Source organism: Clarias gariepinus, chromosome 4 (assembly GCF_024256425.1).
Source record: "Clarias gariepinus isolate MV-2021 ecotype Netherlands chromosome 4, CGAR_prim_01v2, whole genome shotgun sequence".
NCBI classification, from domain to species: Eukaryota; Metazoa; Chordata; class Actinopteri; order Siluriformes; family Clariidae; genus Clarias; species Clarias gariepinus.
This window is the reverse complement of record NC_071103.1, coordinates 13,347,205-13,491,002: the sequence shown is the minus strand read 5'-3', so window position 1 is coordinate 13,491,002 and position 143,798 is coordinate 13,347,205. Positions and strand designations below refer to the sequence as shown.

General features: G+C 37.8%; 9 protein-coding genes and 1 non-coding gene across 13 annotated transcripts in view; 4 read left to right on the top strand and 6 right to left on the bottom strand.

Moving 5' to 3' along the window:
* Positions 1-709, bottom strand: part of LOC128520021 (CD209 antigen-like protein D) — a 5,437-nt gene extending 4,728 nt beyond the window's left edge. The window contains exon 1 of the mRNA XM_053494031.1: positions 582-709. The gene's annotated coding sequence lies outside the window, so the exon portion shown is untranslated. The remainder of the gene's footprint in view (positions 1-581) is intronic.
* Positions 710-9,896: 9,187 nt separating this feature from the next.
* On the bottom strand, positions 9,897-20,135 carry LOC128520017 (CD209 antigen-like protein C). The gene is made up of 7 exons (XM_053494027.1): positions 20,035-20,135; positions 17,976-18,116; positions 15,620-15,718; positions 14,162-14,254; positions 13,840-13,997; positions 13,632-13,729; positions 9,897-11,393 (listed from the first exon to the last, which is right to left on the bottom strand). The coding sequence occupies exons 2-7, from the start codon at positions 18,076-18,078 to the stop codon at positions 11,240-11,242; spliced, it is 705 nt and encodes a 234-aa protein (XP_053350002.1). The 5' UTR covers positions 18,079-18,116; positions 20,035-20,135; the 3' UTR covers positions 9,897-11,239.
* Positions 20,136-31,315: 11,180 nt separating this feature from the next.
* Positions 31,316-40,978, bottom strand: LOC128520016 (CD209 antigen-like protein B). Of its 2 annotated transcripts, XM_053494026.1 has the most exons (12): positions 40,855-40,978; positions 40,576-40,736; positions 39,941-40,066; positions 39,678-39,803; positions 39,255-39,383; positions 38,571-38,705; positions 37,476-37,589; positions 35,625-35,723; positions 34,272-34,349; positions 33,942-34,093; positions 33,678-33,775; positions 31,317-31,909 (listed from the first exon to the last, which is right to left on the bottom strand). In XM_053494026.1, the coding sequence occupies exons 2-12, from the start codon at positions 40,676-40,678 to the stop codon at positions 31,753-31,755; spliced, it is 1,317 nt and encodes a 438-aa protein (XP_053350001.1). In that variant the 5' UTR covers positions 40,679-40,736; positions 40,855-40,978; the 3' UTR covers positions 31,317-31,752. The 2 variants fall into 2 exon arrangements, with proteins under 2 accessions (XP_053350000.1, XP_053350001.1); XM_053494025.1 differs by lacking the exon at positions 40,855-40,978 and having other exon boundaries at positions 31,316-31,909.
* A 4,537-nt stretch (positions 40,979-45,515) lies between these two features.
* On the bottom strand, positions 45,516-49,458 carry LOC128520018 (CD209 antigen-like protein C). Its single transcript, XM_053494028.1, has 6 exons — positions 49,299-49,458; positions 49,098-49,196; positions 47,411-47,536; positions 47,074-47,225; positions 46,860-46,960; positions 45,516-46,042 (listed from the first exon to the last, which is right to left on the bottom strand). Exons 1-6 carry the CDS (start codon positions 49,375-49,377, stop codon positions 45,907-45,909), a joined length of 693 nt encoding a protein of 230 aa, XP_053350003.1. The 5' UTR covers positions 49,378-49,458; the 3' UTR covers positions 45,516-45,906.
* A 6,558-nt stretch (positions 49,459-56,016) lies between these two features.
* On the bottom strand, positions 56,017-63,701 carry zgc:92606 (uncharacterized protein LOC100000242 homolog). Its single transcript, XM_053495354.1, has 5 exons — positions 63,519-63,701; positions 61,856-61,945; positions 61,675-61,753; positions 59,102-59,220; positions 56,017-56,522 (listed from the first exon to the last, which is right to left on the bottom strand). The coding sequence occupies exons 2-5, from the start codon at positions 61,943-61,945 to the stop codon at positions 56,457-56,459; spliced, it is 354 nt and encodes a 117-aa protein (XP_053351329.1). The 5' UTR covers positions 63,519-63,701; the 3' UTR covers positions 56,017-56,456.
* Positions 63,702-69,410: 5,709 nt separating this feature from the next.
* On the top strand, positions 69,411-80,826 carry leng8 (leukocyte receptor cluster (LRC) member 8). Of its 2 annotated transcripts, none has more exons than XM_053494142.1 (15): positions 69,411-69,713; positions 70,042-70,180; positions 72,835-72,975; positions 73,179-73,253; positions 73,727-74,153; positions 74,410-74,587; positions 74,692-74,862; positions 74,963-75,181; positions 75,290-75,454; positions 76,031-76,319; positions 76,585-76,686; positions 77,125-77,193; positions 77,282-77,411; positions 77,526-77,733; positions 77,832-80,826. In XM_053494142.1, the coding sequence occupies exons 1-15, from the start codon at positions 69,673-69,675 to the stop codon at positions 77,989-77,991; spliced, it is 2,514 nt and encodes an 837-aa protein (XP_053350117.1). In that variant the 5' UTR covers positions 69,411-69,672; the 3' UTR covers positions 77,992-80,826. The 2 variants fall into 2 exon arrangements, with proteins under 2 accessions (XP_053350117.1, XP_053350118.1); XM_053494143.1 differs by having other exon boundaries at positions 69,411-69,736.
* Positions 80,827-84,358: 3,532 nt separating this feature from the next.
* Positions 84,359-88,682, bottom strand: tpi1b (triosephosphate isomerase 1b). Its single transcript, XM_053495362.1, has 7 exons — positions 88,479-88,682; positions 85,933-86,056; positions 85,741-85,825; positions 85,511-85,643; positions 85,297-85,382; positions 85,121-85,208; positions 84,359-85,005 (listed from the first exon to the last, which is right to left on the bottom strand). The coding sequence occupies exons 1-7, from the start codon at positions 88,588-88,590 to the stop codon at positions 84,887-84,889; spliced, it is 747 nt and encodes a 248-aa protein (XP_053351337.1). The 5' UTR covers positions 88,591-88,682; the 3' UTR covers positions 84,359-84,886.
* Positions 88,683-95,128: 6,446 nt separating this feature from the next.
* LOC128523334 (U7 small nuclear RNA) lies at positions 95,129-95,184 on the top strand. Its single transcript, XR_008360163.1, has one exon. It is a non-coding gene; the product is annotated as a U7 small nuclear RNA (small nuclear RNA).
* A 2,930-nt stretch (positions 95,185-98,114) lies between these two features.
* Positions 98,115-120,521, top strand: lpcat3 (lysophosphatidylcholine acyltransferase 3). Its single transcript, XM_053495221.1, has 13 exons — positions 98,115-98,271; positions 101,651-101,758; positions 105,147-105,253; positions 107,093-107,186; positions 107,372-107,409; positions 108,144-108,322; positions 108,428-108,536; positions 110,127-110,213; positions 112,143-112,309; positions 112,437-112,584; positions 113,313-113,468; positions 114,967-115,096; positions 119,386-120,521. The coding sequence occupies exons 1-12, from the start codon at positions 98,187-98,189 to the stop codon at positions 115,084-115,086; spliced, it is 1,398 nt and encodes a 465-aa protein (XP_053351196.1). The 5' UTR covers positions 98,115-98,186; the 3' UTR covers positions 115,087-115,096; positions 119,386-120,521.
* Positions 120,522-123,686: 3,165 nt separating this feature from the next.
* Positions 123,687-143,002, top strand: clstn3 (calsyntenin 3). 2 transcript variants are annotated; one of them, XM_053494911.1, is made up of 19 exons: positions 123,687-123,963; positions 125,141-125,207; positions 126,637-126,759; positions 128,448-128,658; positions 128,850-129,058; positions 130,155-130,304; positions 131,297-131,482; positions 131,620-131,907; positions 134,910-135,022; positions 136,659-136,818; positions 137,227-137,286; positions 137,782-137,930; positions 138,162-138,310; positions 139,627-139,853; positions 140,130-140,291; positions 140,637-140,782; positions 140,883-141,018; positions 141,140-141,324; positions 141,418-143,002. In XM_053494911.1, the coding sequence occupies exons 2-19, from the start codon at positions 125,141-125,143 to the stop codon at positions 141,565-141,567; spliced, it is 2,871 nt and encodes a 956-aa protein (XP_053350886.1). In that variant the 5' UTR covers positions 123,687-123,963; the 3' UTR covers positions 141,568-143,002. The 2 variants fall into 2 exon arrangements, with proteins under 2 accessions (XP_053350886.1, XP_053350885.1); XM_053494910.1 differs by having other exon boundaries at positions 123,687-123,998.
* Positions 143,003-143,798: the final 796 nt, after the last annotated feature.

The window sequence follows — 143,798 nt, the reverse complement described above, 5'->3', positions numbered from 1 at the left end:
GATCAGGGCTAAGTTAATGACTTGCTTCATTGTTTCTTGTTTTGTATGAAGTTCAGCATTAGGCATAATTTTGTTGTCAAGTTATTATACTCTGCCTGGCCAAAAAAGTCACCCTTTCAGAAGGGTCAAATTACTGTCCTGCATAAAGCAACAAAATATTGAGATTTGAAATAACTAAAATAAGTGTGTCTACCTTTATAATAAATAAACAAATAAATTAATTAATAACTAGTGACCAAAGATATTAAGACAAAAGTTAAATTAGATGTTTTGATGAAATTTTGTAGTTTTTAAAATAATGACAATCAACATGATAAACATAGGTCATTTTATACAATTTATACGCAATTTATCAACTGCAGTATAATTTACCTCTGCGTGCTTTCTTTATTTTTTCCTTTTATTCTTTCCTATCACTATGTTATAATAAATCTACTCTTCCTGTTGTTATTGTCCCTACATTAGCCTACGCCCTCGGCCAATGCTGTTTCTTATTATGGTATTATTATTATTATCATCATGCAAGAGAAGAGTATTTTAACTGATTAAGCCACAGAACCATAACTAGCCAGTCACTTTACCTTGATACTTTTTCCTAAAATAGCCAAAAAAGGACAGGTCGTTTTTTATATCCCGAGCTTTTCCTGAAGTCTGGGCGCGCGTGTCCTCCAGCTTTGCGTGCTGCGCGTTTCCCCCCCTTGGATCTTGAATTTGGACGCTGAGTGCAAGTTAAGTTTCACTCTGACTCTTAAGGGTGTGTTCACATTTGTAGTTTGGTCCTCTTGGTCTGGACCGAAGCATAAAATTATGCATTACTTTTGGTTTTCTAGTATAAAGTCCGTGTTCTCTTAACGATCACACCGGCATTTTAAACATCGGTCGGACCCAGTCATGTGGATTATTACATAGGGTGGTGATTTTGCCAGCTGAAAGCTCATGAAGAATGATAATATAACGTTATACTGTACGTTGAAAACAACACGAGCATGGCTACAAATGTAAAAAAAAAAAAAAGTCGTCCGTGCGTCTAATGTTTTTATTTTACCACTAGCTTCAATCCATATGCAATCGCCAGTTTCGACCGACCACAAAACAGCTAAATATACTGTATGCGCGAGCGCAAGAACGCAGGTGATGGCCCGTCATGGCTGTGTTCAATAACCAGCGCTCAAAAACATATGCCATTTTGTTCATTGTATCGTCCATAGTGAAAGTTCTTGGATGTTCATTAACGTTAATAGCAAGGTTAAATGTATTATGTTAGTTTGTCAGGTATTTAATTTTTGTGTAGCTAGAACTTTTTTTATGGAGTTATGTTCATGCCACAATCCTGAGCGCACGGTTTTGACATTATGAGAACAGGCAAATCACTTTATGCACGTGCAGTCAGAGTCTCTTCCTCACAGCTCGGTCCTGCGCGTGCAGTGTTCCCCCTGTGCTCAACATCTTTTTCTGCCTGTACGCTCGCTCAACTAGCCAATCACAGACTTCAGGGCCTTTCTCAAGGGCCCAACAGTAGCAACTTGGTAGTTGTGGTGTTTGAACTTGGGATCTTCCGAACCGTAGTCCAATGACTTAACCACTGAGTTTCTTCTCGACCACCTGGCCTATCCACCGCATAACGGAATTTAATTCAATTTTATTTGTATAGTAAATTGCCATTGTCTCAAAGCAGCTTTACAGAATCAAAAGAAAATTATAAGAAATTAAAATTATATAATGTTCTCCCTGTGCTTGGTGGGTTTCCTCTGGGTGCTCCAGTTTGATCCCACAATCAAAAGACATGTATGTTAGGTTAATTTATGTTTTTAAATTGCCCATAGTGTGTGAATGAGTGTGTGATAGGGGAAGCATTGTAAATAAAGTTTTATTTACTTACACTATTATAAGCAAATGTTATAGTATTTTTATTGAATTAAGTATAAAACAGTTCCGTTTATCCATTGTGTTTTTATTTACTTATCTAATATATTCGTTAACTAAAATTCACATCAGACAACTCGGTCGTTTTACTTATAAACCTTTATTCACGCTTCCGTTATGTGGTCGATAGTGCGAGCGGATAGAAAAGAAACAGCCAATAGAGTGTGAAAGTCTGTGATTGGCTAGTTTTGTGGAAGTTTTGTAAAGCTGGACAAAGTTGAGCGAGCGTACAGACAGAGTCGAGCGCGCACAGAAAATGTGTTGCATGCGCGCGCAGGCAAAGTCGCGCGTGCACCGCAAAAGGATGTTGCGCGCACGCGCGGTAAACACGTTGAACAGGTCAAACACTGCATGCGCAGAACCGAGCTGTTGAGCAATCAGAGGAGAAACGGAACGATCATAAAGTGCTTTGTCTGCTCTCAAAATGACAAAACTGTGCGCTCAGGAATGTGGCACGAATTTAGCGCCATAGTCCTCTGGTGTTATTATCACACAATCCTAGTAAAGCAGACTTGATTTGTTATATACCTGTAGACCGTGGTGCGCTTACTGTACATTTCAGTTGAACAGCACCGGAGCTCTTTTGGAAGCAGTCTCAGTTCTCTTGCTTGGTGCGCAGGTTGAGATGGCAGCGTTCACACTTCAAGTGAAACACAAAGGTGTGAGGAAAAAGTCCTACATACGTCACCTGTGTTAGTTAGCAAGGTACTGGACGTGTTTCGAAAAAAGGGGGGACAATAAAATATCAAAGGTGATTAGTAAATTAAACACTCTGCCTAATTATATGTTTAATTCATTGATCATCCAAGGACATTCACTATGAACAGCGAACGAGTGCACGGGAGTGCAGGTGATGGCCAGTGGGGCTGCGTTCACTCACTCTCTCACTCAGTGTCTATACTGCTATATTCAAGGTTTAGGGGGGTCTGGGACCTATATTCCAGGAGACTTATTTCATCGAACTTAGACATCGGAACTAAGTGGAATTTATGGAACTTAGTCCCATAATTATTGCATGGCAAGGCACACACACACACACACAAACACATTACAGGCAATTTAGAAATGCCAATTAATCTAATCTGCAGATCTTTGGACTGTGAGAGGAAACCAGTGTATCTGAAGAAAACCCACCAAGCAGGAGGAGATTTTTCATAAATTCATATGAACCCACACATTCAGTAAAGTGACCTGAAAAACTGTGACACAGTTCAGTATAAGTATGATACAAAATACAATAGAAATAGCATTGCAGTACAATTCTGTAATATTTATATTATGTTGTTGTTGTTGGTCTTTCGGCTGCTCCCGGCAAGGGGTCGCCACAGCGGAACAACCCTCCCCCCGCCCCCCCCCCCCATTTGATCCGGGCTTGGAACTGGCACTGCATCCAGTGGCTGGGGTTTATATTATATTATATTATATTATATTATATTATATTATATTATATTGAGAACAGAATGATCCTTTTCAAATGATTAAACAATTGGATCCTTGGTGCATTGGGTGGATTAGAAAAGAGAAAAGAGATTAAGATATCAGATTTTTTTTTAAATCTCTGGAGAAACAGATTAACAACTTTGAAAAGATCATAAAATCATTTTTAACATACAGTATGTTAAAGGAAAGCTCAATGTCATGGATAACCCCTAGAGGGCGCCGTGCGTCCAGAGACTCCTCTGTTGTGTTTGTTGTAGTTTTGTGTTTCTGGAATCCAGTTCCCAGAATGCACCTCGGTCAGGTGACGGGAATGTGCACCTGAACCGAGGTAACTCATTAGTTCCATTATAAATAGTCCTGTGTTTAGTTGATCACTGTCGTGCATCTGTCGTGTTAAAGTGCTGTTTAAGTTTAATGGTTGTTGTGCTTTCCCTGTTTCTGTCTGCATCATGCCCGTTTTCATAATTCCTGATCTATTCAGTTAAGTTGCTTGAACTGCCTTTGTTATGCTCCATGTCTTGTTTTGTTATAGGTCCATGTTCTCTTTGTTTCTCATTCTAGTCTGTTCAGTTTAGTTCTGATTTTGTGTGTTCCGCTGTCTGTATATCTGTTAGCTCTGTGATTATTTCTGCTGTTTTGTTAACTAGCTGTTCTGTTTTGTGTCTAGACAAGCGTTCATGCTTCATGCTGATAACCTTAGTTCCTGATTGCTAATCTAATGAAGTACTGCTTTTTGTTTTTATAAGTTTTATAGTTAGTTCTGTCAAAGTCCTTGTTTATATTTAGTATTTCTGTGTTGGTTTTCTTAAAGACTTAAAGAGATGTTTATGCCTCTTCCAAAACCCACACACAGCACCTGTGACGCTCAAGAACTTTTTAACTGGAGCCCTTTTTTCACTATGGGACAACAAAATCATAATCAGTCCAGGGGTCAGTTCTTATAAGGCGCCGTATAGGTTAAATCAAACTTCACTCATGCACACACATATGAAACACTCACACATACATATATACTACTAACTGCTCAAACAACTACATATGAAATGCGCACGCACACATACATACTTTCCGTGCACGCGCACAAAGCGAACTAGCGGTGTAGTGAACAACGGATCTTCAGTTTAGCGAAAAAGGGGAATGGATAATTTCCTATAAGTCATTACATATCACTGGAGTGTGAAAAAATTTAACCAAAAAATAATTTATATATTTATTATAATTATTATCGAGGACGAAATAATCTTTTGCCATTTCGTCAACCAATCGAAGGGGTTGTGATCAGTGTTTCTACTGTCAATGCATATTGTCTTTTAAACCAACGCATGAACACGCAATAATCCTAGACAACTCAATCCAGCTATACTAATCATCAACAACAGGTGTGCACAAAGAACCAACTTAGCCAGATCGTAATTAGTACGATCATCTTATCTTAAATGTGTTAATTCATCTCGGATGTGTCAAGCAACGTACGAAGAACCGACCCCAGTATTGAGTTTAAACGCTACAACAGCATTCACAAAATGTATATGCAATGTAATCCAACAGGATAAGCATGCACACCAATGTATAAATAGCTTATTTTCAGCACTGACAGGCTCATAAAGATTAAGTGTCTGACAATATGAAAAGGATCCCTACATAGACAGTCCAGTACATTTTATATTCATTTTCGGATTTACATGTATCAACTCAAAATTGGGACACAATTGGTTTCCTTGTGCTTGGTGAGTTTCCTTCAAGTGTTTTGGTTTTCTCACTAAGTCCAAAGACATGCAGATTAGACTAATTGGTGTTCCCAAATTGGCTGTAGTGTGTAAGTGAATATGCGTGTGTGTGTGTGTGTGTGTTTGCCCTGTGAGATTGACATTGTGCCCTTAGTCTAAGGGGTTGGCTCCAGGCCCCTCGTTACCCAGTATACAGGACAAAGCGCTATAGATGAATGAGTGAACACAAAAGTGGAAAGGTTTTGATAGTTTCTAAAGTAAAATTTAAATCAAAATGAACCAAGGTTGAAAGAATTCCCTTTTAATCACCATGAAATGATTGAAATTAGTCTTATATTGCACTTTATATTTACTAGTGTTCCTCTACCGGATGCCTCTTCTCATCAGTAAACCCTCCTCCTTGACCTCCCCTTCTGTCTCTGCCGGATCATCTGTGTCTATGGCGATTGTCAGGAGAGGTGGGCCGTGAGTATCACAGTGAAGGATTGACAAAGAAAACATACCATACCAGCAGGGGTGGTTCCTAACCTACCTGTTCCTCTTTTGTTAGAAAGAGACTTGCCGGGACTGCGTAAAAAGAAGCCCAACACGCTTCACAAGGAAAGTGCAGATACAGAGACTGAAAGTGAGCAGTCAGGCTGAAGGTGAGCTGCAAAGGCATAAGTACATTCTGGTAATAGTGGATTATGTCAACATATTCAGAAGCTCCATATGGAAACACCACAGGCATCCAGTTTTGTGGAATTCAAACTCCTGTTTGGGACGAGACTGCATGAGCTGCTTAACATAGCAAAAGAGGCATGGAAAGAAGACTGCGTCCCGTTTTCTGCTGTGATCGAGTGCGTACAGAAGATGTAGGCAAAAATACAGAATATATTCCTATCGTGCTTTCTATTGTGTGTCAGCACATGGAGAATGCATAGGCCCAACAGCAAATGCTCTACAACCAACCGACACAACCTCACAAGTTCTTGCCTATTAGTGCTCTTTAGTCAAATACCATAGGAAAATGCTGACTCAAGAGACGGAAGTAACTTGTGAGACTCGGATCTATTCAGTAAGTGGTTAATAAGAATTCGAATCCATGAATGGATCCGGGTTTCTCATCCAGTTTCAACAGGTCATTATCCGCCAGCTTCTGATCAGCCAAACAGAACCGTTAATCAGGATGTCCTGTTCTTCAGTTTCTTTTATTATTATTATTATTTAGAATTTTTTGGATTTGGATTTTTCCCAGTTTTCTTCCTAATTTAGTAATGTCCAATTCCTCCTTGTCCCTCTACCACTAGGCTACTACTACCACTCAGTTGGGAGGGCCGAAGACTATCACATGTATCATGTCCGAACCACGTGATGCCAGCCAATCGCATCTTTTCGAACTGCTCGCTCACGCACCGTTGGGGGCGGCGTAACACACTCGGAGGACAGCGCTATCCGCTCCTTTCGCGTGCGTGAGCTCACAGACGCCCCTGATTGGCTGTAGAGCCATAATCAATGTCGGAGCACGAGGTACCTCTCATCCCTCCCCTCTGAGAGAGCTCAGCCAATCAGCTCTCTCTAGACCTCCAGCTGCGAGAGGTTACAGCATCACCCGGGAATCGAACCAGCAATCTCTGGATGATAGGGCGAGCAATTTACTTTACCACTGCGCCACTTGGAGGCCCATTCTCCAGTTTCTAATCAGCAAATTAGAAATCGGTTATCAAAATATCCCCCTTCCACTTCTGATTAGTTCCACCAACATTAATGCTGGAGAGCACACAGAGTTTTTCGCAAAATGGTTTTGGTACAAAAATAACATCATATTTCCAACATTCAATGTATAAACATTTAACTGTCCCAACATCCCATCACCTGTTTTCCTTAAAAGCTGATAGCTGGATTGCCATGGGTTATATAGGCTTCAGAAGAAATAATAAAGAAACTTTATTCTTGGGGTTTACAATGTATGCTGCACTGATTATCAGTCTCCTTCTTTTTCTGTCTCCTATTCTTTAAAAGCATAAAGCAGATACTACAGCCTACATGTAAGTAAGAGGCTTCTGCTGCCTTACTTGTGGATAATCTTTTTTTATTATTCTAAAATGTATAATTTTACAGCTTATGTCTGTAATTGTACAGAAATGTGTATGTAGTTTTTTAAAAAGCAAAGACAACTATAAAAATTAAAAATTAGGATTTTCTTTTACTATGTTTTTATATTTACTGTGTTTCTGTACTGGAATTTATATGAACAAAAAAGAAAATCATACCATGAGGCCAAGCAGAAACTACATGCAGGATCATCAGTCACCTGTCTCCATCTGTATCACCATCGGCCCTGCTTCTGTCCCTCTCTCTGATTCAGTTGAACCCTCAGCTTTATCTCTCAGGTTATTTTCTACTTCTTCGCTTTTCTTATTTCCTTATTTCTTTCCTCTCTGTCCTTATCTGTATTTCCTGGTCTTACTTTACCTTCTGTAACTTCCTCCTGCTAAAAAAATGTTAAACAAATGGTTTTGACTTATTTAACTAATTAGTTAAATCAGAGGGCAGGGGTAGCTACCGTTTAGTGAGGGCCTTAACCCTCAACTGCTCAAGTTTATAATCAGATAAAAATGTTGCTCTGGACAAGGGTGTAAGTCAAATGCCATAGTGTGAATCAGGTGTGCTGGGAGCCAAGAGAACACTAAAATTTGCAGGGAAGGTGGTCCTTTTTGACGACAGTTTTGAACAATATTTTATTTTATTTTATTTTCTTTTTATTTCCATTTTACTATTACACTATGTCCTACAGCAGTTCAAAATGTAAAAGGCTCTCAAAATTAAAATCCACATATTTAATTAACCTAATATGGTTAATACATAAAACACAGAGTGTGACTGTGGTCTTGTCTGATTGGAGAAGCTAAAATGTATGAGCAAACCGAATGGGCATGAGCGAGTTAGGTGTGTGTGTGTGTGTGTGTGTGTGTGTGTGTGTGCAGGTGAATAAACTTTAACACATCTTGGCTAATGTCTTGAAGAGTCTTGATAAATTAGTCTGTCTCTCTGAATCTGTTCAAGCTGTATTTCTATTATAAAAATTTATATTCTGCATTGGAAAAATTTTGGTTGCTCTATGCTCCTTTCCCTGCCCTATCTGATTACTGGAACAAGCTACAATCTGCTGCTTGAAAATGTCTACAATTTTTTATTTTTTTTTGCTGAGACTTTTTCTAGCTTTGACCCACTAGTCTGTTTACCTGATATCCTTTGGAGTGCCATTATACATTCTTAGACTATCCAAGTTGTTCTACAGTGGAACCTCGGATTGCAAGTAACACGGTTTATGAGCGTTCCACAGGACGAGCAAAGATTTTTTAGAAACTTTGACTTTAAAAACGAGCAAGTCTTGGTTTATAAGTACAGAGTATCATGTAGCACGCATGCACTTCTTGTTTTGACGTGGCGCGTAATGTAATCACAACTGAGCCAATATTTTTTCTCTCTTTTGCGCTGCGGAATTGTGGGTATTCGTCTCCCCGTTCCTGTCTTAGTACACGACTCTCACTGGTATAATCAACGTGTGTACTGTTTACTATAACACTGTGACCACTGTGTGCGTGTAAAGCCTTGTTAATTTTGTTTTGTATGCGCATGTGTACAGCACGCATGGACTGTTTAATATACAGTAACAAACATGTGTGTGCGCGTGTAAAGCAAAAGAAAGTTTCATTAGAGAGGGGAAAGATCCCTTTTCTCTCTCTCTCTGTGTTAGCCTCCCCATCCTTTCGCCTTCACACACACTCTAACAAAGACACTGCTCTGTCGCAATTCGTTTCAAAGTTAAAGTGCAGGTTAATTTATTTTATATTTTCTTTACAGCAGTGAGTCCGTTAGTGTGTGCGCACTCGAGTTTCTTTTTCAACAGATGTTTCTTGCTAATTTTCCTGATGAGGCAGTGTTTCTGTTAGTGTGTGTGTGAAAATCGTCCTGCACAAATAAGAGACTGGGAAGGGTTACTGTACTGTGTAAGACAGGAAGAGGAAGAGGGAGTCAAAGCGCCTGCACTTTAGCTAAGCAGATTCAATACATGATAATCTGTCCATCCCAGAGATGCAATCATACCCCATCACATTCTTTATTAAGTTTGAACTGACTGTGGATCTGACTGAGCTGTCTCTGGCCCACACTATTATGAATGTGGTGTTTCCTCCTTCTCAGCCTCCGCACACCACCCATGAGTGACAGGCAGTTGCATAGGAGCAATATGATTTCTGGAATACCCAGGTAAGTATTCAAAAACTAAATAAATAGAAATGCCACCCTCTGGTAAGAAACATATGCATGATGACCATTAATATTATGATTATGACTATGTTAATTAACCACATTATTATATCATATCAATCATAACTACATTCCCTCTGATACTCCAGCACTGCTTAGCTGGCCCCATGATCTCTTAGTGACTGCCAAATGCCAGAATGTAAGTGTAATCATAACCTTACTGTAATGGCAAGTTTATGCAAAGGGACAGACTATATACTAATGTTTAAAAAAAAAAAAAAAAAAAAAAAACTCAACTTAGCCAAGAAAGAGGGAAGCAAAAGCAATAACCAAGGCCAAGGATCCATCAGAAACAAAAAGCATTCAGGATGCAGAAGTGCTCTGCTGGCAGATTATATACCACAACCGTTTCAGTTTAGAGATCAGTTTTGAGCATTTAGATGCTCAAGTAATAAAAAATAAAAAAGAAAGACTGAGAGATGAAGTGTGTTTATGGAAGTATACTGATTGTGTACAACTCAATAATTTCAGTATTTTATTGAGTAAATATGAGTTTAATGAGAAACAAAAATATATTTTACATTTAATTCCTGTAAAAAGAACAATATTTTTTGCCAATTATAAAGGCAGTTACTTGAGTCTACATTTGGTAATACATTCAGGAAACATTTTAGTGCAAAAAGGTCTTGAAGAAGTGCAAAGCGATTTTGTAGGAGGACAATAAAAATAAAGTTTCAAGTAAAATAAGTACTCTTTTAACAAACACAATTAGCAAATCTCATTTTCTCTCTCTATCTATTTGACTGTGTATCATGCAGAGGTGGAAAGTAACGAATTACATTTACTTGCGTTACTGTAATTGAGTATTTTTTTTTTGTGTACAAATGTTTACAAATGTTTACCACGTGTGTGAGAATTAAACTTAAAAATTATTTTGTTTGTATGCGTGTGTACACCACGCGTGTACTGTTATTTATAACACATTTGTGTGCGCGCATGTAAAGCAAAAGAAATTCTCATTAGAAAGGTTAAAGATCCATTTTCTCTCTCCCTCTCTGTATCAGCCTGCACTGAGGAGCAGCACTTTGTCTGTGCGCGCGTCATTGGACACTGTGCCCCTTCACACACACACACACACCTTCTCTCGCCTTCACACACACACACCCCTCCTTCCCTCGTCCTCTCGCATTCACTCACTCTCACACATAAACACACACACACACACACACACTCTCTCTCTCTCTCTCTAATGAATACACTGAGCTGCTTTTCAAAGGTAAAGTGCAGGTTAATTTGTTTTATGTTTACCTTACAGCAGTGATTCCGTTAGTATGCGCTCATGCAAGTGTCATTAGCAATGTTCCTTGTTAATTTTTCAAACAGTCTTTCCGTTAATCTGTCTTTCCGAGGGTTTGATCCCTCTTACTTTAGCTCCACACACATACACACACATGATTTTTTTAAGCTACAGTAACATGCAGGTTAGTTTGTTTTATTTTTACTTTATATTTTGTATTAATTATTTTTATGTATGTATTTTTTTGAGCTTTGGAACGAATAATTTTAAGCTTCCATTTTGCATTGGTTTACGAGTGTTTTGAAATAACCAGCTTCTGGAACAAATTATGCTCGTAATTCAAGGTTACACTGTACTTAAGTAGATTTTTATAAGGGTAACTTTACTTGTTCTTCATTAAGATTTCACTGAAGTAACAGTACTAGTACTTGAGTACAAAAATGTAAAAAAAAAAACACCTCTGGTATTATGAAACATCATTGTTTCATATACTGATTCTGTATTTGTTGCCATTTATGAACTGCAATTGTAAAGGTTAAGTAAAGAAGTACAAAGACGATAATAAATGCAAATGTAGCAGATTTATGTAATGGTTAGTTGATCATCCTTGAACTTTCAAAAGTTTCTGGCAGATGTAATGTGAGGTCATATCACAGGGGTTTACATGCCAGTTGCGCATGTTTGGCCCCTGTCCTTTTAGCAGTGCGCAGGAGTGCCCCTGTGGGACTAGTTTTGGCTGCCTGGGGGCCCAGTAGCTGTTAATAAAAAAGAAGGAAAAACTTGATTAGTTATACATAACCTAACTGGGCACTTTAATACAAATGTCTTTATCACTTCCTCAAAAACATGCAAACATATTAAAGAGGTCCTATTATGCCATTTTAAAGGTTTCTAATATTGCTTAATGAGTCTCTTAAAACAGGTTTACATGTATGATGTGGAATTTCCCTTATTGAAATGTAACTAAATTTATAACATTTGTATCACGTGCTTTTTCTGTATTTTTGGTTGAAAATTCTGTTTCCCACTGTGTGTATATATAAGCTAGTTTTCTAGTTGCCTAGAAAAAAAGTATTGTGGGATATTCTTGTAGACCAATAAGTCAAAACTGTTGGCACAAATCTTGCACAGCATTCCACAATAGAACAACATACTAACATGATGTTGTAGACAAACATGGGCTTGGTGGGAGTAAGCTGGCAAAAGAAGAAGCTTTTATTTGTCACAGATAAATTACAGCGTGGTGAAATTCTTCTTCTCATGCTTGGTTTCAATGCCATGCCACACTTATATATCCAACATCTGTGCACACATATACTGATAAATATAGCATTGTGACTATGTGTGTGCATAAAGCTTTTCATTTATTTTGTGTCCAAATGTAGTGACTGTTCTTTAGTAACCATACTGGAAAAATAGCCCCTGTGAGGAAAAAGGTTAAGAAGGCTCTGGCAGTGCGAGCAATTAATCTGTTTAACAACAATGCAAAGTTACATTTCCGCAAAATCCTTAAAAAGAGGCAAAAGAAAGTGTTATTAGATAAGTTTCTTGTTAAAGAAACACAAAAAGAAAAAGATTCCAGTAAGGTGATTTTGTTAGTCATAGTGAAAGACTTCCTACACAATAACCCCCCGCCTCCTACTCTCCTCTCTCTCTCGTCTCCCTCATGCCAGTCATGATTCTTTTCAAAGGTAAAGTGCAGGTTAATTTGTATTATTTTTACTTTTTATTTTGTATTAATAATTTTTATATTAATATTTTTTCATAATTTAAATCATCTGAGCTATGTCTATTACTACTGATTAGGAAATTCGTTTTGATACACGAGTGTTTTGCATTACAAGTATGTTTCTGGAATGAATTATCCTAGCAAATCCCAGGTTTAGCTGTATTTGTACTGTCTATAACCTGATGTCAGGACATAAAGTCAGCCATGATACAGAGCCCCTGCAGCAGAGCGGGTTAAAAGCCTTTCTTAACCATCCAACATCAGCACCTTGACATTACTGTGGCTTAAAACCCCATTAACACCACAGGAACCCCACCTGCCACCAGTGCACCACATAAAGGGAAGATTAACTGATTTAGGGCCTGGGATATTGGCTGACCCATGAGTTATGTTCTCTAAAAGAAAAGACTAAAGAAAAAGCTTAAGCTCAACTGGTTTATGCAGCAAAGAGAACAAATTAAAGCATAAGACCAAATGCATCTACAGTATGACTAGCTCAAAAGAAATTAAATTAAGGTTTTGGAGTAGCCGAGTCATTTTCTTAACTTGAGTCCCATTGAGTTGCTGTGTCAGCACCTCAAAGAAATAGTCTTGCTTGTGCCTGAATTAAACAATTCTGCAAAGATGAATAGACCACAATTTCTCCAAAGTAATTAAAAAGACTGATCACCAATTATCTGTCTGGATGCAGTTGTTGCTGCTAAAGGTAGAACAACCAGTTATTAAGTGTAAGTGGCAATTACTTTTGCACATGAGTGATATGCAACATATAGTCATATTGGAGAATGTGGACATTATACTCATACTTAAGCCTTTACTGAAATGTTACCACAATGTTGGAACCCCACAATCATATAGTCTATATTAGCTAGGTGTAGCTTTACTTTACGGAAACTAAAGACCACTAAATCTGTCCCGGTATAATAATTAGGGGCTATGGTGGCTCAAACAGTTAAGGCTCTGGGTTACTACTCGGTTAAGGCTCTGTGCAACAGCCAATTTAATCAGTTAGGCTGCTGTGCTGAGAATGATCCACCACTCATAATTACCGGTGATCATTGATGGTTCTTCCCCAAAGCCACCAAAGAGGTCAGGGCTCTGGGCTTATAGGGTTCAGGGTCTTGCTTAAACGCCCAACAGAGGCAGTTTTGTTGTGATTGTTATTAAATATTTTTTCATTACTGCTGGGTTAAGAAATAATCCACCCACCTAAAATATCTATTAAAGAACAGTTCTGTGATTAGAAACTGCATTAATGACTCACCTTTTGGTTAGTGCGGTATTGTTAACCCACATCCATTTATTTTCTGAATAATGCAGTCCAATCCAGTACATCAGGCCCGTAGTTTTAGATAGAAAATTCTACGGGTATAAGGGCAGAATTTCTCACAGTAAGATATCTTTAACCTCCCATAACAACAGGATGATTTAATAGTGATGTCTGCTATAGTTTGCCTAATTGATTAATTGACCTGCAATCTTTCATTGTTGATGACAACCAGGTCGGCCCCAAGTTTCTGACACGCCTCCCTGCTCTCATGCCAGTTTAGACGCTTCTTAGCTAAGAAGATGCAGAAAGTGTTCATCTGATACCAGTCCTCAGAACACTCAGAGCACTGGTTCAAGGTTTCTGTAGAAAAACAGCAGGTTTTAACACAAAGCTAACAAATTATACAAATATATATAAAGTATTCACACAATCAATAAAAAAGAATAATTAAGCATTATTATAAGAGATTACTGAAATGGAAGAGCATTTAGGGTGACCATGATAGGCATGTGATAGTGTTTTACCTTGGCTCACTGTCATCACAGGATAGCTGGGCTTCTTCTCTTCAGTAGGAGGTTCTGGCTCTGGACACTTTGGGATCGACTTACTTTCATTTACTGAAGTTTGGACATCAATCGAGCAGAAGGTACAAACAAATACATTAATTATCATTGTATATATTACCTACATAGCCAAGGCAACTTCTACCTATTTGCAAAAACCAGAAATGTCACAGAAAGCCATAACAAACATATAAAATATTTTATGTTAATATAGAAGAACACATTAGGGATAGCTAGTTTTTCCAACAACACAATTCACCAAATCCTGAATAGATTTGACATTTTCCTTTATTTTGTTATTTTTAATTATGTTATTCAATTCAATTCAATTCAATTTTATTTGTATAGCGCTTTTAGCAATTTTCATTGCCGCAAAGCAGCTTTACACAGTCAAAAAAATTATTTAAGTTTGTATGAAATGTGAATTTGGATGTTATCCATTTTTATCTATTTTTAAAATAATCTAAAAATCTTAGCATAAAAAGCATTAATAATTCAAAACCATTTCATGTGAATATGATTTTTTTCTTAGTACAGTATCAGAAGAAAGTTTCTCCATTACAGTTTAATCAGTGCTGTTCAATGATGTTGCAATTGTCAGAGGCTAGAATTGCAACTTGGATAAATTAAATACAGAAGAACCTTGGAATATGAACATAATCCGTTCTGGGAGTGGGCTCGTATTTTAAAACAGTACATGCGCACTGTACACACATGCATACAAACAAAATAAAATGTGTTTCACATGTACGCACGCTCACAGTATTATAGTTGACAGTAAACACGTGCACGGATGTTGATTATACCAGTGAGAGACGTGCACTAAGACAGAGCAGGGGAGATGATTACCCACAATTCCATAGCGCAAGAAAGAGAAAAACTATTGGCTCAGTTGTAATTACGTGACGCTCGGTGTCAAAACAAGAAGCCCATACGTGCTACACGATACTAAGTACTCGTAAAATAAGACTTGTTCCTTTATTTTAAAAAATATTTGCTCGTCTTACGGAACACTCCATATTACTCGCCATATTACTCGCAATCCAAATCTGATTCTTGCTAAATTTCAGTTTTGGGGCATATTTTCCATTTATTTTAATGGAATGTTTTTTTTTTTTTTTTTTTGCATTATTCTAATCATTGGGATATCTGTTGTAGCTTTCATAACTTAATGGCCTCATAACTGTGTTGCAAAATAATAAATATTTATACATCAAAGTGTTGACTCCATCTTTTAAGACAGACATCTATCATATCTCCCTCCATAGTGTGAATAGATAAGCATTTATAGAAAGCTAAAATCTGTTATGTTTTCTTTATTTAAATGCAGGCTTGGGCTAGATGTGTTATTGATGTTTACAGGAGCTCTAGTTCAGTGTTACTAAGTCAGTAATCTGTTAAACATTATGCATTACTTACACTTGATAGCCAGAACAAGAACCACAGCCAGTAAGAGCAAAGTGAGAACCAGGAAAAAAACTGAAATCCACTTGTACAGTTTAAGTTTCCTGTAAAAATCTAGACATTAAAGAAATACACAGTTAGCACAACATATGGCATGCAGAAACAACTTAAGACACTACTGTACATGTTTGCATGTGATTAGTTTTCATCCTTCACCTGAGGTCAGTTCCTCCTTTAGTTCCCCAAACACTTTTACCAGAGTTCGGACTAGGGCTAAATATACAATATATAATATAACCAGTGACTCATTTAATTCTAAAATTCAGTGGGGATAAATGTGCAAAAAGGTTTGTAGAGTTATTCTGCGTTTGTACTAAACTTGCTGTTCACACTATCTTTAATATATTATGTTAAAGAGTAACGGAGTATAAGAATTTGGTCATTATTCCATGGTAACAGCATGGCATGTTGTAAAGATCACAATCGCGCAAAATTCAGCACATTGGTCTTAACATTATTCCTGTTTAGACCTTTTTGACTGACTTAATGAGGTGTATGTACAATATGTGGATGAGAAGAAAAAGATTATTAAAAGATTGCACTAGAACTGCTAGATAAAAATAACATCTCCTCCCCTAAACACACAAACACACTCACAAGCACACACAAACTTGAAGGATCTTATAATACTTTTTTATCATACATATGCAGTCTGTATAATATGTTCTACTGTTTATTATCCTACATATCAAAATGTCAGCAAGTTGATTCAGGTAAATTGGGACAAGGTTATAGAATAAAACACCAAAGTGAATCAGCGTTCATATGAAACACCCTAATATTAGAATTTGATGTAATTAGTTTAGAAGCTTCTGATTGGTCAGTTGTCATAATAAAGGAGTTAACTGGTAGAATGGCTTAGGCATACATTTAGACCCAGGGCTTTTTTTTGTCTTTGATACGATGTAAAAATCCACTTTAGCAAGGAAGCAAAAAATTATTTTAGATCCACTATTAAGAAAGTTCAACATTGCCAAAGCCTGAAATGCATACAAGAAAAACCTATCTTGCAACATAACAGACCTAAAATGCATGTGATTAACAGTCATTTGGAGAAGTGTGCCCTGGGCAGATTAAACAAATATCAAATTGTATAGTCATAAGGATCAGTGATATGTTAAGACCTGTAAAACATGGAGGTGGCTGCATCATGTTGGGGCAGTGTTTTACTCAAAGTATTTTTAAAAATAATAAACTAGTAGTTAAAGTATTAGCAGACTCCTAATAAATTACCAATATGTGTATATAACCTGGAATAAACTGCAGCCTTTTGCTTTGATCAAAGAATTACACAGGTCCACTTTGTGATTTAGAATTTTATGTGATTAATTGTGGTGCACTTTATGTCTCAAAGGGTTAAAAACATTTCAGTCGCACTGTGCCATTAAGTACTTTCCTATTATTTATGTTCTCTTTTGGTTAATTATGTAGATTTTGCAATTTGCAATTTGTGTATCAGAGATAATTTGACATTTGCAGGACTCTTTAATTTTTTTTTTATTCAGCCTACGTACAGACAGCTTTATATGTCTATTAGACCTGATTACACAACTTAAATTTGCATCACAAAATTTAACCTGTCTCAGTTTCTTTATCCAGTGATGATGATCTGAGTAAGGAACAAGCAGGAGAGCATAGACTATGTCTATACTTATAGATCATACTTATTGAGGTATGGACAGTAAACCTCAACAAAATGCTTGGGAAATGATGCTCTGTGTAACACTTTAAGATAAACCTATTTTTTGTTAACTTTCATTCCTCTATACAAAAACATTAATGTAAAGGCTGTCACATTTTATACCACTCATCTTGTTTTTGATGTGAACTAAATATCAATTTAAATGGACATTTTATGCCCATGAACACATTTAGTATTTAAGGGGATATACAGTACACATTAAGAACAATTTTAGTGAAAATGAGTAGATCTAAAATCTAAAATAATATGTTACCATTATCATACTATTTAATTACCTTTTTTCAGATTGGAATATACCTATCTTTAAGCCAATAAGTGAAAATTTTCAGACTTTCAGTCAGGATTGTTGGCCGATCTGAGAGTAGACTGTAGCAAAGGCAAATAGTTTCAAATCTTGAATCATACCTTTTTACCATTAACAGAAATATAATTAATTAATATTATTAAGGTACAGAAAATGGGATAACCAAATAGTTTAAATGTGAGAAAACTGCATGAAAAATTTGAGGACAAACATTAAAGATGTTTTTGGTCATTTAAAGGTTATTTTGTAGAGTACACAATTCTGTCTTTTGTTTAAAAAAGGTTTTCTTTAAAAAAAAAAGTTACCTTTTGTTCCTTCCACTTGGGTGTTCCCTGCATCTTTATCATCTTTTACTTCTGCCAAAGTGAGCTCTTTCATTTCCACCTCACTCGCTTTCTGTGCGTCCATCGTCTCTCACTTGTTTTCTTGACCAAAACCCCCTATGTCTAATAAAAGGCAAAAAGAAAATTGACTAAAACAACAAAGACTATTACAATTGTCCTGTCAACGGTTGCTCAGACAAAATTAATGAACATAAACTATATTGTCAATCAATGTTCTGAGAAATTCACAAGTGATTAAACCCCTGTTCACGCTCATCACATCTTACTTGTTTTACACTTCCTCATCACACTTTTATATTGACACCTGCATTTAATGAAAAAAAGCCTATTGCTACTCTTTTCTCTAAGAACTCAACTCTCAGAATTGTACTGTTTTCATATTTCCAAATGGAAAATTTACGCTAACAAGAAGCTTTTAACACTTTTAGAGACAGAAACATGATCGACGGATGTACAGTACTGTGCAAAAGTCTTGATTCCCCCCCTCATTTATTAAGATTGTGCTTAAAAGAACTAAACCTTTTTATGTACTCATGAGGAATGGTTCTAAGGATTGCTCTTAAGCCACACAGTGACCTATGAATCACTCAAGCATTAAAGCATTTAACTTGAGGCATGAACAAGTGAGAAACATTCCTTAAGCATTTCTCTGACAAATCAAAACAATTTAAAGATGACATTTTTTGTTTGGTTAATCTTTTATTTTGCTTGGAAAGAAAACCCACTTCTTCTGACCTGTCTTCCCTTTAGAAATATTAGTAAAAAATCAATAAAATGTTTTAGCCCCCATTTACCACAACCATAACATCTGGGGATGCTGAGAGAAAGAATTTCCACTCACTGTAAAAATACTCAGTGAATAGATGGCAGTCAGCAACAGCACAGATGAGTTTATAAACTGAAAAACTGTTAAAAAACTGTTAAAAAAAAATTTGTGATAAATATCAAAGTGTATTAAACAAAACAGACAAAACAGCCTGCTTCCATTGGCTTCCAGAAGAAAATGCCTCTGGTCTTGAGCAAGGATGGGTCTAACTATTGAAAAGATTAGGGCTATGTACGAGTATTACCATAAGAAACACACTTGTTAGTGACAGTAATTATAAAAAAAATAAAAAATAAAATGAAGTCAGCTGACGGCCTGAATGCGCTGAATGACCAGGTTATCACATTATTCCAGGATTCAAGTTGTAAAAGTATGGTTCTGGGAGCATGAGGAACCTGTACACCATAATCAAAACTAAAGGCGGTCAATAAAAGTTTTTTTTTTTAATAATGACAATCAACATAATAAAAGTTTTATTTTATACAATGACATTTCCATACAATAATTAAGAAGTATGAAGTATGAAGTGCTTTATTTTTCAAAACTTAAAGATCCGGCTGGGCATAAAGTCAGTTTCTCAGATTTAGCAATTTGTGTGCAGAGCTGGACACCCCCGTTTCAGAAAGTAAAAATGCCACCACATACTTGTTCCATCCAATAAATAAACAAGCAGTTATTATTCGCATATACAGTACTGGTATACGAATTAACCCTTCATTTAAATACAGTAGGCTCAAACTAATTAGTGACATCACCTGTTTGGAATGCAGACGGAACTAATTTATAACATATGCTGTCGCAATACTTTTGGCCACAATCTCTCTCTCTCTCTCTCCCTCTCTCTTACTCACATGCACACACACACACACACAGGAGAGAGAGAGAGAGAGAGAGAGAGAAATTGCACAATCCCTGTTTATACTAAAATGGCACAGTTTATCAACTGCAGTATGATTTACCTCTGTATGCCCTTTCTCTTTTTTCTGTATTTTTTTTCATTCTTTCTTTATTTCTTTCTTCCCCTTTCTCGACTATCACTATATTATAATAAATATACTCTTACTGTTGTTATTGTCCCTTCGTTGACAACATTAGCCTACGCCCCCTGCCAATGCTGTTTCTTATGATGGTCATGCCAGAGAAGAGTATTTTAACTAATTAAGCCACAGAACCATAACTAGCCACTCACTTTACCTTGATACTTTTTCTTGAAAAAGCCCAAAAAGGACAGGTCGGTTTTTATATTCCGAGCTTTTCCTGAAGTCTGGGCGCGCGTGTCCTCCAGCTTTGCGTGCTGCGCGTGTCCCCCCCTTGGATTTTGAATTTGGACGCTGAGTGCAAGTTAAGTTTCGCTCTGACTTGTAAGGGTGTGTTCACATTTGTAGTTTGGACCTCTTGATTCGGATTAAAGCATAAAACGATGCTTTACTTTTGGTTTTCTAATATAAAGTCCTTGTTCTCTTAACGATGGCACCGGCATTTCAAACTTTGGACTCAGTAATGTGGATTATTATATATGGTGGTGTATTTACCAGCAGTTTATAAAATATAACGTTATACTGTAAGTTGAAAACAACACAATCATGGCTACAAATGAGGAAAAATCGGTCGCCAGTGCGCGTAATGTTTTTGGTTTTTTTTAAGATAAAAATACAAAAAATAAAAAGAAATGTCAAGCCACGACCTGCAATTATTTGATAGACTCTCCCTTCTCCTGCGACCGGCCGCCTGGTACGAGAGCGCAGGAGCGCGTGTGATGGCTGTGTTCAATAACCAGCGCTAAAAAATAAGATATTTCGTTAGTCGTACAATCGCCAATTTGTCGCAACTGCTCTTGTAATTGAACGCGGCCCGCTGGAGTATCACCTGCGCTGCTGCGCTGTTCATAGTGAAAGTGTTTGGATGTTCATTCAATCTAACTTTAATTTTGTGAGGATTAAATGTATTGTTAGTTGTTAGGTATTTCATTATTTTTTCAAAACCCCAGTACCGTACTAACTAACTAGCTAACGAACCTGCACAATGGTTTCTTTCCTATCACTATATTATAATAAATCTATTCTTACTGCAATGTAGCTAGAACTTTTTCTCAGTCCCTGCCAGTACACACGCTGCCTCTTCTACATTGGATGTCACAGGCTGTCTCCCAATGAATGCCACTAAAAAAGTTTAAAAAAAAAAAGCATAAAAAAATGTCAATAGATATAGATAGGATAAAAAAGGATATACATATCAAACATAGAATTAAAAGCAGAATCTGAAAATATGAAAAAATATGAAATGAAAATATTAAAATGTATAAAAACCATATACACTGTAAACAGTATGCAATGTGCAAATTATGCAACTGCAGTATGTTTGAGGAAAAAAAAGTCTGCACTGTGTCTGCAAAGCTGCATTGGTTTGTGCAAATTGTGCAAATGATTGTGCAAATTCTTTTGCAAAGTCCGCAATGAATGTTCTAAGATCTGTGTCAGTAGCCAGAAACAGTCAAAAGACCATGATTGTATACTCCTCTCAGATATTTAGGAGTCTGATAGCAGTGGGAAAGAATGAGTTCTTTAGCCTGCATTACACACTTCTGTATCTCCGGCCTGAAGGACGAGGTGAGAACAGTCTGTGCTCGGGATGCTTGGGGTTCTTGGGATGGAGGCAGTTCTCCTGCAGACTTTGCGATAGTAAATATGGCCAGGGGTAGCTCAGTGGTTAAGGCATTGGACTACGGTTCGGAAGATCCCAGGTTTAAACCCCACAACCACCAAGTTGCCACTGTTGGGCCCTTGAGCAAGGCCCTTAACTGCTCAGATGTACAGTATAATGAGATAATAAAAAAAAATGTCGCTCTGGATAAGAACGTCTGCCAAATGTAATGTAAATGCTCTGCAGCAAAGTCTTTGTGATCTTTTTAGCAATCTTTATCACTCTCTGCAGGCGTTTGCGGTCCATAGCAATAGTACTGCCATTAAACATGGTGATGCAGTTGGTCAAGATGCTCTCGATTGTGCTGCTGTAGAAGTTTGAGAGGAACTTAGGAGACATATCAAACTTCGTCAGCCTCCTAAGAAAGTACAGCTCCTTAACCAGCTTTGTGGTGTTAATTGTCCAAATGAGGTTGTGACTGTTGTGGATGCTTAGATATTTAAAGCTGTTCACCCTCTCCACTTTGAGCTCCCAGATGAAAAGTGATGGATGAGATACTTTCTCCTTCCTCATGTCCACTATCATCTCTTTAGTCTTGTCCATGTTAAGGAAGAGGTTGTTATCCTCACGCCATCTTACCAGACTGGCCACCTCCATCCTATAGGTTGCTTTGTTCCCACCAGTGATGCGACCTGTCACGGCGGTGTCATCTGCAAACGTCAGGACTATGTTGTCCTTATGAGAGGCGACACAGTCGTGGGTGAACAGGGTGTAGAGGATAGTGCTAAGGACACATCACTGTGGAGTGTTTGTGATGATGCTGGCTGAGGTCGAATTTCCAATCCTGCCAGTCAGAAAGTCTAAAAGCCAGTAACAGAGTGTGGGGTGCAGGCCAAGTGTAGACAGTTTGTGGGTGTGTTTGTTGGGAGTGACCCTGTTAAAAGCATCCTGATGTAAGAGTTTTTATTTTCCAGGTCAGAGAGGGAATGATGGATGGCAGCAGCAATCTCATCTGAGGTCAACCTGTTGGGCTGGTAGGCATATTGTAGGGGGTCCACAGTGTCTGGTATGCTGTTCTAAATGTGGGCCAGCACCACCCTCTCAAAACACTTCATGATGATTGGAGTGAATCTGCTGGTCTATAGTCATTCAGACACGTGTGCGGGTTCTTCTTAAGAAGGGGGTTAAAAGGTTGTGTTTTTGAAGCAGCTAGGAATGGTCAACATCAGTCAACTCGTTGGCACAAGCTCTTAGGGCCTGCACAGGGATGTTGTCTGACCCTGCTGCCTTAGGTGGGATAATCTTTCAGGGTCCCAGGCACAAGGCAGGTACACCCTGGACATGGTGCCAATCCATCAGAGGGCTCACACACACTCACACACTCACACACTCATTTACACACTACAGGCAATTTAGGAATGCCAATTAGCCTAATTGGCAGGTCTTTGGCCTTTGGGAGAAAACCAGAATTACCAGAGGAAACCTACCAAGCACGAGGAGAAAATGCAAACTCCATGCATACAAAGACAGGAATCAAACTAGGACCCTGGAGGTCCAAGGCAACAGTGCTAACCACTACACCACCGTGCTGCCTGGTTGCCTTCAATAATTAGCAAAATGTTCACAAGTAGATAGATAGATAGATAGATAGATAGATAGATAGATAGATAGATAGATGTGCAAATTGTCAGTGTATGTATGTGTGCATGAAGTGACATTGAATATTGTCATTATTGTCATGTGTTACATAGAGGTGAGTCATTGTACAGTGCAAATGTACAACAGTTAAATGGATTAATGTAATGTCATATGCTTTTGACGCTGCACTGTTACAGCCAAATGACTGGCAGCAGCAGCTGCCAAACAAAAAATGCAAAATTAAAATAAATACTCTAATTTATATTATGTGCAAGAACATCTAATTACAGAAATTGTTATTTTATATTTTGCAGATGAATATAGTTATTTCTTTTTTTTCCCCTAAATTTATACATTTAAACACCTTAATTTAAGCAACAGCACTAGAAGCAATGCTGTTATTTTATAGTTTTTTTTCTACATTAATAGAATCAAACACCTGCATGAAAGCAACAGCACTACACATTTAACAGAAAAACATGGTTATTTTTTAGATTTCTCCTGAATTATTATAAACAGCTTAAAAAATGACAGCACTAAAAGTTTAAAAGAGAAATGCTGTTATTCTACACATTGTTCCTAAATCAAACAACTTCAAATCCTCACAAGTTAAGAATAGAAATCCTGTTGTTTCTCAGATTTTCCATAAATTCCTATTAACACACGTTCAATAAAGTGTTAACACAAACTCAGCATTGTAATATTTTTATTTTGGAAGACAAAATAACCTAAAGAAAGAGCTGTGACACAGTACAGCACAAATATATGTATATGACACGAAATATAATAATATATAATATATAATAATATTCAGTTTTTATAGGATTACATTATAATCCTAAAATGAAAAACAAATTATATTATATTATATTATATTATATTATATTATATTATATTATATTATATTATATTATATTATATTATATTATATTATATTTGTTTTTGTTTTTTCACTTGTTTTCTACAATCCCTTTGTACTCTGTATAGTTCTAATAATGTATGTGAACAAATAACTTTACATTACCTTTTAGTATAGGACCCTAATTATACATTGCAAGTTAGTAAAAACTAAACATATCACTAAATGAGAATAAATCTACAGCAAAACTGACAGTACTGTGTATCCAAGAAAGAATGATCCTCTTACAAATGACTAAACAACTGGATCCCTGTTACGTTGGGTGGATTGGAAGAGAGAAGAGAAGAACACATTAAAATATCAGATTCAAAAGAAAAATGTTCAATCAATTTCTCTGTTTCCAAAGAAACGGATTAACAACTGTATTTTGAATAGATCATTTAAGTACACAAAATTTTATTTAATACTACATATGTTAAGGGAACCTCAAAATCTTTTAACTGGGGCTGTTTTTTTCACTATGGTAGAACAAAAACTTAATCAGTCCCGTATCGACAGTAACACCAGTAACCAGCATTCACAAAATGGCTTCTTCTTTGTCTTTCGGCTGTTCCCTTTCAGGGGTCGCCACAGCGAATCATCTGCCTCCATCTAACCCTATCCTCTGCATCCTCTTCTCTCACACCAACTAACTTCATGTCCTCTCTCACTGCATCCATAAATCTCCTCTTTGGTCTTCCTCTAGACCTCCTGCCTGGCAGTTCAAACCTCAGCATCCTTCTACCGATATATTCACCATCTCTCCTCTGAACATGTCCAAACCACCTCAATCTGGCCTCTCTGTCTTTATCTCCAAAACATCTAACATGGGTTGTCCCTCTGACGAACTCATTCTTGATCCTATCCATCCTTGTCACTTTGAAGGAGAACCTCAGCTCTGCTACCTCCAACTCTGCCTCCTGTCTTTTCTTCAGTGCCACTGTCTCTAAGCCGTAGAGCATTGCTGGTCTCACCACTGTCCTGTACACCTTTCCTTTCATTCTCGCTGATACTCTTGCACAACACACCTGAAACTTTTCTCCACCCATTCCAACCTGCCTGTACCCGCCTCTTTACCTCCTTTCCACACTCTCCATTGCTCTGGACCGTTGACCCTAAGTACTTAAAGTCCAGCACCTTCTTTACCTCTGCTCCCTGTATCCTCACCGATCCTCTTGGGTTCCTCTCATTCACACACATGTATTCCGTCTTACTGCGGCTAACCTTCATTCCTCTGCTTTCCAGAGCATACCTCTACCTCTCCAAATTTTCTTCCACCTGTTTCCTGCTCTCGCTGCAAAGCACAATGTCATCTGCAAACATCATAGTCCATGGAGACTCCTGTCTAACCTCATCTGTCATCCTGTCCATCACCAGAGCAAACAAAAAGGGGCTTAGAGCCGATCCTTGATGCAGACCCACCTCCACCTTGAACTCTTCTGTCACACCTACAGCACATCTCACCACTGACTTACAGCTCTCATACATGTCCTGCACCACTCTAACATACTTCTCTGCCACTCCAGACTTCCTTATACAACAAACACAGCTCCTCTCTCGGCACCCTATCGTACGCCTTCTCTAAATCTACAAAGACACAATGCAACTCTTTATTACCTTCTCTGTACTTCTCCACCAGCATCCTCAAAGCAAATACTGCATCTGATGTACTCTTTCTTGGCATTAAACCATATTGCTGCTCACAAATGCTCACCTCTGCCCTTAACCTAGCTTCCATTACTCTTTCTCACAGCTTCATTGTATGGCTCATTAGCTTTATGCCTCTGTAATTGCCAGAGCTCCGCACATATCCCTTGTTCTTAAAGATCGGCACCAATACACTTCTTCTCAATTCTTCTGGAATCCTCTCACTCTCCAAGATCTTGTTAAACAAACTAGTTAGAAACTCTACTGCCACCTCTCCTAAGCACTTCCATACCTCCACAGGTATGTCATCAGAACCAACAGCTTTTCCACTCTTCATCCTCTTCAACCCCCTTCTCACCTCACTTTTGCTAATATTTGTTACTTCCTGCTCCACAACAGTCACCTCTTCTACTCTTTGTTCTCTTTTGTTTTCATTCACAAAATGGCTATGCAATGTAATTCAACAGGATAAGCATGTACATCAATGTAAACAGCTTATTCTTAGCCCTGACAGGCTCATAAAGGTTATAAATGTCTGACAATATGGAAAGAATCCCTACATAGACAGTCCAGAGTCTGTTTAACTCTATACAGTATCTACAAGTATTCTTTCCATGTTGTCAGATGCTCATAATAATATAACAAGCCAAAGGAATTTGCTTAGACAGACAGTGCATTACTTATTAAGTGGGTTTTCAACTATCGTCTCAAAATTGGGGCAAATTTTTTTCCCTGTGCTTGGTTGGTTTTCTCTCCGAGTGCTCTAGTTTCCTCGTTGGTGTTCCCAACTTGGCTGTAGTGTGTGAGTAAGTGAGTAAGTGAGTGTGTGTGTGTGTGCAAAGCGACAAAGCGATTTAGACGATGAGTGAGTGAACACAAAAGTGGAAAGATTTTGATAGTTTCTAAAAAAAAAAATTAAGAAATGATCCAAGTTTAAAAGAGTTCCCTTTTAATCCCCATGAAAGGATTTAAAGTAGTCTTACTGTATATTGCACTTCATATTAACTAGACTTGTCCCTCTATCGGATGCCTCTTCTCATCTGTACATCCTGTTCCAGTTTTTGATCTAAAAATGTAAGTACGTTTCTTATCATTAGCAATAATCACAGTTACAAAAATTTAATGTAAATATTACACAGAAGCAGGCATACATAGCTTACACTAAAGCAGCATCTAAAACAGCAAAAACGGGCAGCATGTTCAGCACCATGGCCAGCAACAAGGCTCTTAAAAAAGGGGTGGAGTGCAATAATCAGCTTTACATTATCATCAATCATCATCCTGGAGAAAAAGCTTTGCAATAAAAAAAAAACAGAACGCCAGACTCTTCATTGTGATGTTCTGTGCAATACATAGACCAAGCCTGTACTGTTGTTCACTTCCTGCAGAGCAAGAGAAAGAGCTCACCGGAGGGGATCTCATTGCAACTTGGCAGCCCTCCTCCATGGCGTCGTCTCTGCTAGCCCAGCCTGTCAGTCCTTCTCAAACGCCTGCTGCTGCTGTCACAATCTTAATGATGTAACTATCAAGGTACAGAATGCAACGAAAAACTGGTGTGCAATTTCAGTGCTCTCTCTGGGCCCAGGAAAGCAGATAATCCCTAACAGGATGGTTCACCCATGGTCCAAGAAAAAAAAAAACATTTCTCCACCTAAGCTTGAGCCTTGCACAAATGAGACCATGGCCACTGAGCCTGAACCAAAGTCCTCCTCTGCACAAGGTTTCTGTGCCAGCAGTTCAAGCACATACAACCCAGCCCTGACACGATGAGTCCACATTGGAGGGGCACCCATACCCTCCTGACACTCAGTCACTCCCTGGGATGCAAAACTTTGTTGTCCTCTCCCAATCACCTGTGTCCATGGGGATTGTCGGAAGGTGCAGGCCATGAGTATAACAGTGGAGGATCAACAGAGAAAATGTACCATAACAGCAGGGGTGGTTCCTAACTTACATGTCCCTCTCTTGTTAGGCAGAGACTGGCCGGGACTGTGTAAAAAAAAGCCCAAAAGGAGAGGAAGAAGAAGAAGAAATAGAGATCTACAGCAGAGCACAGAATGCAACAAAAAAAAGCCACAGCTAACTACCCTGCTTGGATAACACAGACCTACGAGAAAAGTGCAGAAACTGAGGCTGAAAGTGAGTAGTGGATTACCCATTTTGTCTTTAAATTGATGGGTGTTATATGTCAGTTGTTGCAGGTAAATCAACCCCTGCGACCACCATTTATCGTCCCTAAATCGACAGACTGGTTGAACATTTTAACTAGACATTGAAGAGAATGCTACGGCGAATGGCGGATAAAAATGGTAAAAACTGGAATATGTGCACTTTGCTGTTTGGGAATCACCACAGGCATCCATCGGTTTCACACCAGTCAAACTCCTGTTTGAGACAAGATTGCTGCTCGACATAACAAAAGAGGCTTGGGAAGAACAACGCTTCCCATTTTGTGCTGTGATCAAGTATGCAGAAAATACAGAGTGTATTCCTATTGTGCTTTCTATTATGCGTCAAGCATATGGAGAAGGCAGGTGCCAAACAGCAAAGGCTCGACATCCTTCTGGCACAACCTTACAAGTTCATGCCCAGCAACTAAGTGCTTCTCTTCCTGCCCAGCATAAGCTGTAATTTCCTTGCCCAATGACAAGGCCCCTTCATCATCTCGGAGCATGTAGGACCAGTGAACTACAGACTGCAACAGCCAGGTAAGCAGAAAACTTCTGACCTTTACCACATTAATTTATTAAAGAGATTGGTTGAACGGATATTGCGTGTCTCAGCTTTGGTCACATCTTCTGAAATAAAAGAATGGGAACTCGTGCAAAGAGAAGAGGAGTTGACTCCTACCAAGATACAAGAACTGAACTAGGTAAGGTGGGGTAATAGATCAGTACCAAGATGTGTTCTCCATGAATCCAGGACTCACACACCTGGTGCACCATGACATCAAACCTTTCTCTGGTATAATAATACACCAGCACCACTACAGAGTTCCAGAGGCCTGCTGTTGTGCAGTCAAAATTGAGGAAGATAAAATGCTATACGACAGCATAATTGAGGAATCAAAAAGCCCCATGTCCAGCCCAATCATAGTAGTAACCAAGCCCAATGAATCCCTCTGTCCCTAAGTTCGATGCATACCCGTTACCAGAAGTGGATGAATTCATTAAGCACCCAGAAAAAGCCTGATTTGTGTCCACAAAAGGATACTGACAGGAGGCAAGCACTCCAGAAGCGAGGGAAAAGACCGCCTTCAGCACAGAGCATGGTCAATGCCAATATAGAGTCCTCTCTTTTGCTCTACTTGGAGCCCCAGACACTTTTCAACATCTAATAGATATGTACTCTGTAAACATTGATTTTATGCCACCAAATACATAGACAATATACTGTAGATGTACCACCTTCAACAGGGACTAGAGGAGCTAGAGGATATATATATATATATATATATATATATATATATATATATATATCCTCTAGCTCCTCTAGTTGTCAAGTGCATTTGCAAAATTTGTCAAGCAACATAATGAAACTGGCTCTCATGAAGATCATCCCAGGAGGGCGAGACCGAAACCTACCTCTGCCGCAGACGAGAAGTTCATTTAAAGTTATCAGCCTGAAAAATGACTAATTAACAGATTAGAGGCATTATGAAGTCTTTACAGAGCATAAGTAGCAGAAACATATTAATATCAACTGTTCAAAGGAGATTAATGCATTTTTGGACGCCTTCAGCATTCCTTTACAATGTAGAAAGAAATAAAAATCAGGAATCATCATGGAGTTAGACCTCAAACTTTTGAACGGTAGTGTGTGCATATATATAAACTATACAAACCATACAAAATGATTGCGAAATATGTCAAATAAGAATAGTTTTATTAACAAAATATAAGCTTAATTGGATCAACTTGGAGCCGTCAAAACAAAACACATGCATTAAAACATGCAACTGTCAAAACTATCATTTGATCTGTTCCATGGCTTTCATCTGTCTACATAAACATTAGTGATGAAATCATTTAATTTAATAGTACTGTAGTTTTGTATGTTTATACACACCAGTCTCTCTCTCTCTTTCTCACACACACACACAAACACAGACACAATTCAATTCAATTTTGTTTATATAACAATTTTAACAATAGTCAATGTCTCAAAGCAGCTTCCCAAAAATGAAAGAAAATTTTTTATAAGAAAATTTATGGAAGTGTGTATGTGTGAAAAAAATATGTCTAGATAATAATGAGTTGAATGAATGAAATGTCTCTGATGAGCAAGCCAAGGGTGACGGATGACAGTGACAAGGAAAAACTCTCTGAGCTGGTCTTTCTCTGGATGCCTCAGGAACCTCGCAGGGTTGGCCTTTGTCTACTGAAGCTGGCCCAATTTTAGATGCCTCGGGATGGGTAGAAAGATAAAGAACAGATAGAAAGAATTAGCGTAGTTGCGTAGATTAAAGAGATGCGTCTTGAGTCTACTTTTAAACTGGGAAACGGTGTCTGAGCCCCGAACATTGTCTGAAAGGCTATTCCAAAGCTTTGGAGTTAAATATAAAAATGCTCTACTCCTTTTTATAGATTTTAAAATTCTGGGAATTACCAGAAGTCCAGAGTTTTGTGATCTTAAGAAGCGTGGTGGATTATAGCGTATCAGTAGACTGGTTAGGTATGTGGGAGCTAAACCATTTAAAGCCTTGTATGTAAGTAATACTATTTTGTAATAAATTCTAAACTGAACAGGTAGCCAGTGCAGGGATGATAATATTGGGGTTATATGATCATATTTTCTGGATCTAGTGAGAACCCTGGCGGCTGCATTTTGGACTATAGCTTGTTTATTGAGGATGCAGGACAACCACCTAGTAATGCATTACAATAGTCCAGTCTTGAGATCATGAATGCGTGAACAAGCTTTTCTGCGTCAGATACGGATAAGATGCTCCTAATCTTGGCAATATTTCTAAGATGGAAAAAGGCTTTTTTTGTGATATTGGAAATATGATTTTCAAAGGACCTGTTACTGTCTAATATTCAGATGCTCAAGTTTCGAGCATCTAAATGCTCAAGTGATGAAAACAGTCTAAGACAGGGGTCTTCAATTCCAGTCCTGGAGGTCCAGTGATCAGCACAGTTTGTAATTTACCAAGACCCAAACACACCCACTGAACCTAGTAATTAATAGATTACTTGAATCAGCTGTGTTACTATTACTGTTCTTGTATTACTATTCTTTTATTACCATTTATTCGGCTGCTCTTATTGTTTTACATTTTTTCATATATTATCCATATATTTTCTATATTGTGTATTTTTGTGTACAGTTATTTTATTCTTAACTTTTATTTGTATATATTTTTTTTATTCTTCCCTAGTTAAACTTACCATTTATTTTAATTTTCATATTTATTTCCTATTCCTATTCATATTCTTTTATTCTTAGGTCACAAGCAGTTGTCTAAGCATTTCACTGCATATCGTACTGTGTATGACTGTATGTGACAAATAAAATTTGAATTCGAATTTGAATTGGTTTGAGAGGAAGAATCACCAAACTGTGTTGGACACTGACCCTCCAGGACTGGATTTGAAGACCCCTGGTATAAGGGATGAAGTGTGATCATGGAATTATACTGATTGTGTACAACTCAATAATTTCAGTATTTTATTGAGTGAATATTAGTTTAAAGGAGAAACAAAAATATATTTTACATTTAATTCCTGTAAAAAGTACAATATTTGTTGCCTGTAATAAAGGCAGTTACTTACATACATTTAGTTTTGTAATACTTTGGTAAACATTTTAGTGCAAATAAGGTCTTAAAGAAGTGCAAAGCAATTTTGTAGAAGGAAAATAAAAATACATTTTCAATTAAAATAAGTACAGAGTCACTTTCAACAAATACAATTAGCAAATATCATTTTCTGACTCTGTTCACTTGACTGTGTATCATGGAACATCATTGTTTCATATACGGATTCTGTATTTGTTGCTCTTTATGAACTGCTATTGTAAAAGTTAAGTGAAGAAGTACAAAGATGATAAAAGCAAATGTAGCCGATTTCTGTGATGGTTATAGTTGATCATTCATCCACTTTTAAAAGTTTCTGGCAGATGTAATGTGAGGTCTTGTCACAGGGGTTTACATGCCAGTTGTGATTGTTTGGCCACTTTCCTTTTAGCAGTGCGCAGGAATCCTGAGCAACTGGATTTGGCTGCCCACGGGCCCAGTAGCTGTTACTAAAAAAAAAAAAAAAAATTTTTTATTAGTTACACAAACGCATAACCTGACTGGGAACTTTAAAAGAAATATACACCTTCCTTAAATACATGCAAACATCTTAAATACTGTAACATGATTGTTGTGCCATGGTTGCTGTTTGAATAAGTCAGAATATTCTGGGGCTTTCAAACACAACCTTCCCTAAAGTTTACACAAAATTCAGTCAACAGCAGAGCAAAATGACCTTGCTTTTTCCTCCTACTATTAATATACTATTATATTTAGTTCAAGACATACGCACAGTTCTTTACTCACTCACTCATCTTCTATACTGCTTTATCCTGGGAAACCTTGACCCTATCCCAGGAGACTTACAGCATGAAGTAGGGTACACCCTGAATGGGGTGCAAATTTATCGCTAAGCACACAAACTGCAGGACATACAAACTGCATGCACAAAGACCTAAGGTGGGAGTCAAACCTGGACCATGGAGGTGCAAGGTGACAGTGCTAACCACTAAAACACCATGACATCTATAGTTCCTTATAATAGTTTAGTTTTTAAGATATTTTTTACCAGTGACAAATGTGTCTCCTACTATTTCTATATATGAGAGTGTATAATTCAATAAGAAAACATTGGTTAGTCTACTGATTCATTATGTATAAAAGCTAGTTTTCTAGTTGCCTCTAACCAAAAAAGAAATCATAAAAAATAAATAAAATTCACTCCAGCAAGTAAGAAAGCTCCAAACAAAGTCCTAGGTGACTGCTGGACTCACTAGGATCAGATAGGATCTACATTCACGCTTCAGCCATTAGAAAGAGATGAGAGCAAAAGAAGAAGCTTTGATTACAGCATGGTAAAATTATTATTCTCATGCTCAGTCTCAATGCCTTACCTTACTTATAAAGTCAACATCTGTGCATGTATATACTGTTTACTATAGCATTGTAACCATGTGTGTGTGCATAAAGCATTTTTTTGTATCCAAATGTATTGACTGTTTTTTAGTAACCATACTGCAAAAATGGCCCCATAAATAAAAGGTTAAAAGGCTTAAGTAGTGCGAGCAATTTATCTGTTTAACAACAATGCAATGTCACATTTCCGCAAAAGGAGGCAAAAGAAAACGTTATTTGATTAGTTCTTTGTTAAAGACACACAAAAAGTAAAAGATTCCAGAGAGCCAACAGATATCAGTGAATCCCTTAGTAATAGTGAAAGTCTTCCTACATAATAACCCCCGCCTCCTCTTCTCCTCTCTTGTCTCCCTCATACCAGCCCTTATTCTGTTTAAAGGTAAAGTGCAGGTTAGTTTGTATTACATTTACTATATATTTGGTATTGATAATTTTTATATGAATAATTTTGAGTTGTGGAAAAAATTATCTGAGTTACTTCCATTACTTCTTATCAGGAAAATCGCTTTGATATATAAGTGTTTTGTATTACAAGCATGTTTCCGGAAGGAATAATGCTTGCAATCCAAGGTTTAGCTGTATTTGCATTGTTTAAAACCCGGAGTCAGTGCGTAGACTCAGCCATGATACATGATACAAAGCCCTTGAAGCAAAGCAGGTTAAAGGCCTTGCTCAAGCATCTGTAGGATTACAAATTTATAAAATGTTAAATCTAGCTTCCAACGTAATATTATATAAACTGAAAAAGTTATGTACATTGGGTAATATTTTGGTATTACTGCTGGGTTGAGAAAAATTTCACCCACCCAGAATATCCAAAAAATAGCGATTCTGTGATTAAAAACTGCACTAATGACTCACCTCTTGGTTAGTACGGTATTGTTAACCCACATCCACTTATTTTCTGAATAATGCAGTCCAATCCAGTACATCAGGCCTGTATATTTCCATAGAAAATTCTACAGTAATAAAGACAGAATTTCTCACAGTTAGATATACATCTTTAACCTCCTATAGCAGTAAGATGCTTTAATATTGATGCCTGCTTTAGTTAGCCTGATTGATTGATTGATTGATTGATTGATTGATTGATTGATTGATTGATTGATTGATTGATTGATTAACCTGCAATCTTTCATTGTTGATGACAACCAGGTCAGCACCCTGTTTCTGACACTCCTCCCTGCTCTGAGTCCAGTTTAGACGTTCCCTAACAAACAAGTAGCAGGAGGTGTTCGTCTTATACCACTCCTTCCCACACCCAGAGCACTGATTTCCTGCAGAAAAACAGCAAAGTTTTAACACATTTTAGATTTACATTTTTAGTTTTAGTTAAAAATTATATAAATATACATAAATAATTCAATAATTCATTGAAACATTATTATAAAGGACTAACTGAAATGGAAGGGCATTTAGGATGTTAATGATTGTTGGCATGTGATAGTGTTTTACCTTGGCTCACAGGATAAATGGTCTTCTTTTCTTCAGCAGGGGGATCTGGGCACTTCTGGATGGACTTATTTTCATTTACTGAAGTTTGGACATCAGGAGAACAGATGGTACAAAAAAATACATGAATTATTTATACCTTTAAATCCAAGGCAACTTCTACCTATTTGCAAAAAACAGACATATTATGGAAAATCATAACAAATGTTTCAGATATTAACACTAGAAGAATCCCGGTATAGTAACAGTTTAATTATTTTGGATCTGAGATGTTGGGTGAAAATCAAATAAAGATAATTTTTTATTATTCAAATTTTTTTTTTTATTATTTGTTTGTTTATTTATTTATTTTAAATAATGTTTTCTATAATAAATATCTTAATTAAATCTTTCTCAAAAATCAATTATTGAGTAACATTCACTACTCAATACCATCTTACAATAATGAAGTTTTTTTCTTAGTATGTATGAGGAGAAAGTTTCTCCATTACAGTATATTCAGTGCTATACGACGACTTTGCAGTTGTCTGCCATCTAGAGGGTAAAAAAAACAACTTGGATAAATTAACTACTTTGTTTAATTTGCAAATAGGATAGTCATGGAGAAGGGTCACATGACATTAAGAAGAGCTGGCCATTATGGACTCTAGGACAGATATGTTTGTTGCAGTAAGTAAAAACCATATATAAGAAATAGAAAAGTTTCAATACTTAGGACTTATGTTTTTGTTTGTTTGTTTGTTTGTTTGTTTGTTTGTTTGTTGGGGGTCAAAATCAGCTTGTAGAATTTGTAATGCGAAGAGAAACACAAACCTATTTCCAGCTGAATGCCAAAATGCATACAACTATGAGCTTCAACTTCAAATCACTAATGATTAATTCTCTGCATTTACATTTATATGTCCTTTCTGCAGTCAGTGAAGAACATGATGAATGGTAGCTATACTTTTTTTTTTTAAGTCTGGTGTAAATCAACTAGTTGGGCTGGTTAAGGCTTGTATTTCTTCTTGTTAATGTTGTTCATGTACACATCTGATTCTTGAAAAATTTTAATTTGGTGCATTTCTTTTATGAAATCTTTTTATTACTTTTTTATTATCCTGATTGGAAATCATAAGCTCCCATAACTTAATGGCCTCATAACTGTGGTGCAAAATAAAAATATATATATTTATACAGCAAAATGTTGACAATGTCATCTATCATTCTTCCCTCCACATCGTGAATAGAGAAGCTAAAGTCTGTTGTTTTCTTTATTTAAATGCAGGCTTGGGTTAGATGTGTTGTTGATGTTTTCAAGAGCTCTAGTTTGGTGTTACCGAGTCAGTATTCTTTTAACCGCTATGCATGACTTACACTTCATGGCCAGAGCAAGAACCACAGCCAGTAAGAGCAAAGTCAGAACCAGGAAAAAAACAGAAATCCTCTTGTACAGTTGAAGTTTCCTGTAAACATCTAGACATAGAACAAATACACAGTTAGCACAACCCATGGCATACAGAAATGCCACTCAGTGGGGATAAATGCAAAACATTACACTAGGTTTGTATAGTTATTCTGTATCTATACTAAACTTGTTGTTTACACTATTTAATATAATATGCCCACGGTATGTGAACTTGGACTTTATTCCATGGTAACGGCATGGTATGTTGTGAAGATCATACTCACTTTAACCTTCACACAGTTTTTATAATCATCAAAACCCAATATCACATTTAGGACAGCAAACGGTTTAACATACTCTGTCTATACTATGACAATGCACAATTTTGGACCAAGTCTGAGTCTTAATTGCTTATTATTATATGCATGTTTTTGTTGTTTGTTTGTTTTTTACGTGAAATTTAAATTAGACCTCTTTGATTTAATGTAACATACCCAAACACACAATCACACACACACATACACACAAACACCCAAAGGGAGGTTATAAAATTGCTGATTAGAAAAAAAAGAAGAAAAAAAAAGCTGATTCAGGTAAATAGGCACAAATTATAGAAAGAAACACCAAAGTTAATTAATGCAGCACCATTTATATTCAGCATCCTAATATTAGAATTTGATGTAATAAATTTAGAAGCTTTTGATTGAACAGTTTTTTGTCCTTTGATATCATGTAAATATTCACTCCAGCAAAAGCTTATATTGCTCAAATGTGGAGACCGCAAGCGATTACAAAGCAACTAGTAAAGAAGGCATCTTTATATGTAGATCCACCATTAAGGAAGTTCGACATCACCATGGCCTGAAATGCATAAAAGGAAGGCCTTGCAAAATAGCAGGTCAAAAATGCATGTGATTAACAGTCATTTGGGTGTGAGTGTTCTTTCAGCAGATTAAACAAATATTGAACTGTTTAGCCATAAAGATCAGCACTACAGTGTATAAGGACCTGTGAAACATGGAGGTGGCTGCATCATGTTGTGCCAGTGTTTTACACAAAGCTGTACAATTTGGTCAAAAAATTACATTTATTGATTTTATTCTGATATATACTGCAACTGTGATATAGTACAAATGTACTAAATGAATTTGTATTTAAACATATTTATCTATGCTAACAGCAAATAATGGTAAAAAATAATGGTATTAAGAGGATGTTTGCTAATATTTATCACCAAAAAAAAAAATTTAAATTATTGACAACTCTACATAAATTCCAAAATAGGTGTATATAACCTGTAATAAACTGCAGCATTGTGCAATCAAATAATTGCACTGGTCCACTTAGCATTTTTTTTATTTTATGTGAGAATTTTAATTGGGCAGCACTAGTTGGAAAAAGACGTGGGGATCTCAAGGGCGGGCTGTTATTCATAAATACAAAAACACCTTAAATCATTAACAGATCTGGGACTATCAGCAGGAAAATGATCTAAGCATACTGCCCAGGCTGTAACAAAATGACTTAAACACAGTAGTTAAAGTTAAAGCAATGGTGTGGTCTTCACAAAGGTTTTAAATTAATTCCCACAGAACAACACAATTTATATGTAGCATCCTACATATCCTACATAGTACTGAAGCTAACCGAAGCAAAAATAATTCTGCCTCAGTTACACCAGATTAGTCAGGAGGAATAAGCACAAAGTCCAAGAGTATGTTTATATGTATTAAACCTTTTCACACAATTTAAATGTGTAGATATGCCAGAATATTAGTTTGACTGATTGGGTGTATTGTACAGTACTTGACTTATTTTACCTTCTTTGTCTTTTGCCCTGGAACTGGTCCCTGCAGACATATAAACATTTTCTGACGGTGTGTTCAGTTTGCAGTACAGATCAGTTTCTTCATCTTCTTTTCCATTTTCTTCATCTTTTTCAGCATTTATGGAAAGAAGAAATAGTTAAATATATGAGAAAATTATTTCAAATAGTTGACTTATTTTCTTTAGGTTTACTTCTTTAAAAAGTTTAATATTATTAGGTCACATGGATATAAATTTTAACAGCATGATTTATTTTTAAAAATAATATATATGAATATATTATAAAATATTATATTATTATAATATTTATAATATGTGGAGGACTTTTTCTGTCTTATTAATTTTGTCTTAATTTGGTTTTGCAACAAAAAAAATTTTTACAATCGTATTATTGTAGTAGATGGGCAGCTAGATATAGTAGATATGAAATCTCAAAACAATTATTGTAGGAAAAAAAACGCCCTAACAATAATAAATATACTTTTTGACAACACACATTCCTCCATACTTAAACACCTTTAAGTGAAATCTCTCACACATTTAGCATTTAGTTGTTGTTGTTTTTTTTGTTGTAAACTGAAATGTAGCACTCATTCTATTTGTGTTGGGTAACTGAAAACCAGACATTAAGCCTATAAGAAGTTAAAATACAATAAAAAGGCAAATTGGAAGTTTTTTTATTAAGGTGCAACACCACACATTTTACATTAGCAATAGTTTAAAAGGATAACTTAATAGGATTAAGTTAATAGCTATTAACTTAAATAGTCAATAGTCTGTACATTTTATTATTTTAAAAAATTGCATTTGAAGCATTAAATGTCGCAAAGGGAAAAAACATCTTAGTCACACTGGTGATTCATGAGGTACTCTTTATGGTATAGGTTCACTTTTTGTTAATTATATATTTTTTGCAATTTGCAATTTATATATCAGAGACAATTTGCAGGATTCTTTAAATTTGTTAAATTCAGCCTACATGCAGATAGCTTAATATGTTTATTAGACCTTATTACACAGCTTAAATGTGCATCAAAAAAAAAACTGAGCTCTTTCAAGCGGATGGCTTAAATAAATTTAATTATTACCTTTACTGCGTTTAGAAGAGGAAGAAGGCTTTGAAACATTATAAACATCTTCTGTTGGAGTGAGTAATTTGCTGTACACATCAGTTTCTTCTTCTTTTATGTCCTTTTCTTTTCCTTCTGCCTTTTTCTCGGCTTCTACAGGAAAGAAAAAAATAATGATCCGAGTGGTTTACATGTAAGAAAACTGGACATAATATCAGTAAAAAGTAATAGACTATTTGTTTCTTTTATTTTTCCTTTCTCTGTATCCTCTGCAGACATTTTGCACAACAGTAGAGTGTTTTTTATCCAGTTCTGTGTATGTGCTACTAACACACTTTTCAGTTTAGCAACAGTTGTTAACCAGCCTGAACAGTGGTTGACTTTGTTCGCAACGTCTCAATTGCAATACTGACCCATGAGGTAACTTTCAAATGTTTTCTGTTCTCTTTTTGTCATTTAATTTATTTTTTGTTATTGATTATATATATTTTTATGCAATTTGCAATTTATGTATTGGAGACAACTTGGCATTTGCAGAACTCTTTAAGTTTTCTTTGATTCAGCCTACATATAGGAAAATTCATATGTCTATCAAACCTTATTAAACTTAATTATATTACAAATATGAAAATGAAAGACACATACTGTACATACAGACAGCTCTTTAAAGAGGTTGGCTTAAATAAATAATGAAATTATTACCTCCACTGCCTGAGGAAGAAGGCTTTGAAACATTATAAACATCTTCTGTTGGAGTGTTTAGTTTGGTGTACACATTAGTTTCTTCTTCTTTTATGTCCTTTTCTTTTCCTTCTGCCTTTTTCTCGGTTTCTACAGGAAAGAAAAAAAATATGATCCGACTGGTTTACATGTTAGAAAATTGGACAGAATATAAGGCAAGAAAAGAACAATCAGGAAAATATAGACCATTTGTTTCTTCCATTTTGCCCTTCTCTGTATCTTCTGCATATATTTTTACATCTTAATAGCTGTTTTTTGTTGAAAGGTGGATAGTAATTGCATTGCAGATCACCTCTCACTACCTCTCAGTACTGCATTGCAGTATTTACTACACTGTGAGACTTTTAATTTCTTTTAAGCAGTTGTCTTAAATAAATGGGTTACCTTCATTGCTTTTAGGAGAGGATGTAGATTTTGAAAGTTTATCAACATTTTCTGGAGGATCATTGAGTTTGACTGTAGTTTCTTCTGCTTTTTCATCTCCTTTTGCTTTTGCTTCCTCTTTGTCAGCTTTTATGGGGAAAAGAATTCATGAGCATTATGCGAAAACCTATATATATTAGAGAAAGCTTCATTAATTTATTAGCTCTTACTGGACAAATTAAATGGGTTTGCTTAAGCTTTGCTTAAATAAATAAAGTCATTACCTTCACTTCCTATGGGGGTGGAAGTAGGCTTTGAAACATTATAAACATCTTCTGTTGGAGAACTCAGTGTGCTGTACACATTACCTTCTTTTTTTATTTCTTTTTCTAGGTCTTTATTCTCAGGTTCTATGGAAAGAAAAGAGGAATAAATGGTGGTTTAATTCTTCATACACATACAAGATGTAAACAGACATGTTGCCATTATCGTACAATTTGATTCCTTCTTGGGAGAAATTATCAGACTTTTCAGAGGAATATACCCATCTAAAAACCAAGAAGGGAAAATTCCAAAGGAATTAAAGAAAGAGTCAGGATTTGTCATAATAAGGGTGGAATGTACAAAAAAACAAATAGATTAAAATCTTTAACAACACAGTAACAGAATTATATTTAATTAGGTGCAGAAAATGGAATGACCAAATAGTTTAAATGTGATAAAAGTTGAATAAAAATTTAGGCAAAAACATTCAAATATATTTTTGGAGTGATTTTAAAAGTTTTTGGTCCAAGTAGCTTATTTGTGAGAAGATGATTATTTCTACAGGATAGTGCACAGAATTGTGCACTATCCTGTACAAATAATCATCTTTCCACTAATCCAAGTATTTTTTTAAACTAAAAAGAAAGAAAATTACCTTTGGTTTGTTCTACTTTGCTTTTCTCTGCATCTTTATTATCTTTATCTTCTGTCGAAGAGAGCTCTTTCATCTCCACCTCAGTCTTTTTCTGTGTGTCCATGGTCTCTCACTTTCTGTGTTGATCTTGTTTCGTTTTTCTTGACCAAAACCCCCTGTGTCTAATAAAAGGCAAAAATAAAATTCAATTAAGCAAAAGACCTACTAAAATTATCTTGTCCATGCATTCTGTGACTAAATTCATGCACATAAACAATGTTGGTCAGTACAACAACTTACAAGTACAGATGTGGTTATTTCAGTTGAAAGAGAATAATCAATGTTCTGAGAAATTCACAAGTGATTAAGACCCTGTTCACACTCATCACGTCTCGCTCGCTTCACACTTCCTTCTCACACTTTTATACTGACACACCAATAACAAAACATAACCACTTCTCTCTTTCCTTCATTGTTTCATTTAATTAAAAAAAGCCTATTGCCATTCTTTCTTCTTAGAACTTAACTCTCAGAATTGCACTGTTTTTAAATTTCCCAATAAAAACAGTCAGCTTACCAAGAAGCTTTTAATACTTAAACAGACAGAAACGTGATCAACGGTTGCACTGTGCAAAAGTCTTAAATCATCCTGCATTTATTCAGATTTTGTTTCCAAAGGGCCAGACTTTTTATGTACTCTTCTAAGGAATACTCTTTATCCACACAGTGACCTATAAATCACTCAAGCATAATAATCAAATAACTTAAGGCATGAACCAGTAAGAAACAGGTGCAGATTATTGACAGATGATCAGATAGGAATCCAACCTGGACCCTGGAGGTGCAAGGTGACAGTACTAATCATTACACCACCGTGCCGCCTGCAATTAAACTACCGCTATGGTAAAATAACATATGCATTTTTAGGCAATCCAGGAAACCAAGGCACAATAAATGATATAAGAGTCACAACCATTAGAAGTCTGAATTCCTCCATTTCTCCTGTCCATATGCAGCTTTTAGGTGATGCTGTAGTTGTACTGTAGTTTAGTTTTTAACGTTTTTAACTAAAAACGCAAAATCTATACCCCTAATAACTGCACTTTTTAAAGATTGCTGACTGTAATGTAGAAGGGCATCTGGCTTCACATGCTGTTGGCAGTACGACAGGAGCCACACCTGACAATTTAATCCCTTGGGTTTTTTTACTAAGGGAAACCAGCTTCATCCTGGATTCCCTTAGCATTACTTTGACAAATCACAACTTGACAATGATATGAAGACGGCATTTTCTGCTTGTTTAATCTTTCAATTTGTGTTAGAAAGAAAATGACTCTTTGGACATGCTGGTAAAATGCAATAAAATCTTTCAGCACCCATTCACCATATAACAACTGGGAGTGTGGTGGGGTCGGGTGGGGTTTTCACACACTAAAATACCAGAGAAGAGATGGCAGTCAGCAACATCACAGATGAGTTTTTAATCCAAACCAAAATAGTTAAACGAAGTGTTTTTTGTCATAAGAATTAAAGTGTTTTTTGAAAAAGGGGAAGCCTGGCTTCTATGGGTCTCTGGAAGAAAACACCCATGGTCTCGACTAAGGGTTGTTCTAGCTATTAAAAAGATCAGGGCTAAGTCAGTTCCCTCTTCGTTTCTTGTTTTGTAAAATGTTCAGCATTAGGCATTAGTAGGTTGGGGAGGCAAAAAAAAGTAACCCTTTCAGAAGGGTTAAATTACTGGAGATTTAAAATAACTGGAATTGGGTTAAGAACTTTCCAACACATTTTTAAACCCGTAAGAGCTGTGTTGAACCTTCATCATGAATTGTGATTACTTAAATGCTTAGAAGAGATGCATAGCAAAAAAAAGCTGACAGCAGAAATAGTGAAAGTAAAAGCATTTCCACATGCACAATGTGAAGAGAGGATTGGGCATAAAATAGCTGCATGACAGTAGGGAAATCACTTGTTAGTGAGGGTAATCAAGAAAAAACAACAAATGCTTAAATTATTAAATTGTTATGTTAGAGAGCATAACAATTGGACTTTGACGCAGTGGAAAAAGTTAATGTTATCTGATGAGTCTAGATTGACCCTATATCAGGAGCAATGGGTAATGGGTGTGCAGGGTTAAATGAGAAGAGCATGAACCCTGACGATGCACCCATCATGCATAGCCTCAGTAGGCAGTGTTATGATCTGGGGTTGCTGTTGGTCAGGTCTAGACTCAGCAGCGTGGACTTGAATGTACCACTTAAATGACAAGGTTATCACATAAATGGATTATTATTTTTTTTTTACTCTGATGGCACGGGGATATTCCAGAATACAAATTGTGAAACAATTCACACACACAGAGATGTGTGTGTGAGTGAGAGAGAGAGAGAGAGAGAGAGAGAGTGCAATCCCTTTTTATACCAAAATTGCACAGGTTATATGAGCATAACTCACCTCTGCATGTCCTTTCTTCTTTTCTGTCCCTAAACGTTCCTTTGTTCCTTTCATTCTTTTTCAATCTCTATATTATAATAAATGTACTGTCACTTCTGCTTTAGTTCGTTTACTGTCAAAATTAGCCTACGCCTATTGGAAATACTGTTTCTTTTTGGTCAAGCCAGAAGAAAATTTTTTTTTTTAACTTTTTAAAAATAAAATAGAACCCTAAATAGCCAGTCACTTTACCTTGATTCTGCGCTTTCCTGCACTGTACATAGATCTTCTCCTGCACTGTCTCATTAAACCTAACGCTTATTTTGGCAGTGTTAAATGTTTTGTGTTATGCGTTAGTTTAGCCTATTATTATTTTTTTTTTTTTTGGTCTTTTTTTTTAAGAAAAAACTCGCCCAGTGCAATGCTAACTAACGTGCACTAGAACTTTTTCTCAGTCCCTGCCCGTCCAAAAGCTGCCTCCTCGACATCGGATGTCACAGATACAGAGTGAAAGTTGTGAAAGTTCTCGGGTACAGTCATCATTGTCAGATAATGCTAGTAAAGCAGACTTGGGTTGTTATATATCTGTGGTCCGTGCATGGTGCGCTCACATTTCTGTCGTACCGCACCAGAGTTCGTTTGGAAGTGGTCTCAGGTCTCTTGCTTGGTGCACATAGAGGCTGGGATGGCGGCGTTTCCACTTGTTTAAGTGAAACAGTGTAAGGAAAATAGCATAGCTTCGTAACGTGCGTTAATTAGCAAGGTGTTTTCGAGAGAGAAAATAAATAAATAATAAAATATCTAAGGTCATTAATACATTAAACACTGCCAAATTTAATGAGCATCCAAGGACATTTACCGTGAACAGCGAATGAGTGCGCAGAAGTGCAGGTGATGGCCAGTGGGGCTGCGTTCAATGACTTGCGAATTGTTCACGAATGTACAACAGTACACTACAACAGTGTGTACAAGACGAATGTACAACAGTGGATTAAGACAGACAGACAGACAGATAGATAGATAGATAGATAGATAGATAGATAGATAGATAGATAGATAGATAGATAGATAGATAGATAGATAGAGTACTTTATTAATCCCAAAAGGGAAATTGTATCATATTCTATTGAGCGCTGTCGTTATTGAATGCAGCCCTGCTGTACTATCGCGCGCTCGTACCAGGCAAGCAGACGCAGGAGCAGAGACAGTTTTATTACATGAGTGATATTTCAGTTGTGTGTTCTGTTGTGCCTTTTGGTCCGATGTTGAAAATACCAGCGTTAACTAGAACTTTATACTAGTGAACCAAATTCTATCTCTTGATTTGGTCTAAACCAAGAGAACTGAACTGAAGTGTGGACACACCCTAACAGCACAGCTGCACTAGAGTTCGTTTTAATCAAACCAAACATTTCAAATGTGAACATACATTAGGTGCTGCTTTAAAACACCTCCACCTCAAGGCAAAATATTCAGGGCTAAACTTTAGATATTCCAGGACAAAGCCCTGAATGATTGGACCTAAGGACACCACTGATCTTTCTGGAATCTTGGAACGAGCATCCTGGATGCTCAGTTAAAATATATATAAAGATATATAAAGATATAGTTCAGTCCTATATCTTTAGCTGTGACAATTTATCTCAAACCACCAACCCTTCATCATCTGTCTTCTCATAGTGCTTTTATTTTCTTTGGCCAACCTGATGTTTGATGTCTAGTTGTTAATACACCAGCATTTCCTTCAAATTGTTGAATTAACTGTTTAATGCTTGTGCATTGTCTCTGATAAAATCTGTTTTCTGTTAGTGTTTTTTTTTTCTTGCCTTTAAAATAACTTAACATCCGATTCACTTTACAGAGGCGTCATTGTCATTCGTGCAGTTATGTTATCAGCCAATCATGTGCCAGAAGTAAAAATAAAGGTAAAAAAGAGTAACCTCTAAAGATGTTAAGGAAGTTTCACAGACAAAGATTAAAAGTGTGATGTCTGCAATTTTGATCGTAGCATAAATGTTGGTACCAGATAGGTTAGTTGGAGTATTTCAGAAACTGCTGATCCTGTGGAATTTTTACCTAAAACGGTGTCTAGAAATTACTCAGGATGGGGTAAAAATTAAAAGTAATGTAAATGAAATGGTCTGCAGGCTGTCACATCAGTTTAGAAAGCTTTGTAGCACTGAATGTAGTTCACAGTTTACTTTGCATTCTGCAAAGTTGGTAGCCAGTTTGATTTTGAAACACTGGCAGCCATGGTGTTTTTAACCAAACTGGGCACAGTTTCATTTGCATTTTGGCCAGAAGACCGCTGGTAACTCGGACCAGAGAGAGGGAAGTGAAAGCAACAACCAAGGCCCAAGACCAGCAGAAACAAAAAGCATCCAGGATGCAGAAGTGCTTTGTTGGCAGATTATTTGCCACAGCCTTCTCAATTTAGAGATCATTTTCGAGCATGTAGATCATCAAGTGATAAAACATGTATGAGAGCTAAAAATTTCATCATGGAAATATACTGATTCTGTACAACTTAATCATTGCAATATTTTATTGAGTAAATACTGGTTTATTGTGAGAAACCATGACAGAACCTGTGTGGGCAGAAAGGAGGTTGACAATCTACTCAATCTACTTTTTGTATAAATAATGGTCTAATAGAAATTAGTGCAAAGAGATTTTAGTGCAATACAAGGAATTACAGTTTACAAGTAATATAAGCAAGAAAAATTATTTTCAGCAAATACACTTAGCAAGTCTTATTTTCTCAGTCTGTCTACATAATTGTGCGTCACAGAACAGGATTGTTTCATATAATGTTACTATTTATGAACTGCATTTGTAAAGGTTAAGGAAAGGAGTACAGTGATGATATTAGAGGCAAATGAACAGATGTATGTGATGGTTATAGTTGATCATTCTCCATTCTTAACCTCTCTGGCAGATGTAATGTGAGGACACAGCACAGGGGTTTGTATACCAGTTGTTCGCATATGGCTTCTGTCCTCTTAGGAGCACGCAGGAGTCTTGAGTGTCTGGGTTTGGTTGGCCATAAGCCCAGTAGCTGTTAAAATAATAATTAAGTGATTATACATATGCATGTGCTTTTCAGTTTCAGTCTAGTGTAGCTGTATAGTGTACAACCTGTTAGTTTCAAAATTATGCACTAATGCAGTCATTTGGGTATATTATAGGGAGCACTAAACAGTGGTGTGTAAATTTGTGGTGTGTGGTTTCTTTAAGCTAAGTTAGGATTATATGCTAAGAAGGAAACCACTCTTGGCCAATTATTTAGTGGTTTTGACTGTTTTCTAGAATTCAGTCACAGTAACATTTCATGGAATTTCCAAGACCACTGCACATATTCATATGCATGCTCTCCTAGGTATTGAATTGCTATTCTTAAAAGTTAATTTGGCATCTGGTCTTATGCACTGTACCAACAATGTTTAAAAAAGTAGTAGCTATTAAAAAATGAAAAGTTACACTTGAAGTCTTGTACTAGATGTAGAGACTAAAACCATCTAGGAGTTTAAATGCCACAGCAAACACAAAGTGATTCAGAATAGCAACTACACCAACAGAGGCATGCATGAACAGGTCAAAGCTAAATCTAAGGGAAATGTGCATTCTTATAAACAAACATTACATCAACACAATCCTTGAGCATTGTACCACACTTGTGGTAATTATTTGGTCTTAGAAGAAATGAGTTAAGACTCAATCTTAACTCATTTCTTCTAAGCTTGTAAAGCTCAGTAAACAGTTCGATCTAAATAATTGAAAAGAGCAAATACACTACAGTAATGATTTTTGAGCATCTATTGCTAAAACAGCAGACATTTACAGCATCCTGTGAGAACTAAGGACTCATGACTCACCTCTTGGTTAGTGCCGTATTGTTAACCCACATCCACTGTTGCTTTTCTGAATAACGAAGCCCAATCCAGTACAGCAGGCCCCTCTTCTCAGTTAGAAGTTTCTACAGTAATTAATGCATAATTTATCAGAGTAAGATATAATTTGTTATGACAGCAGAGTGCTTTATTGGTTTAAAAGTGTTAAATTGATGTTTCAGTTTGCCAGATTGATGACCTGCACTTGTTCATTGCCAATCACAACCAGGTCGCCACCGTGTTTCTGACATGCCTTCCTGCTCTCCTGCCAGCTTAGACGCTCCTTAGCTAGGAAGTAGCAGGAGTTCTCAAGTTTAACCCAGCCCTTCCCGCATTCAGTGCAATGATACTCTGCAGACAAACAAGTTTTAACACACCATTCAGAAATGATATGAATAGACTTTAAAATAAATTCACACAAACAATAAAACAGGATGACAAACCTTTAGTATAAATAAATCAATATAAGTAAAATGCATTTAGAATCATCATAAATCAGTCAGTTATTAGACAGATTTAATGTTATAGGGTTTTACCATGGTTCTCAACAGACTCTGTTAAGGGGTACAAGGCCTGACATAGCTGGCGGCTACAGTTAAATTCTTCAATCTCTTCAACTTCAGGCACCTCTGGACAGTCTTGGATGGATTGAATGTCGTATACTAAGGTTCGGGAATGAGGGGAACAGAAAATATATAAGCAATCAGAAAAAAGTACCATTTATAGCAACTTGTCTTACATGTCTATAGTTATGTTTGTTTGTTTTTTGTTTGTTTGTTCATTCGTCCATTTGTTTGTTAGTTTGTTTTTCATCTGCAAATTTCATTCCTTATTCCTTATATATTCACAGTGAAATTATTTTATGTAGAGATCATCATATTAAAGTTTTTTTAGCTTAAGATCTTGAATTAAACGCATTGAGTAACAAGAATTTCCTATGTAATACAAGCTTATTGTTCTCATTATGAAAAGAAGTGTTGTCCACCATCATCAATGTTGTGTTGCGCGCCATCTAGTGGCAAAAAGCACCAAGATGGCACTGAAAACAGGACATATATAAATAAAATATTTGGTCGGTAAATGTTTTTTATTTTACATGATATTATTTTTGGAGTGATAGACATAGTTCCAACATTTGAAGGTGATGTTTTGTCGCTTCCTTTTTTCCTTTTTAAAGTTTATTTGTTAATCTTGTTGGTTTGGGTGCATATCTTCCATTTCCTTTAATAAAATTGTGTATCTCACTTTTTTCTTTTTTTTTTTTTTTTTGCATTATCCAAATTGCTGCTCACTGGTTTTCATAACTTTATACATCTAAACATACTGGTATTACAACTGTAGTGCAAAATAAAAAAAATTATACAACACAATGTTGATGCTGTCAAATCTTGGTGGTTTTGATGCATATCTTTTCTATTAATAATCCATTTCATTTACAAAAATTGCATATTACAGTTGTATATTATTATTAGTAGTAGTAGCCAAATTGCTGGTCAATTGCTTTCATAACTCTCTATAAATATTGGCCTCATGACTGTAGTGCAAAATAAAAAGTATTTATACAACAGAATGTTGATGCTGTCAAATCTTGGTGGTTTTGGTGCACCCCAGGAGACCTAGGACATGAAGTGAAGTACACCCTGGACAGGGTGCCAATCCATCGCAGGGCACACACATACACACACACACTCACACGCTTATTCACACACTACAGGCTTTGAAGGAAACCAAAGGAAACCCGCCAAGCACAGGCGAACATGCAAACTCCATGTTCTCCACTTCATAACTCTCTGTACATACTGGCCTCATAACTGTAGTGCCAAAGAAAAACTATACAACTTATACAACAAAATTCTGATGCTATGAAATCTTGGTAATAGTCTGGGTGCATTTCTTCAATTTTTTTAATATAAGTGTGTATTGCAGTTGTATTATTATTATTATTATTGTCCAAATTGCTGGTCATACGCTTTCATAACTCTCTATACATACTGAGTTCAAAACTGCAGTGCAAAATTAGATCTATTTATACATCAAAATGTTGAAGCTGTCTGCATAGCCAGGCAGGCATTCACCCTCCTTCCTCCTGCCACAGTAAAAAGAGGTTATAGAAAGCCATATCTGTCATGTTTTCTTTATTTAGGGTAGATGTGTTGTTGGTGTTTACAGCAGCACTAGTTTATTTATGAGTCAGAAATCTGTTAACCGCTGCGCTTAACTTACACTTCATAGCCAGAGCAAGAACCACTGCCAGTAAGAGCAAAGTGAGAACCATGAAAAGAGCGGAAATCCTCTTGTACACACGAACTTTCCCGTAAGCATCTAAACACAGAAGAAACACACACACAGTCAGCTCACACCAAAAGCGCGTAGAAACAACAACTCCAGACATTTATGTGTTTGTGGTTAGTTTTCATCCTTCACCTGAGATCGGTTCCTCCTTCGCTTGCCCAGACGCTTTCACATCCGCGTAAGGCCCGAAATTACAAAATTTAATGTACATTTTGAGATTTAACGCGCAGACTTCTCTCCGAGGTTGTGCAGGTTTGTGAAGCCTGCGTCTCCCCCGTTAATATTTTATGCACGCGCAACGCGGCCGTGCCCCAATAGCAGCCTCCGTGCCTGTCTCCATGGTAACCTCACAGCCTGTGCTGGGCACCGTTCCTGGGATGTCTACGAACACCGAGATCGAGTTACACTGTTTTGTTTTTTTGGGATGGCGCACTTTTTATTTGTAGAACGATAACGCGCATTTCTGTAACAGTATTACAAACCTGAGTTGCTCTGCCTTAAAACTGTGAATTGATCCTATTTACACTATACACTCTCACATACACTCTTACACACAGTGATCTTTTAACATGACTCAGGTTTTTCTGTTGTGCTGTATATTCTGGGTCTGGGTCTGGGAGCTGATCTGCTCACCCATGTTTCCGTTCAGTTCCCAACAAACAATTTATGTTATATGAGCATTTGTTTTAGGTTCTCTATACATTCTAAAATTAGATTTCTTTTTTACTTCCTCTTTGGGGTTTTTCAGGAAATATTTGTATACAGAAGTACACAGAGAGGTCAAATTGGCATGATGAGACTACATAATCACTCTCTCATCGTCCTGTATACAGGGTTGCGGGCGGGCTGGAGCCTATCCCAGGAGACTTAGGGCACAAGGCGGGGTACACCCTGGACAGGATGCCAATCTATCGCAAGGCAGACACATACACACATACACTGACTTGGTCATTCACACACTACGGGCAGTTTGGGAATGCCATGTAGCCTAATCTGTGTGTCTTTGGACTGTGAGAGGAAACCAGGAGAGTACACAGACTCAAGACGGGGATCGAACCCAGACCCTAGAGGTGCAGTGCTAACCACTTAGCCAAAATAACCACGCTTTACTACAGTTATGAGCAGGTGAAGATAGCACCAGCAAAATACCAGGTGACAGTTTTTCACACCACTGTAACATTACATCCCTGTTATCAACTGACAGGAGTGGAATTTGATGTGGTTGTATCCCATCAGCTTCAAGGTTCAGTGTTATGTCGTTCTGAGGTGCTTTTTTCTTACCATGGTTGTAAAGAGTGGTCATTTATGACTATAGCTCGAACCAGCCTAACCAGTCTCCTTTGACGTCACTGGTTAATGGACATTTCGTCCATACAGATGCTGCTTACTGGATTTCTGAAACATTTAAACCAGACCATCGGGCACCAACAACCAGGCCATAGTCAGAACCACTGCGATTACATTTTTTATTGTGAATAATATGCCCCTGTATCTTTGATTATACAGCACTTCCAGACTTATCAGTAGTCTAGCCTAAACTTTCACAGTTACAGGATCTCAGAACGACCTTGTCGTTTAGTGATATTGATATACCAACCAAGAAGACAAAGAAGATAGTGACCTCCTTCAGAAGGAAGATACAGTAATTATATATATTACTTGGCTCCAAGATTGACCAAAATGGGGACATGACACCTGAAATTAAGAGACGGTAACCCTTAGACGGAATGCAATTGTGAGCATGAGTGCCATCTGGAAAAGTCAAGATATCAGCACAGCAACTAAAGCTAGCAACTAAGGCTAGTCAGCTTCATCATCATAACTTATAGCTGTGAGACTTGGACGATCAAGAAGACAGACAGAAGAAAGATTGATGCCTTCAGGTTTGTGGTGCTGAAGGAGATGTTGAGCATCCTGTGGACAGCAAGAATCACCAGTAAAGAAGTCCTAGAGCATATCCTGCCAGCGACCCGCTTGGAAGGAAAGATCACCTAGCAGAAATTATCTTATTTCGGTCATGGTATTGCGCAGCCAAAAGGCAGTCATGCTGGGAATGGTCAGTCAAAGTAGGAGAAAAGGTCAACAAAGCTCAGTACTGTCAAATTTTATACCAGCATGAGCATAGGTGAACTCAAAGGAGCGGTGATTAATGGAACTGTGTGGAGGGAATGATCCACAAAATGACTAAAAGTTTACCTTGATTGAATGGATAATTTATTGATTTATATACCAAACAGCCCATTTTCTACACATGCAGTGCTGTTGAATTTTCCATGAATTTTCTATAACAGCAGTAGTTGGTTAGAAGTGAAGACATTGGATTTCTGCTCAGTAGTTCATGGGTTCAAATCTTAGCACTGCTATGTTGCGACTGCTGAGCCCTTGAGCTCAGTTGTGTAAAATAAGATAAATATAAGCTGCTCTGGATAAGGGTGTATCAGCAGTTGTGATAATAATTCTGGCCTGCAAGGTTTATATCAACATGCATGTTCTAATATGTTAAATTTTCTGTAGTAAAATAGTAGCTAATTCATAACATTACAGTGAATATGCCATATAATAAGGTTAGTAACAAAAAGATCCCAAACATCTAATGTTATGAAGAACTTTGGCGTACATCCTGAACAGGGTGCAAGTCTATTGCAGGGCACACACAATGGGCGATATGGGAACATCAATTAGTCTAATCTGCATGTCTTTGGATCCCACCAAGCACGGGAGAACATGCAATCTCCACGCACACAGACCTGAGGTGGAACTCGAACAGTCGACTCTGGAGGTGCAAGGCCACAGTGCCACCTCAGAATTTTTATTCAATAATTCAAAACATTTTAACTAGAATATTTTACTTAAACATGACACTCATGTTTTTAGAGAAATATTACTTGTCATATTGTCATACCATAAAGTCACTTTCCCTCAGTCTCTAGTCTCAGTTCCTGTTTTTTTTTTTTACTTTACTTTTTTAAAGACAGCTGGATGTTCACGAGGAACTATCACTTTTTTACGTTTCCCATTCAACATACATACAGTATAACCATCTTCAAGCATGCATTAGACATTATCACACAACTTAATGTAGACTTCTGACACATTCTTAAATCATCCAACCCTTTTGTTAATTAAGCATAGACAAAGCTACAATGTTGTGTACCTTCTCTGTGTTTTGGAGGGGAATCCAGCACTGCAGCCAACCTATTAATTTCTTCTGGAATCTTCAGTTTGCAGGACACATTGGTTGCTGCTTCATCTTCTTTTTCTTCTACTTCTTCTTCTTTCTTAGTTTCTAGAAGAAGAAACAATAAAATATTAAGTGGGTAAAATATGAGAGAAATGGACAATAAAGTCACATCATGGAAAATAAAAAGCAGAAAAACTTAAAAACATGAGCAATTTAAAATATTTTATCATTTACCAAATGAACATCTGAAAAGTACAACCTTTTTTTTTTTTTTACCTTTTATTCCTTCCCTATTTTTTTTCTCTTGATCCTTATCATTCTGTACTTCTGCTGGAATGAGTTCATTCATCTCTACTTCAATCGTTTTCTCAGCATCCATGATCTCTCACTTTCTGTGATTTCTTATGTTTCGTTTTCTTTAACCAAATCCCCAGTGCCTGATGCCAGGCAGAAAAAAAACAACATACAAAAGGGACTTATGTAACTACTATAACAGTGTCAGGTTAGTCAGTATGCTAGACACTATAAGTAGAAGAATAAAAAAAGACAATCACTGTTTAGAGAAATTAATAAATACATAAGCTCTCATACCTACCCAACCTCAATCATGATTGATTCACGCTTCCTCATCTCACTTTTATTCTAACCCACCATCCAGACACTTCTCTCTTTCTTTTTTGCTGCAAATAATTTTTCTGACAAAAGTGAATGTATTGTTTAGTTGATTCATAGGCAGAAACATGGTCCTGTATTTAGACTCTCTCTGTCCTAAGCACATCGCCATCCCACAGCAAGCCTCTGAAAAAGGCTTTAACAACCGTGGAATACTTTGAAGCTGGTACCGTGAACAGCACTTACATACCTATAACACAGGTTTAATAGCAAGTAGCTTATGAGTCAGATATAAAGGAAGGAGCCAGCGGGAAACATTAGTTGGCCCATTACAGATGAAAGAGTTTTTAACAACCTGCTTTTTTAAGCAACCACATTCTCTCCAACTACTTCTCTGCTTTCTCCAACCCTTAAACACAAATCAATGTATAAGCTTTAGTGCCCAACCTACAGTAGCATCTGGTTGAGGCTGCCTTATAGAATGCAACTAAAGATATCTACTTATCAACCTAGTGCAAGTAGTGTCTTTATTAAAGCTTCTTTATTTGTTTGAAGTTCTTATTGTTTGATAAGATACATACTCCTAGTAGAATGGGCAAGAAAGCGAGGAGCATTACTGTTTGTTTCATGACTGAGATTTGAAATCTAGATGACATCCATTATCAAAGTTTTAATGTGACAATCTCGGGTCATTTTGTCTGGCAACCTAAACAAAGAACAATCTGTTCAAGTAAAACTTTTTTTGGTCAGTATTATCAATATGAATACCAAATCCTGTCTCTTATAGTCAAGATAACTTTCCAGTGAACTAAAAATGCAAGTTTAGAACTATGAGTATTTTAAAAGTAAGTACAGTTTGTCATAGGTTCAGTTCCCGAGGGAAATGCCCCATTTTTGGTAAATGGAATAGATATTACATAAATCTAATAAAAACAAAACTGATTTGTAAAATGTGACTTATGTTTTCAGTTATTTAATCAGATGTTCTTTAAGAATTTGATGACATGTAAGATTTAATCAGATGTTCTTTAAGAATTTAATGACATGATAATAAATATCCATTAATATCCATTAATTATTAAAGCATTCGTATGAACCATTAAATATTGTGTATTGTATTGTTTTGTATTTCTTTCCTAACCCACATATTTTACTGCATTTTAAGAACACTCTTGTAGTAGTACATGACTTTTTTTATAACTATAAATATCAAAATATCAGTTAACAGCAGTTGTGACCACAGCGCTTCATATCACTGGTTTTCAATAAAGCGCTTGTTCTAATATATGACCTCTAATATTCCAAATGAAAAATTAATGGATTAAAATATGTATTTCGACTTATTAAAATATGTAATAAGACATTTTTCATGAAGTAGCCCTCATTTATAAACCAATAACCTCCACAAATGCTAACTACAATGGATTAAAACGTGATGTAAAAGTATGTAATTCCAAGAACCTGCCTTCAAATGTAATTAACTTTAAATTTATCTTGTAATTAAATAAAAAAGAATTACATTTTTAATCTTAAAAATTATTTCTTAGGACACACAGTATTTTATAGGGTTTTTTTTGTAGTTTTTAAATGATGATTTCACTTATTAAGGGAAAAAAAGCTATCCAAACCTATTTGACCCTATGTGAAAAAGTAATTGCCTCTAAACCTAATAACTGGTTGTGCCACCCTTGGTGGCAACAACTGAAATCAAGTGTTTGCAATAACTGGCAATAAGTCTTTCACATCTCTGTGAAGGAATTTGGGCCCATTATTCTTTGAAAAACTATTTTAATTCAGCAACATTGAAGGGGTTTACCTGTTTAAAGTCATGCCACAGCATCTAAATCTGATTTACGTCCAGACTTTGACTAGGCACTGCAGTCTATGTTTTTTTTTTTACTTCAAAACCTTCATTTTGTAAATTTTCTTTGAGCCATTCAGAGGTGGACAGAGGTGTTTCAGATTATTGTCCTGCGCATAATTGCGCTTGAGCTTCAGGTCACAAACTGATAACTGGACATTCTCCTTCAGGATTTTTTTGATAGACTGCAGAATTCATGGTTCAATTATGGCAAGATGTCCAGATCCTGGAGATGCAAAGCAGCTCTTGACCATCACACTACCACCATGATTTTCGACTGTTGGTATGATGTTCTTTTTATAAAAAGCTGAAAGTTTTATGGCAGATATAACGAGACCTACACCCTCCAGAAAGTTCAACTTTTGTTTCATCAGGACTCAACAGATTATTTGTTCAAAAGTATTTGGGGATATTTAAGATGTTTTTTGGCAAGAGTGAGATAAGCCTTTGTGTTCTTTTGGTGAGCAGGGGCTTTCACTTTAGAACTCTTCCATGAATGGATTTTTGCAGTCTTTTTCTTATAATTAAAGAACACTAACCATAGCTGAGGCAAGTGAGGCCTGCAGTTCTTTAGATGTTGTTCTGCGTTCTTTTATGAGCTCCTGAATGAGTTGTTATTATGCTCTCGGAGTAATTTTGTAGGCCGGCCACTTTAGGGAGGGGTACTACTATTTCAGGTTTTCTCCATTTGTGGATAATGGCTCTCACTGAGGTTTTGCTGGAGTCCCAAAGCCTTAGAAATTTCTTGGTAACCCTTTTCAGAGTAAAACATGTCAATTACTTTGTTTTTCATTTGTTCTTAAGTTGCTATAGATCACTACATGATAAAATCACAGGTCATTCATGATTTAGCAAAGGGCGATTCATTTTTTTAAACATATGGCCAGGCAGGTTTGGACATTTTTTTCCATTAATAAATGAAATCATCACTCAAGTAAATCATTTAAAAACTGAATTTTGTATTTAGTCTGGTTATCTTTGTGTGATATTAGAATTTATTTGATGATCTCAAAAATTTAAGCATAAGTTTAAATAAATGAATAAGTCAGTCAATAAATAAATAAATAAAATACTTTTTCAGAGCAAACCAGTGGGTTGTGGACCAAACATGGGTATGTTTACAAGGTTTAGGAAGTTCCAGATTCCAGATGTGTTTTATGTCTATCATACACTCAATAAAAAAGCAACACTGCATGTCTTTTTGGCAACAAGATTTTTATCATATACCTTTACAAAAAAATAGTTATAATTTCATTAAATACAGATGAGTCACTCCTGGAACAGAGTCATGGAAATTTTATACTGCACCACTGTCCCATTTACTTTTTTTTTTTTTTTTCATTTTATCATTTACATCTCTACTCTTCCTCCATCACTTATATTGATACTACAATGCCTTATTTTCATAGTTAAATGTAATTAAGCCCATAGTAGTTAAACACAAACCAGTTGCATCCTTCAGACCACACTGATGTTCAACGCTGTAAGCTCAGCTTTATACAAAATAGATTAATAGTGGTAAAACAATAAAATCTTCGCCACACCACTGTTGAAATTCCATGACTTCTTCCATCACACCAAAAAGTCCCTTCTTTGCTCTTTTTTTTTCATTTCAACTTGTTTGTTAAAATCCTTTTTAAGCTCCGTACACACTCTCATTGCTGTAGGTCATATACAGGAACAGGTCGTCCTCGTGGTGTTCCTGAAATACAAATACAAAATCGTTATCCTACTAAAAAACACACACTGACCACAGTAAAATCACTTTAAAATTCACTAAAAAGAGCTGCTTTAATACAGTGTCATGGAAAGCATTTAGATACTAAAATATCTGAAACCTTTCCATTTCATTAAGTTTTTCTATAATGGGGAAATTCAAAGGGCCATACTCATAAAAAATCTTAAGGATAAAAGTGGCTCCTAATTGAATATTCTGGGAGAATAAGCAATTGAAAAGATTTGCTTATTGACAAAGCATTTCAATTCTAAAAGCAGGGCTTAGCCGTGCAAAATACACTAGTAAATGACTGCTGCCTTAAACTATTAGTGCGATCCTGCAATTTAGTAATTATACAAAGAGACTCCAGGCTGCGTTTAAGCAATAAAGATGAACTGCAAATATCAGCCACATCTCCATCAAACACTGAATGCCCGCTACACATATTAATAACAATTTATGATTCTTACTAATAATGTTTATTTATACATTAACCATTTCTATCTACACTTAAATTATCAATATTTCTTTCATCCGACTGAAATCATTTTGATTTCAATTTAACTGTTTACATGGTCACTGATCTGACGCTGATCTGATCTGAAGTTCTGCTCAAAGCATTTAAACACAATATAACGTTTTTGACATGCACAAATGGTTCTGCCCATGCAGAATTTAATTTACTGGAAATATATCAAAAGAAGGAAAAATAAGAGGTTTTTTAATGAAATAATGTGTGCACAGACTCAAATATAAAAGAGTGTGTTGATTAAATAACTAGGCAACATATTGATATATTAATGTTTAGTACAAGACATTACACTGCCTGGATATCCGAGGACATTTATGACCAATTATATGACATTGCAAACTGTTCATATAAAACATGGGATGGGGAGAAGTGTGAGCTCATTTTAAAAACTGATAAATTCCTATGATTTTCACACACAACAGTCTCTAGTAAAAAGGGGTCAGAGTATATTAGTATGAGTTGCCGGGGAAACATACAGTAACTCATATAATAACTCTTTTACAACTGTGGGGATTGGATTGTTGAGACTATCATATCTTAACAACTCAAACTTCCATCTTTTCCAACAAATCCTTCCCTCATTACAATCAGTTCAGTCTTTTCTTTGACTGGTCAGATGTTTTACTACGAATACCAAGTCAATTGGCAATAGAGACCCAGTTGATAAAAATGTATGTAAAAATGTGAAATGCCGAGCCAATTAGCGATAGAGTCCCAGTGGATTAAAATGTAAAGTAAAGATTGGTGCACTGTAAACCCTAATGTTGTCTTTACTTATACAATCAAGTAATGTTGACTAAACATTACTTAAAATTTTGCATTTTGGACCCATCACTTAAAAATATAAGTTCATTTAACTTATTTACCATAAAAATGCATAAACTTAAGATTTCAAGTGTTGTGAGCTCAAAATCATGATTAATCCTTTGGGGGAAAAAACATTTTCAAAAGGTCAATTTTCACAAATGTGAATGTGGCGTGGGCGGGGCGGCGGCTGACGACCAGCATGCTTTGCGGGGATGTCGGTGTGTTCACCATGTTGGGGAAGGGTGTTTGGGTTAGTGGCTTCGGCCCTGTTTGTGTGTGTGGGTAAGGGGTGACGGGTGAAATGTGCTCTGGTTCATGCTGAGGCTGAATTGGATGGTGGTTCCTGTGTGAATGTGCTGCTAATGTCGTACATGCTGTGTGCCAAATAAAGTACTCTCCAACATTCTTTCCGGCGGAAAATTGTGGCATTTTGTCAATAAAAAAAATCTAAGCTTAAAAATGCTGTTCATTGTTTTATTTCAGTTCGGTGTGCACAAAGCTTGCAGTCAAATATAAGAACATTGTTTAACAGGTTTAAGTTACATTTTCATGTTGAGTAAACTTAAATAGATAAGTACACTTAAAAAAAATTTATACCAAGTGAACGCAATTTTTTAAGTACATTAAATAAGTGCTAAGTTTGTTGAACTGAATGATTTAAGTACAGTCTACAAAACCGCCAAGTTAAATAAACTTAAATATGCAAGTTTTGGAAGATTCCATTACTCAATTAAATTGAGGCAACGAGTTTACTCAATCAATTTAGTCCAATTAACTTATTAGGGTTTTCAGTGTGGGAGAGACTTGTTCTCAGTGAGTTTCCTGATTAAGAATGGAAGCAAAATAACAGGTCGTATCATCTAATTGTAAAACCATGTGGGGCAAACCTGCACAGGAAGAATATATTTATTTAGATAAGAGAAAAACAACCAGATCAAATATTTGAATGGGTAATATTTAACTACTAAACAGATTATCAAAGATTTACCCCACCCATCTCATTCCCATTGAAAATTTGATTCCAACTGGGCTGAAGGAGTTACATGATGCATTGTTATTCTAGTTGGGCTTTTATTTAGAATATGTGTGAAATATTAAGAGCCCATTTTAACTCACCTAATACTGGCTGTAAATGTGAAATGCACTAAATGCTTTTTTTCTAAATTGTGTGAGTGAATGTGTGTGTGTGTGTGTGTGTGTGTGTGTATGTGTGTGTAAAAAATACCTCATACACAACAGAAAGCGGGTAACTGGAAGGGGGAAGACAATTTTTAACAAAAAAGAAGAGAGCTTCTTCTGGCCTTATGCATACTCGCTGTCTGATCAGGAAGCACAGCTGGCCAACTGGGAGAAAGAACACAATAAATCTGTTATGCGCTTCATGACTAAAAAGAGTGTTCAGAAGGATAAAAGTCATAAGCTTGTGTCTGTTCTCTGTGATCTGTTCTGAATTATTCAGAAATTCAAATAAAGAATTCACAGTGGTTGAAATTATGTGCGCACAGACCAAAATATAAAAGGGTGCATTGGTTTAATAACTAGGCAACATATTGATATATTGATGTTTAGTACATGACATTACACTGCCAGGATATCCAAGGATATTTATTACTAATTATATGACATTGCAAATTATTATTCATTATATGTAGGAGTTTCAGCCAATCATGTAACAACAGCGCAATGCAAATACTTGTTAATGTTTATATAAAACATGGGATGGGAGAGAAGTGTGAGCTCATTTCAAAAACTGATGAATTCCTAGGATTTTCACACACAACAGTCTCTAGTAAAAAGGGGTCAGAGTATATTAGTTTGAGCTGCCGGGAAGGATACAGTAACTCATATAATAACTCTTTTACAATTGTGGGGATTGGATTGTAAAGCATCACAGCTTCAGGTTTCACTCCTGTCAGGCAAGAACAGAAATCTGAGACTATCATATCCACTTAACAACTCAAACTGGACTCAACCCAGCTCTTCTGGTACATCACACTTTTCTTTATTCTTATGTTTGATGTGAATATAACCTCAAGTTCTTTACTTGTATCTCCATAATTAGTTTTTATTGCATTACTCAAAAAAAAAAAAAATCTCAGTCAAGTAAAGGTTTTGGCCCCAAAAGATTAAATAGGCTGAAAACCAAGTGCCAAAGTGCAAAACCTAGCACGTACAAATAATGTTAAAGGGGAGGATAATTAGGAAGCAAGTAAAAATACTGGGTTGTTCTTATTTTCTACAGCATTAACAGACAATTGCCAGCTTACTGAACCTTAGCCAACCAATTAGAAAAGGATTATATCATTATGCCCCTCACAGTAAAAAAAAAAATGTGACTTAAAAATCCATCATACAGTCACATTTTCACGAAGACCAGCAATATTCGTCATTTTGTTTAATGAAAAAAAAAAGAAATATATATATATATATATATAAATTATCAAGCCTGAAATTATTTATACCCCTGGCAAATTCTGACTTAAAATTACTTTTATTTAACCAGCAAGTCTTTTCTTGATTATTAATGACACAAGCGTCTCTCAGAAGATAATAAGACGATGTACAGGAGGCATTATTGTGGAAAAAATATATACTCATCTTTATGTTTATCTTTATTTACATTTTAACAAAAAGTGGCGTGTCCAGAATCCATACCCTCCTCAATAATTAATAGAAAAGCTTTTATTGGCTATTCCAGTAATCAAACGCTTTCTATAATTGCTGACCAGCTTTTTGCATGTCTCCACTGGTATTTTTGCCCATTCATGTTTACCAATGAGCTCCAGCTCTTTCAGGTTGGAGGGTCTCCTTGCCATCACTTTGAACTTTAGCTCCCTCTACAGATTCTCAATTAGATTTGAGTCAGGACTCTGGCTGGGCCACCTCAAAATGTTAAATTGTTTTTGTCTGTGAACTATTTCTTCACCACTTTTGCTGTGTGTTTTGCGTCGTTGTCTTGCTGAAATGTCCACTGGTGCCCAAGGCTGAATTTCTCTGCGAACTGCCTAATGTTGTTGTTGAGAATGTTGATGTATTGCTCCTTTTTTACGGTGCAGAACGTCTTGTATTTTTTTAAGAATACTCGCCACTGGAACTTTAAAACATTTAGATATGGTCTTATAGCCCTTTCCTGACTTGTGAGCAGCCACAATGTGCAGCCGCAAGTCCTCAGTGAGCTCCTTCGTCTTAGCCATGACTGTCCACAAACCAACAGCAGAGAGCATCTGTTTCTCACCTGTTGATTAAAAAAGCTGTTCCCAATGAATCAGGGTACTTAGGATGCTTTAAAACAGCTTGGACTATTTGGAATTGTATAGAACTTTGGATTTTCCCATAGACTGTGACAGTTTGCAAAGGGTATGAATAATTTTGGACATGCCACTTTTTGTTTAAATGTAAATAAAACCTGAGAATTTTTTTTTTCCACAATGATACCTTTTGTACATCGTCTTATTATCTTTTGGGAGAAGACTGTCATTTTTTCCACGATGGCCGTTGCAGTACAGTTACTAAAGAACAGAAACAATTTTGCTCATCTTGCAAAAATCTCGCAGACTTTTTGCGAGTTACTCGCAATACAAGGTTCCGCTGTGTGCATATACAGTATGTATATATATAATTAAATTAACATAAATTACTTATTTGTTAATCACAGTTGTTACTTTCATTTCTTTTTCCATCACCTTGCATATTAATATTAACTTTATGGCACATAAGATTGGTTGTATTTTTTTCTACAACAGCATTTTTAACATTTAAATTCTGTTACACCTTTGCCTCAGTGTGCGACATACTCACCTGTCAGGTCTGCTGGAACAAGGTATTTCTTTTTGTCAAGTTCAGGAGCACGTGATCTAGGAGCCCTCTCTACAATGATCTGATTTATAAAAAAAAAATAAAAAACATGCGTAAAACATCAAAGCCGTCTTCCTCTGACAAGCTGTCAAAACTTTGCTCATTGTCGACAGGACACACTTACCGGTATTTTGTCAGGATGTTTGGCACGAACTCGCTCTCCCTCCAATCTCCTGACCTCCAAAGGAACACAGCGTTGATATTCACTAGTCATCTAAGGACCAGAAACAGACACAGTACATAAATATTGTAAATCATTAGCACACTGGACTGTTGCTCATTAAATCATGTGACAGCTGCTGGTAGATATTCACTAAATGACTTTTTTTCCTAAACATGAGTAACTTTTTATGGATAGAGACTAATACTGAAATAGGTCATATATGGTGTGAATCAAAGTAAGATTCTGATTCTAATTTATTCAAAAGGTATACATGCGTAAACCTGCCCCTAAATGAACCTCACCATCCTTTAATTTGCTATCGACGCAGGTCCACACATGGGTTCACCTCCTGATATTGAGGCTGGCTTATGGCAAACTGTGTGTATATGTGTGTTTAATAACAGATATGGTAATGTACGTAGATGTATGCTTTTAACTCTATGACATATTGCTTTTAGGTGCATATAAAAAGCACATATTTAGAAATAAATCTAATTAATGAATTCCAATACCTGCTTCTCTACCAGCGTTTACCAGTATAAATCGGTTACCGAAGACAGAGGTTTGGAACACCGTGTATAAAAACAACTAAACACTCTCGATTTTTTTCTTTAGAGTCAGGAAAAGGAATCAGCCCAAAGCATTCCTTATAGTAGAGGAGAAAATTATATCTACGTGCAATAACATTGATGCAAGTCTTGATGCATTAAGAAGATTTCTTGAATTTAGTGTGTACAGAAGTGCCATGAAGTCAAAGTCTGTCAATTTGAGCCTTTCCTGTCATGCAACTAAAAATATTTTCGCCTATAAATGAAGACTTTTGAGCTCATGTCTCTGTGTTATACACTTATGCAATTCCATGTGGAGGCACCGTGGCTTAGTGGTTAGCACTGTCGCATTGCATCTTCAGGGTTGAGGGTTTGAGTCCCACATTGGGGTCTTTGCATGTGGAATTTGCATACTTTCCCCGCGGTTGGTGGGTTTCTTCTGGGTAGCCCGGTTTCCTCCCAAAGATATGCAGATTAGGCTAATTGGTATTCCCAAATTGCCCAGCGTGTGAATGTTGACTTCTATGGCCTACTAGTCCCTAGTAAGACTACAGAGATTCCTAGATGAATAGATGGAATTGTATTGTTTATCTAACAAGAGTTTTATTTGACACATCAGCATGTCTTTTACAAACCTTTCTAAAGTTGTTTCTAAATTTATATTAAAATATGCTCTTTTTCTATTTACATTAATGCAGAAGCAGGAAATTAAGTTTTTGATAGTATTGTCGCCTTAACACTTTTAGAGATGACCATTTTAACACTTATCCTGTGATCTCCAGATTAAAGCAGAGAAAGTTTACAAATGATCAGAACACAAATTCATGTGGCCTTGCATGAGTTTTACTGGATCTTTAGGACACTAAATACTTTCGTATACAGGTTTATAGCTTAAATGCATAAAGGCTATAAATCAGTTATTAAGATGGTTACTATTAATAATCTAGCAAAAAATCAAAAAATGTGTCTCTAAGCAACACGATCAACATTGCCATGTTATTCCAGAAAAAAAGCTGTCCATGTGAATATCCCACTCTCTGCAGCAAATATGGAGGACAACATTACGAAAAACCCACCTTTCTCTTCCCCGGAATACAGCCAACAAAAAAAAACTTCTGCTTCAACAAGACAAAGATGACAGGATCCAAAAACACACTAGAGAACACCAACGCGTTCCGACGTGTTTGTTTTAAAAAATGTCGACGAGCTCCGGCCACTACACAAAACAACAACAAACCCGGTACCACCTCTTTGGGAACGCTTCCATCGCTAGAAAGTTCCAAAAAAAAGATTGACAACCTGTCTGTCCACTGAGCGCAAGGTTGTGGGCGGGATTTTATTTGTTTACTATGCTTTCATTGGACAACGCGCGTTGTCGATCAACCTTTGTGTGGATCAGGCGAACCAATTAGAATGAAGGAAAACCGAGCCAGGCGACGTGCTACGTGTCCGACGTGTTCCTTTTGTAATGTTCTTTTTTGGTTGTTGTTCCCTGGAGCTCTTGCTCTCTGAGCCCTCTGGAACAAGGTTGCCCCTGTTTAACCTAAATCTATATGTTGAAAGCCTTTAAATGCATTTTCCCAGGCATTTAGCATGCAAAATAAAATCTTTGCAAATGACGAGAAACTTGAATAATACATTTATTACATGTTACTAAATACAAATCAGTTGTATACAAAAATAAAGGCGCACTCTGTAATATGTCAATTGACCACCGTTTGCATTAATTATGGCCGTTGCATCATTTCGATAAGCTTATGTAATAATGCAACATTTATTTCCATCCAGAGTCACATTCATTTCTCTCCAACATTTTTATTGATGAAGGGAAAGTCAAACTGCTGCATAAATCCTTCTCCAGCACATCCCGAAGGTTCTCAATGGCGCAAAGGTCAAGACTCTGTAGTAGTGAATACCCTTTTTGGCCCTTTGATGCCATATGCCACAACACATCCTCTCTATTGCCACCTTGGCAAGACTGGCCCATAAACAAATACAAGTAAACAGTGGAGCTGCAGTTTTTAAAAGCACTTTAGCATTAAATTAAAATTACATTGAAGTGTTTTTGTAATCCAGGGTTTATGATCTACATGTAATAAAAAATATTTTTGCAGTGTTATTTAGAATCTCAGTAGGTTAGCTATAATTGCATGCATGTAATTGTCCTAAGGTGTTGGATTTACCCTCTGTGTATGGTTTGCAGTAGAGCCTTTATAAGCTGGTCTGTCAGGTTGGAGTGCGAGCGCTCAGAAAATATTGCGACCACACACAAATATCTTGAATCAATCTCTATATTTATTGAAGTTTTGATCATGGTTTATACATACACAGAGCATACATAATCAGTTCAGATTTCAGCATAGAATCTTTAAGTCAGCACAGAACATAAGGGGGAAAAACATTTCGGTAATTAAGCAATGCTAAGAGTGCCTCTTCTGATAACATGGCAAGAAAACCTCTCTTGACTCAGCATGCATTATTGAATAAGAAAGAACATTTTGACCACAGTATGATTAAGCTTGTCTTTTGTATTTGCATACTAACAGCTGTAGTTTATCCTGTATAATTTATACATTAAACACCTCATTAACTTCTATTTTAAATATATTCTATAGCAACCTTTTACATATTGTAAATTTTACAGCTTTTTTGCATATATTTGCATATTTTTCTTTTATTTCATATTCTTATTTCACTATTTAATCTTTTTTTTACTTATTTGTACTCTAGTGCAAATTATTGCAGATAAACCCTTCCTTCTTTTAGAATGATGGGGATCATGATATATGATATATATCATAATATAAACATTTCACTGCATTTCATACTGTGGATGGCTGTGTATGTAATAAATAAAGTTAGAATTAGAATTTGTATGTGGGTTAATACTTGTTATATAATGGGTGTTATATATGGGTTATGATGTTATATATCCCTTTACTGCACATTGTTGCCCTGTGGCAACAGAAAACATTCCAGTTTCTTACTGCACCTTTTTTTTTACACTTTCAGTTTCAAAGGGAAGGCATCACAGTGGTTTAGTGGTTAACACTGTGGCCCAACACTTATAGGGTCAAGGGTTCAATTCCCATTTTGGGTTTGTGTGTGGAGCCTTTATATTCTCCTCTTGCTTGGTGGGTTTCTTCTGGGTACTCTGATTTCCTCCCACTGTCCAGAGACATGCAGATTAGGCTAATTGGTGTTTCCAACTTGCCCCCTACCAGACCATGAGTGAGTGAGAGAGAGTTTCAAATGGGAAGTGATGGCAAGGAGGAAGCCGGAAACCTGCTTATAAAGCAAGGCCGTTTGGCCACGTAGCCTTTTAAAAAAACAAGACGTTTGATAATTTCTTTATCCCAATAATCACTGATAAGATTTGTTAATTTTGCTTACACTCTACACTGAAATCAAAACATATGGGTGCTTTATGTTTAACTTTAGAATTATTTTAACATTTTTAGGACAAATATCTAATTATAAATAATTTAATATCATTAATAATAAAAAAAATAGTTTGCTGGAATTCCTTGTCTTGACAAACATTTTAAATCTAAACCTAATATTTCCCAAAATGTTTTTTTGAAAAACATGTATTTTCTTCTCATTTTATATGTTAGTAGCATAATGTTGTCTTGAGGCAAGAAAAAGAAATTTGGGAATTGGGAAGAAAAAGAGTCATAATTTGTGGACAAAAAATACATATATGTGCAGTAAATGGAATCATTTAATGTACATAAAATGTGCAGAGAAGCTTTTACATTATAAAAAAGTTTTTTTTTTCTGTCGACATCCTCATCAGTGTAGCTTTTCCTGTACTCCAGGCAAGAACATAGCACATTTATTCTAATAATTAACATTCATTAAGGGAAAACATTTTTACATAATTGGCAAATACGAAACAAATAGCAAAACATCGGCAGTCTCACCTATAGTATGGAATATAAGTGTGTTAGAAACGTAGTGGTACAGCATAATACAGAATATAATATTAATAGCTCATAAATATAGTACGGAGTTCAACTTCAAGGCCAAGGCCAGCAGCAAGGCTCTAAAAAAGTGGGCAGGCGCCATAATCCGTAAAAAGTGATGAGTACCTTCCCCAGCTTCGAGCACCCCCTGTAAGTCCGCCTGCATCGCCGTGTTGTGCACTGGCTCTGGGTTGGATGGAGGAGTAATTCTGTAGTGATAGGAATCAGGGTTGGTATCTTTCACACTCACCATTCACTGCAGGGGGGCATGATCTGTAACCAGAACAAAGTGTTCCCCTGTTAGATAGTAACTCAGTTAATTTATAGCCCACTTAATGGCAAGAGCCTCATGATCCACGGCAGCATATTTTTGTTCTGCTGCAGTAAGCTTCCTACTCACGTACAGGACCAGGTGTTCCTCTCCGAATCGAATTCCGGAGAAAGGACAGCCCCAAGCCCCGTCTCTGAGGAAGTCTGTGTGTAGTATAAAGACACGAAGTGAGCTTTACCTAGCTGTTCGATGAGCTTATCCACTCGCGGTAGTGGGTATGCATCTAACTCGAATACTTGGTTTAATTTGCGGAAGTCATTGCAAAGACAGAGAGACCCATTGGCTTTGGGTCCCACCACGATCGGGCTGGTGTCCATCTCTTCTCCCTCATCCACAAGAACTGAGCTGGTCTACCAATAAACAAAGAGAACATGAAAAAGGGAACTCCTCATTATGAAGCACTATAACAACCCAAAGCACAAATCAAAGTGCTTGACAGAACAAACATAAATTAATGTGACATTATCTATGAGGGTGTTTTCATGCTCGAACAAACAAAATGTCTTAAACTTGTAATTTAAGATACTGTAATGGAGTTTTGTTTCAGAGAGGCTGGGGCTAAAGTTAAAAGTTTGCCATTCATTACCATTATTCAAATTCAATTTTAAATTTTATTTGTCACAAACACAGTCATACACAGTACGATATGCAGTGAAATGCTTAATGCATTAGATCCTGCTGGCCTAGATAACAGAGAACAGAGGGCACTGTTCTTACATCACACTATTGTTGGTTGACCGCAGTTAAATGTTTTAAAAAATTATATCTTTTTTTTTTTTCTGTTTGTTTAAATTACTTTTGCTTCATTAATCCGTCTCACATACCACATGGGATTGCACTGCTTGGGACTGAAGTGTTTCCCACAGAATTAGATGCCATTTGTGGCAGTAGTCGATTGAGAAAGGTCAATAATAATATCCATAATAATAATAATAATAATAATAATAATAATAATTTATTTATCTTCTGTAATGCTTTTCCTGTACTGGCTCACATAAGGAGGCTTTGGCCAGACAGCAGGGAACAGCCTAAAAAGGGTGCCAATCCATCCCAGGACACACACTACAGGCTATCTGGAATTGCCAATTAACCAGAAGGTGGCTATAATGTAACATGGATGCCAACTGCCAGTAAACACCAAAAAGAAGAAGACATAGACTGTTTCATAAGTGCTATTATTGGGCAGCACAGTAATGAAGTGGTTAGCACTATGGTCATCTGTGGGATGAAACCCACCGAGCACAGGAGAACATGCAAAGTACACATACACAGACCTGAGGTGAAAATCAAACCACTGACCCTGGGGGTGTGAGGCCATAGTGCTAACCACCACACCACTGGGCCAACAACAACAATTATGTTGTTTTTGTTTTTTGCTGGGTAATAAATAGAAGGGGCTGAGCGTATGTGTGTTTATGAGAAAGAGACAGGGGTTAAGTGAATCAGTTGTAATTTAAATAAAAACAAAATAGAAGATCAACATGTGACTGATGATATTAAATCAACGTATGGGAAACGCTTGACTGCCTGGTTAGAACTCTTTAAATAAATAATGTGAATGTGTGAAATTTTCCACCCTAGTTTCAAATACTGTAGTTTTAATGTGTATAAGGTGATTTAGTGGTTAGCACTTGCACCTCCAGGATCCAGGTTTAGTTCCTGCCTATGGGTCTGTGTGCATGGAGTTTGCATGTTTTCCTCATGCTTTTTGGCTTTCCACATGCAGATTACGCTAAGTGGCGTTCTGAACTTGCATTAAATGTGTGTATATGTGTGTCCCCGTGCAATGCTTTGGCAACCCGGACAGATTTTTTTTTTTTTTGCAAAACCTACAGTAATCTGTCCTTCCACATTCCTCGTCTGGAACCTATACCTATCATTTCCACATCACCTTTATTCCCTTCTCCAACATGCCCATTAAGGTCAGCTACAGTCACCACTCTGTCTTCTGTGGGGACACTTACTACCACTTTGTCTAACTCACTCCACTTGACTAACACCACTTTTCCTGTACATCACATCCTACCTGTGGAGCGTATGCACTGATGACATTTATCATTACCCCTTCCACTTCTACACTCATCACTCTATCAGGCAATCTCCTCACCTCCACTACACTTTTGACATACTCTTCCCTCAGTGTTAGATCTACTAGATTTCTCTTATTATCTGGATAATCCAGATAATAAGAGAAATGGTGTACATTTAATACTGGAAATGGGGGTTCAAAGTGCTTTACTATGGTGTAGTGACTTCTTTTAATAAAAAAGATAAAAAGGAAAATTTTGATGGGGTGGGATGGTGGCTTAGTGGTTAGCAATGTGGCCTTGGCTCCAGGCTCGATTCCTGTCTTACTATGCATGGAGTTTGCATGTTCTCCCCATGCTTGGTGGGTTTCCTCTCACAGTCCAAAAACATGCAGATAATGCTAATTGGCGTTACCAAGTTACCATAGTGTGTGTATGTGTGTGCCCTGCAATAGACTGGCACCCTGTCCAGTGTGAACCCCGCCTCTTGCACAAGGAATTTCGGGATAGGCTTCAGGCCTGTGGCGACCCTGAATACAGGACGATGAGTAAGAAAAAAAAACTAATCAACAGACAGGCGCAGAAGGAGGGTATTTCACCCTGACCCTACGATGGGCGTTTGTTTGAAACGTCACTCGAGGCACAGGCAGCCATTTTGTTTTAGGTGTTGACTTTCTTCTCGACGTCGTATCTTACGATGGATTAAACCTGTTATATTCTGTTTGCTTACGTAGTTTTATAATTTTTTTAATGACCCTTTTTCCTGTATTAAACTGACAAATTATTTTCAAGGTGTAATTGCGATTATTTTTTTAGTAAAGCCGATAGCTTGTTGGCTAACTGGCCATTTTTTGAGCAGCCTCTTTAGCCAGCCTGCTAGCACAGCGAGTTAGCCCGCAGCAAAATGGCGACCAATGCGACACCGCAGACCTCGACTGCGACTTGGTAATTTATTTGCTTCATTTCAGGTGCATTTAGATGAACGATTCTATGACGCGTTACCTTGCTGTTTGTCGTCGGTGTGTATGTAGAACAGAGCTAGCCAGATCGTCATGATGACGTCTGTTCTTTGTTACGTTTTTTGCTTATTAACAATTTACTGGATGCCAAAACATGCCGTAAAACAAGTACAACAATCATTAGCAAGTTCGTTCTTGTTGGTTAGCTAGTTAGTTAGCAAGTTTTCTAACATTATTTTCGAGTTACCCATTTAACTAAAAATATATCGTAGGTACTAATTATAAACTGTAAGATTTATGTTTCCGGTCTCCAGGCCATATGGGGGCAGCACTACAACAGAGGCGCCTGTTCATGAAAACCCGGAATGGGAGAAAGCAAGACAGGCGCTAGCCTCCATCAGCAAGAGCCAGAGCTCCAGCAAGACATCTGCAAATAACCACACCAACCCACAGGTTAGACGGAAGTGCATGTCCTAAAACCCTAAGAAACAAATAGAATTAAATAACATTGCACTGCCTTTATTGTTTTTGTTACATATTAACGCTCAGCTCTTGTGCCGTGTAGCAACTTAACCCTCTCTCACTCACTCGACCTGTGCATCTTTCTCCTCTTTATTCACAACTGTGGCTAACTGTAGGATTCCACTCTCCACTATGGTTATACACTAGATTGCCAAAAGTGTTGTCTTAATATGATTTTCCCAGAAAAGTTGAAGCTGTTATACATGCAATGGGTGGGCCAACATTATATTAAACCCTATGGATTAAGAATTTGAATGTGAAGGCAGGTGAGGTGAATATGTGGGTTTGTTTTTATATACACATTCAAATTAATTAAATGTTCATGATCTTTACTATTATTCAATTAAGTATAAAAGTGTCACATGTGGGACTTAATTAAAAAACCTAAATGCAGGAATCTGGTAATTGCCCCTCGAGAGAAAGCAAACATTAATGGGAAGGCAAATCAGAATATATTTAGTGTAAAAGTCTCTGAAAATATATATGGAAGAATCACAATTGCAGGATGTTAACCCATTTTTTTTAATAATGTAGAAAAAAAAATCATAAAGGAAGCACCAAACACTTTGTGTTTGGCCTTGCATCTTCAGGGTTGGGGTTTGCTTCCCGTCTCGGGTCTGTGTGCATGGATTTTACATGTTCTCCACATGCTTGCTTTGCCACGGTCCAAAGACATGCAGGTTATGCTAATTGCCATTCCCCAATTGCCCATAGTGTATGAATGACAATCGGGCATCGAGCTGGCAACCCGACCCCTTAAGTAACTTTCACACAAATGCCAGATATTTCGCTAGAGCGGGGAGTATGCCTGACATACCGGATGGCAAGTGGATAGATGGGAAAGAAATTGAACATTTTGGCTTTTTGAAACACATCTTAAGCAAATAATTTTAACTGCAGACATTTTTCCATATTAAGTTGAAAAAATGGAATCATCAAGAACAAAAATATTCACAATAAGTAGTTTCCTTTTTGTTCTTGGCCTAAATTATTTGAGCCGTAAATTATATAAATGAAACATTAATTATAAATCTTGTTCAGCTTTGCTGGTATTATCTCTCACTTCTCCATAACATTTTAAGCTGATTGAGATCCAACCATTTGCAATCTGTTATAAAGTTGATTTTCCTTTAATGAAGAAAAGTTTTATTGTTCTTTGCTACCCTGTGGTAGCATATCTTTCTGAAAAAAATACCTTATTGGCAAACTTATCTCTTGTTCTTGTTCTTCTTCTTTGTCTTTCGGCTGTTCCCCTTCAGGGGTCGCCACAGCGAATCATCTGCCTCCATCTAACCTTATCCTCTGCATCCTCTTTTCTCACACCAACTAACTTCATGTCCTCTCTCACTGCATCCATAAATCTCCTCTTTGGTCTTCCTCTAGACCTCCTGCCTGGCAGTTCAAACCTCAGCACCCTTTTCCCGATATATTTACCATCTCTCCTCTGAACATGTCCGAACCCCCTCAATCTGGCCTCTCTGACTTTATCTCCAAAACATCTAACGTGGGTTGTCCCTCTGATGAACTCATCCTTGTTCCTATCCATCCTTGTCACTCCCAAGGAGAACCCCAACATCTTCAGCTCTGCTACCTCCAACTCTGCCATTTCTTCAGTGCCATTCTCTCTAAGCCATAGAGCATCGCTGGTCTCACCACTGTCTTGTACACCTTTCCTTTCATTCTCGCTGATACTCTATTGCACAACACACCTGAAACTTTTCTCCACCCATTCCAACCGCCTCTTTACCTCCTTTCCACACTCTCCACACAATCTCTGGATCGTTAACCCTAAGTTCTTATAGTCCTGCATCCTCTTTACCTCTGCTCCCTGTCTCCTCACCTTTCCTCTTGGGTTTCTCTCATTTACATACATGTATTCCGTCCTACTGCGGCTAGCCTTCATTCCTCTGCTTTCTAGAGCATACCTCCACCTCTCCAAATTTTCTTCCACCTGTTCCCTGCACTCGCAGTCTAACCTCATCTGTCATCCTGTCCATCACCAGAGCAAACAAAAGAGGCTTAGAGCCGATGCTTGATGCAGACCCACCTCCACCTTGAACTCTTCTGTCACACCTACAGCACATCTCACCACTGTCTTACAGCTCTCATACATGTCCTGCACCACTCTACCATACTTCTCTGCCACTCCAGACTTCCTCATACAACACCACAGCTCCTCTCTCAGCACCCTATCGTACGCCTTCTTTAAATCTACAAAGACACAATGCAACTCTTTATTACCTTCTCTGTACTTCTCCACTAGCATCCTCAAAGCAAATACTGCATCTGATGTACTCTTTCTAGGCATGAAACCATGTCGCTGCTCACAAATGCTCACCTCTGCCCTTAACCTAGCTTCCACTACTCTTTCCCACAGCTTCATTGTATGGCTCATTAGCTTTATGCTTCTGTAATTGCGACAGCTCTGCACATCTCCCTTGTTCCTAAAAATTGGCACCAATACACTTCTCCTCCATTTGGCAAACTTATCTTTTTTTGATGGCGTAAAAAGGAGAGTGTGCAAAATTGCAATGTATAGATGTGAATATTGTTCAGTGTGCACCAGCTAATTGTTTGTTATTTAGGTGGGACAGTATCCATCACCAGTGACTGACCCTTCAACAATGCAGCAGCAACAGCCGTACTATCAGTGGTACCCACAGAACCAGCAACAGTATGCAGGATACACTTACCCCTACAACTACTACTACCACCCTGTGCCTCCGGTAAACACACACACACAAACACGCTCTACAAAAAGTATTTTTGTTAAAATCTCAAAATTTAGTAATACGGTATGCATTGGTATTTTATACTAAGATGCACATATGCAGCACATATGCTGCACAATCATTGTATTTCTAAAATTTATAATTATACATTTTATAACATATTATTATAATTTATAACATATTCTGATATTTATTAGTATGGAGGAGTATATCCCCCTGGTCAGTATGGTGTCCCAGGACCCTACCAACAACCCACAACTCCCACTGCACAGGTAGGTTTTCTACAAAACCTAATGCACAAGTATGTATTTTGTTTATGGTAAAGTTCATTACAAGTGGCAGCAATGCAGGATTTTAAAGCTGATTTCTGCTAGTTTGAGGAAAATATCTGGGAACAAGCAGTTCTGTGGTCAGAAATTGAGCACTGATAACAAGCATGGAAAATCAATTGTTGTGTCTAACAGGATAGAGGACTCGGTGGTTGTTTGCTTTGGCCCTCAATAAATTTAAAGTAAAAAATTCCAGCAACAATGCTTCACATAATACTCATAAACACTGCAGCACATCAGTGACATGGACACTGCTAGTAGATTGAATGGTCCACCACCTAAATAATCTCTTGCTGTTTTGTGATCCTTGCCGTTTTCCAGTGATGAGTTAGAGGGCAGCAAAGGAATTGTAAATAAACAATTTTATTATGCATGTGTTTCAGTCACAGCCATCTCTGTATGTCTTTTTCTGTCAGCACCCCGGCATGGCGGGATTGAAGGAGCAGGGGTCTGGCTACCCATGTGACACACAGCCTACACCTCCTGATGTACCCCAGCCTCCGCCACAAAGCCCCACAGGGACAGAACAGCCGCCTCCTCCTCCACCCCCTCCTATTCCGCCACCACCCAACTCTCAATACCCTCCACCCCCTTCCCCATCTCCTTACCTCACTAATGGATCTATGCCTTATAGTCCTACTGACTCCAGTCCAGTGAGGGCTTATGGTTATGGGCAGAATAGGCCGAGTTACCAGGGTTTCCAAGCCCCAAACTATCAAACATCCCAGCCACAGCAGGGGTTAGCGCCAGGCCCGTATGGAGGGGCAGGGCGAGGGGACACTGGCAAGAAACCAAATAATGGAAATATGAGCAAAGGGCAGCAGATATGGAATCGCATGAAACGTAAGTGTCCTTGGTTTTCTTTGTAATGTTTATCCTGGATGTGAGCAATTCATTTATTTCCTTGTGATACAAGTTGGGAAACATGTTATAACACTGACAATAATGTAGCTGGTTAAGGAAGGAGACAAGGTTATAGTAACGTGGAGTCCCAGGAGAAAGATGCTAGACAGCTTATCACAGTTGTAGAGTAATAAATAGGTTGTTGGATGTAGACTAATGGTATGATGAATTATATGAAATCTGTCCCAAACTACAGAGGCTCCTGGAACTGGAAGTGTAAAGTTTAACATTCAGAAACGCCCATATGTAATGTCCAATCAGAGTTTTGTAGCTGGTGAGCAACAAAATGGATCCTCTACGTCCAACACAACCACATCAGCAACTCCAGTGTCTTCAGTAACAACAGCTACCACTGCGGGTGCTTCTCAGGCTGGGTGAGACTTGATAAATACAGATCCATGCTACCATCACTTACTCTGTACTCTGTTATAGAGAGAAACTAAATCTTTGTAACTTTACTTTGTGTGTTGTTTTGTAGGCCCCAAGACTGGCCCCAGGCCATGAAGGAATATGTGCAGCGTTGCTTTACAGCTTGTGAGACAGAGGAAGACAAAGACAGGACAGAAAAGGTGCTAAAGGAAATTCTGCAAAGCAGACTGCAAGATGGCTCAGCGTTCACCATTGACTGGACAAGAGAACCTCTGCCAGAGTGAGTTGACTTTTTAAATTATTTATTTTTATTTATTTTTATCTTCTTATGTTCTTATATACTTTGAAAAAAGGAGAGCTAAACTTTTTTTTTTGTCCAGGGTGAAACCTAGGCAGTCCCGATGGGAGACAGCACCTCAACGCTCTCAAGAGAACACTCTTGGTCGAGGGGGAGCCACTCGAGGTAGGGGTGGGGGTCGGCTGGGTAACTACAGAAATGTGTTTTCACAAAGGAGCCCCTCGTCCAGTTCATCCCACTCCTCTTCACGGTCTCCTTCTCCTCATAGCCGTTACAGAGAGAAAGGCAGACATCGTCGCAGGTAAGATGTACAATGTTTAAGTAAAACTGGCTGTTATTCATAAAAATGTGGAGATATGAAAAATAAGAAGATATGATGGTTGATATTGTGTTTCTGATCTGTTTGCAGTGACTCTGGCTCCCAGTCTGACAGCAGCATGTCAAGCGACCTCCGACCTCTCTCCCGACGACAACAACGAGCTGGGAGAGGCCGTGGGGAAGAGAGGGAAAAAGGGAGAGGTGCCACAGGAGAAAGAGGCCGAGGGAGAGGAGGGAAAGCGAATCGAGGGCGAAGGTAAAAACTTTAAAGATAATCTAATCAATGAAACAGATCAAAATGTCAAGTGTTGAAATGATGAAAATTAAATATTTTCATTTTTGTCAAATTTTTTATGAATTAAAATTATTCATTATTATGTAATGATTAATCTAAAGCTGTGTGCAGGTGCTTGGCGATCCAAAGTCTTGTATACAAAAAAGTATTTGACACTATTCACCTTTTCATTTTTGGCATATTTGGAAATTGACTTCAGTTATGATGAAGAGCATTGGCCCTTAATGGGAGCGTTGGTACCTTGAATGATCCATTCAGTGTTTTAGAGGGAAAATGTACACTTGTGCTTCTAAGGAGGTTTTTCTTTAAGGATATCTCTATACTCTTACCTAATCATTCTTCCAAACCTGATGCATTTCCATGTATACAGTAAGGAGCTGCCAAAACAAGGCTCAATTTCTGGTCTTGGAACTTTCCATAATCCTGCTTCGAAATTAAAATAACATAATGTAAATCTAGACCTGCACTTTATACCTGCACGATACATATACACAGTTAGTCACCAGTCAAGTTAAAGGCGTGCTGCTTCTTTCTCAGGAATGACGATCTGGCTGGTGTCTTTGGTAAAAAGCGCAAGGGTGGAACAGCAGGCCTGGACTTTCACGACCCCAACCGTGAGGCCAAAAAGCAGAGCCGTGCAGCACGATTCCACACCAAGCGCACTGAGCCGCTGGTACTGAATATCAATGCCACTGAGCTCCCGAATGCCACTCAGGAAGGCCTCAGCTGGGATGAATGCCCTATTGTGGGTACTTGCCAGGACATCACCAAAAACTATCTGCGTCTGACCTGCGCCCCTGATCCTGCCACCGTGCGACCTGTGTCTGTACGTCTTACGGTCAACCCATACACGTAGACCAAGTTGAAATAATTAGCTTTATGACAGGAGCAACATGCAGAAATGGTTTTTGTATAATTAATCTCCCATGTGTCCACCACCCTGCCCTTTTTTTATAAACCAGAGAAAAATAAAAGATATTGCTTTATTAGAAATTAATTTTAACATAATTTTTAATGATGGGCAGAATGCTTTCTTTAAATTTATGTGCGCTGTGTAGACTTGTTTAAAGTTTGATTGTTCTGCCTTTCAGGTCTTGCGCAAGTCACTGGTTGCAGTGAAGGCTCACTGGAAGGCCAATCAGGATTACCTGTATGCCTGTGAACAGATGAAGTCAATACGACAAGACCTCACTGTGAGTAAACTAGTTGGAGTTGTGGGGGGCACTGAGTAGTTTTTCCGTCTAGTGCACAAAAATAATAAATTCTTGGAGTCACCTGGGTTAAATGTAAAATTCACTATTTTCGCGCAGAAGAAATCTTTTACATTTAAACCTCTTAGAACATACTTCGACCAAATCGCACTCACTTCATAGGCCTTACCATGTAATATTTTTTTTTGTTGTGCATTATTACCTCAAAGAACACCACCTAAGAGTCAGCCAGAAGGATAAATGCTGTTGCTACAGATGTGACGGACATAAAAATATAGATGCGTTTGGTTTAACAGCGTCTGGCAGTTTTCTACAGTTTTATTTACCATGCTCTAATTAAAAGCTAAAAAACAAAATGCTAGTTATTGTCCCCTTGTAAGATTTATCTTTGCATTAGAACAAATAAATTTGTCTTCTCAGGTCCAAGGGGTACGAACAGACTTCACAGTGGAGGTCTATGAAACACATGCCCGTATTGCCCTGGAAAAGGTACTGTTTCTTGTCATGTTATAGGTTTGTAGTGAGTTTGTGATTAAATTATTTGGAACAAAAGTGTAATCATGCTCTTTTAATTTAGGGTGACCACGAGGAGTTTAATCAGTGCCAGACACAGCTTAAGGAGCTTTACAAGGAGTGTCCATCAAGCAACGTAGGAGAATTCACCGCCTACAGACTGCTGTACTACATCTTCACTAAAAACTCTGGAGGTATTTTTGTTCTCTGGCCAGCAACCAATTCCTTTCAGGCTTTATTTCTGTAATCTCATCTTTATGCCCCTTCCTGCTTTTTCTGTTCTTTTTTTTTTTTTTTTTTTTACTTAGACTTAACCACTGAGTTGGTGTATCTCACCCCCGAACTACGTCAGGATGACTGTGTGTCTCACGCTCTTGCACTCCGTGCCGCCTGGGCACTTGGAAACTACCATCGCTTTTTCCTTCTGTACAAGAGAGCACCACGTATGGCGGCTTACCTTATTGACAAATTTGTGGAGCGTGAGAGAAAGTTAGCTCTGAGGGCTATTCTTAAAACGTGAGTGACCACAGCTTGTGTTTTTACACTAATGCTGTTATTTTATTATATATATATTTTTTTTAACTAAACTATTTTCGTCTCTTTGTCTCCTGCAGGTTCAGGCCCTCTGTGCCGGTGGAGTATGTACAGTCCAGTCTGGCCTTCCCTTGTTTAGATACATGTTTAACTTTCCTGACAGGGCTCGGAGTTACTTTTATTCAGTCAGATCCTAACAAGATAGATTGCAAAGCCAGCTCAGCTTGTCTCACCACTTAGTAAAGTATATGGAAGAGGTGGGAGTATTTAAAAGTCAAAGGGAATGATGTGGGACCAGATATCTACATAGTATAGCCAGCCTATTCTATCTTAGAGAATGAAAATGTACAACATGGATTACACTTATTTATATTCTTATTACTCTTATAGAGTATTACATGCATACAGAAATGAACTGTAAAGACACACATATAATGACGTAGCGTGATGGTGACTAGCTGATCTGCTTATACTTGAAGCCTCAGAGTATTAACACTGGGAGAAAAGCTGCCTATATGACACAAGTCCACACAGTAATCAGAAATAGACCAAGTGCATCAGCTCTGTAGTTCATCTTCGACTATCACTTAGAGAGGCTTAGGTAGTTCACAGAAAGTTTCCAGGTCTCCCGTTTCCCCAGGCCTCACAGATCATTTTGCAGCTAATGATGTTCTGTGTTCTAATGTTTTTCTTCCCTCAAGCCAACAGCGTCAAAGCTCATATGAAGAGAATGTCCTTGAAAACCAAAGCTGTGAAGACAAGCCGATCATATGAAGACATCCTGCCTGCCTCAAGACAAAGATGGTGGCTGCAAGCTGTCTGTTACAGATTACAAGGTCCAGCGGTGCTTCCCAAAGCTGTCATATTCAGTGGACTTTGTCTTGCACTGATGATTGATGATGGCAGTCTGGTGAGATGGTTTGTATGCCACCATGTGTGTCTTCTTCTTTGGCCCGTCATGAGAGCAATCGAGAGTCTTTTATCCCAGGTATGGACTTGATGCAGCATGGCAAGATAGAAGTGTGCTCGGTTAGATTTCCTTCTACATTGTGACCTACACACACTCGACCCACACCTTAAATCTGCCCAGCAAGTTCACTGAAGAGCATAGCCCACTGTAACATCTGCAGGAAGACAAAGACTCAGTGAAAGGATAAGAAGCCCTGCAGCAGAATCTACTGAGTCTAGAACCACGGAAGTTCACAGCCTGAGTCTGTGTTAGGCTGCTTCACCAAATCAACAGCATTTATTCCTAGAAGATCAAGATCACCCTACCAGAGAAATAATACAGAGTGCATCATTTGAAGTGAGGCAGTGATCCTGCCAGCAGTGTGAGACCTGTAAGGCAGCAGAAGAAAGGAGCGGAGCAGAGCAGCTGTAATCACCTCGGCCAGGTGACACAGTAGGATCTGAAAGCATATGGGTTTGTATCTGTCCTGACCCTGAGTACATGTTTGTGCGTGGTAAGAAGAAGGAACTTGGCTGATTATAAGATGGGGAAATATTGATCCAGCAGCAGATTTTTTTTTTTTTTTTTTTACACTGTGATGTTTTTCAGATGCCATTTGATATAAAAGTGAAACCTGTCACATGAGTATGATCTGATCCATCGTAATTAATGTTGAAGGCTTCATTAATGATTTTTTACCAACTCCTAAGGGGAATATTGGTTATCATCTTAAGATAAAAAAATGTAGTTGTTGATGCAGGGTTGCTTTATGCACAAACATTTGAGCATTTCCTGGAGAGTAGACTAAATCTGGCTTACCTATGCTTTTACTTTTATGGTTTTACCAAAGATCATGGTCTAGCTTGGTGTGTTGGAGCCTGGATCGGAGCATGGTGAATTTAGTCTTGTTCCTGAGCACAGATGTTTATCATTGGTTTATCTTTGAGTTATCTTCAGGTTAAGAACTTTTATGTGTGGCAGGGTAAATATTGTATAGAAAACCATTATTTGCTTTCTTTTGCCCCTGGGAATAAATGGGTGGAATTTCAAGTTTGCAATGGTAAGTGTTATTGTAGGTCAGACAGTAAATTTAACTGGAAGCCATTTTAAAACCAAAGTTTTGTTAAATTAAAATTTGTGTAAAGGAGTTTTGTAAAATATATATGGAAAATTGAGAGCAGAGTAAATATCATACTTCTGTGTTACCAGAGATTAAAAAAAAAAAAAAAAAATTAGTATGGACAGGTCACTTTTCCTTGTGGGTAACTAGGATTTTCTATCAGGTTTTTTTTTTTCTTGAAAGCCATACCCCCTGTGATTCTTAGTGTAAATGTTTTTCATTCATATGCTGTTATTTTAACTACCGTCATTTTTTGCTTTTTTATCCTGTTGCTTAGTCACTGCCAGTTTCCCTAGGGTTTTTTTTTCCCCTTCCATGCTGGGTTTTTGGATGCTCACAACAAGAGAAAGATTTGTTTTATAAGTACTGACCCCACACCAGTTAACACCACTTTTACACTTTTTGTGCAGTAATGATTTGATGTTTAGCTTTTTTTTTTCCTTGCCTCCCACTTATTTGGCCGTACAGAACATCAGTTCAGTCGTGTTAACTGGTGTATTCAGCATCAGTACTTCTGTTTGTTTATTTGCTTGTTTGTGAAACATTTAAACACTTAGAGTATGTAAGGATAAGTAATTACCTGCTGCATTGCCTTTTCCTTTCTAAATGTAGTTACTATTGCTTTGTTCTGTAGAATGTTTCATTTTCATCTTTTTTTTTCATTTAATTGTAACAGAAATTACCTGTGTCTTTAACACCTTATTTCACGATAAATATCACAGTTGGATTATCCTGTGCAGCACCAACCCGATTTCCCCCATCTTCTGCTCCCTCTCTCTCCTGTTCTTATGCTCTCTTTTCTCATTACCAGATTTCTCTTTTGTCTTTGCAGTCATGCATAATGGAAGCTAAAGGAGGGATGAAAAGATGAAAATGAGAGAGAAACCTGTATCCAGAGTTGAACTGAACGCTGGAAAGTGGCCACACCTGAAACAGAAATATATTCACTTTGCTAAACCATTGTTTAATCCAAACATTAATGAGTCTGTCTACAATGTATATGCCTTTTTAAAAAAAAATCTGCAGAGTCTTTAAGCTCTTGATCACAATACAATTATTTACCACCATTGGGCACTAACTGTTGGTTTGATAGGAGTTGAGTTGATATGTTCAGATGTGTTTTGTTTTCCTTTTTGGATAATTTTTGTGGCTTAATATATTGCTTTCATTTTGTAGGAACTTTGTAGAAGTTTTGGTTCTGTCAGTAATTTAATATCAGACTGGAGCACAAAACACATCTGAACCTTGCATTTTGCTACATTGTTTTCAGCTGATTGAAAATGTTCTAGGTTAAATACTTCATATGAGGATTAAAGGGGGGAATAGATTACCCATGTCTTTTAGATTAACATTTCTCTTTTATTTTGGATGTTTTTGTGATAACAGATATAATGTATTTTCCTTGCCTCTTCTAATGGTCCAATCCCTTTCTGTAAATGTGCAATGTGGTTTCTCTTGCTCTCGCTCTCTTCCTCTGGTCCTCTTCTGATTTGACTGCTTCCCACCTCTTTAGTACTGTAGTATTTGTTTTGCTTTGTTTTGATGCCTTTTCTTTTCGTGATGGTCACCTCTCTCATAGATTGAATTTTTTTAACTAGTTATCATTCTTGTCTGCTTTTTTCTGAACCTTTCCTTATCCTCCTTACTCTTTCTATTCTTTCCTCCCCATGTGCTCTTTAACGAACATGTTCGGGTCACGTATGTATGTGCTCTGTGCTCGGCAGTAAGTATTCCCTCATAATGTTTTGCTTCTCTGCCTTTTCTTACAGCTCAAAAGTTTAACATCTGAACATCAGCTTTGAGCTAAAGGACACTGATCTTTTTCACTTGTATATACTTTCTGTACATATTGTACTGCTCTTGAAATAAATTAGAAAGAAATGATTTTTGTGGCTGTACGTTATTTTTGGAACAAGAACTATTAAAGCTTAGAATGATTTATGGAGGCTATAAGTAACATTTAAGAATGCGATAAATTATTTTGGTTAAAAGTTCTTTTAAAACCAAAGTGTCTGTAAATTTAAATTTGTTTTTGTTAGAAGTTTTGTAAAAAAAATTATTAAGTGCTTACATTTTTACTTGGTGAGATATTTTAAGGTATTTGGGGCAAATGGTTGCAACATTTGTTTCTGGTGATTGTAAAGAATTTAGCAAATTTGACCTTTTGTGTAGATGAGTTTTATTTGCCTGATTGCTGCACGGGTTTCACTGGATGTCAGTAGTTGAGCTTTGTACTTATTCCCTCAGCCACACTCAAATCTAGTAAAAGTCCTTTTTTCAAATAGGATTTTTAAAACTTGGCGTACTTTTTGCACTTCAGTGATATAACCCAGGTCAGTAACCAGGGTACAAATACTCCTTAGTTATGGTCTCTTGTGTCTCCCAATGTGTCTAAAACAACACATGGGTTTCTGAGGGCAAATTTAGGAAACATTTCCAGATCCTCGAAGGTTTTCAGTTGAAATGATGGGAATGCACTGGCTTTTCCGGGAAAGTTATTCTCCATTTTCTTACACATTAAAATACACTTGCATACAAATAAAAATAATTTGTATAGAAAAGGTATATATAAATTTGCCCATTTTCATTTTTGATGAAAGGATAAATTAGGACTAAAACACAATGATAATCACCACATTCTAAATATATTATTTAAATACAGTCATGGCCAAATGTTTTGAGAATTACATAAATATTGGAAATTGGAAAAGTTGCTGCTTAAGTTTTTATAATAGCAATTTTCATATACTCCAGAATGTTATGAAGAGTGTTCAGATGAATTGCATAGTCCTTCTTTGCCATGAAAATTAACTTAATTCCCAAAAAACCTTTCCACTGCATTTCATTGCTGTCATTAAAGGACCTGCTGAGATCATTTCAGTAATCGTCTTGTTAACTCAGGTGAGAATGTTGATGAGGACAAGGCTGGAGATCATAATGTCAGGCTGATTGGGTTAGAATGGCAGACTTGACATGTTAAAAGGAGAGTGATGCTTGAAATCATTGTTCTTCCATTGTTAACCACGGTGACCTGCAAAGAAACGCGTGCAGCTATCATTGCGTTGCATAAAAATGGCTTCACGGGCAAGGATATTGTGGCTACTGACATTGCACCTAAATCAACAATTTATAGGATCATCAAGAACTTTAAGGAAAGAGGTTCAATTCTTGTTAAGGAGGCTTCAGGATGTCCAAGAATGTCCAGCAAGCACCAGGATCGTCTCCTAAAGAGGATTCAGCTGCGGGATCGGAGTGCCACCAGTGCAGAGCTCGCTCAGGAATGGCAGCAGGCAGGTGTGAGCGCATCTGCACGCACAGTGAGGCGAAGACTTTTGGAAGATGGCCTGGTGTCAAGAAGGGCCGCAAAGAAGCCACTTCTCTCCAAAAAAAATACCCATCAGGGACAGATTGATCTTCTGCAGAAAGTATGGTGAATGGACTGCTGAGGACTGGGGCAAAGCCATATTCCGATGAAGCCCCTTTCCGATTGTTTGGGGCATCTGGAAAAAGGCTTGTGCGGAGAAGAAAAGGTGAGCACTACCATCAGTCCTGTGTCATGCCAACAGTAAAGCATCCTGAGACCATTCATGTGTGGGGAAGAACAATGCATTTTCCAGCACGATGGAGCACCGTGCCATAAGGCAAAAGTGATAACTAAGTGGCTCGGGGACCAAAACGTTGAAATTTTGGGTCCATGGCCTGGAAACTCCCCAGATCTTAATCCCATTGAGAACTTGTGGTCAATCCACAAGAGGCAGGTAGACAAACAAAAACCCACTAATTCTGAAGTGATTATGAAAGAATGGGTTGCTATCAGTCCGGATTTGGCCCAGAAGTTGATTGAGAGCCCAGTTGAATTGCAGAGGTCCTGAAAAAGAAGGGCCAACACTACAAATACTGACTTTTTGCATAAATGTCATGTAATTGTCGATAAAAGCCTTTGAAACAAAGATCTAAAAGCAGTTTAGCAGCAAACTTTGTGAAAACTAATATTTGTCATTCTCAAAACTTTTAGCCACGACTGTACATTCTCTTGCTGCGTGTATTGAATGTGAGCAAATACTGCCCTCTAGTGTACAAATAGAAAAACATCCATTCCAAGTTGAATGGAGAAATGTCAAAGCTAAAACTAATCTATCCATACTGTATGTCCAACCATTTGGAATTGCAATACAAACTTTATTTGTCCATCTTCATCAAATTCTACAAAAATGGCTGAACAAATCATGCTAATGCAACCCAGAATTAAATGAATTTAGGCCCATATATTAGATTGTATAAAGGAGTTCGAGAGAGCTTTAAGAGCTGGAGGTTACTTTTATATATTGGGCTTCTGAAGAGGTGGCTTAGTTATAAGATACACATTCATATTGTATTCATGTATTTGGGTGTTAGATGTTAGAGAGTGCTGGAACACAAGACTATATAACAGGCTGAAAGTAAGGCTTGTGATATGGACAAAATGAAGGATAATCAGATACATAACACGTCATTAATGTCAGTTTTTTCATTATGCACATAAAACAAGAGCACAGGCCTTTGTTCTTCGCTCAAACATTTATTACAAGGTTCTTCCTTGCATGAACCATATGACTTTTCATGAACAGCCTTGACACAGTAGCCAAAGCTGCCAGAGCTGCTGATGCATTATTAACTTAAATCACAGAACATACAGTAAGGGGGGAATTCTACTGACTTAAAATACATTATTGGCTTTTATTGCCATAAACTGGACAGTGTAAGCACAAACGAAAGTGGGTAAACATTTGTCAGGTGAAGGCATGGCCCAAGAGTCCAGTGCTATCTGTTCTAATCTAGGTAGGCAGTTATCAGTGTTATAAACTTCACATCAAGTGCCAATCACATCACAGCTAAATAATCCCTTTGATAGTCAATTCATTATGCACAAATGAAAAATACATTTATGCAGTAGCAGCACACAAATACGTGGGGCGAGGAGCAAATAAACATTTAGTTAGAATAGGACAGAAGTGCTTTATGCTAGGGCGGTGAAATGGACATAGTTAGTGCCAGTTGTTCCTCATCTGCTCCGTTTCAAGATCCTTTCACGCTTTGGCGTTGATTATGTCAACAAACTCTGGCTTCAATGAAGCTCCGCCCACCAAGAATCCATCCACGTCTTTCTGGCCGGCCAGCTCCTTGCAGGTACCCCCAGTAACTGAGCCTGAAAATGAGCGAGGGAAAAAAAATAATAATAAAATTGTTATCTTTATCTGAATGTACATCACTGATCATTGAAATACCCATGAAACAAGTAAAGGCAGAAAGTGACCCTTTACCTCCATAGATGATCCGGACAGAGTTAGCAACAGCCTCAGAAACGTTGGTACTCATCCACTGCCTGAGTTTATCATGTACTTCTTGAGCCTAAACACAAGTGAAAATTATCATACTTTTATACATAGTTATAAAACATAGTTATAAAACTTTGATCAGGAAATAACCGAGGGTGTACCTGTTGTGGAGATGCAGTTTTGCCAGTTCCGATGGCCCAGACAGGCTCATAAGCAAGCACCACCTTACTCCAGTCCTTAACATTGTCTACAAAAGAAGAAAGGTTTAAGTATGCACAGCAAAAATATAATAAAATAATAATAATAAAAAAATTAAAAAAAAAAAAAAAAAAAAACACCACACAAATCATACAACCAACAACCGTATTTATTTACCTGCGATGGCTTTGGTCTGCATGAAGACAACCTTTTCGGTGATACCAGCCTCTCGCTCGTCCAACTTCTCCCCAATACAAGCGATCACACCCAGGCCGCTCTCGAGAGCATGAGCTACTTTCTGGCCAATCAGCTACAATGATCAGTGCCACAACGACACATGGTAAGGAACAATCCTCATGGCTGTAATTACATTTCTTAGAAGCAATGATTAAGTTCCTCTGGGTTACCTCATCACTCTCTCCAAACACGTGACGGCGCTCAGAGTGTCCCAGAATCACCCACTCCACACCACAGTCTTTGATCATCGCAGGGCTGGGGGGGACAAAAGAATGGAGGGGTTAACAAAGTATTTAGAGTGTGTGTGTGTGTGTGTGGGGGGGGGGGGGGTAATTATGAATTATTAATGAGTGGCCCTGTACCTGATCTCTCCAGTGAAGGCACCCTTGGCAACCTTGTAGCAGTTCTGCGCAGCTACGCCAATTTTAGCATCAAGCTTGGACCTGGCAAAGTCGAGGTAAATAGAAGGAGCACCACAGACCACCTCTGCAAGAAGAGTTTTATAAGAAAACCATTAAAAATGCTACATTGTTAAAACATGTATAGGGGAACAGATAAAAATACATAAAAGTACATAAGCCAACCACCATCAACTAGATGTTTACAATTTCTACAAAATTGTCTCTTGTAATTAAAAAGCGAAAGAAAACACTTGGGGACAGAGCTAATGATGACTTATTTATATATTAATGTCCTGATGCTGTTGAGTGCTTCATTTTCAAAAGGAAATCTACAGTAAATGCACCTGCCTAGAACATTACAAATGGAAGATATTATATTTTATGCCACACTAAAGGATGTTCCCAGGAAGCTTGGGATATGTATAAATAACCAAATACGAATCATATTATGTCCCTAGGGTGTACATGTTACAGATGTATGATCACATGACCCTAACGGCAAACTCCTTTTCAGTCCAATGTAACATCACAGTACATTTATCATGCATCCGTTTCTCAGATCTTAATTTTTGTCATACTATCAGCGTTCCTCTAAAACCGTGATTCTCAAGCCTGGTCCCGGAGAACCCAGTCTTGCACATTTTAATGTTCTCAGGTTCAAGCAGACCCCATTTAATTAATCATCTAATTAACAGCTTTTTCATAATTTGAGTGTAGTAGAGCAAGGAAAACATTATGTAAAAAATTAAATGTACACGTATATGCAGAGCAGGGCTCTTCCAGAACTAGGGTTAAGATCCATTGGCATCACTGGCATAGTTGTATAGAATCTAATACGTGTATTTTGCCCTCTTGTGTATTATCGATGCATTGTATGTAGTAAAGTCTGGTTAAATACCTGTGAAAGATGATCTCTCTTCACTTGTTATTGATTTTAATATTATTGGATAATTGAATGATGAATAAAAAATTAAATGTGAATATGTGAAGTGAATAAAATGCAAGATGTTAAAAGGTTTCTGTTTGGGGAAAATAATTTCCATTTATTCTAAATGATCAGGATGTTTCTGGTTTCTAAAAATCTGCAATTTCTTTTTCCAAACAAAACCAATTCTCACTTAAAGGTGCAATAGAGTGTTCATATTAGGAAAAACAATGACTTCTGACTGTTCTGAAAAAGGTGCATAGTACTTCAATTAGCATAGTTAAGAATGGAAGCATCAACAGAATTACAGTACCAAGTGCCATTTAAAGCATGACCCTAACTATGACTCGTGCCCACTGTCCTCTGTGCGGTTTGGAGACAGAGCTACAGGCTGTGGTATTTGCAAGACTATCTTGGGTAAAGCCAAATCTAAATTAAACCCTAGCACTGACTTTGCCTTAAAGGTCACACATCCTAGTCTCTGCTGTCAAAAGGTTAGAGGTCATTCATGAGAAGGTTACGTGGCATTTTTTACAGTTCACGGGTCAAGCAGAAACTGGGAGATAAAGGTCAGTTATGGGATAAAATTAGAAACAGATTTATTGAGGGGAAAGAAAATGAACCAAATATCAGTTATGCCACTTGACTTAAGAACTGTGGAGCTTCACTAGTGTACGTGTTTGTGAGAGAGAGAGAGAGAGAGATGGCTGGGAGAGAAATGTTAAGACATATGTTGAACTTTGGTTGATTGAAGTCCACAGCTCTGTGTGCGTGTGTGTACAGTAAATAAACTTTTTTTATATATACACTTTTCACACTGATTTCAAAAGGCTTTAAATAATAAACCAAGGAAAGTTTTTTTTTTCCCCCTTCATTAATGCTGATTTACATTATATATGCGACTTCTTGTGAAATCTCCAGATATACAACTATTTCTGAACCTAACCACATGGTTCAGATCAGATACTGAACACAAAATGAGCCTTTAAGTAGCCTTGCCATGCTTAAAAACGAGGAACTCCTTGTGTGTGCTTATTGTACATCCATGACAACGTACGATTTCTTCACTGTTTCCTCGCTCTGGCTCTGGCTACGTGCTCGCAGACACACACACATGCGCGCGCGCGCTTCCACGCACACACCCACCCACCAGCAGGGCTGCGAGCTCAGGCCTCACCGCAGCATCACTCCGCTACTGCACTCCTGCGATCACCGTCTGCACTGAAGCGAGTCACGAACCATTACATACAGTATAACGTTCTCGGCGCCATTTTTCCCTCTTAAATAAACATACTCTGAACTCTGACTCGCACACACCGAGGAAATACACATATGACCTTGAATGGGAGGCTAGCTCGATTTAGCTACAGTGGTGGTGCAGTCTGCCCTCTCGTGCGCGTTATAAATGAGATACTTTGTAACAAACGGGAATTTAACCGTCTAAATTGAATTAGCTGAGCTAGCGGAACTAAACCCGGAAGTAAGAGAATAACAGTGTGGAAAGAACACAAGCAACATTTTTCCTTATTAATATTATAAAAAAATATATTACTAATATTAATATTAATGCTAATTTCCTCACCGGTGTCGGCGTTGAGTTTGGCGCTGTTCAGAGTGTTGATAAGCTCTCCCAGGCTTTTCTTGTCACCGTTCATCTTCCAGTTTCCACCAACGAAAAATTTCCTGCCAGCCATGTTTGCAGAAAGCTTAAGCACCAACACACAGCCTGCTTAGTTATTAGAGATGACCCCACGAGGAGACAGAGAGACAGCAGAGAGCAGTCAGTGCAGTGGGTTTATATACACGAACACACTGCTCCACCTACAGACCTACTGACAGCTCACTGGTTTTCAACACACACACACCACGCCTGCATTGCAAAGCGCGCAGGACCAAGCCTGGGGTGTGTTTCAATTCAGACATAACACAGCTCCTATGTGCACTTCCATTTTACCACCTGCGAGTGCTCGCTTCCATGTTGCACATTTGAGTGACATGCATTTTACATTTACATTTAGGAATTTGACAGGCACTCTTATCAAGAAATTAAAAAAAAAAATTATCTGCACCCTCTCTTTGTGGAATTTGTTTTAATTGATTTTTAGAAAAGACAAATACATACTTTTTCACCACAATCCTATCCATATTTCTTCTCAATACACTTTGTCCATCTGTCAACAAGATTTTGTATCTCTTCATTCAAAAAAAGTTTTAGCTATGAGCTATAAGCCACAAATTCATCACTGTCTTCACTTCTTCATCAAAAGTGAATCTTCGTCCTCGTAGGGACCAAGCAGGTGATAGTGATAGCGATAAAGCAAGATCAGGACTATAGGAAGGATGTTATGTTGTTGGCAGCCGTAGACGTGAATGGGTGTCCAGCTACTTCTTGATGGCTAACACTTGTGCGAATTTCCTTACTAGTCTATTCATTCATACACACTTATATGAGACAAAACACTTTCTTCCTACTGCACACAAAGTCTTCAATAAATAACGGCACCGGGGACAACCTTACACCATAAAAAAAACACTGCTCTTCTTTCGTGCAAATTACAAAGGAACATCTCATTGCAGTTACAATTACACTGATGCAACACATTCACACCTGCACAGCAGTGAATGGGGAGATCGTAAAGGAGAATCCTTTAACAACTCAACAACGTTTTTGCAGAGTATTAACATTGTAGGCAGAAATGCATTTCGTCCTTTGCGTTTAATCTTCAATAAGCATTTCAGTGTAACAGGCACTGTTGGTTGTTGAAGTTTTTTCCTGACAATGTTCCAATACTGGCCCTCAAGAATCCTAGAAAAGTGTATAAATATATAAGACAAAACCTTGAAGGCAAAGCGCTGATAATACAGTGTTTTTCTGTTTTAACAGACGTTTGAATGTAATTGAGTGCAGACATATTTTGACTCACCCTTGTATATCCTTACGCTTGTTGAAGTACCATCAGTCAAACTCTGTTGTGTGAGTTAACCTCAATGCCTAAGAAACAGATGGTTCTTTAGTTGTTGCTGAAAGATGCCAGTGGTTCTAATTATTTTCCATTAGACTGGTAGGGGTAAGATTTTCAGATCAAACTGAATGCCCTTGGTCTAAACTCCTAAAATACTGGAGCTGTTCACTCCATATACTGTATGTGCCCCCTGGGTGACCCGATCATAAGTGGACAGCACTAAGTACAGATGTGCTCAAGATCCGATGCACTTCAAAGGCACATTGTGATCCAGATCACATTTGTGGGTCACACAGCACACATTGCTGCCTTAAATTTGTAGTGGGAATATTAAAGCAATCACCTTGAGACATTTTTGGAAATCACAGGGAAAGGTAGACTGAGCTTCTAGCCTAATGGATAAAGGCAACGTTATAACAGCATAGACAAAGTTGCTTTTTGCGCAGATTCTTTCATCATCTCATCTTTTATTGATTTACAAGGTTTGAAAGCTGACCACCCAGTTAAAACGTTTATCACAGCCACTATGGGTACACCAGATGTAATTTGCATAAAATCTGTGTCTGAAAACAAATATAGTGGGGAAAAAAGGCACAATAAACATGGAAAACACATTTTCTCATCCATAAATGATGTATAAAATCCAATCACAAATATTCTCTGTAGATGTGTTAGACAGGTGTTAGGCATTTAAATTTTTTTACTTGTGATTGGACCACTCAAGGTGGATAGTAATACCAGGTCTAAACAGCGCCTTTGGTACACTAATGGCAGCTCTTTCAAAGGTGGCAGATAATCAAAGCTGTAACTACATACTGTATATAAACAAACCTTAAACTTCATAAAGTCCTTATTCACATCTCCAGATATATTAAAATCAGGTAAAACAGTAATTACATCTTTCAATTGACTGCTACTTTAAAATCTTATTTGGAGTTATTATTGCAACTAGTGGACAGAAATGGGAACTACAACAATTAACCCATCTACTCAAGCTGACATCTCTCAAGTGATGGTGGGCCACAATGACCTGTTACTTTCAATCCAGTTATCATTGCTGTTACGGAATTTACACAGTTACTCACTCATTATGAGCAATTTCATACCATATGTGTTCAGCCTACAATACGTGTGTAGACTGTGCTGGGAAACCAGAGAAAAGTCACAAAATACTTGCAGAACTCCGTGCTCACAGACTGGAGGTGGGATTGAACCCTCAACCCTGGATGTGTGAGATGACATAATAATAGAGGCCCACTGGACCAGGAATCATATGTCTTGTGCTCAGAAAAGAATCAGCTGGTAGGTCAGATATTAACATTGTCACTATAGTTTTAAAGTACCCTGCAGTTGCCAAAACCTTGTTTAATAGCAAATTATTCAAATTGACTCTAAGAAATTTTAACAAACAAAAACAATGTGTAAGTGTAGACAATACATAGTACAGAAATGAGGATCAAAATATATAAAATTATTCATCTTAATGAAAAAAAAACAGTGGGTACAAACACTGTCTTACAGTGGGTAAAAACTAAATTCTTACATGAAGATAAATAATATATCTTGCTTTAAAAATGAAAAAATCAGGTGAAGAGTCTTGTTCAGGGTAAAGAGTCAACCTTTACATATGATATTCTGTATTAATTACAAATAATGTGGGTAATTACTGTTCTGTAAGGGAGGATTTGATATATAGTTAACTCGAGGTACCTGTGGCTCCACATGCATGCAGATCCTGATGCCTGCATGCTACCATTACCTGCAGATCTGCCACTTCTCGCTCTGCTTTAATAGTTCATCAGCCCTTAATTTTGCCTGTCTTATGCACTGTCCACTGTTACATTCAGTAAGGAACACCTGTGACACACTCTCAGTGATGATGATGATGCCTACTGTGATGGTGGGGGACAGCTGCTACACCGGCCAGACAAACACTAAGGGTAGGATAACAGAATTTCTGTTTTATGTATGTATAGATAGATATATGCCATGTAATGTTTTATTTTATTCATTCATTTATTCATTCATTTTCTTTAGTGCTTACATGGTCATGGGGCCCAGAGCCTATCCCAAGAGTCTTTGGGTATATGTTTAAGTAAGAAAAATGAAGAATAATAAAATATTATAATAATATATAAAATAATAATATATGTGTTTTGTACAAAGCAATCTAGAAATTGTCCTAGCTGAATACTTTTACGGATTATGTTTAACCTGGTACAAGTCTGAACTGCAAAAGGAACATTTAGACACACACACATGTGCGCGCGCGTGCACACACACACACACACACACACACTTTTCAACTGTCACTACAAGCAAAACTGGAAAAAGGGCATTTAGTCATTGTACTCAGTAATTATAAAAGGCTCGTGAGGCAGGTGGAGTTTCAGCTGAGCTCGATGATCAACTCAGCAAAACTCAACAAAACAATACACTCCAACTCCAAATGTGTATGCACGTGTCTGTGTATGTGAGGGTTTTTTTTGTTTTGTTTTATTTGATTGATGAAGCCAAACCTACACTTCTTGGTTTATTAGAGAAGGCATTAAAAAAAACAGTGTACAAAGTCTAAAACTTCTATTTGTATTTAATCCCACTAAACTTGTAATGGTAATAAATATAATAGTCACCATTGGCCTCCACGGGCCCCATGGACTGCAGAGATACCTTGATGAATGGATGGAGATATTTCTATCAGTAGGGGGCAGCACAAGGTTATTTACTGGCACAGGATGACCAAAAATACTTAATAAAAAGGTAGTGTTGTTTACAAATTGGTCCAGCTGATACTTTATGTATGATATATTTCTGAGACAGCATATATAAAACAATAAGAGTTGTTGTTGGTCTTTCAGCTGCTCCTGGTAAGGGGTCCGCACTACAACTTGGCACAGGTTTTACGCCGGATGCCCTTCCTGACGCAACCCTCCTAATTTTATCCGGGCTTGGGATCGGCACGGCATCTAGTGGCTGGGGTTTGGGCACTGGCTGGAAATCGAACCCGGGCCTTCTGCATGGCAGGCGAAACACCTACCACTGAGCCACCAGTGCCCTATATATAAAACAATAAGAGAGAATAAAGAATTAGAACCTCATTACTATAAAAGTCTAAATCTAAATATTATGTTGCCTTCATCTTTGTACCATGCATAATTTATCTTCGCACTGCCATATATTCCACCCATAATAATTCTGTATATACTGTACTATATAGACATCCCTATACACATATATAACCTGTTTAGCATGTTATCTTCTGGAAATGTCTTCACCACTCGATGCTTGCACAGATATTTTGTATATTGGCATTTACAAACACAACTTTTAATACATACTGCAGTTCTGTACATAAGACACTCACACACCTATACGTATAAACTCATAACCTTATTCTACTACATTTGTTATTTATTGTAAACTACAGGTTACCCGTGGCTCCGCCTGCATGCAGATCCTTGGTCTGACACACCTACGACAGAACTACCTGTCCAAACACCACTGGCCAACTGATTTCTGTTCTGATTTCTGTTTTATATATGATAGGCCACTTTTGCCTAACATATATATTTTGGTTAAATGCTAACTGCATGTTATCGTCTTTGAATATATACTTTGCACAATGACAAAGTTAAATCTAATCTAATCCAATGACTATTGTTAATATTTACTTTAATGGTTTAATATGCTTAAAACTATTTATTGATAATTTATTATCTGATCATTTGGAAGAGGAAGGCTACAGTACCACAGAAAACCACTTGATAACCATTCTGTACAATTGTGATGAGCAGAAAAGCATCTGAATATTTCTGGGGTTTTTTGAGAAGAGAAAGCTGAGGCTGCAGTGGGCACATATTTACCAATCTGGACAATTAAAAACTAGGGGGGGGAAAACATCGCCTGGTCTAAAGAATTTTTATTTCTGCTGATGCACACATATAAAAGGGTCAGAATCTGCTGCCTGCTGCATGAATCTATAGCCCCATCCGGCTTTGTGTCAACATCCCTTCATGGCCATGCTATTTTCAGCATCATGTGACAATGCAAAATGATGCAATCCTGACCTGAATATGAGTGGAATATTTCCAGAATCTTGTGAAATCCATGCTATGAAGAAGTGTGACCATTTTCAGAGAAAAAGGAGGCTTACAGTATTAATATAGTGTTCCTCATAAATTGCTCAGTCATAAATTAAAATAGATTAGGAGAGAAAATAAACCAAAAGTGTAAATTCATATACATTAAATTACAGAGCTATTAATAAAACACCATACAGCAAAATGTATAAATATTGAAAGTTTAGATTTAGTTTTAGTCTAAAGGTTAGACTACTTCAGTAGTTAGGTGATGCACTGCATTTACATACTGTATGCTGTAGTGTACAGGAAAAAAGTGATTTACAGTTTTGCTGAGATATCATATAAAATCATTTTTTAATACTATATACACACACACCCAGGAGGGAGAACTAGAAATTAGGCATTGTTAAAGCATTGAAAAACACAGTGAATTTACATCAAAACAACTGCCTTTTTGTTATAAGAAACATCACCTGTGCACATACACATTAAAAGAAATAGACATATACATTATATACTGAATGTCTACATGTCTAAATATGGAAACATGGTTTCTTATTGGAATTTGGATTTGTGTATAAAATATTTGCATGAAATATAATAAGCTTAATTTAATAACTAATTAAATATACAACAATTTAGTGTCATTTCACTGTATTATGTAAAACAGAAGATTATGTATTCAATTTTAAATGTGAAGTTAGGAATCAGGTAAATATTAATAAATGCATAAAAATCTTTTCAAAATGTACAACTAGCTTCACATTTCTGACTGAAGCTTATATCAGTAAAGTGTTATTTTTTCCACATTATATTATATTAATTTATTTCAGAGTTCAGTTTGGTAACATTTACTTATTCGAAATAAATAAATAAACAAATGCCTGTAACGGAGCACTTACAGGCAGCGAGTGGCAGCGAGTATACAAGGTGACGTCACATCCACCGCCAGGATATGTGCTTACCCATAAGCACTTGCGCATTGTTTCGTGATATTTTTAAACTTAAATCTTTTCAGTGTGGTATTATCGATGCTGTGATCACTTTGAAACTGTAAAATAGTAATATTAAATTTACAATGTGTAACATGTCTAATATATAACATTATTTATAGAATAATGAACCTACCGTGACTGAGATGTCTGTCGGCCTTACTCAGATATCGGACGCAAGCGGTTAGAAAGTTGGAAAATTTGCTCTTTTTGTATTTGTCTAGAAGGCTTTTTCGAAAGAAAAAGCCCCCTGATTAGTTGAAAAATAGTTGAAATATATGTAATTTGAACTCCGATACATGCAGTACGTTATTATAAACTTATAAGATGTAATATTACATGGTGTAAGTGATATGTTAAATTTGAAATAATGAAATAATTTTTAAATAATAAATATGTTAAATAATTCAGTCATTTAGTTAATTTCGTTATTTTAATCAAAAATAAAATGTTACATTTTCAATAAACAGACCCCCAACATGTCTACGTACACACCTTCATGGCTATAGTTCCAGTAATGAAAACATTACTATACAGCTAAGGACACATTATGATAAACAAAATGAGCATTTCACATCATATTTTCTGGTTCTAGTCGTTCGTTCCTTTTGAATCTATTGCACTCCATAGCGTCTATGGGAGTCACGTGACAAAAGAATGAACGACTAGGACAAGAAGACTCATTGAGAAGAATCGCTCAATTCTGTTTCCTGTGTACTGCACTGCATAGCGTCTATGGGAGTCACGTGACAAAAAAACTAACGATTCAGACCAAAAGACTCAAAGGTACTTCTAATCTCTGTTTCCTGTACACAACCTACGGAGGTTTTGCGAAGCGTTGCACATGCGGCCAATAAAAAAACTTTCCGTGACTACTAGATTTTCTAAATCACAGTTAAGTGATCATGAACGACTCATCACTAGCATGTACAGGTGCATTTCAATAAATTAGAATATCATCGAAAAAAAAATTCAGTTATGCAATTTAAATGGTAAAACTCATAGCATGTAGATTCATTACGGTATGGATAATTATGGTAATGAGGTAGAAAAGGTGCATGAGCAACAGGTATAACCACAGCTTCGAGAGTATTGTGAAACAAAGCCCATTTAAGAATTTGGTGAGATTCACAAGGAGTGGACTGCAGCAGGAATTAGTGCTACCAGGTAGTTTTAGAGCACTTTATGCTTCCCTCTGCTGACCAACTTTATAGGGATGCTGATTTAATTTTCAAGCACCTGCCCACACTGCCAAATACAGTATTGATTGCTGTACATGTTAATACTTTTTAGTAGTTTCTGTGTTCCAACATCTCTGTGTTAAAAATCTTTTTTATTTATTTATATTTATTGGTTTTAAGTAATATTCAAATTTTCTATTATACAGAATTTTGGGTTTTCATCAGCTGTAAGCCATAATCATCAAAATAAAAATAAACATAAACACTTGAAATATATCAGTCTATGTGTAATGAATCTATATAATATAAGTTATACTTTTTGAATTGAAAACAAAGCACAATGATAATAAAAACATGTTGACTGGCTCATCGAGCACCTTTGGGATAAACTGAAACGGAGATTATGAACCAGGCCTTCTCATCCAACATCAATCCCTGACCTCATAAATGCTCTATAAAATTAATGGCACGAATTTCAATAAAACACAGCTTGCCAAGAAGATTGAAAGCTGTTATAGCTGCAAAAAGGGGGGGGGGGCAACTCCATATTGAAAAAGATGTATTTGGATGTATGTATGTATCTATGTATGTATGTATAATAATTTTAATGCATTAAACTGTAATTAAAATTGTTCAGGACCAAAAATGTTTTTAAAATTGTTAAACTTATTTGTATAACAAGAGGCAAATCCCTCCATAATAATGTTCTAAAAATTTAAGTGACTAGATAACGAGGATTCGCACCAGTGTTTAAGAAAGAAACACAGCACAAAGCTGAAGAGTAAGGGACCAAAGCAAAAACTAACAGATCCTTAGCAATACTTCCTTTAGTAAGTTATTTTAAAACTAAAATAAAGCGTTGTGTAAATATAATGTGTGTGTGTGTGTGTGTGTGTGTGTGTGAAATTCAAATAAGAGAGGAGAAAGGTTAATTGTGAAAGATAAGAAGGGGGAGATGGTAGGAGCTGAAAGTAAGACTCTCCGCTTACTTAGCTTCGCACACACACACACACACACACAGTGCCTGCGCGCATTAAACGGAAACTCTTTTTTTATGCTTTTTTTTTTAAAGGTAAATTGCAGGTTAATTTGTTTTATTTTTACTTTATATTTTGTATTAATTGTTTTTATTTATTTATTTTTTGGGGTTGTGGAACGAATAATTTTCCTGTTTCCATTATTCTTATGGGAGGATTTGCTTTGATTTATGAGTGTTTTGGAATACAAGCCCACTTCTGGAACAAATTATGCTCATAATGCAAGGTTTCACTGTACATGCATCATAAATGCATGTAATATGCCAGTACTGTATTGTTATAACAGTAATATATTTGATCATTATAAGGATGTAAAATTATGTTGTAATTCTGTATATATTTTTATAGCAATTACATGTGTGTGTGGGGGGGGGGGGGGGGCTTATATTACTCCAAATACAGTAGATCCATATACAGAATAATTACACTGTTACACTCTACTCGATATGAACGGGCGCCTGTCGATGAACCCTTGATCTCTGTGACGAACTCGGACGCTTGTTCTCTGAACATTAAACACTACGGTCGCCATGACAACCACGTCAACGAGGTAAATTATTACATTTAACCTTAATGTCATCACAGTTAAGTGACGGGTATAACTTATGAGAAGTAACTTGGTCTGGGTTGAATGGAATTTGCATAGAATACAAAATATTACGTACAAAATTATGTATTAGGTAATATAAAAGTTATGCGCTGAAAGGCCAATAGTTGGACAAACAAATGTGTAAATCGGTGTAGAAAATGTTTAAGAAAGTTTGCGAAAGCTCTGAGCTAAACATCGAGAGTGTGAGTTTATCAGCTCGCCGTGTTGCAATGACAGCCTGTTGAAATACGGGTTTGAGAAAAGGGCGGAAGTGCTGATAGCTGTCGAGGAGAGTGAGGAGAGGAGGAGGAGAAAAAATGAGAGGAGGGCAGAACTGAAACTGCAGTTACTATAACACACAGCTCTACCGAGAGAGAGAGAGAGAGAGGTGAGCTCGTGCACAATCACGGAAACTCCCGGCAGCGCCACTTCCGCCCACACGAAACATGGCGGCTTCCTTGACCGAGAACCTGGCGGAATATTTAGGTTCGCCCGAACCGGCAGTTCGACTAATTCTTTCAATTTTAATAGGTAAGCACTGTTGTGAGCGTCTCGTGTCAAACTGTAGACGTGTTCCGCTTTATGACCGCGGCGTCACAATTCAATGAAATCCTGTGTGTAAGATTAGATATGTGCTGTGTGTATGTGTGTGTGTGTGTGTGCTGTGACTAGCTTCCAGTCCTGCAGGTGAACATATGAAAGGCGCTAATGAAACACGTGGAGGTCGAGAAGGGCGATGTCACGCTTTCCAACAAACTCAGCCAGAAGAAAAGAAACTCAATGACTCACTGACTGACTGACTGACTGCAAGGACGAGTCTGACACTTTAGTTCTGCATGGCTGTCTTACACTCTTTCCCCCTTTCTCACACCTTTTAATCTAGAGTAATGACATGGTTTAAGTCTGACTGCTGCATCTCGTACGGTTTTGAGGTTGTGTGACAGAACATACTGTAGGACATGAGTTGACTTTGGCCTGACACATGGCCATGCATGCTGATGTATGATCTCAAAAGTAGCAGGACACAGGTTATGGAGATGGCAACTGACATGTAGTGGGTTCATAGTGTTCTGTTATAACACAATGTTTGGCAAGTGTAAAAAAAAAAAAAAAGGGTACTTATGAACAATATGACTACACCTAATAATGTGTTTCATAGGTTTTTGAAAGTCTTGAGTAGTTTTTTTTTAAAGTTATGTAGGACAAAAGGTTTTTTTTTCTCTTTGCAAACGGGATACTAAATGACGCTTGTCACACAAGGCCACCTGTTGACGCACATATCTGTCGAGTCACAGACTAAATCACCTGATCTGGCCTGTGTTAAGATCTCATTTAGAGGTTTCTCTTGTGCTTCCCTGTGCAGATTGCCGGGATAAAAATGTGAGGGTTGCGTCAGGAACAGCGTTTGGCGTGAAACTTTGTTTTATGTTTGTTTTTAATAAGAATGGTGTCCTTGCAGTCAGACAGTGATGGAATGTGACGAAGCGTCAAATTTCTCAGCATGTATTCTGTTTTTATTTCAATTGCCCTGTCATTTCAAGATTTACTCTGTCGTTCAGTTCAACATCCTACTTCACTGACGGGTAACGATCATACCGTCATATTGAAGACATTTTTTTCCTCTAACAGGACTATTATTTCAGCTTTGTGGTTATACCTAAAGCGAAGAGAAGGCATGTCATTTTGTAACTCCTTTAAGACTATTTTACTCCTCCAGGCTAGTTTTAATATTTTTGGCAGTGGTTCACTGTACAGATTTGTGAACTTTAATTAAGTTCAATAGAAGTGCACAGAGGGTGTAATTTATTAATTGGCTCAGTATGCGATCAGGTTTGATGCTCGCGAGTGACTCTTAAATCACACCATCGTGCCATACTGGGTGTTACCTACATGAGGAGGTAATAGATTCTTATTTATCTATCTCTGAAATCTAAAACTCATGTCTGGAATGCTTATGCAACTTTTAGTTCGTACAAAGATCAGTCGAAATCTCTCTAGGTTATATATATATATATATATATATATATATATATATATATATATATAATATGTGTGTATACCTGAAATTTTTGTATGTATATACAGTCAAGCCCAAAATTATTCATACCGCTGGCAACTTCTGACTTAACGTTACTTTTATTCAACCAGCAAGTAATTTTTTTTTTTTTTTTACCGGAAATGAAGTATATGTCCTAATCAACATGTTGTTAAATATTCCATCATATCATATATCATATGCATGATACAAAAAATACACTATGAACCATTCTTTATAAAGAAATGTTGGTTATAATGCAGAACATCTAAAAAGTGCTGATTAAAGAAGCAACACTTTTTACTTGCGCTAAAACCATAAGTTGTAGGTATTTTAGCTGGAACTTTTGGTAGGACAACCATGCATGTATCATCGAGACACTTCCATCTCCGTGATTTATTCATAGAGAGATTGCTCATTCTGTGCAAATAGATTATCATTGCTATAACTGTATAATTACGTCCCTTAAGAACATTTCTCATTCTGTTTGACTGGGACCTAAAAATGTTATAGGTAATAAACTGCACTTTATGCTGTGGGTTTGCCTGAGGATATGTTTATGGTATAAACTGTTTTTTAAACCACAAAGGAAGGTTTATTTCAAAGAAATCTGTCTTATCTTCAGTCAAGCTGAGTATGTGGGATTATCAGATATTGTCATGGGTTTATGGTGAGTGGCGTGACTCAAGCAGGTTGTCTCCAGTTTGGGATAAGAACCTTTGTAAGTTAGCTTCAACACTTCAGGACAAAGTCCAGTATAGTAAAAAGGTACTTATAGACATGGAGAGTAGCAGTGGATTGTTACAGGCATGTAAAAAAGAAAAGAAAAGGCGAGCTTTAGTTAGGCTAGTTACAGTATATTAGGGCTGGTATCTTGCTAACATTCTTATGTTGCATTTATTCCCATAAGTTACCCTGAACAGGGTTATTGTTCATAAGAATCTGTATGGATTAGTGTTTGTCACTGTCTAGAACACGGTTGTCAATATAAATATATATATATATATATATATATATATATATATATATATATATATATATATATATATATATATTTATCTTACAGACCCCAACACCAATAATATTTGATGTCAGATTACCACTGTTTTGAAGCAAATAAATTTACCTCTAAACAGCTGATTATTCAGATCTTGTTCGGCAGAAGCAGCGGGTTGTATGCATGGGTTTCAGTTAAAGTTTTTGTTTGTCTTTTCTAGACATGAGCTTTTTGTTTTCATTTAAACATGTGTTTATAATGTCTCTTGGAACCTAAAAGCGTCAAGGTGAATATTATTATAAAGCTGGTTTCACATCAGTTATTCTTATTTGGTTGCTTTATACATTTGTAATTAGTTTAACATGAATGTAGTTTAAAAAAAATGGATCTAGACGCATGCTTGGCTTTCTAAAACGGTTCAATGTTTTCTGAATTGGACGTTTTGGTCATTTCTAACATGTTGCTCCAAAATTAAGCTTAAAGATTTGTTTTTTCTTTGTCAAGTGCTCATTTAAAACCAAAAATAAAATAAAAAACATGTCATACCATAACTCCACTGTTCTGATTTTAATAGGTCACACGTGTTGACCCAGTGTAGGGTGCTGTAATATTCATTCATGCTAATAACTTGGTTAACCCTCTTTCTATTGGCTTAGATAATAAATGCATTGATGACAACACCTTTTTTATTTTTCTGTAATTCCCCTGTACTGTTGTGAAAAAGTAACTGTAAGAACAAGACCTGCTGCAACAATCTCCCAGCATGCAGCTGATGTGTCTTACTGAAATCCTGCTACATGCCTTATTGCATAGTATCTTTGTTTGGAATAAAAATCTCTTTTTTTTTCCTCTTTCTCTCTCTGTGTTTTCCTTCACAGGTTATCCCTTTGCACTGGTGTACCGCCGGTTCCTGTTCCATCAGTCTCCGTTTGTCATTCATCTATTCCACGTTGTCTCAGGCCTGTCCTTGGCCGCGTTCAATTTTGGTGAGACCGAGCAAAACAATCAGGGGAAAGGGCAGGGAATTTATAATGCACAGTGTTTTAACTGCTCTTTATAATCAGTAGTTTGTGGACATCTGATCATCACACCAGTGTCGTTCTTAAAAAAAAAAAAAGGAAAACTGTTCCCATGAAGTTGCAAGCACACTCTTAGTCAAGAATGCCTTTGTATTCTGTAGAATTGCAGTTTCCCCTTCAGGGGAACTAAGTTGCCCAAACCTGTTCTAACAAAGTCTTCATTCACATTACGAGCCTAAAGTCACTCAATTCTGATTTTGTACTATAATGTGACACAGATCTGATAAAAATTGATCGGATACAAATCCCATATTGACGTGACTTGAATGAGAACAGGCAGATTGGATTTCATGCGACTTTTTTGCCTCCACTTGTGCAAAGGGAGCTTGTTGACGTCATTCAGCACCGGCTAACTGGGTAAAAGCCGGCTAACCGCTTGTCATCTTCCAGAGAAATTTATTTGAAAAAATAAAGTTCTTTATGTATGTAATCCTTAGCTTGTTTTATTGCCAGCCTCCCATGCAATACGTTTGTTTCCTTGTATTAAGTGAAAGGATCCATTTTAAAGGAATGGATAAGGTGAAAGGTCCTAAACTTTTAGCAGTAATTTCCTCTTTGTTGAAAAATAACCCACAAACAGGAAGGATTAAGGCCTGGTTGGCACAGCATGTGGCTAAAGCTGTGTCTTAAAGATTTCAAGTAGCATGCATGCACTTGGGGAGTATAATAAGATTTAGTGTACTAGCAGTGTCACGCCTCTAAGTACGAGCGAGAGAGGACGCAGGAGTCGACTGCACAGGTTGCTGTAGTTATATAATAATTTTCCCCAAAATATTCCTTCTTGTTCCTGTGGTTTTTGGTGGTATGAAGTGTTTCTTTTCTGTGCAAAATCTGTCTGACCTCATGGGTACGCGGTGTACAGTCCAAGTGCATAGTGTGTGACTTGAGACAGCTGAATGCAGCTTGTATGACAGGATGTTGTTGCTGACTAACCTGTGCTTATTTTATTTTTTTAATGCTGCCCCGTGCTAACAGCAGGTGCGTCTATTCTCTTGCTGATTATTTGTCTGAATGTCTTTTGTCAGTGTCTATCATGCTTTTCCTCCGTCAAGTGTCTTGCTGTGTTTTCATTCAGTCTGTTTTTACAGATTTAGAACGAATTGAAAATGAAAAGTGGACAAAAGTAATTGTAAATAAGTAAGAGTTTCCTGTGTTGTGGTTGTCTAAAGGGAACATAAAAGTGATGAGGGTGAAAAGACTACAATGAGCAAGATTATTATTATTTTTATTTGTTGTATTATTATTATTTTGAGCACTCAGGGTATAATGGATCAAATTGATGATTGGCCGGTTCCAGCCAATGGAATGGCCATTATGGATGTGACATTTGGGTTAAGAAAAAGCCTCGGGCATGGACAAGCGTAATGTTTGAATTAATTTTCGTCCATTTTAATGTAATCTTATCAGTGAAAACCAAGCGAATCCTTAAAAGTCTCAAATAACATTTAAATTCTAAAAATATCTCGCATTTTATCAGTATTAGAAACGAGACACGGAATAGACAAACGTTTATGAGCGCACAGATTTTCTAAAAAACTCATCGTCACTCACTCATCATCTATACCGCTTTATCCTGTATACAGGGTCACGGGGGTGTGAAGCCTATCACCGTAGACTTGAGGCACAAAGTGGAGTACACCCTGAACGGGATGCCAATCCATTGCAGTGCACACACACTCATTCACTCACTACAAGCAATTTAGGAACACCATAATTAGGTGGGAATCGAATCTGGATCCTGGAGGCGCAAGCCGATAGTGCTAACCACTACGCCACCGTGCAACCTTTCTAAAAACTCTCTGAAGACAATTGCAGGAAGAATTAGATGTGTACCATGAAAGAGACAGTCTTTAACATGAATAAACAGTCTTTAAGTACTATATAAATGCCTAAATATGGAATTTTAACAACATTTGAATTGGTAACTATGAAAAAAAAAAATAACTATGAAAGTAACAAATCTGCAAATATTGCTTTTTTTTCCTGGTCATGACTTCTCGCTTTCATTTCCTTTCTTTTTATCCGTTGTCCTTATTTTCTTTGTGCCTTTTCGTGCTTTGCGTTGGACTTTACTGTTTAATTTACAAGTGGCCAAACCCCAAGCCCGAATAAAATGATAGGGTTGCGTCAGAAAGGGCATCCGGCGTAAAAACCTGTTCCAAGTTGTTGTGCGGATCGAATGGTCCGCTGTGGCGACCCATCGATTAGAGCAGCCAAAAGATCATCAACAACACTCTAAGCCATTCAATTTTGTTTTTAAAGCACATTTTAAAGCCAATCCTGACCAAAGTCCTATACAGCTAAAAAATTTTCGAAGAAGTTAGAAAGTATTTAAAAGGACACAGTGTAACGGGAGACTCAACCTACAGTACAATGTTAAATTGAGACAACAAAATAAAAAACTACAATAAAAGCAATGCGTCTCCTAAATATGTAACTGGGTTGGACATATGATGAAAAAATACCATCGATAAGCCGAAGAGATGAGATGAGGCAAGATTGAAACTCTTTTCTTAAAGATTAGATGTAAAAGATTTGCAGCTGATTTCACACTCATGCATGTTGAGTGTATGAGCGTAGTTTGGTACGACCCCTATATTATACAGTATAAGGTCGACCTTTGTATGGAATTGCCATGTTATATTCGCTTGATAATTTATTGACTCATTGATCACTTTGTTGTCTTTGTTACTTGGTTTTCTGTTAAATCTGCACAATTGTAGTCTGTCATCATGTTTGTTTATAGATACACTGTATAGAGATATAGATATACATGTGACTTTCACCTTATTTCGTTTGCAATATTTATCTTCGGCTATTCCATTCTGCCTTTATTATTTGCATTAAAAAAATGATATAACAGCCTTGATTTAGCATATATTAATAATTCCAGTTAAATTATTTTTGTTGCATTTCCAGGCTTGTTAGGAATCTGGGGTCAGAGATCATATGCCAATTTTTGGGAAAAACAATGGCAGTTTGGTGGTGCATGGGCTCTTACAAATCCCCCCCCCACCCTCTGATTAGTGTTAACCAGTGGGCCACCGCTAATTGAATAGATAGGGGTATTAGACTACACCAATCAGCTCTTTCTAAGACCTTTTAGACAGAAGAGCTGAATGGAAAACGCTGTTTCTTAGCACCACTCTTGGTAATCTGTGTAATGACGAATTAGTGTCTTTATTTCTAGCATTCATGTGTATTTGCCTGAGTATGTACACAATGTGTTGAATGAAGTTGCCCGTACACACTTGACTGCCCTAACACACTTACCCTCTGTTTTTTTTCCCCTTAGGTTCTCAGGTGTATCACTCTGCATTATGCATAATCATACAGTTCCTGCTGCTGAGGCTCATGGGAAGGACCGTCACTGGTGTCCTAAGCAGCTTTATATTCCAAATGGTGAGGGGGGTTTATTACACCACCATGGTTTCCTCTTTTGGGAATAATGACACCATCTATCATGTTTTTCTTTAGCATGTGTTTTGGAACGCATCATGACATTGATCGTATGTTCCTTAAGATCTGGTTTGCTATAGAATTTGGTTCCTACCCTAATCCGGTTGTCATGACCTGGTTAAGAGAGTAGGACGATTATCCCAAGTAGGTGTGTTGGATTAGGGCGGGGACTGCATTCTCTAGGAAAACATATCTGCAGCAACAGGGCTGGTTCAAGTCGTTCAAGTACGTTCAGTTATGTGTTATATCAGCTTTCTGTTTAGAAACCAAACCTTAATGAGAGAGATGGAAAGTAAATGAAAGGAAACATTTCTGCGATGACATGAGGCGGGAAAAAAAAAAAAAAAGAACACATTTTCATCTGCATGAGGCCAAATTTCTTTTCTATAACGATTGTAGAGTCAACAGGTGCTAGATGTAGTGACAGGATCTTGTGAGGATGATCACAGTCACTTTTTACTTTGCTCATACTGACAATCTATGGCATGTACACTGACTGAATGTTAGTCATACATTTTTGGCAATCTGCACTGCTGATCATAGCCTTAATACCTGCTTGTTTTGCATATGATATTTGCGTTTTTTTTTTTTGACTGTTTTTTTTTTGACTGTTAGCCAAAGCAGCTTACTAAAGAAACGCAATACAGTCCAGGCACAGACGTGATAAAAGAAGTTCTGCTAGACTGACCAGGAACAAGTGACAGTTCTAGAAAGAAGAAAGTCGCACGAATGCACACATACACACCTCAGTAGAGACATGGAGAGCGCTACAGCTAATCACAGAGTTATGATCAAAAGCAACTACTGTACCTCGGAACCTGTCTGTGGAGTTATGTTCTGATGTGACATCAGTAGGGGACCTCTGTTTAAAACTCTCTTTTAAAGGTTATTGTTCGCCAGGTTGTTTGTAAGTCTGTGACGGAGATTAAGTTGTCATCAATCGTTTGGCAACAAACCTTTATGCTTTAAACCAACAGTTTTGGGAGGCGGGGGAGAAGAAACGTCTAATTATAACTTACGTATTTTTAAGACTCACATGACTTTCAGCATGGTTAAGGCATCAAAGGGATTAAAATTTTAATATACTATTTTCTCGTAGAGGATTGTTTAAGATACCAATTAGTAGGGAGAGGAAATCACCAAGCATCATCCGATCCATATGTTATCATGATACCAAAGCACCGATTCAGTTTATATTGTGATTTTATAATCATGATTTTACAATTATCCTGATGCAGTGTCTTTTTTTTTTGTTTGTTTTTTTGCAGATTTTGTTAGCAAACTTAGCAAACTATTTTCTCCTATCTCCCGGAATGCTGTGCTCTGTGAATAGTTTAGAGTGTGCCACCTGCAGGATTATAGAAGAACAGCAACATTTTAACCCCTCAAAGGCACACATGTATACATTTTTAAAATGATTCTTAAAAAAAAAGCATGAAGGACATGAAAGAATATTGATATGTAACTGAATCTTTTTTTCCCCCCGTCTTTACTAATTAGTGAGAGAGCTCAAATTAGAGCTTAGAGCACAATTTCGAGCTCAATGCTGCAAAAGCTGCATTAAAAACATCCTCCAGCACCCGTTAACAATTGATCTGTCTGGTTAATTATCAGACAAATGCTAAATAGAAAAAAAGTTGATGTAATGCATCATAAATAAGGTATCTTTTGAAATAATGCTTTTTATTATATATCTGGAAAAATGTTTTAACATAACAAAGTGCACTTTTTAAAATATTGTTGTAGTACTAAAGCTCAATTGACTTGTTCTCTCTCTCACAGACATACCTCTTGTTGGGTTATTACTACACAGCCACAGAAGAGTATGATATCAAGTGGACCATGCCCCACTGTGTCCTCACCCTCAAACTCATTGGTAGACGCCCTTCCTTTACATTGCATTCAGTGTTTTTGCAGAGAGTCGGTTGCTTTAACATAATTTAATCTGACAATTCGATCGTTTAACACATTACTAGATAAACTGATAAAGGAGCTTGCGTTACTTCCTCTTAACACTGAATCACAAATGATTTTGCGGTGTTATCTTTTTTTTCATTCTAGGTTTGTCACTTGATTACTATGATGGTGGAAAAGAACCAGTGAGTTGAATCATTTCCTCCTATATGTTTTCATGCTTTAACTGTTTTCTCTCTTCTTTTCATTTTTGTTCTGTCTAGAAGTAGGTTTAATAATCGTTAATTTGGATTATTGCAATTTTATAATAGTGATCACCCTAAGGGGCGGGAGGGTGGCTTAGTGGTTAGAACTGTCACTTTACACCTCCATGGTCCAGGTTCGATTCCCGTCTCTGTGTGCATGGAGTTTGTATGTTTCTCGCATGCTTGGTGGGTTTCCTCCGGTTTCCTCCCACAGTCCAAAGACATGCAGCTTAAGCTAATTGGCAACACCGTATATGGGATAAAGTGGTATAGACGATGAGATCATTTGCTAACATAAGGTTACTGAGTATGTCCTTGACCTAACATAAGGTTACTGAGTATGTCCTTGACCTAACATAGGGTTACTGAGTATGTCCTTGACCTAACATAGGGTTACTGAGTATGTCCTTGACCTAACATAAGGTTACTGAATATGTCCTTGCCATTAGAGGCATGATTGTGTTTGTTGTGGCAGTAAACTGTTCAAAAGTCCTATTTCTTATTTAGCTTTTTTTTGGTCACTATGTACATCTAAGGAAAGCACATAAGTTAAAGATGATCAGTTTAACCAATGTCTTCTTTGCTGTTTGAAAAAAACAACAAAAAAAACAGGTTTTAGTGAATTGTTTATAGTTTGTCTTTTTATATCCTATCCCTTCTGCCCTGTGCATTAGTCTCAGTTGAGCGCCGAGCAAAAGAACAGCGCTCTGCAAACCACCCCGTCTCTTTTGGAAGTTTGTGGTTTCTCCTACTTTTACGGTGGATTCCTAGTAGGACCTCAGTTCACACTGCGCAACTACATGCGCCTGGTTTCCCGAGAAATGACCGACTGTCCCGGCCAGGTGCCCAACAGGTGAGCTTGCAGAAATGATGCTCCAGAAACATCCAGTTTATGTCCATACACTTCCAGAGAACTGTCATGCTAAAGGATTGCTCTTTCTTTTTTTTTTTCATCTAGTTTGATTCCTGCACTAAATCGCTTTCTTTTGGGTTCCTTCTGCCTGCTTATCTTCACAATATTTGGGCCATATTACCCAGACAGCTATTTAGTTACAGATGAATTTGAGGTCAGTAAATGTTCAGATACTTTTCACATACTGTACATAAATACATACAGTTGATACCAGATATTTACATACACTTAAAAAAAAAAAGCACAAAACTTTTTTTTTCTTTACTGTCAAACATAAAATCAGAGTAAACTGTTTCTGTTTTAGATCAATAAATATAAAAATATTTTTTGCAATGTCAGAATCAAGCGAGGTAGAATTTATATGTATTTTTTTTATCACTTTCATTAAAGTCAGACGTATACATACTGTACACAAAGCTTGTGTCTTTAAACAATGCAAAGTTTCAGCTGATTCCATTCTTAGCTTAAGAAGCTTTCCGTATAAAAAAAAAAAAATGGGCATGCACAACCATCATACCGCTCAGGAAGGAGACGGATTCTGAGTCCCAGAGAGGAACGTTTTTTGGTGCGTAATGTGCAAATCAACCCCAGCACAACAGCAAAAGACCTTGTAAAGATGCTGGCTGAAACTGGTAAAACTGTGTCATTATCTACAGTAAAACGGGTCCTGTACCACCATGAGCTGGAAGGTTACTCTGGGAGGAGAAAGCCATTACTTTAAAACCACCATAAAAAAGCCAGACCACAGTTTGGAACTGCAAATGGGGACAAAAATCGTCATTTCTGATGATATGTCCTGGTGTCTGATGAAACAAAAATGTAACTGTGACAAATATACTGTATATATTTGGAGAAAAAAGGGCGAAGCCTCGGAACACCATCCCAACTGTGAAGTATGGGCGTGGTAATATAATGTCGTGGGGCTGCTTTGTTGCAGAAGGAACTAATGCACTTCAAAAATAGATGGCGTCATGAGAAAAGAAAATTATGTGGATATATCGAAGCAACATCTGGAGACATCAGCCAAAAAGTTAAAGCTTGGGCGCAAATGGGCCTTTCAAATGGACAATGACCCCAAGCATGCCTCCAAATTAGTTAGAAAGAGGCTTAAGGACTAGAAAGTTACGGTATTGGAGTGGCTATCACAAAAGCCCTGATCTCAATCCCTTAGAAAATTGAAAAGGCACTGAAAAGGCAAGTGCGAGCAGGAAGGTCTACAATCCTGACCTAGTTAAACCAGTTTTGTGTGAGCCAAAATTCCAGCAAACTATTTTATTTTAGGTCAAAGTAGTTTCGGGGGTAATTCTACCAAATACTAAGGAAGTGTATATATATGAATTTCTGACTGATGAAAGTAATTTTAAAAATTTCATAAAAGTCTCCCTCGCTTTATTCTGGCATTTAACAAATGCAAAAAAAATGTTGATATTTATTGATCGAAATCAGAAAAAGTTTACTTTGATTTTATGTTTGACAGTAAAGGACCAAAAAGTGTGAAGTGTATGTGAATATCTGGTTTCAACTGTACATGCATGCAGACATGCATGTCTGCATGCATGTTTCCTTTGAACAGTTGATATTGAGATTGTGTCTGCTACTTATGCTCTGTATATCTGTATGTATGTCTGACAATGCAGACATACATACAGATATACAGACAGACAGGCTGTTCATTTATTTCTGTATTTTTCTATTATAATAACTATATTTTATAACTTTAAGTGATTTTGATTCTGTTGTCTAGGCTCAGCCATTTTGGTACAGGTGTGTGTATATCCTGCTGTGGGCTAAAGTGAACCTGTACAAATATGTGACCTGCTGGCTAATAACTGTAAGTTACAGAGCACATACAAACACTGTTTTTTTTTGTATTTAGTATTTACACAAAACTCCTATTTAATTTTTTTAATAAGGGGTTTGGTGGTACAATACTTCCTGTTCCACCAAGGACTAAAGGAATTTGTCGAATACTAATCATAAGGTAGTAGAATACCGATAGCTAAGTGCTTGGAATGCAAAGTATATACCGATCAGCCATACCACTAGCGCCACCACCAGGTGAACTGAACAACATTTATCACCCTTTACACAACCAGTCAAAAATTTGGACACGCCTTCTAATTCAGTGGTCTTTCCTGACGTTTCTTTCTTTCTACATAGTAAACCTATGCTGAAGGTGTCCAAAATATGCAATAATTTTCATTTAAACAGTTGATATTAAGATTGTGTCTGCTACTTATGCTCTGTAAAGCCTTCATGGCTGGTAACTCTGAAATTCTCCTCTGCAACAGGGCTAAGTTTTGGTCTTGCTTTTCTAGGAAAGTTTTCATGACAACTAGTTTCATCATGGTGCTCCTTGATGGGTTTTGCAAACGCACCTGACAATACTTTTGTGTCCTAAAATAACAATTTACAATCTGTTGTTGTTGCTTAATTACCTAACTCCATAAGTGTCATTTCATAGTTTAAAAAATATCCCATATTTTTAAATGTAGAAAATAAATTTCTAAACAAAAACTATTGAGTTAGAAGATGTGTCCAAACTTTTGACTGGTACTGTATATACCAGTAAACTGGGACCAAAGGACAGCCAGTCCAGTCCGATCGAGAAAAGTCAATGCAGCACAGATCAACAAAGTCAATGTCCGGCATGATAAAACGGCAGCAGAACACCTAGTGCACAGGGCTCAGCAGGCAAAGAGCCCAAGACCCTCAACCCAATCTCCAAACTCCCCAGATGTCAATCCGATCAAGCAACCGTGGGATGCGCTGGACAAACAAGACCCCACCCCACAACCCACAGACCTCAAAGCATCTGCTGCCAACTTCCTGGTACCAGATACCACCGCACATTCCAAAGGGCCCTGTGGAGCCACACCCCGCGCGGCCACACCCCATGGAGCCACACCCCGTGCGGCCACACCCCATGCAGCCAGAGCTGCCCTGGTGGCACAATGCGCACTCAAAACCTAGCTGGGTTTTATATTATGGCTGATCGATGTATTCACCTCTTTATAATGGTAGTGTTTAGTTTAGTCTACTTTGTTTTTCTTCAGGCCAGGACATTTATGTTCATGTCTTAGAGTTGCTCTTTGTTCCCTTATTCCTGCCAAGTTCTAGGTGTTTTGTAGTTTTTGTTTTTTAGCTCCAATCCTACCATACTTCTAGATCTCTGTGTACATTCTTGATTAATTTTTGCATGTTTTCGAGTGAGTAATTCAGTTATAAAAGTGGCTAGTTTTATACGATTGCTATTTTTGCCAAGTTAGCACTGTAAAAACGTCACAGCTGGGATATCAGTTAAACTCCTTTAGCTACACGTTCCACGATGTTTAAGGACAGTTGAAGCTTGATGAGTGTTACAGATTTTAAATTAATGTTTGCATACTAAAATTTCATTAAAGGATCACCATTAAAAATGCAAATGGGAATAAGAAATAATTAATAAGCAAATTCTGCCTTGTTCTGAACTCTGCTTTAAAATTTCAGTTCTGAGCACTCCTAGTTTCTAAAGATTGTGTTTTGTCGTCTGCAAAGTTAATGCCTGATTTTCTTTAAGGAAGGATGACTATAAATTTCAGACACTGATTAAGATAATGATCTAGTCCTTTCCTCACCATAACAGCTGCATCTTGAATATTGTCACAGCTGTCAAAGCTTTCCATGCAACCGTTTTGCGTTCCATTTAAACTGGTTTAACTTATTTATTATTATTATTTTATTTATTTATTTTTTTTTTTTTTTTATTGGTCCTATACAGGAGGGCGTGTGTATCCTCTCTGGGCTTGGCTACAACGGTCATGGTGAGGATGGACAGCCCAAGTGGGACGCCTGTGCTAATATGAGGGTGTGGTTATTCGAGACCACGCCACTTTTCACAGGCACCATCAACTCCTTCAACATTAACACTAACGCATGGGTGGCCAGGTACACATCTGCTTCCTGTAACAAAACAGAGTGATTTTCATTATCATCGAAAGACTGGTATATACAGTATAGTATACATTATATTGGATTCTCATCTTTGTCTTGGTGTCGTTATGTTACTGTGCAGGCACGTTTTTAAGAGGCTTAAGTTTTTGGGTAACAAGTTGGCCTCACAGATGGCCACGCTGTTATTCCTGGCGATCTGGCATGGCCTGCACTCCGGTTACCTGGTCTGCTTTTCCTTGGAGTTTATCATTGTCAATGTGGAGAAACAGGTAATCAAGCTGAGTTACTTACAAGATATAAAGGGCTTGCGCATTAATTAATTGTACTCAATACATAAAAAACTGTTTAAATAACAGCTGATAATAGTTATTTCATTAGGCATCTAGAAACATTTAAGCGAGTTTAATTACTGTTCTAATTATCTCTTATTTTGGGTGCCTGTAAGTCTGTACTCTTTAGAAGTCTTCAGAGTATCTCAAAGTTTATTGAATTTTGTAATTCATGCAGGCACGCTCACTAAATAGAAAGTGTCTCCTGTAGACCACGTCTACAGCGTCGCATACAGCGTAGCCTGCCGTCCACCTCACCAGACCTGTAACTACGCATCATGGCAACGCAGTAGCGCGATCAGTCCATCTGGTGGCAACGAACTTCCAGCTTCTTCTTCTACACGTTAAACGTTAATACTGGCCATCTCCTATGATATCATCTTTGGTTTCTTCAAAGCACCAATTTCAGGAAAAGATCTGCTCAGTTTCATTCGCCATTGTTTGTAGTGCACCAAAAAAATACTCACTAGAGAGTGCCGAAGAGACATAAAAAAAAAGTGGTTTATAAACCCCCAGCTAGAGATGTTTGTGAGATGGTTGTGTATTTGCAGAGAGAGACACATGTCTTTGCACACCCGTGCGCACACTTACAAACACACACACCAGCGCATAAGTATAATCCCAATGGTGGTAGGCTTTAACATTGTTACATCATTGTGTTTCCTCAGGCTCAGGCGCTCGTGAAGGACAGCCCGAAGTTGACAGCCATTGCCAACAGTCCTTTGTATCCTCTTATATACGGAGTACAGCAGTTCATCCACTGGCTTTTCATGGGCTACCCACTGGTAGCGTTTTGCCTCTTAACTTACAACAAGTGGCTAAAGGTGGGTGGGCACTGAAGCAGTGCGCTGGCTTGATTTATATGTGTCTGTCTGTATATACAGTACTGTGCAAAAGTCTTAGGCAGAAGAACTCATATTCTCCAGCAATCTCAGTAAAAACTAACAACTACATTATTTTACTTATAGTATTGTGCAAAGGTCTTGGGCAAATACAAAAATATGGCATAAGCAAAAGATGCTTTTGAAAACATTTCTGCATAAAAGAAACTTCTTTTACATTTACATTTAGGCATTTGGCAGACGCTCTTATCCAGAGTGATTTACATTTTTTTTTATCTCATTACACATCTGAGCAGTTGAGGGTTAAAGGCCTTGCTCAAGGGCCCAACAGTGGCAACTTGGTGGTTGTGGGGTTTGAACCTGGGATCTTTCGAACCGTAGTCCAATGCCTTAACCACTGGGCTACCCTCTATTAAGATTAATAAAATAAACAGTCAATATTTGGAGTTTTAGACACAGATTTGTGCAGTTTTATAAGGAGCGTACATTAGGTTTTTTGTTTCCATCTGAAAACTGGTCTGTCTTGTACTATATTTCTTTCTGTACAGCCATGCATATATTCTCCTGTAATCTCATTTATTTATGAATTTTTAAGTTATAAATGGAAATACTGAATGATTTTGTACATATTTATGCAGACATGTTAAACGTATATAACAAAATTGCTACAGCATATAATATGGTGCCTAAGACTTTTGCACAGTACTGTACAGTATATCAGTGATATTCACAGGAAGTCTACAGAAAGCTTGAAAGACACAAGTTTGAATCTTGATGATGTCACAGATGTCCATGACTTGGAATATAGAGAGCAAAATTGGCCGTGCTGTCTGGGTGGGAGTAGTGGGATTACTCTCCACTGTCACATCACAGTCCTAACCAGTCTTGAGTGTATGTGACCTCACGAATGTGGATTAGGAAGCCGTTTAAAAAGGATGACGCAGTTTGCATCAGGCCTTTGGAGAAATCCTGTGTGAGCCTTTCTACTCCTTAATATGAGGCACCAAATGTAAAAAGTTGAATACTTTTTTCTCTGTGCATATTTCCCCAAACAATGGATGCCATTTTGATGCATATTAACTCATGTTTGTGTAAATTCTATGAAAAAATTTGAACAATGTATTAAAATGATATCAAGTGTAAAAAAAAAAAAAAAAAAAAAAAAAAAGCAAAAATGTTTACATTATATATAACTGTATATTGCATACAGTATACTGTACAAATTATCTGTACTGTATAATAGTTCCTGTCACTGTAGTTAGTTACTGTACAGTATATTTGAGTGTTTTTTGTTCTTTTTCGGATTCAGTTTATGACGGCACTACTTGGCTGATTAATATGCGTTCAGTAGAAAATATTACACTGCTGTATATTGCACACTATTGTAATCTTTTTTTTTTTTAAATTGCAAGTACTATTTAAAACTTTTTTGGTTTTATGTCATGCTTTATTTCTAAAATATTTCTATTTTCTTCTTTAGGTTTATTCATCGGTGTATTTTTGTGGTCACCTCTTTTTCTTCATTGCCTTCCTTATCCTGCCTTTCCTCCGTAAGGCACTGGTGCCTCAGAAGGCAAAGAGGGACAGAAAGGAGAACTAGACAAAAATGGGTAAAGTTTAAATATTTTCTTCTCTTGCCTTCTTTTCTCCTTTTTTTCCTATTTATCTGTGGTTGTTTTAAGGACAGTATCTCAAGAATAAGTAGTTGAATGTTTGGTAGTGGTAGGTTTCTCGCCTGTCATGCGGAAGGCCTGGGTTCGATTCCCACCCAATCCCCAAACCAAACCCCAGCCACTGGATGCAGTGCCGGTCCCAAGCCCGGATAAAATGGGAGGGTTGTGTCAGGAAGGGCACCCAGCGTAAAACCTGTGCCAAGTTGTGTGTGGATCGGATGTTCTGCTGTGCCGACCTCTCAACAGGAGTAGCCGAAAGACTAACAACAACAGTTACGTACATAAGTATTTGGACAGTGACCCATTTTTTTTTTTTTTTTGGTGTATTTTTGCTGATAGAGCGAGAGAGTACTTTATTAATCCCAAAGGGAAATTGTAATGTTACAGCAGCCAGTTCATGAAAAATGCAAGAAGATAGAAGCAAACAAGTTATAGAATAATATTAAAGGCTAGGTTTAAGTTTAAATTAAAAAACACAAAAAAAAAATATATATATATATATGATACCCTGTTTACAATAGTGCAGTCAAGTAGGTATCTAAGAACTGCTTATGAAAGTGCATTAATTAGGTATAATGGTATATGTTAAGTATATGCTTTCTTTAAGTACACAATGATTGCAAATACAGGTGGATACTTGTATATTCAGGGTGGATCTGAAATGAAGCCATACAGATGTGGTTTAAGTGTAAACTTTAACAATGCTGCATTAACTCTTTAGGAATTATATAGGAATTATATATATATATATATAATATATAATATAATTATATATTATATATATATAATATATAATTATTTTATTTTTTTTACTAAACAGTCGCTTCCTTTTTAAGGCTCAAAAATTACTGGTAAACTTACTGAAACTAACTGATTTTTTTTACCCAGATGTTGATTCCAAGTGTAGAATTTTCTAGGTCCACTTAATCACATCATAAACTGCACATGATTTAATTGTTTATCATTTGAGGTAGCCCATCAGCTTAAAGTAAAAGTATTTTTACGGTAATTACAATGCGACAAGCAAACAAACAAACAAAAAAGTTTTTTAGAATATTTAAAAAAACACGTTATGTAAGAAAAAGGTGAGCGTTGTGGGCGTACGTTTAAAAAAGAAAACTGCAACTTGTCATCATGTGTCAGCTTGAGAACCATGGAAGATTTTGTGACATTATACTATTATACTATTCTTGTATATTGTTCCACAAAAGAGGAAACATGAGGAAATGGCAGGGTGCTGTTAGCTGAGATGGATAGATGTTTAAAGCGTGTAGTGAACTGCTTCTCTTCTCTCACCCGTGCCACATTCATCACATTCTCATTCTGACAGCATAATACCAGCACTTTATTCTTCAAATCCTAACATAGTCGGCCTAAAACACAGTTGTACAGAAAGCCTTTAGGAGACAATAAAAAGTAGAAACACAGGTGGTTGAGTTTTGGAAGGAAATTCAGAGAAAGTTTGATGAAGCTACACCAAAGCTAATGTACTAGTGATAAGACACAGATTCTGATTATAAGCGAAACAGTAACACATGAGAGGCAGTGCTGTTGTGCTGCAATATCACCTTCGTGCATGCGGCCGCGATTTTGCTTTTATTTCCTTTTATACAAACACCATTTATTATCCTCTGATTATGATTTGTTTCTTTAACCAGTAATTTTGCTCCGCCAACACATATTGTTCTGCTTCTGGTGGAATAACTATCCGTGATTGGCAGTGCTGGCGACCGAGAGTTAGTGCAATTAACGGGTGAAAGCAGTTGTAAATTCTTACCGGTACTATGCAGTCAAAACGTGAGGAGAATAAACTCTGGAGGTGGTGGACAGCTCTGTAAATCATGTACGTTTCTCTTTATATTTCTACTTACTCCACTTTAGAATATCAGCACCATTAATTAGTCCGCTAGGTTGTACAATCCCTTGTTCCACACACTAAGTAGTGCCCTTGATCAGGAGTTAGAGAAGGATTTGGTATTCATCCTTGCAGTTTGAAACAACAAGAAGCATTTTGTTGATGGGGTTATTGGGGGCAGGGGCGGGGCTTGTAGAGCGACTTTCTCTCACAAGCACACACACTAACGGACTCACACATTACATAAATTGTCTGAAAAGATTACTCGTTACATCAAAAAAGTAATCCAAGTACAGTGGAACCTCGGATTACGAGCTTAATTCATTCCAGAAGTGGGCTCGTATTCCAAAACACTCGTAAACCAAATTTAATTTTCCCATGGGAAATAATGGAAACTTAAATTATTCGTTCTACAGCCCAAAAAAATAAATACATAAATATAATTAATACAAAATATAAAGTAAAAATTAAACAAATTAACCTGTACTTTACCTTAAAAAAATGTAAAATTAAACCCCGACAGATAAGGGTTTTCGTTTGTGCATCCAGAGTGTATGTGTGTAAAATGTGCGCGCGCACACACACACACACACACACACACATTAACGGATAGACCGTTTTTAAAACCATTTAAAAATTAGCAAAGAACATTCCTAGTCACACTCACGTAAGCGCATACTAACAGGATCACTGCTGTAAGTAAAACAACAACAATAAAAAAACAAATTAAACAGCTCCTCACCTTTGAAAACAATCGCGACAGAGAGAAGTTTGTGTGTTTATTTGGCAACCTGAGAGGAGGGGGGATGAAGGGGGGCTCGCTCGCGTTTACGGCCCCCTTCTCTCAGGTTGCCAAACAAACACACAAACTCTCTGCCTTACACAGACACAAACACGCACACTTAAAAACACTGCAAGCACTAAGACCCAGCAGGGAGACGATAGGTCTCGGCTTTACAGCTCGCCTCCTCTCAGGTTGCCAAATAAACACACAAACTCTTCTCTGTCGCGACTGTTTTTAAAGGTGAGGAGCTGTTTAATTTTTGTTGTTGTTGTTTTACTTTACAATAGTAATCCCGTTAGTATGCACTCACGCGAGTGTGACTAGCGATGTTCCTTGCTAATTTTTAAACGGTTTTAAAAACGGTCTCTCCGTTAATGTGTGTGCGTGTGCACATCTCACCCAGCAGGAGAGACGATTACGTACAATTCTGCTGCAAGAGAGAGAAAAACCGTTGGCTCACTTGTGATGACGTAACGCTCGTTGTTAAAACAAGAAGCGCATGCGTGAAACATGATACTCGGTGCTCGTTAACTAAGACAATGCTCGTTTTTCAAGTAAAAAATTATAAAAAATTGTTGCTCGTCTTGCAAAACACTCGTAAACCACGTTACTCGTAATCCAAGGTTCCACTGTACTTTCAGGCGTCACTTTGTAATGTGTTACACTCAACACTGGTTATCAGATCCGGGTTTGGCTGCTCTCTCCTTAGTACTTTGGACCGTACCGACCTGGTTTGTCCCATGTTGGCGACTGATATTTAGCGTAAATAACAATTATTGGAACACCCATGATACATTACAGTGATACATTAACACCCCAGTGCTGTTCCGGTCTGTTATTGGCACTCGTGGAATACGTGTTGCATAATTATAACCACAATTCTGACTATTAAATTGATAAAGGTAATAAGAATGACAATGTAACACACAGTTCTATTTGTCTAATCGTTTCACAATTAGTGTTCCACAGACTCATGCCCCCACTATACACCAAAGACACATCTGAGGTGAGAGGGATGAAAACTGACAACTGTGATCCATTTACATTTGCTCATTTTAGATCTGAAGAAGAATCCAGTGAGCACCTCAGTGTACTTTAATATTGAATGTGAGAAAAATAAAATTGGACATTTTTGATCTCTGTCAGCATGCTTAGGTGTTGCTATGGCAGCAATGAAGTGAGGAGGCTGAAGGAAAAAGAGCTCATCTACACTCTTACAACCTTGAAACCAAATGAAACGAATGCCATGTTTCGACAGGGATTTCGAATATCAACCGGCTTTACCTCAGGCAGCCTCCCAAGCACTTTGCTCGTATAGCTGATACGTGACTTTCGCTGGAAACATTTAATCTGAATTGACTGCATGTTTCATCTGTTTACAAACTGTTCACTGTAGGACTTTAACTTCAACAGTATTTTCAGTCATTGTATATGGAGAGATGGAAAATCCACCAGGCTTCAATAATTGCAAAAATAGCAAACTGGATTTACTGTTATTTAATATTTCCTCTCTTCATTCCTGTCATTCTAATGTTTTGTATTTTTTTGCTGCTTTTCAGTCAAAAGTTTTTCTTTTCTCTTTTTCAGGTTTCTTTGTCTGGTCCTCTGTAAACTACCTGAAGGGAACTGTGACTGATTGGAAAATATTTTAATGCCTTTAACTATATATTATAAATACAGTATATACATATAAATCTGTACAAACATTTGTTTTTTATGTTTTTTTTGTGTGGGGGAAGCATTTTTCAGGTTGAAGGGAAAGAGAATACGATTTTTTTTTTTTTTTTTTTTTTGCTGAAATGTGACAGGTAGTCATGCTTGTGAGGGGGAGAAACATGGAGGCTAATTAATATCCGTAACCGTTTGTACAGATTTCTTTCAGCCACAGTATTGCACTCGCAGCTCACTGTTTGGGAATCTTAGTGGCACCTGATTTGAATATTTTATTTTTGGAAAAAACAAACTTTAAGTCTGATAGCTGGCCAGGGAACTGCTGCTTTCATGGCCTTTGTTTGGGGTTTTACGTTTTTGTGTTCGTTTTATACCTGTTTTCCCCCCCCTATTTTCCAAAACCTGGAGCCACCGGTCAGATTTACACAAGACACTGAAATATATAAAACACACCATGCAGTGAGACTTGGACATGCCTTGCAGTGTAAATGAGTATTATTGTTTCATTTCTAATTTAACAGATTTTTCACAATATTTTTAGCAATTTTAGAATGGGTTAACGGTTTTGTAATTTTGTAGCTTTTTCACAAAGAAAAAAAACAAACAAACTAAACAACAGTCCGAAACATTGAATGTGACGACTGTTTTGTCTTTTTCACTCTCTTTCTCTCTCGTACATACTTGTACATCCTGATCTCTGTTTAAACTGAAACAGGAAAAAAGGATGCACATGCAGGAAGTCCTATAAAAATATTCACACTACTTGCCAAAAAAGATAATTTTTGTATTACTTACAATCTTAATTACTTTGGCACCATGTAGACTAAAATTGCAGTGAGGGAACTTTTTCTGCTCTTACCACGAAGTGAAAAAAGTGGTGACTCACTGTAGCTTTGGGGGATTTTAATAATATTTATACTTGCTCAACATGTCACTGATGTTGTTCGGTTAACTAATTATGCCTTATTGTTACCAAATGTACAAAGAAATGATTTAAAATGAGCCATTTCTTTTGCAATGGTCATTAAAAATGCTGGATTTGATCAAAATCAGACACCTGTGGTATGTCTTGTTCTTTCATTAATTACATGGATGATGCCCTGTGACTGTAAATCCAATCATGTGAAAAAGTACACCATGCTTCAGTTGTTGTTTTTTTGAATCTCTAAAAAAAATGTTTGCACCAATGTTCAAAACCCTGGTGAGTAAAAATGAGTACATACCATAACTCTGTAATATGTAGTTGCTGAAGTTGCAGTTGCAATTCAATTGTATGTTTGTATAGTGCAGCAAAAAAGTATTTGCCCTCTTCCTGCTTTTCATTTATTTTGCATATTTGTCGCACTTAAATGAGTTGGATCATCAAACAAGTGTTACATAATGTTATATAATATTACACAAAGATAACATGGTTAAATACAATGATGATTTCATTTATTAAGGGGGGAAAAAAGCTGTCCAAACATTCTTTGGCAATAGCAATCAAGCATTTCAGGATTTTTTGGTAGAGCACAGAATTCATGGTTCCATCAATTATGTCAAGTTGTCCAGGTCCTAAAGCAGCCCCAGACCCTCACACAATCACCACTATGTTTGACCATTGGTATGGAATGCTCTGTTAGGTTTATACCAAATTTAATGGGACAGACCCCTTCCAAAAAGTTCAACTATTGTCTCATCAGTCCACAGAATATTTGCCCAAACATCTAATCAACATGTTTTTTGGCAAATGTGAGACGAGCCATTGTGTCCTCTATGGTCAACGGGTGCTTTCGCATTGGAAATCTCCCATGGATGCTAATTTTGCCCAGTCTCTTACTTATGGTTGAATCATGAACATTGACCTTAACTAAGGCAAGTGAGGTCTTGAGTTCTTTAGATATTGTTTTGTAACATTAACACCGCTGCAAGATGAGCTGATCACCAACTATATACCAGTAAACTGGTGACAGGATCATGGGCAGTACAACTTACCCTACCTTACTTTTTTGAGGTCACAAATGGTTCTATAAGCTTATCACTGCATATAATACTTTCTATGGTTGTGTATATGACAAATAAACATTTTAATATGATTTGATTCAATTTTGGCACCCAAGGCTCACCCATGCTTACAGGGACCAAAGCCAATGCTGGCCATGAATCACCCAGCACCAGAACACACAGTGCACCACAGACTGCCACGCAGACAAAAAGCCCAAGGTCACTGACCTGGCCTTTAAACTCCCCAGATTTCAATCAGATCAAGCACCCATAGTATGCGCCAAGCAAGTCTGATCCACCCCACAACCCACAGCACCTTAAGGATCTACTGGATTCCCAGCAGATCAAAGGATTTACAGCAGCTACCCAGAGGCCCTGAGGAGCCACACACTGAGGGCCCAGACCTGCCCTGGTGCCACAAAGGGAACCCAAAACCTAGGTTGCTTTAATGTTGCGTTTAATGTTATGGCTAATTGGTGTACAACAAAGAGCAGCACAAACAGGATAAGTATCAACATTCTGAGGTAGTTGTGTTGAAGTCTTAACATGAGTAGTGAAACGCTAAATTAATATACCTGAGAGTGGTTTACATGCAACGTGTAAAGGCGTTTCAGGCTTCATGACAGTTGGTTTAAGGTGTTTGTGGTTATCCCCTATGTTTTGATCTGTAAACGGTGACCAAAAATACAGTAGATGATCTATTTTTCTTTTGGAAAGATTTTTTTCCTATCCACCCTTCCCTAAATACCATACTTGTTTGCATTTTTGTGTGTTGTCATAAAAATAAACATTTACATGTAGTTCTTTGGTTTTCTTTTAAAAGAAAATGCATTACGTGCTCAGACATTAGACTGACATCGCCTATGATGCCCACTCCTGGGGACATCAACAAATGTCTCACCTTTTATGCTCTTCTTTTTGTAAACAATTCATCACTGTGAATTTTAAATTGGTTAGAGATAAGCAGTAGAGACTACAGTAACGTCATGTCTGATGTCCTTATTTCTTAGCATGATGTAGATACACACTTGAGAGCTTAAGCACCAAACTACCAAATGTTTTTACTTTTATATTCTTAACGATTATTCATTCATGAGCCCTGGAGCTTATCCGAGGAGACTTTGGGCACAAGGCGGTGTACACCCTGGATGGGGTGCCAATCTATCAAGGAGCAAACATGCTATGGGGTTATTTGGGAATGCCAATTATCCTAACCTGCATGTCTTTGGACTGTGGGAGAAAACCAGAGTACCTGAAGGAAACCCATCAAGCACAAGGAGTACATGCAAACTCCACAGAGGCAGGATTCGAACACTCAACCCAGGAGGTGTGAGGCAATAGTGCTACCCAGTTTGATAAAAGATCTTTCTGTGCTTCTTGGGTTTACTCTGGGTACTCAGATTTCCTTCCACAGTTCAAAGACATGCAGATCACGGGCAATTTGGGAATGTCAATCACCCTAGCATGTGAATGAGAGTATGCATTTGTGTGTTTGCCATGCAATGGACTGGCCCCCAGTCCAGGGTGTAGCCCACCTCATGCCTTAAGTCTCCTGTATACAGGATAAAGCTGCATAGATGATGAGTGAATGAGTAAGTAAATAAGAACATGAAATTGATCGAGGGTGCATTTGTAACCCTCTATGACTGTAATTAATAATTTAGCTGACTCTGTACCTCTCAGAGGTTGAGACCAGTAAATGAGACACTGCGCCCAGGTTCTGGACATTTCAGTGTGTTCCCTACTTTAACACAGCCACTCAGAGAGGGCTATTCATTAGCATATAGGTGTGTTAGAGCAGGGGGAAAAACACCAAAGCACTAAAGCGTTCACGATCAGGGTTAGTACTGTAATAAATTCAGCCCTTTTACTATAAGGTGCGTTAGTGTGCTGTTTGGAGCACGGTCTGTGTCTCTAGCGTAAAAACTAATAAGCTATGACGTCATTTTGCAGTCTGGTCTAATGGGGTCGAGAGACGGAAGGGGGGCGGGACAATGTGTGTGTGGGGGGGTAATCTTCAGCTGTCAATCATAGCGTAGAGGAGAAGGAAGTGGGAATTGGGATGGGTGATAAGGATTGGGCTTTCCTTAACACCCAGTGAGGTGAAATTATTCCGGGGGGAGACAGAAGAGAGGTGCGCGCGCGCGTGTGTGTGTGTGTGAGAGAGAGAGAGAGAGACGCAGTGTGGGCGTGGCTTGAAAATAACTCTAGTGGGAGGGGCGGGGTGGCGGCGCTCTTATATCGCTCAGACAGTTTTCTCGTACCGAGCCGTAGTGACACGAATAGACACGAGTGCCGGTGACGTGCGCACCTTTTAAAAACGTCCCAATTTTCACGCGTTATTCTAAGGCTTCGGTACATTTCCTGGGGCTGTTCGAGGTCGGTGTGTCCGCACCTGTTAAGCCTGCGTGTGTGTGAGAGTGTGTGCGCGCGCGCGTGTGTGTGTGTGTGTAAGACGGAGAGGCTGAGGAGGAGGAGGAGGCTGTCTCGGGTACCGACTCTCACCTCACGGTAACGTCGCATCTCCTATCATTCTCGAATAGCAGGTATTTTTTAAATAATTATTTATTTATTTATATATATTTTTTAAAACCCGTTCCTTTTTTCTTTCTTTCTTCCTTTTTTTATCCTGTCCGGTCAACTGTATGTTGCTTTAGAGTTGCTCTCTATATACAAAAAAATCGATGAGTGAGGAAATGTCGCATATGTAAGCAACGCTACAGCGCTACACATTTTCCTCGAGCTATAACACAGTAACGTTCTCTCGCTCAGGTAAAACACCGACTGCTTTGAAGATACACAGGCTACACACACACGCGCGCGCGCACACACACAAACACACACACACACCATTCTGGTATCACTTGGAAGCTGTTTATATCCGTACACGACGTACAAAATGGCCAGGACTAGCTATATCAGCTCTCGGCCTCGTCCAGGACCCGCATAACCGTGCGCGGGGAACGGGAGACACCACACACACACACACACACACACACACCATGGTGGATGTTTTCACCTGAGCAGGAGTCTGCACTTTCAGCACAACCTTTAATAAGATTTTAACGTTATCTATTAAAGATGCAGGTGTGGCCGAGAGTTTTCTATAGAGATATGTATGAGAGGAAGCCCTTGAGATTAACTCGATGTAGAGGTTAAGGCCAGTTCATCATCTGTAGTAAATGATGTAATGTTGAATGATAAACAGCACTAACACACTTAATGCACACATGCTACACATCTGTTTAACATCATGCCTGCTTATGCATCAGAAGCTGTTAATAATAATAATTCGTATTATTATAGTTTATAATAGTAGTAATAATAATATAGTAATAGATCACTCCAACCTGGATTTTTTTTATTTTATTTTTTTACATTAAAGCATCCAAAGTTTGTGCATTTGTACATTTTTGTGGAACAACTCCAGCTCCAGCATTGTGCTAGTGTTGAGTAATCGATTGTGCTACTTTATTTAAAGCTAGTAACTGAGTGCTAATAAAATGCACGTTTAACCAGGACGAGACCCCGGTGTGTGTGTGTGTGATGCAGGCGCAGATGGATCTCTCTCTCTCTCTCTCTCTCTCTGTACTCGCACTCCTCTGTCCGTGCTCTTGCCTTTATACTTCTCTGCTTCATGTCAGTTTAATGCATGTCTTCTTCCATGTCCCCTCCCTTCCTCCCTCAGATGGCCGGAATGAGTTTCCTCTCCTTTCTCCTCTTTTGCTTGACTGCCGTTGCCCATGGCAACAAAGGTCAGTGGCCTCCATCCTTTTGCATGTTGATTATGAGCAATGTGAATAATGACAGCTGTCCCGGAGAATGATGACATGATGACAAAAAGTAAAAAAATATAAACGAAAAGGCATCCCCAAAAATGTGTCATCTTGTGCCCGCTGTCACCCTTGACCCCTTGAATGTATCACATGCACTGTATCTGTTTTAAACAGCATTAAGTTTTTAATGTGTCATTGATATATGGGCCGTGGACGTTATGAGCAGGGTAATGAATAGGCCGGTCGATTAGTAACACTAGGAAGTTCCACTACTAGAGATTTCAATTGGATGAATAGACAACTGAATATCGTGAAACGCAAACAAGGTGAAATTCCTGCAGTGTAGTGCTGTTTTACAGTGTTGTGACTGTGTGACTGCTGGTGATGTAAAAGATGTAAAAGCTAACAAAAGACAGAGAAGAACGTAACACATGTTTTGTTTATTTTCTTCTCTGTTTACAAGAAAAATATAGAGAGAGATTGCTGTAGGGAGTGGTGGAGTGAGCCAGTGTGGACAAGAACAGCTGGAAATTCAAATCTCAATCTGTAATCGGTAGAGTAATCCAAAAGCCTGATGCTCAGATTAATGCTACGGGGAAGAAAGGCAGAGGGAGCGGTAGAGAGAAAAGCCAGAAGAGAATCAGAGTTGAAGCACAGTGTGTTTGTCTGAGTGGTCAGCAGTTGCACATGATAAATCCTCACACTCTCCTGGAAGAGCAGAATGCTAAATCATGCTGCGAATATGCAGAATATGGGTTCTGATTATGCTGTGTGTGCTGCCATCTTGAATAGTGCATTACAGCAATGCAAATTTGGTTCATAAAATATTGCCATCCTCACCCAGTTTGATTTATTTTTTTGCCCTGAGAGAACGATATTAGTGAAGAGTTGTGATTTGTGAGCGATACCTCAGGCAAGAAAATTTAACATACTCATTGTGGCGTTCAATTGGTATAGGTTTCACAGGACATGTTTCTTTGCAGTCTTTCAGCCAGCTAGCGTGTTCATGAATCTGTAGCTGCAGGTGTAGAGGAGCATTGATATATATTGATGTTTGTTCTCAGAGGGAAGTGCTTTTCAGAGGGAAATCACAATGAGATGTTCAATCTGTTTGACTGATAAACCCCATTGTGGGATGAAAGAAACACATTTGTGTGTCTGTGTTCCAGTTCATGTACTGTTTGTGTATAGGTTAGTTGCATGTTTGCATGTGTGTCTGTATACTTTTGGGGGATTACATGTATGTGTACTGTATATGAAACAGAGACTTACTAATGGCTATGAGTTTATTTCTATGAGCCCAGTTATGTGTCCAGGTCTTGAGGAAATGTCTCTTTTACATCCATAAATACAAAATATTTTAAATGCTTTCATGCTCTTGCATTGTCTCTTTTTTAATTCTTCTCAGCAAATAAACACAAGCCATGGATCGAGACAGAGTATCAGGGTATTGTCATGGAGAACGACAACACCGTCCTGCTGAACCCACCACTGTTTGCCCTGGATAAAGATGCACCTCTTCACTATGCAGGTAATGAACACAAGCGTCACCTCAGCAAAATGTTATAGCCAACCATTATTAATGTTAAGCCACCATTTGACTCTTGAGCGCCTTACCCTTAAACTTTGTAAATAAATTTTTATTCATGTAACCCTTAACTGGCAACTTGGTATCCCTCCACCATTAACTTTGTAATGCTTATCTGTCAATTCTGTAATTTGTAACCTTCAGCTCTGTAATCATTAACTGTCAGCTCTGTAATTTATTCTTGTCAGCTGTGTAATCTTTATCTGTCAGCTCTCCAATCCTTATTAATTGGGTGTAATTGTTTCTCATTGGCTCCATAACCTTTAACCGTCAGCTCTGTAATTCTTTCTTGTTAGCTACGCAGTCTTAATCCCTTCAGCTCTGTAATCCTTATTTATTAGGTCTGTTATCATTTTTTTAAAGCTCTGTAATCGTTTCTTGACAGCTCTTAAATCTTAACCTGTCAACTCTGTAATCTTTAACTGTCAGTTCTGTAATTCTTTCTTATCAGCTAATCTTTATCTATCAGGTCTGTAATCCTTATTAATCAGTTCTGTAATTCTTTCCTGTTGGCTCCATAATCTTTATCCATCAGATTTGTAATCTTTAACCGTCAGCTCTGTCATCCTTTCTCATCAACTCTGTAATCCTTACTTGTCAGCTCTGTAATCTTAAATGTCACCTCTGTAATCTCTACCTATCAGCTCTGTAATCCTTATCTGTCAACTCTGTAATCCCATCTTGTGACCTCTGTAATCCTTTCTCCTCAGCTCTATAATTTGTAACTGTCAGCTTTGTAATCCTTTCTCGTACACTCTATAATCTTTAACCATCAGCTCTGTAGTCCTTTCTCTTCCGCTCTGCTTCCGCTAGTTTTTATCCGTCAGCTCTGTAATCGTTTCTCGTAATCTTTAACTGTCAGCTCTGTAATCTTTATCCATCAGCTCTGTAGTCCGTAACCGTCAGCTTTGTAACCTTTATCTGTAACCGTTATCTGTCAGTTATATAATATTAATCTTCAGATCTGTAACCTTTGCCTATCAGCTCTGTAACTTTTAAATTAAATAAAATAAGACATAAAGTAAATGTCTTATCTCGTATACCACAGTAATAACTGCACTCAATAACTGCTGCTACTCCATTGCACTGTCATTACTTGTGTACACACAGGTTGAGTTTATAAACAAGATTAGTGTTGATTTATCACGGGGGCAGTTTGGAGTAAAGGGCTGTTGGTTTAGTGCAGCAGGAAGTAATTACACACCAGTGTTTACACAAATTACATAAAATTATGGAAGGATAAAGCGTGCCTGGCCTGCTCTCTCCACAGGCTGACTTAGCTTCTACAGAGACATGTTCATGCACGACTGAACTTTTAAGGCTTCCGGAGGTAGCATCACACTTGCAGCATGGTTTCTGATGCTGTGAACCTATAGTGGGGAGGAATGCCAGGTTTAGATTTTTTCCTTTTAATTTTTATATAATAATAATAATAATAATAATATTAATATTAATAATGGTGTGCGATATTGGAATATTGTGTGTGGCATTTAAAGACTGAAGAAGAATGAAGAACTCTTTCTTTTTCCAGACCGCACCCTTATTTTATTTTCATTTGCCCTTCCAGTCTGTCTTTCCTTTGGTTATTTTATATCTGTTTATCAGTGCTCTATCGCTCTCTCTCACTTTAGGGGAGATTTGTGGGTTCCGAGTGCACAATGGTCCAGGCGGCTCTGGTTCAGCTCAGTTCGAGGCCGTGGTGTTGGACCGCTCCACCGGCGAAGGCCTTGTTCGCTCCAAAGAGCCACTAGATTGCGAGAGCCAAAGGGAGCACAGCTTTACCATCCAGGCCTACGACTGCGGAGAGGGTCCTGATGGCACCAACAGCAAGAAATCACACAAGTAAGAGAAACTCTGTCCTTCAGAGGAAAGATATTGTTTTGCATCAAGGTATCATTTTGTAAATGTGTACAACAAATGTGTTTTAGTGGTGTAATATTCTGTAATATATAATTTTTCTCTGTCTCTAACTTCTCCCTTCTCTATTTCTCCATCTCAATGCCTCAATGTGTTTCTATTTCGGCATCTGACAGGGCCACAGTACATGTGCGTGTGAACGACGTGAACGAGTTCTCCCCCGTGTTTGTTGAGCATCGTTACGAGGCGTCCGTCCCTGAAGGTCGTCTTTTTGATCGCATCGTGCGTGTGGAAGCTCTGGATGCTGACTGCTCACCTCAGTACAGCCAGATCTGCTTCTATGACATCATCACACCCAACGTCCCATTTGCAATCGACAATGACGGTGAGACCCAAGCTCCTATGGCTTCAGTCCTTTTCTGTATTTTTTGCACGTAAAGCTTTGAAGATGGATGACCAACTTTTCCCTGTTCCCATTTCATCTTATCTCTATCAGTACATTTTATAATAGACCACATTATGGTGTGCAATTTATTATACAAGACAGTTATGTTTATGAAATATTCAGTATAGCATATGCATTAGTGTATATTTTGTTGAATGAATTCCTGGAGGCTATCATTACTCATCTCTTTTCTTTCATCCTTCCATCCAGTTTTTGTCATACCAAAGCCCTTTTTTTGTGCTATCTTAGTAAGTAACTGATGTAGATGTGATTAGTAGCTCTGGTTTTGTATCTTTATCCTGAAGCAAGATGAAGAATTATGATTCACTTTGATATCAATTCAGTGCAGAAGAGAACCTCGCTCATAGACTCAATGACAAACCCAGAAGATCAATAGCTGACATTTTGTAATTTGATAAGAGCCAAGAGAGAAGGAAGCGAGCATGGAAGGCAGGTTGACCATGTGAGAGGAGAGAGAGAGAATATAAGAGGGTCATGGGAAGGTGACAGAGAGAGAGTAAGAAAGGCTAGTATTTTTACTGATGACCTTGCAGATTTCTGCGCCGGGCTGTGTGGGGTTCGACTGGTAATTTGGGTCAGACTAAACCAGGCACCACTGGGTGAATGCCCTTGCAGTGTGTTTCCATGGCTGTGTAACACACTTTCTGTTTCTTTTGTGTTTTTTTGCCATTTTTCTCCCAGTATGCCCCATCTCTGCTTTTATTTGCCTTTCTCATTTTTTTAAGAAGTGTTAGTTTATGTACCTTTTCAGAAATCTTTTATTTGATTACATAATTGTACTTTATGTATCTAGAACTATTCAGCCCTTTTTGCTAGTAAATTCCATATCTTAGGTTCTTTACTTCCATTTATAGATCTCTGCTGATGCAGCTTTTCTTTTGTTGCTTACATTGTTGGAATAATGTTTTAATAAAGTACCTGCTGATTTTTGCCTCTTTGTTACATTCTTCGCTTGTCAGCGGGTGAATACCTCTGTCTCTCTCTCTCTCTCTCTCTCTCTCTCTCTTTCTCTCAGGAAACATTAAGAACACTGAACCTTTAGACTCCAAGAAGCAGCGTGTTCACAGCTTCTGGGTGACTGCATTTGACTGCGGGAAGAATCGAGCTCAGGCTGATGCCCAGGTCGTAGTTACTGTAAAACCTTCTTGCAAGCCCGGCTGGATTGGTACGAAGCTTAATTTTTCACCAAGCATTTTTTTTCCTGCTATGTCACTGCTGTGTATGTGGATACTGAATATTGCAACTATTCACTGTACTGTATTAATCTATAGGCTATCTTAATATAACAAACAAATTAATTATGCTCCGTTTATTAACACTGCCATAAAGGCATTTTTTCTTGAGTTAAATTTTTACCCATTTGGTTTGAACTCTGGCTGTTAAAAGGAAAAATAAAAATTAAATAAAATTTTATTCAAAAGAAAAGTTATAGAGAAAGAGAGTGAGAGAGAGAAAGAGAGTACTTTATTGATCCCTAAGGGAAATTGCAAAAGCAACCAGTTCACAGATTATTTAACAACATACAAGCAACAATGTAAAAAAGAATATTAAGTCTAGGTTAAAATAAAAAATCACAGAAGAGAAAAGGGTAAAACTATAAAAGTAAAACAATATGATACACTGTTTATAATAGTGCAGTCAGGTGGAATTTTTAAAAACTGCACATTAAGGTGCATTAATGAGGTAAAAACCAAAATCCTCATAATGATAGACACTGATCTTGTTATTATTGTTTGTCCGACACGTCCCAGGATGCTCGATGGGATTGAGATCTGGGAAATCTGAAGGCTCTATTAACAACCTTGAACTTTTTGCTACTGTTACTGTTGCTCCCTGCTACTGGTTCTAATACCGTGCTTTTGTGGCCAGCATTGGGGTTTAACATTGGCTTTTTTGTGAGCTCGGACAGGCCAGCCCCCCAGGCATTGATGAGCCTTGGGCATCTGTCATTCTGTCATTGGTTTACTAGTATATATTTTTTATCAATGATATTTAATATATATTTATAATATTTCTGAGTGGGAATGACCAGAAGCTGATTTTTTTTCCTTTTCTTAAACAAATTGAGTTAGTTCTATTTATTGGCATCTATTTACAGCAAATTACCTGTTCTTTTCTGTATAATGCAGTTGTATTTGCAATATATGTGTTTCTCAGGCTGGTCGAAGCGAGTTGAGTACACACCTGGGTCCGGCAGCATCCCCCTCTTCCCCAGCCTGCGGCTGGAGACATGTGAGGAGACGGTGTGGAATATCCAGGCCACTGTGGAGCTTCAGACTGGCCATATTGGGAAAGGCTGTGACCGTGATAGTTACTCTGACCGCTCAGTCAGGAGGCTCTGTGGTGTGTCTTCTTACCTCAGACTCAGTAGCTAAAAATACATTTTTGTTTTCCATTCGTGTGCGATATTACTGGCACTAACATTATAATATTATTTTTACAGATTTTGTTGCAATAACATAAATCACATTTTCACCCAGGTGCTGTAAGAGGTGAGGTCGACTTGCTCCCACCTCCGTCCCCCGCTGCAAACTGGACGGCTGCACTGCCCACCCTTCCCTCTTCTGACTCGTCCCTGGTATTTTCTTTCAACGGCTCCACCCACGTTGCCGTGGTTCCCGACTCTGTAACTTCAGCAGTGCCAGGAGATCACTTCACCCTCCAGCTGTGGATGCGGAGGGGCGGGGCCAACATTCAGCCGCCGGCCAATCAGGCAAGAGGAGCGCGTAAAGAAGAAGAAACAATTGTGTGCAGCATTGTGAAAAATGGTAAGTTATATTGCTAATCACTTTATCTTTCTCATTGTCTACTGAGTCATTTTTAATGTGTGTGTAGATAATGACCAACTCCAGATTTATGGACACCAGTGCTAAAAATCAACATTATATGGAAAAACATATTTTGTCAAACCTGTTAATTATTGAATTTAGGTGTTTCAATCAGCTCCCTTATCCCCAGTGAAGGGCAATCTTATTGTTTCAGCATATTAAGACATCATGGACAATGCCATGCTTCCAACTTTGTGGCAACAGTTTGGGGAAGGCCTTTTTGTATTCCAACATGATGGTTCTGTAGTGCACAAAGCAAGGACTATAAAGTTATGGTTTGATGAGTTCAGTGTGGAAGAACTTGACTGGCCCGCACACAGAGCCCTGACATCAACCCCATTGTGCACCTTTGGGATGAACTGGAACAGAGATTGTGAGCCAGCCCTTCTGTATGTCAGTGTCTGACCTCATAAATGCTCTACAGAATGAATGGGCACGAATTTCCACAGAAACACTCCAAAATCTCTCCAAGAAGAGTGGAAGCTGGTATAGCTGCAACAGTGGAACCAACTCCATATTGTATGAAGTATATGTATTTGGATACAATGTAATGTACAGGTTTGTCCATATAGTCTGTTTTAGAAAAACAAGTAACACAAGCAATATTTTATTGTATCCTGGCCTAATGTAAATAATATGTTTAGTTAAAACACTATGAAGATTCTGTTTCTTTTTTTAACACAGTATTAAAACAATGCTTTCATAAAAATTGGCTCAGGTGAGGGTTAAATTTGGGTATAAATTATGCTCAGTGAACATTTTATTAGGAAACCATTATACTAACATTGGGTAACGCATCCCATTGCTCTCAAAAGACCATCAGTGTTCTGTACATGGATTTCACTAGATGTTGGAAATATTCCTTTGAGATTCAGGGCTATGTTGATTACATCACATAATTCCTGCAGATTTTTTTCAAATGCACTTTCATGCTGTGCCTCTCTCCTGTTCCACCACATCTCGAAGCTGTTCTACTGTGAGATTCAAATGCGAGGATTTAAAATCACTGTAATGTTCATGAAACCGGTTTGGAATGATTTTTGCATGGTGCATGGTCATGCTGGAAGTAGCCACTGGAAGTTATGGCCATGTCGAGCAACAATACTCAAACAGGCTATGGCATTCAGTAACGATTGATTTGTATTAACAAACCAAGACAACATGTCCCATACCATCACACCACCTCCATCAACCTGATGCTGTACAAAAGGTGGGTCGAATCCATGGATTCATGCTGCTGTTTCAAATTCTGACCCTATCATCTGTGTGCCTCAGCGGAAATCACGGTTCAACAGACCAGACTACAGATTTCCAGTCTTCGGCTGCTGTCCAATTTGGGGGATTCTGTGCTCACTGCAGCCTCGGCTTTCTCTCCTTGTCTGGCAGAAGTAGAACCCTACACAGTCATCTGCTGTTGTAGCCCATCCGCCTCAAGCTTTGAAGCCTTGTACATTCTGAGATGCTTTTCTATTCACCACAAATTGTACAGAGTAACCATAGCCTTTCTGTCAGCTCGAACCAGTCTGGTCATTCTCTGCTGACCTTTCTCATCAACAAGGCATTTTTGTCTGCAGAGCTGCCAATCACCGGAAGCATTTTTATCTTTATTGCACCATTCTGAGTAAACTCTCGAGATGTGTGAAAATGTGTGCGAAAATCTCAGCATGTACTTAAGCCAGCTTGTCTGGAACCAACTCTCATGTCATGGTCAAAATCACCAAGATGACATTTTCTCCCATTCTGTTAGCTGAGGTGAGCATTACCCGAATCTACTGGCCTGTATCTGCATGATTTTACGGATTGCACCGCTGCCACACAATTGGCTGGTTAGATAATTACATAAATGTATAGGTATAGTAAAGTGTTCCTCATAAAGTGTTCATCGAGTATATATTTAAAATCTGTTTATCATATTAGTGCAGCTGAATTATCCATGTTATATGCTTAATGTAGCAGTTTCCAAATAATAAATCTACCAAACACTGACATTACAGTGTTTGCCAACCAGAAAATTAATATTTGATGAACAACTTTTTTTATATATATTTTCAATTTGTGCACGTGGACTGCTGCTTTCCTTCAGATGACAGGATTTAAATTGCTTTTTCAAAACACAGGCAAGCTACAGTATAAATCAGACTTGAAGCTTCAGTGAATAAGCCAACAGCACAGTCATCGGCATAGCTTTGTTTGTTTTGTTTTTATTCTTTTTTGCAATCACACATCATACAGGTTCATTTGGTCTCCTGCAACACAACACAATTCCAGTTGTAGTTGTGATGCATAGTCAAGCTCAGGTGCCGCATCAGGTATTTCTGGGCTACAGTTAAGAAGGGAAAATGCAATCCTTGAAAAAGCTTTGTTGACATGGACTTGGGATCAAACCATTTTCAGACTTGGCCTTTATACAGTATAACGTGGCAATGTTGGTTTGTTAAAGGCAATATAAGTAGGGTGCGGAGATTATTCTACACATACAGTAGTTGCTTATTCTCTCGAATTCTGGAGTTGACACTTTTCTATGCATCCTTTGTACAACTTTTCTTTCTTCCATATTCATGCCATACAATGCTTTCTGATATTGTGTTAGCTTTGTTATCCATGATGCTTGAGAAATGGCTTATCCAGCTAAAGTGCTGTTCTCCTCCCACCATTACTAAGCTGAGTCACAAGAAAGAGTCATGGATTAAGCTTTCTTTCTCCTTTTCTCTCTCTCTCTTCCTCTCTTTTTCTCTCTCTCTCTCAGACACATACACGCACGCACATTCAAGGTGCTATGGAAATGATTATCTGAAAGGACGTGCCTTCTTTCTTCCCAGATTACTGTTACAGTACCTGCTTGTGCAAAACTGAATACAGAATGGCATAAAATGAAGTGTGAAGTCGGATACTAATGAGTAACTATTGTGTCTATATTTGTATGTGTGTGTTCTTATTAACAGATGACTCCTACTCACACTACTCTCTGTCAGTGCATGGCTGCCGCCTGTCTCTTTTTTACTGGCCGGATGTCTCAGCAGCACGGCCTGTTAAATTTCTCTGGAAGCTTGAGCAGGTAAATTGTGTAAATGCATATGGAACATAAAAACCATTCAGTTATACTAAATAATAGTTTTGTATTTAAATTCTTTGGTCAACTTGTGATTAGTTTATTAATATGAAATACATGGGTTGTAGAGAGTTGGATGACGGTTGTCATGTAGATGTAATCACGTCCACCTAGACTCACTTTGATAGCATCACGTTGAGATAATTTTAAACGAATGACCCAAACAATGTTGCAGATACATCCTCAGAACAACTAAAAGAATAGTTAACCTCTATTTGGAGCATTTATGCTGAGTAACATCCACAACGTCCCGTGTTTCCTACACATAGAGTATACTTTGGTGGAGCCCAGGTACATTTGCCCATCGTTTTTTAAACCTGTCAGGGAGAATAATGCCATCCGTGGACAGTTCCTCTCGCACAACCCTCCTGTACCTGTTTATTCTGCTACTGCAAGAGTGGTGTAATGAATGGCAGTAAATGCAGCGGATGCCAGCTGCCATAAAAAGAATTAAAAGTTGGTCTGACATGCTCTGCAGGGAAACACGATTTCGCAAGATAAACAGGCTCTTTTTAATAATAATAATAATAATAATAATAATAAAAACAGAAAGTTAAACCCTCAAACCTCAAGTGGCACGATCCGTGCGGCAAAACAGCACTGGACAATAACAAATTTGTTTAACAAAAAAAAAAAAAAGGTTAAACTTGGGATTGGGATTGCATTTGGGGTTTCTGCTATGTCATATGGAACAAAAGATCTTTTACAACGTGTACATTTTACTGCTACTAGAATACAGGAATAATGTCACAAAATACATATTTTATTCATTAGCATAAAGCAACCATAAAAAAACACATGCGAACTAATAAATCTATGCTATTTCTTTGCCTATGTGACCTTTTTTTTTTTTCGCTTAGTCATGTTTGTGTAGTTCGTATAGTATATATAATATATATCATCATATTGCCTTGAAAAAAGGATGTGTCAATTCTGATACTTATTTACATTTATTAAAACATGCTAATGTAAAAAATGGATACAATGCTCTGTGTTTACAGTGTTTAGTTTGAATTTTTTTTACCTCGCCTTACCCTACACATATGGGTAGATACTGTATTTCAGACCTGTGGGAAACAATGACATCCGACCACATCCACGGTCCCTTAAGTTTCCAACATGGTTTAGAATTCCGATCAGAAATTGGGAGGGGCACAGCAGCTTCCGGCACACAGCCGGTGTATCTCATGTCATGCGTCTCTCATGTTGTAATGTTACCTCTCTGTTTGATTTTTTTTTTCGAAAAGGAAAATGCATTATGTCTATTTTTACAGAACAGATCTAAAATGTTAAGATTTTTATCTTAACACATCATTTTTTCCCTCTTTTCCCTGGTTTACAATTGAATATTTTGGTAAACTGCTGTTGTCCTTATGGCGCTCTTTATGTACGCGTAACAAAATCAGGTAGTACAGTGGTGAGCACTCCGTTCTCCCACTACAGGGACTGGAGTTTGAGTCATGCCTAGGCCATCGGTTTGGTATTAATGTCTGTGTACTATGTACGCGTGGTGGAAGGTACATATAAATTTGCTATGGGATATACAAGAACCAGGATGACCTTTGCCATGTTTTCTCCACAGGTTTGTGATAGCGAATGGCATCACTTGTCTCTTAGTGTGCAGTTTCCCTCCGTCACACTGTATGTAGATGGCGTGACCTTTGATCCTGCACTCATTCATGACAATGGTGCCATCCCTAACCCTGTCCCGCATCAGAAGCTGGTGATTGGAGCATGTTGGGGTAGGTGCACTAAAGCCACTGTTAAGTAAACTGCAAGATGCAAACAGTGTTTGTGTGTGTGTGTGTGTGTGTGTGTGTGTGTGTCAGCCGCTGCTGAAGAGAAAAAAAAAAGCATCCAGTTAGAAACATTTGTTCCGGTAGCAGCAGCTTGGTGACAGCTTGGTTTTATCTTCTGTTTAATTGCAGTGTGTGTGCATTTCTCTTCGATATTAAAATCATTTGATTGATTTATTATTCAGCAAAATAGAAAAACAGGTGTGTGTGCAGGCATACGAGTAAATGTTTGCTAGGCAGATGCCCAGTCAGGCTTTTATTCTCCTGCTGTTCTCCTTTTCTATCCTGCAACGTGTGTTAATTGGAATTAATTCTATTAAAAAATTGTCTTTCTCCTGTCTTTCCTTTTCTCAGAGCCTGAAAACAAGCAGAAAGATATTCTCAACAACAGCATCCCAGAAGGCAAGGACACCAGTGAGTGATGAGCTCTTCAGCTGAGAACATTGTGTGTGTGTGTGTGTGTGTGTGAGTGGGAATCATGGTGGGCGAAAACTGATCAGCAACACAGGCCATCCGGCCATCGCTAATTTTAGTGCTTATAATACAGTAAGACATGATTAGATATGGTTTTGAGTCTGAGCCAGAGAAATATGTGATAAATGTGAATATTACAAATGTAGGTTACACAGATTATAGTATTACAGTATGAAATGAGACTCTTGGCCTTAGTTATAATTTTTTGCAATTTATATTTTATGGCAGTCATGTTATACTGTACATCTTCATGGTGAAGATACCTGGTTTTGCTCCTGTAATACAAAAATAAATTAGATTAGATAAAGATTAAATCCATGATGTTTAAACCAATGTTTAAATCTGTGGCCAATAATAAGTTTCAATATTAATATAACACTCTGTGTTTTTAATTATAAGTAATTATGTTTTCTACTGTCTCCTCAAAAACTGTAGGGAGGTTTGTTGGTGGTTACCGTGGCTTGTTGTCAGGTGTAACAGTGCGTCCAGGAAGTGTGGAGCCTCACAGCGTGGTGGAGTGTCTGTATGCCTGCAGGGAGGGTCTGGATTTTGGCGACCTCGAGAGTCTTGGCTCTGGCATGAAGGTATTATGACTGAACAGTATAACCACTTTGCTCTCCCACTGTTCTCTTTCTCTATATATTTAAGTCCAAATTCTTTACATGGGATCTCAGGACAAAGCAGGTTACATGAAACAGGGTGGGAATGGCTCATACTGTATTTTATAAAAATTGTAATGAAATAAGGCCAAGTTTCCTTAACTGTACCACAGAAGGACTACGTTCCACTTCATGACAAAGCTCATGTCTCCTCAGGTTCATGTAAACCCCAGTCAGTCAGTGCTGGTGCTGGAGGGTGACGACATCGAGAGCTTCAACCGAGCGGTTCAGCAAGTGACCTACAGAAACTCTCTGCGATTTGCCACACCCGGAGTGCGCCCTCTCAAACTCAGTACATCCCTCAGGTACACATTGAAGTATGTTACAGAAAGTTCAGAGTTTAACTGTATCATACAGTACAGTACTGTGCAAAAGTACTGGGTCTGGATCCTGTTAGGTGGCACGGTATGGAGAGCCGCACCACGAGATGTTTTACTGTGTAAGAGCCCTAACACAGGGCTTCAGAGGGGGTGGATGAAACAGGAGGCTGCGAGAGTGCTTATGAAAAGCCCGGGAGAACCTTTTCTTTATACCTGACCCGCTTCAAGAGGAATGTTGTTTGTTTGTTAAGCCACATAATGTCCTTTGTATCATTCTAGAATAAACCATGTAACTTATGTGTGAAATGTGGAATAATGAACTCACACTCTAAAAAAAGAAGCAAGAAAACTGATCTGTTTAAAGACTGGACAAGGACGGATATAGGGTGTTAGATTTACTGTAATCCATCTTAAAAAAAGCAGCGATTTGGAAGTTGATATTCGGTAGTGGGGTGTGCAGGGTTCAAAAGCTACTAGTTATAGCCCTGTTCATACCTGGCATTAACCTGGGTCTCAAGTGAATCCATTATCTCTGTGTCTGAAGTGAACATTTGCGATGGTATTTTATACATCATTTCCGCATTAAGGCTTTCACACACTTATTCCATCAGTCTTTTGATGCTTTGTCCCGCTGGCCATAATATCCTACTAATCATAGCTCCAGTACCTGCATGGGCGGATTTCAAACATCGGTCTTCTATCAAAACTTATAAATGAATAAGAGCTGAGACAAATAAAGAAGTTTAAAAAACCAACCACTTTCTTCTGCTGGTGTAGCACCACCTTAATCAGTTAGCCCAGTGGCAGACAGCATGATTTTTTTAAACAGGTTTGCAATTATTATGTGTTTTCTGGCTCGGGTAATCGTGCAGTCGATTTGGCGGTCCTTTGTCGCTGTTTGGAATGCATTTAGATGCTTTTGAGTTCACGCAACAACTATAATGCGGCCATATGGTTACCAGAACACGTCTGAGTGTGATTTGAGTGATGGGATCTTGAAAACACATTTGACCCGTGTACTAAGCGCCGTCCCCTTGTGACTGAGTTACACAGGTTGCATGTTAATGCTAGGGGTGTGAACGGAGCGTGAAAGCAGAATAAGAAAATCCTTGTGAAATCCTTTATACATGAAGCAGAATTATCAGCTTGAATACATCAATTCACAATATGATGTAAGTGGTTTCAATTTACTTTAATGTCAGATTGGCGTGGCAATAGATTAAATATTTGTTTTTGGGTTGGATTGACCTACTTACTTTAAATCATACATCAGTGTACCCTCTCTTACCCTTTTTGCACAGGTGCTTTAGTGAGGAAGGCTGTCTCTCTCTGCGGCAGCTGGAAGGTTATTTGGTAGTGCTCCAGCCTGATGCTCCTCAGATCTCTCTCTCAGGCGTTGGACCTCACCTGGCTCGCCCTGCTCCTGAGTTCGAGGCTACGCATGGAGTGCCTCTCTTTCCTGAGCTCCGCATCGTCTGTTCCCTCTCTCATGCCGTGAACACTGCCGTCCAGGACATGGAAGGGGGGGGTGAGGCAACTCAGCATTCGCAAAATTCCCCACAAAACACTAAACACTTTCGCTTAACCATTCATTTAAACACCTCATGAGAAAACCCAGGCCTACAGTATGTACTTACTGTAAGAGTGTCACGGAAACTCTATGTCCTTTATCATCTTTACTGTCTCTTTGCTTTCCTTGTGGCTGTGGTGGATATTTCAATCAATATATGACATAAAGAGCTTTGTGTCTTGTGGTTTTCATTTTATTTATGCTAATTGTGTGCACTGTCTGCATCTCAATCAGCTCTCATGTCAGACGCAGTGGCCCACACGCTGGATGGCTGTGAGGTCCAGCCATTGGGGGAGGAGCTTAACCCAGAGAAGGAGGAGCTTTTAGTTGACATGGAGGCACTGAAAGAGAAAGGACTGGATATCATCAACACAACAGCCTATATCGCTATCACTGGTAATTCCCATATATATAGTTTCTAAAAAGTTTGGTTCAAAGTCAAGAGTTTAAACACACTTACTTATTCAAGAATTTAATATACTTTTACACAATGTAGAACTATACTGAAATACTGAAGACATCAAATCTATAAAATTATATTTATGGAATTAGACAGCGGTATAGATACTTTGCTGCTTAAAGTGCAATAAAGTGTTACAAAAGGTATGTCAAGCTCTATGAAATCAGGTTTTATGAAAAAAAATTATAAATAATTACTGCAGGTGTGTAAACATATTCAGTCTTTACAAAGTGCATTTTTATGTTTTCGCTTTCTTTTAAATTCATCCTTTTTATTTCCAGGAGCGGAGTCTATCTCAGTCTATGAGGACATCCTGCGTTCTGTTCGTTACCGTTTAGCTAAAGGCTCTGCACGTTTCGAGAGGAGATTCAGGTTGTCCTGTTCAGAAATGAACGGACGGTACACCAGTAACGAACTCACACTGGAGGTACAAAAAACACTGTTTGAAAATGTTCAAATATCAAATTGCAATTTATATATAATTATATAAAATGTAAATTTCCTACTTTGTTCTTTTTTTATCCTAGGTAAATTTCCTGCACTCTTTGGACAGCCTATATCACCCATCACACCTTTTGGCGTCTCAGCAGCAGTTTCTCCATCCGTCTCATCACACAGGAGAGCTCAGTGGACATACGCTGCCGAACCCACATCGCAACTCTGGTACACAGTGACTCATCAAAAAATCACCTACATAACACGCACTGCAGTGCGCAACAGTCAGGAAACCGAGTGCCCACACTGCACAATGTCTGAAATTTCCCAATTTTCCCTTCTCCTTCAGTGGTTCCCGGGGCTGCCACTGTCATCATTATGGTGTGCGTGGGCTTCTTGGTTGTCATGGTAATCCTTGGCGTGTTCCGCATCCGTTCCATCCATCGCCGTGGAGAGGGAGCAAGAGGAGCCGGCAAAGAGAGCAGCAACCAATGGGATGATTCAGCCCTTACTATTATCGTCAACCCCATGGAGGTGAGTGCGACAAGGAGCTTTAAATTTACTGAGTAATTAAACTGGTCTGTTGTGTAATCGATGTATGCCTTCATCCTTGTCAAACCCCGTCAGTCCTACGAGAACCGCATGGGCATTGCTGCAGATACGGAGGGGGAAGGCGACGATGAAGAGGAAGTGGTTGAATCGCCCGATGACTCAGCTGATGACCAGCGAATCATCATTAAAAAGGAGGGAAGAGATTCCGCCCCCCGTCGCTACTGAGTCAAGTGTATAAACAGCCACACTCACGAAATCTAAAAAAAAAATTATAAAGCCCACAAACATGAAACATAAGAATCACACCCTTACATATATTCACACAGCATAAATGTATTTGTATCAGGCTTTGTGAATGCATTGTCTCTGGAATGTATGCTCACACACACAAACACACACACACACACACACACACACACACAAACTGAAAAATACCAACATCCATGCAATGCACAGTGCATAGCATTTCACTCCAATGTCCAGTGCTTAGTTCATATCTCACTCAAGACTCTATAATGTATGGCACAACAATGTACTTAACTTCAGTGAATGTGATCATTGCACTGTATCAAACACCGGGTATTATTACTGACGAATGTAAGCTATGTGATTTTCATTACTGTAGAAATCAGTCATTTGCTGTCAGTACAGTGAAGTTAAGGTTACAAGTTAATCATGTTTTTACAGCACCACAGCCATAGTGTGGCTCTTGTCCTTTACATGATGTACAGTATAATTCACAAGTTCATCTTTTCTTTCTATTCTCAAAACATTCCTGTACAAATATACTGTTTTAGATAAAGAGTGTGTGGATATTAATATAAGCTATATGCAGGTTACCAGTCCTTTTCTCTCAGCAAGGACAAGGAACGAATTACATTCATATTGTAAGTCTGTGGTGCAGCACTACACAGCTCATCCGGGGCAGTTTGATTGTCTTTAAATGTATAGAAATACAAATTACTACTTCTACTATTATTATTATTATTTTTTGTTAGTTCCATTGTTCTGATCCATATTTAGTCTTTGCACTTTGAGATGGGCTAGCTGTTATTTTCTATTTCTATTTATCGCTATAATGATTACAAATGTTAACAGTATATAGTGAGGATTATGATGATGAAGATAATATCGATAATGATAATGGTCATGATCGGCTTGATGAGTGTCTATTTATTTGTGTGTCTAATTGTGTAATTTAAAATTTGTAAACATTTGAATCTCAGTAAAGCAGAAGCCACATTACATTTAAATTCAAACTCTTTCACTGCTCATAAGACCTTTCCACTGTCACCTTCATCTGTATTACTTACAGTCTTTAATTCTGCTGCTGCTGCTCTTTGTTTTCTGAAAATGCAGTCATGTCTTTTTCCCAACTCTTCTCTCCCTACACTGTTTCGCTCACATCATCTCCTGTGTGTTTACTCTGTCTGTGTCAGTGTACAGTGCAAATCCTGTCTCTTAATAAAAGCCTGTTGTTTTTCAATGTGATATGAAGAATGGATCAAATTGCATTTATTATATGCCATTACTATGGTCACTAATGGAACATTTAACTGTATGATGCAGTAACACTGATTATCAACTGGTTGTTATTTAAAAACAAATTACCTGAAGAGGACATTATGTTGAAAGTTCATAATAAAAAATAATTGGATGATGTCGGAGAAGTGTTGGGAATGAATAAAATTCTACACAATACATTCATCTGTCACTTTATTAACATGTTATGAGATGGCATGAAATATTTGCTGCAGATTTGTTCTGTGCGTTCACAAAGGAGTGGTATAACATTCAGTCTTTTGACCAGAGAGGCTAGTTAAGTACACAACCAACTAGTGTCATGTTCACGGAACAAGCTTGATATGGCGTGCTTGTGACGTCATGCATTATCATGCTAGTCGTGCCAATTATAAAGGAATACACTGCAGCCAGAAAAGGATGCATGTGATCAACAACAAAACAACATGAAGCTTAAAGAGGTTGTGGTATTCAAGCAGTGCTTAATTGCAGAGTGTGACAAGAAACCATTCCCTTCTCCATTACACCACCTCCACCTGGCTGGACTTTTAACACAAATCCTGACCTTACCACCTATGTTCCTCAGCAAAAATCGTGTGCCCACTGTAGCCTCATTCCTTTAAAAAATATTTTGGCCGACTGAAGTGAAACCTTGTGGTCTTCTAATGTGCCCCTTAGGATTGACATGTTGTGCAATTAATATGCTTTTCTCCTTATCATGGCTGTAAAGACTGATTAATTGTTTTCCCTGTTTGAGGACAGCGTTTCGACTTCCTGTCAGCTTAAACCAAAATGACCATTTCTTTTCTGAACATTTATTTTCCTTCTCTGTTGGGTGTGCTTTATTTATTTGCACAACTCAGTGTAATCATTAGAGACTGCTGTTCATTAAAATCCCAGGGGATCAGCAATTTCTGAAACTCTAATACCAGACC

Bases quoted from the DNA above. Each gene is read 5' to 3' on its own strand.
- zgc:92606 (XM_053495354.1), bottom strand. From the start codon at position 61,945: ATGACTAGTGAATATCAACGCTGTGTTCCTTTGGAGGTCAGGAGATTG. The intron at 61,754-61,855 runs GTAAGTGTGTCC...TTTATAAATCAG, and splicing joins AACATCCTGACAAAATACCG to ATCATTGTAGAGAGGGCTCC. The intron at 56,523-59,101 runs GTATTTTTTACA...TTTGTATTTCAG, and splicing joins CGCTTTCTGTTGTGTATGAG to GAACACCACGAGGACGACCT.
- LOC128520017 (XM_053494027.1), bottom strand. From the start codon at position 18,078: ATGGACGCACAGAAAGCGAGTGAGGTGGAAATGAAAGAGCTCACTTTG. The intron at 14,255-15,619 runs GTAAGTAATGCA...TCCAAACTTCAG, and splicing joins TCTTGTTCTGGCTATCAAGT to TAAATGAAAGTAAGTCGATC. The intron at 11,394-13,631 runs GTGAGTCATTAA...TTTTATTAACAG, and splicing joins AATACCGCACTAACCAAAAG to CTACTGGGCCCCCAGGCAGC.
- leng8 (XM_053494142.1), top strand. From the start codon at position 69,673: ATGGCGACCAATGCGACACCGCAGACCTCGACTGCGACTTG. The intron at 69,714-70,041 runs GTAATTTATTTG...TCCGGTCTCCAG, and splicing joins CAGACCTCGACTGCGACTTG to GCCATATGGGGGCAGCACTA. The intron at 76,687-77,124 runs GTGAGTAAACTA...TTGTCTTCTCAG, and splicing joins CAATACGACAAGACCTCACT to GTCCAAGGGGTACGAACAGA.
- LOC128520016 (XM_053494026.1), bottom strand. From the start codon at position 40,678: ATGGACACACAGAAAAAGACTGAGGTGGAGATGAAAGAGCTCTCTTCG. The intron at 38,706-39,254 runs GTAATAATTTCA...TCTTTCCTGTAG, and splicing joins TTCTTCCTCAGGCAGTGGAG to AAGCCGAGAAAAAGGCAGAA. The intron at 34,094-34,271 runs GTAAAACACTAT...GTTTTTCTGCAG, and splicing joins CATTTATCCTGTGAGCCAAG to GAAATCAGTGCTCTGGGTGT.
- lpcat3 (XM_053495221.1), top strand. From the start codon at position 98,187: ATGGCGGCTTCCTTGACCGAGAACCTGGCGGAATATTTAGGTTCGCCC. The intron at 112,310-112,436 runs GTACACATCTGC...GTTACTGTGCAG, and splicing joins ACTAACGCATGGGTGGCCAG to GCACGTTTTTAAGAGGCTTA. The intron at 113,469-114,966 runs GTGGGTGGGCAC...TTTCTTCTTTAG, and splicing joins CTTACAACAAGTGGCTAAAG to GTTTATTCATCGGTGTATTT.
- LOC128520018 (XM_053494028.1), bottom strand. From the start codon at position 49,377: ATGTACATTAAATTTTGTAATTTCGGGCCTTACGCGGATGTGAAAGCG. The intron at 47,226-47,410 runs GTAAAACCCTAT...GTTTGTCTGCAG, and splicing joins AGAGTCTGTTGAGAACCATG to AGTATCATTGCACTGAATGC. The intron at 46,043-46,859 runs GTGAGTCATGAG...TTATTTTAACAG, and splicing joins AATACGGCACTAACCAAGAG to CTACTGGGCTTATGGCCAAC.
- clstn3 (XM_053494911.1), top strand. From the start codon at position 125,141: ATGGCCGGAATGAGTTTCCTCTCCTTTCTCCTCTTTTGCTTGACTGCC. The intron at 126,760-128,447 runs GTAATGAACACA...CTCTCACTTTAG, and splicing joins TGCACCTCTTCACTATGCAG to GGGAGATTTGTGGGTTCCGA. The intron at 137,287-137,781 runs GTGAGTGATGAG...CAAAAACTGTAG, and splicing joins CCCAGAAGGCAAGGACACCA to GGAGGTTTGTTGGTGGTTAC.
- tpi1b (XM_053495362.1), bottom strand. From the start codon at position 88,590: ATGGCTGGCAGGAAATTTTTCGTTGGTGGAAACTGGAAGATGAACGGT. The intron at 85,826-85,932 runs GTACAGGGCCAC...TGTCCCCCCCAG, and splicing joins GCCTTCACTGGAGAGATCAG to CCCTGCGATGATCAAAGACT. The intron at 85,644-85,740 runs GTAACCCAGAGG...TGATCATTGTAG, and splicing joins TGTTTGGAGAGAGTGATGAG to CTGATTGGCCAGAAAGTAGC.